The sequence below is a fragment of the Podarcis liolepis genome (genome assembly GCF_965112155.1).
Source record: "Podarcis liolepis genome assembly, chromosome: 11".
Taxonomy (NCBI): domain Eukaryota; kingdom Metazoa; phylum Chordata; class Lepidosauria; order Squamata; family Lacertidae; genus Podarcis; species Podarcis liolepis.
Window position 1 is genome coordinate 56,242,418 of NC_139565.1, and position 136,766 is coordinate 56,379,183.

The 136,766-nt window shown below is 45.9% G+C and overlaps 2 long non-coding RNA genes across 2 annotated transcripts; both read left to right on the top strand.

Moving 5' to 3' along the window:
• The first annotated feature begins 8,151 nt into the window (after positions 1-8,151).
• Positions 8,152-72,748, top strand: LOC310689103. The gene is made up of 3 exons (XR_014517322.1): positions 8,152-8,190; positions 72,129-72,214; positions 72,579-72,748. It is a non-coding gene; the product is annotated as an uncharacterized lncRNA (long non-coding RNA).
• Positions 20,827-22,844, top strand: LOC310689122. Its single transcript, XR_014517342.1, has 3 exons — positions 20,827-21,290; positions 22,186-22,240; positions 22,375-22,844. It is a non-coding gene; the product is annotated as an uncharacterized lncRNA (long non-coding RNA).
• Positions 72,749-136,766: the final 64,018 nt, after the last annotated feature.

Consider the following 136,766-nt stretch of genomic DNA (forward strand, 5'->3'; position numbering starts at 1 on the left):
CTGAGCCCGGCTTCGGCTGGGGAGGGTGGGATATAAATAAAATTTATTATTATTATTATTAATGAGACCACGTGTTGCGGTGGGGTCTGCCAAGCCAACCCTCTGTTGCCAGGCAGGTTAAAAGTGAGCTGGCCTGGAGCAACGATTGGATGGCCGGGTTGCTGGGGCAAATTGCATGTTGCAACGTGGGTGGGTGGGACCAAAGGCTTTAAATATTGGGGCACTCAGCTTTTGCTTTCTCTTCCGCTGAGTGTATCGGATCACCCACCTGCCCGCCTTGAGTTCCGGTTGACCTTGCTATGCCTGTCATGGGGTCGTCTGCCATTGGCCTAGTACGAATTTTGTCCATTTGGCTGAATGGCTGGTGCCATTTGGTTTTTGCCTAAAAGGTAAAGGTACCCCTGCCTGTACGGGCCAGTCGTGTCCGACTCTAGGGTTGTGCGCCCATCTCACTTAAGAGGCTGGGGGGCAGCGCTGTCCGGAGACACTTCCGGGTCACGTGGCCAGTGTGACGAAGCTGCTCTGGCGAGCCAGCACCAGCGCAGCACATGGAAACGCCGTTTACCTTCCCGCTGTAAAGCGGTACCTATTTATCTACTTGCACTTGGTTGTGCTTTCGAACTGCTAGGTGGGCAGGAGCTGGGACCGAAAGACGGGAGCTCACCCCGCCGCGGGGATTTGAACCGCCGACCATGCGACCAGCAAGTCCTAGGCACTGAGGTTTTACCCACAGTGCCACCCGCGTCCCTCGTAGGTTTTTGCCTACTACTTAGCAATTTGTCACAACTTGTAAGGTTGCGGTTAGGCATTGGTTATAAAAATTGGTGGAGGAGGGGTAAGGATAGGCTGGGCCTGCCCCTCCAATGGTGGTGTGGAAGGGAATTCCGTTAAAGGAATCCAGGGGCTTGCCATGATTTCGTCCAATCCCTGAAATGGGACCAGGGACAGCAAGCCTTGGGGGGCAGATTGGGTGAGCGGTGAGGGACTGACGCTCAGCTCAACTGCTCCCCAATATTGTTTTCCCTTCACTGGCTTCCGAGGGAGTTTGGAGGTCAGTTCTGTCCCAGGCGGGGGGACAGATAGTCTTAACCAATGCCTAAGCAACCACTCAAAGATTTTGTATTTTAATAAAGTTGTGCCCAAAATTATGCCAAAAACCTTAAACAAAAATTATGTGTGAATTGTGACTTATTTTGAGGGGTGGCTTGGGGACCTCAACACGCAACTGTCGGTGAAATAACGCTACTCTTGTTTCAGGACACAATCCTAATGCTTCCTCCAACATCGCGTAGAACTGATGGCAGTTACCTTGGAACAAGTGCTGCAGAATGTCAGCAGTTACACAACCTCCCCCAACCCAGAAGTATTGATCCTCTGGGGACCAGGCTGTATTAATTGGGGCCATGTAAGTACCTTAGATAGGATGTTCGGAAGCTAGATTAATTTTCTTTGCAACACCTTTGAGAGACCTGAAGCAGGTTCATAACACACCTGAGGGAAACATTAAAGAAAGCCACCTGAATAACGTTAACATTCTCTCGGTGTACACAATTAGGTCATCCCCCAAACCTGGGAGTTAAGTATGAAACGGGCCCTACTTCATTACTGCTCTCCCTCAAGGCCCAAACATTTCGCTTCTAAATGTGTGACACCACGAGCTGATCCCTTTCTCTCCAAAGTGCCATTACTGGTGACTGGCACGGGAAGAAGCTTTTTTCTATTATTTCGGAGGAGCTGTTTTATTCTTTCACCTTGGCACATGAGAAATGAAGAGTTTTGCAGACTGAGGTGCCACAGATATTTCCGCCATGTAAATGCTGGGCATCTGACTTGCACAAAAAGTGTGGTTGTTTGTTTGTTTGGGGGAAAATGTACCCCGTGATGTAACTTTACTGATTTCTCTAAAGCCACTTCCGCCCTTCGGAGGAGGTTGAGTTAAGGGCTTCGCGGCCCCACCACATGCGCGGTGGCTGGAACCCAGCCCCAGCACGATTCCCGGCCACATCACTTCCTGGCCAGCCAATCGGCTGGCTCTGGGGGCATGGCCTGCCCTATTTAAGGCAGGATGCGGCTGGGGATCTCCCTCTTTGCTGCCTGCCAGCTGTTCCTGCTTTTCCCACCCTCCCGCCCTATAAGGTTTTCGTTCCTTGACCTTGCTATGGACCTTGGTTGGTCGCCACTGAGGGGCCTGGTAGGAATTTTTCCACTTGGCAAATTGGCACCAGCCACTTGGTTTTCACCTATCTCATAGCAAATCATCACAACTTTCTTGGTATTGGTGGTTAAGTATTGGTATAGTTCTGTAGATGGAAGAGGGGAGGTAGCGCCATCACCTGCTCCGCATATTGAAGGGTAGTCCGATAAAGGATTATGGGGGCCATGGCCCTGTCCGAAGCCTGGGAAAGTGAGGGCCTAAGGCACACTCCTGAGCGGTGACCCTGGGGGAGTTCCTAGTTGATGTGCATCAGCAGGACTCTCCCTACTGGTGGTTAACCCTTCCCGGACTTCAAGCAGATGGGCTGAAGTCAGATATAGTCGGTTAGGACCAATGCCTAAGTCAATACCGCTCATCGCCTTTAACCAATAAAGTTGTGGCCTTAATTAGCCCATTAACCTTAATAATTGTGTTTTGTGTCATTATTTCCACTGGGGGGGGGCAGGATCTCGCCACGCAACTACTACTACTACTACACAAACACAGTGCTTTTTTGTGATGGTAGTCATTGGTACAGTGTATTATCCTCTCTCTCTTTGCTACCCCTGGCTGCCATTTTGTGCTGGTGCTGTGGTGCTTTTGTCAAAATATGATTCCCTTTTCCCAAACAGCTACACACACACACACACACACACACACACCACTCAGGTGAGATTATAATAATAAAAATAAAATACAAAGAATAGATCGGTTAAAATACATATATTGAAAATACACAGCAGATAAAATACGTAACATGAAAATCCATTGAAAATGAATGACAAGAATTACAGAGGAAAATGACAGCTTCCTAGGGATAAATGTTGCAAACTTTAGCAGATTTAAGGGTCAGGGTGCTTAAAGTGGGGACAAATATATGAAGTTCTGGGGCTAACTGACAAATTAACAATTAGCAATAAAGGTATGAATACTGTGGAGAAAATGAATTGAGAGAGGCTCAATACTTTGGCCACCTCATGAGAAGAGAAGACTCCCTGGAAAAGACCCTGATGTTGGGAAAGATGGAGGGCACAAGGAGAAGGGGACGACAGAGAATGAGATGGTTGGATGGTGTTCTTGAAGCTACCAGCATGAGTTTGATCAAACTGCGGGAGGCAGTGGAAGACAGAAGTGCCTGGCGTGCTCTGGTCCAGGGGGTCACGAAGAGTCGGACACGACTAAACGACTAAACAGCAACAACAATGCTAGAAGTGGAGCTTAATTAAATGAAAATGGCAGTGGATTTAAGGCATATACATACGATACAATGATGACATAACAATGGAAATACAATGGGTGTCTGTGGGTGTGGGTGTGGGTGGGTGTGGGTGTTTGTAAACTTCTCAATTGTCAGCCACACTTACAAATCATCCAGTGCATGAAACAATACTTTCACAAAAAGATTTGGAGGACAGAATAGATATTACATATCACCGCCTATTTATGTTCTGACTCACACCCTTGGATCACATACTCAGACTTTCAGCCTGAGGAAACCCAAAAGCTTCCTTCACAAACATGGAAATTATTGCTATGCACTGTGGTAAAATCGAGTAACTTCTGTAATTAGTTATGTACATGACATAAGTCATATTGCCATCATGTTTTTCCCACCCCACTCATTGCAATGCAAAGGAAACATGAAAAAATCTAACCAATTATTGTTTGCAGACTGAAAGCAACAACAGCGAATGCTAATCGTATTTGCTGGACAGATTTCCATTCTGGCCCTGAGACAAAGAAGTGAACTTTGGCAATTTCCATTCCCATTTTGTTTTGGGGTTTTTTCAGAATTCTCCTACAGTGAGAATATAATGATCACCTCACCCCAGGAGGGTGAGGGTGTCTCCCAGGAGGGAGACAGGCTGGTTTTTATTCGTCCTTTTCCTGTGATGCAAGTTGGGTGAAGCAGAGGACCAGCTAGTTTTCTTGAGAACTTCTGAATCTACTTTAGAGTCAAGTTTGTAATGGGAATTGATTACATTACCCTGTCAATCAAAGGACAGGGTTTCCCTCCTACTCTCCCTTTGTGGAAAAGGAAAGAAGATGAGGAAAGCTTGGCCCAAATTCTGATTGATTGCACACCAGGTTGTATTAGACAATCTAGATCATTTTGCCAATATGAATTTTGGAGATGTTAAAATCACAAAGTCTCTTGGAAAAAGAAAGGGGAGGGGAGGAAAGGGGAAACGGGTTTTATGGAAGAGGAAAAGGAAAATCATTAGACACTCAAGAACAGCAATAATTCACCCATATCTGTGTGTTATGTACAAATAATGCCCGCGGGAGTTGCCTACAAACATCATTTTGTCATCTGTCTGTTTTGTCCGACAGCGCTCAGATTCTCATTTATCGCTGCCAGGTTCCTCGCCAGCCATTCCGAGAGCAAAGCAAGCGATGGGAGATTTCGATAACATTTCTTATCTCTCGTCTTTAGTTACAACCAAATCTGGAAGTCCCCTGTGAGTAAATAAACCCGCTTAAAAGGGGTGCGTGGGAAACACATGGTTAGCCAATGCTGCATCTAAATGTCCCACTGTGTCATGAGGAAATGTCCGGGAGAAGCGGGTCAACTCATGAGGAGGGGAAGGAGGAGCTGGAGTTGGTTGATCCTGGTAAGGGGCTAGGATGGACCTCATCTGGCCCACAGGAGATTTCCGAGTCATGAGAGGAGGAGGCTGCAAGTGCCAAGACCTGGAGAGGGACTCAGTGCATTGTCTGGGGGTGGGGGGGGGGAGAACTGTGCTCTGGGATTGCCAGACACCCACAACTAGTCTCCTTCCTTGGAAGTGTCTCCTCCACCACCTTCTTCTGTCAGCAAGCCTCTGTCCGCAGGAGAGGCCCTGGAGAAGAAGCCTGACTTGAGCCAGCAATGTCTCTTGCGTGGTGAGATCCCAACACTCCCCCCCCCCCACAGTAGAAATAATGAAACATGACACAATTATTAAGGTTAATGGGCTAAAAAAAGGCCACAAACGGCCTCAGTCCAGTGTACCTGAAGGAGCGTCTCCACCTCCACTGTTCTGCCCGGACACTGAGGTCCAGCGCCGAGGGCCTTCTGGCGATTCCCTCATTGAGAGAAGCCAAGTTACAGGGAACCAGGCAGAGGGCCTTCTTGGTAGTGGCACCTGCCCTGTGGAATGCCCTCCCACCACATGTCAAAGAGAAAAACAACTAACAAACTTTTAAAAGACATCTGAAGGCAGCCCTGTTTAGGGAAGCTTTTAATGTTTAATAGGTTATTGTATTTTAGTGTTCTGTTGGAAGCCGCCCAGAGTGGCTGGGGAAAACCCAGCCAGATGGGCGGGGTACAAATAAATTATTATTATTATTATTATTATTATTATTATTATTATTTACAAGTGATAAGCGGAATTGGCTTAGACATTGGACCTAACCGACTATATCTGACACCAGCCCGTCTGCTGGAAGTCAGGGAAGGGTTAACCACCAGTAGGGGGAGTCCTGCTGATGCACATCAACTAGGAACTCCCCCGGGGTCACCAATAGGGGACGTGCCTTAGGCCCTCACCTCCCTAGGCTTCGGACAGAGCCACGCCCCCCCGGAATCCTTTACCGGACTACCCTTCGATATGCGGGGCAGGTGATGGCGCTACCTCGCCTCTTTCCATCTACAGAACTATTCCAATGCCCACCCCCCTGTGCACGTGGGAGGGTCGTGAAGCCCGCAACTCCACCTCCTCCTCAAGGCACAAATGGCTTTCCCTCATCACCAAGGACACAGTGCTGTGCAAACAGACGTCTCAGGCCAAGCCCACTCGAAAGAACACTTGTTTGATTGTTCAGTCCAAAGATGCTGCTGCACTAAAGCAGTGGCGTAGCGTGGGGGGTGCAGGGGGGGCCCGGCCGCACCGGGCGCAACATCTGGGGGGGGCGCTCGCACTCTCAGCTCTCTGCCCCTACCTGGCTCACTCACTCTCTCTCACTGCAGTGCTGGCTGTGCGAATCTGATCCCAACCGCCGGGTCGCCGCCCACTGTGGAGGGGGTGGGTGCCAGGCGTGCGGTGCAGAGAGAGAGCGAGGGACTATCTGGGGGAGGGACAGTGCAGCGGCTGCCCAGCGCAGCGCTGAGCGCGGGAGAGAACCACACTAGACCAGACCAGGCAGCAGCAAGAAGAAGCTGGCAGCGGCGGCAGGTTAGGGGTTAGTTGGCGCAAATTACTTGCCTTGCCCCGGGTGCTGACAACCCACGCTACGCCACTGCACTAAAGTTGTGTGTCCCCCACTTCCTTAAAGCAGGAGCCCAGCTTATTTTTCAGTCTGGTGTGTTGTTTTTAAAGACATCTTTACTGAAAGTTTAAAAAGTACATAATTATATGTGCACTAGACTCTAAAGTCTGTGAAATAAATAAAACAAACATGGTTGGTGGGGAATGGTCAGAGTTTTCCCATGGTGTAGCGGTAAATGTTGAAATACAGGTGCTCATGGCGACAACTCCAATAGCCACACTCCCGTGGAGAGTCCAAAAAGAGCAGTAACCATGTGGATCCCTTATTATGCACACACAAGCCTGCAATTCTATGCATAGTTCTCTCTGAGAATCTCTGTTGGATAGGGTCATCCTGTAAAACACACTGAAATGTAAGATGAGATCTTCTTCTACCAACAGAAATGTCACCTTTAATCAGAAACGCAGATGATTATAGTGTTACCAATTAAACAGCTAGCATGAAGTAGCAACTCCATCAAAAAAAAGGAGAAGAACACCCCTATCTCTGCTTGCTTATTTTCCTCATTATGCTAATCTGTCTCAAACAACTTTGAAAGCCTCATTTTTACTTCCTTCGCTTTGCCAAGAGAGCAAGGTGGGCCCATCGACTATTCAGGTGCTCTGCAGATTGCATCATCACTCGTGATCTGAAAAAAGCCCCCAAACTTAAGCTCCCCTGCATTTTCCAGCCTCTGCTGCATCACAGACATTCTCATAATTATTTGTTCTTTATGAAGTAGATTCATCTGCCTGCCTGAAATCAGAAACTTCAGTCTAAGAATTTGTGGGATGTGATACATAAGTAGCAGTCAAGTACAACATTCCTTGTTTTCCTAGAGTGGACATGCGGGGGAATGTTTGATCCAGCCAGTCGAAAACTTCCTGTTTCCTCCTGGCTGGGACATACTTCCTTTGTGTGTGGCTAGAGGTGGGTGTGACCTTACCTGTCCAGGAAACAAAAGGACAAGGCACACAACACTCTCTCTCTCTTTGACCTCCTCCATCATTGGAGCAGCTTTTTAGCTAGAAATGCTCTGATGGCTTTTTAGCTTTCAGCCAACAGAGAAGACTGGGATTATCCCCATATGGGATAGAACCACGTATATATATACTTTGTAACTAAATCTGTGTTCAGGGATCCAACTGTGAACTGATGATGTGAGTAAACTTCTTTTATATACCGTGGTACCTCGGGTTACGAACTTAATTTGTTCCGGCGGTCCGTTCTTAACCTGAAACCGTTCTTAACCTGAGGTACCACTTTAGCTAATGGGGCTCCTGCCACCACCACCGTGAGATTTCCGTTCTCATCCTGGGGCAAAGTTTGTAACCTGAGGTACTACTTCTGGGGTAGCGGAGTTTGTAACCTGAAGCGTCTGTAACCTGAGGTACCACTGTACTTTAAACAAGATTATGGCGTGTTTATTCTTTTAAGAGGGATATAAGGGAGCTTACCAGGAACCTAATAGTGAGAGGCTTACACAAGCCTGCAACCAGCTGTCTGCTGTGTGTTTGAAAGGGGAATGTAAAACTCTAAGCAAAAGATCTTGGTCTATGTGTGTGGTTTGGGAGCTGCACAGTCAGGAAAAAACCAATGCTGTCCAGGGTTTTAAAGATTGCGGAGAGAATAATTGGAGCACTCTTCCCACCTTGGATCAAATCTACGCTTCCAGGTGTCATAAGAAAGCTGCAGAGATGGTGCAAGATAATGCGCACCCCGGAAATGATCTCTTTCAGCTTCTGCCTTCTGGAAAATGGTACAGGGTTATTAAGACTAGAACTAGGCGCCTGAGAAACAGTTTCTATCCAAATGCGATTTTGGTTTTAAACGCAGTGTAAGGTAGTCTCTGGGAGTATATTGTATTTAATTATGGGGTATCAGAGTTTTTAGGGGGCTAAACAGGCCGGGATAGCAGGCTTGTTGGTTTTGAATATCTGATGCAGATTTTTTTCAATTTCGTTGTTCTGTATGGGACAATGACAATAAAGATTATCATATCGTAACGCAAGTTAGGAAGGATATTAATAAACAATATAGCCTCTCCTGCCTCATAGAATCATAGAGTTGGAAGAGACCACAAGAGCCATCGAGTCCAACCCCCTGCCAAGCAGGAAACACCATCAGAGCACTCCTGACATATGGTTGTCAAGCCTCTGCTTAAAGACCTCCAAAGTAGGAGACTCCACCACACTCCTTGGCAGCAAATTCCACTGTCGAACAGCTCTTACTGTCAGGAAGTTCTTCCTAATGTTTAGGTGGAATCTTCTTTCTTGTAGTTTGGATCCATTGCTCCGTGTCCGCTTCTCTGGAGCAGCAGAAAACAACCTTTCTCCCTCCTCTATGTGACATCCTTTTATATATTTGAACATGGCTATCATATCACCCCTTAACCTCCTCTTCTCCAGGCTAAACATGCCTAGCTCCCTTAGCCGTTCCTCATAAGGCATCGTTTCCAGGCCTTTGACCATTTTGGTTACCCTCCTCTGGACATGTTCCAGTTTGTCAGTGTCCTTCTTGAATTGTGGTGCCCAGAACTGGACACAGTACTCCAGGTGGGGTCTGACCAGAGCAGAATACAGTGGCACTATTACTTCCCTTGATGTAGAACATTCCCTTGATCTCCCTGAACATTCCCACAGAATTAAGGAAAAGGAGAACGTACATAGCAACGCTAGCCAAAACTGCTCTAAAATTTAGTGGGTCCTGGTTCTGCATCCTGACATGTCACCTGTAGATGCTGCTTTATTTGAGGCATAGGTCTCAGATACCCTAAGTGGCAGGTGGGATTTGACGAAGATGAGCCAAAGGTGGAGCTGAAAACCTCCCAGCTGTTCCTCTCCCTAACTGCCTCTCTGCTACAGCAGTCGCTGTCAGGGTGGGAACCTGTTGTAGCATTTTGTTGTAAATTGCTGTGGGAACCAATCTGCAGTCATCCAATAAAATCTTCCTGAGACACTGATGAAATTGTTCAGCTTTTTCTTCCCCCGGCATGAACATCTATCATTCTCAGATATTGCAAAATCAGTAAGGAGAAGTTAGGGCCGGTGCCAGTGAGACAAACATTTATGTAATCCCAGAGAGAAAGGGAGGGAGAGGGAGAGTGAAATATACCTACTGTAAAATAAAATACAGTTAATTCTGGTGCATAGGAAGGCCCCAAGGGACGCTGTAAGAGATACTCGGATTGGGATCTTTTCTGCAGGTTGGGCAGGGATGTAAATAGCAGGTGGGGAAAGGATAGGAACGTACCTTGCAGATCATTGATCCACCTGGCTTGGTACATAGCTGTCAAGCGTCCCTTATTTGGCGGGACAGTCCCTTATCCCAGCGCCATGTCCCGCTGCTGTCCCAGATTGATGGATGCCCCTTAAATTTCCCGGGTTTCAAAAGAAGCAGCTCCTCTCCCTCCCTCCCTGCCGGCCAGGGAGGAGGGAGGCTCCAACTGTGTTGCTTGGCTGCCCGGCCCGCCCCCCTCCGGCCTCCTCACACCAGCCTCGGCCTCCAGGAACCCCTCCCCGCTGGGACTGGTGGGAGCCTCGGGCCCTTCTGCCGCCATCCTCCTCGCGGCTGCCGAACTGAGCGTCTCTGCCTGGGGCCTCCCCTCTGCCCGTCACCGCTGCTCCTGCTCCCGCTAGGCCGTACTGCGGCTGTGCTGCCGAATGACCCGGATGTGATGGGCAGCCTGGCATGGCCTATGAATTACTGAGGAGCCTTGAGAGGAGAGCAAGGGCAACCATGGAGAAAGCAGTTCAGAGAGAGGAGGAAGAGGAGGAGGCGGAGGTGTGGGCAGGTGTTCCAAGGGCTACAAGGGAATGACCGCAAGGACTTCTCCCATAGATTTGTAGTGGTAGACTAGCATAGATGGTCTGATCTGCGGGTTTACTTCTGGTGCTATTTCCCCCCCTTCCTCCCGCCCCGCCTGATGGAACTGAGAGCTGCAGATGGAGCACGAGAGAAAAGATACAGAACTGCAGCAGCATCTTCCTAGCTTGGACTTCGTTTTGCGCAGAAAAGTGGTTGCTGCTTGTAGTTATTTAATTGCAGTGTTTCATTGGATGGTGTCTTGAGCAGCAACCTCTGGAAATGAAGGGCTAAAAACCAGCGCTTCTCTCCAAAATTAACTGGTCCCTTTTAACTGGTCGACTAAAATCCCTTATTTTGGCTGCTGGTGCCTTATTTTCAAGGCTGCTGGTCCCTTATTTTCAAATCTGTAAGTTGACAGCTATGGCTTGGTATTGTCTACACTGGCTGGCAGCACCTCTCCAGGATTTCAGGCAGGGAGCATCTCCCAGTCCTACTTGGAGATCTACCTCGGTTTGAACCTGGGACCTTCCCATGAATCCCACATGCAAAGCAGATGCTGTACCACTGAGCTAGGCCCGTTCCACAATCTCTTGTGGCCACCACTAAACTTGCCTCTTGAAGTTGACGTTGTTGCTTTTAGCTTCTTCCCTCCTCCATAAACCAGTGCGGTAATTTTATTTATTTATTGGAAAAAAATGTTTTGTACAAACTTCCATAGAAGCTTATAATTTACGGTTAAGACCAGTGCTTTTTTCCCTTTTTAAAATGATGTTTAGGGGTACAGTGGTACCTCGGGTTACATACGCTTCAGGTTACATACACTTCAGGTTACAGACTCAACTAACCCAGAAATAGTGCTTCAGGTTAAGAACTTTGCTTCAGGATGAGAACAGAAATCTTGCTCCGACAGCGCGGCAGCAGCAGGAGGCCCCATTAGCTGAAGTGGTGCTTCAGGTTAAGAACAGTTTCAGGTTAAGAAGGGACCTCCGGAACGAATTAAGTACTTAACCTGAGGTACCACTGTACTCTCATTTTGACTCAAGAAAATCACAATTTTAGAGTTCAAATCAGGGGAAATAAATACAGTAAATGTACAAAAGTACAAAAATTCACAAAATGTTTAGGGGTATGCGTACCCCTATGTTTCCCCCGAAAAAAAGCACTGGTTAAAACACTTTTTACACACCATACCTGCCAACTGTCCCACTTGGAGTGGGACATCCTGGATTAACAGAAGAGGCCCGGCAAACCCTATAAGACGTTCAAATAAAATATATTTGGGTTGTTTGGGGGTTGGTTGTGGAGAGGTGGTGTTGTTCACTTGTTTCCACCCCACTGAATTTATCTTGATTGACACCGGAATGAATATTTATTGCTCGGCTGACATGGTGAATAATTTGACACTGCTACTTGTTATGTATTGCTCATTATGTATTGTGAACCATTAGGAATGGTCTAGTGTTGTGCATTATGTATGATAATGCATTGCTTATTATTATGAATTGTATTTGTATAACTGTTTTAACCTTTTGCGTTGTATGTCGGCATGTAAGAAAACACCATTTTCAGTTCCGCCTTGGATTTGCTGCATGCAGTGCTGTTTCCGTTCTTCTGCAGTTTCACTTCTGCTAAAAATTACGTTATTCGTCTTGCTGAGTCTGCTGTGGAGAAATTACACAACTTGTGCAATTTACATAATTAATCACATAACTTACACCAGTTACATAAATTGCATTGTCATTTGCATTATTCCACTCCATCCATTTCGGCATAAAAGAAATGTGATGCAAACGGGGGAAATAAGTCATCAGTTACGCATCGTTTGCAGGCAGAAAACAACAACCTCAGCTAACGCCAATCATATTTGTTGGATTGGTTTTTAATCCAGAAATGAGACGAATAAGCCAACATTGGCAATTCCTGCTCCAATTTCCAGTTTCCACATGCAGGAAGCAATGAGATACCCCAGCTTCTGGTCACAGTTAGCTTAAATGAGCGGAGGACTCGTGACTTTTAACAATACAGTGGTGCCCCGCAAGACGAATGCCTCGCAAGACAGAAAACTCGCTAGACGAAAGAGTTTTCTGTTTTGGAGGTGTTTCGCAAAACGAATCTCCTATGGGCTTGCTTCGCAAGACGACAATGTCTTGCGAGTTCCTGCTGTTTTTTTTCCTCCCCCCCCCTTTTTCTAAGCCGCTAAGCCGCTTATCAGCTGATCCCATCAGCAGATAAGCCGCTAAAAGCCTCTAAAAGCCGCTAATAGCGCTAATCCGCTAATCCTTCAATGGGCTTGCTTCGCAAGACGAAAAAAACCGCTAGATGAAGAGAATCACAGAATGGATTCTTTTCGTCTTGCGAGGCACCACTGTACAGTGGACGTTCGGGTTGCGAACATGATCCGTGCGGGATTCACGTTCGCAACCTGCAGCGTTCGCAACCCACAGCGGTGCATCTGTGCACGCATGGGTTGCAATTCGCCGCTTCTACGTATGCGCAAAGTGCGATTTAGCACTTCTGCACATGCGCGACCGTCAAAACCAGTAAGTGACCTGTTTCGGTACTTCCGGGTTTCGGTGGGTCCATAACCCAAAAAAACTCAACCTGAAGCTTCTTTAACCCGAGGTATGACTGTAGAGTCAACCCTCTGAGGCACTCTTCCACACAACCCACAGTAAAATAAACATTACGGTGGCAGGTTGGTTGCCATACCCATTAATTTCAATGGTGGGGTATTATTAATCAATTAAATAAATAAATAACTCGATACCCTGGATTTACTCCTGGGGCAGCAAACGCAGAAATGACACTTAAAACATCAAAAATACAGAGACCAATTCCAACACAAACACAAACTGTGAAAGATCTCCACTTAAAAGACTTGTGGGCACCTGAAAGACAACAGAGATGGCACCTGTCCAATCCTTAGCAGGAGCGATTTCCAAAGATTGGATAGCACAATGCTGAAGGCCCAATTTCTCTCTCCTGCAAAACACAGTGATCATCTGGTTACAATAACGGGTGAAACAATCTTCTGGGTATCTGGGTCCCAATTTGCGCAGGGCCTTGTACCCTGTGCCAGGACCCTGAGCTTAGCTCAGTATGTCTCTGCAGGTGGTTTCTGGTGGGGTGTTGGTGTGGCTTTTTAAGTGAACGCTAATAGGATTTTGGGAGGCAGGAAATTTGATAGGGGCGAGCTACACATAAGGTAGGTTGCTTTTGAAGAAGGGAAGAAAAGTCCAGCAAGACTTGGCAGATGTCAACAAAGGCTTCCTTTGTTTCCTAAGGAGGCAGACGAAATTTTGAAACCAATAATAATTTTTAGTGCTGATGGTTTGTTTGTTTTTTAAAAAAACAACCTTGCAACATCCCCCCTTTTTCATGGCGGTACGGAGCTTGTTTTATTGACACTGGGATAACATACCCTCTGCCCTACGATTGTTAAAACTCCGTTGCTTTAAAAAACCTATCATCCTGTTTGTCACCAACGACCTTAACAAACGTGGCCTGCCGTCCTTGAATGTGTAGCCAAGAAAGTTGTCAAATTTCCAAACCTTCTTTTTCCACCTTTCTCCTCCCTCCACCCCCGCTTTTTTGAAGCTTACTACCCAAAAAAAATCAATTTCAATCAACACGGAGTGTAATATTATCAAATGTCAGCTGTTCAGGCCGTGTGCTTCGAAAATTATCCTTGACAGGTTCTTGTCGAGTTAATTAAGTGCTCCAAAAGAAAGGAGGTGTCCGTATGGGAGGGAGAGCAAAAATTCCTCACTTGCCAGCTCCTTGTCTTCGAGACCCCAAAGGTTCTCTTTGGGGTGGGAGGGAGAGAGGGAAGATTACCTTAGGGGGTTTTATTGATAGATCTTTGCCTGATATTGGAATGATTCTGGGGCAGATAAATCACATTTAGATTTGTTAGTAATTGAGTAGAATTGATTGAAGTGTTCGGATAGCCCCAGAGGGAAGGCGGCTAGTCCTTCTCAGTTCTATAGAGGTTGTCATCAGATAAAGGACCTCATTGGGCAAGATGGATAAAGGTCTAATTGTTTATATGATCAGCGACTGTTTCCACCCCAGCCCACCTCCTTTCCTTCTAATTCCCTCCACCCCAAACTTAGGTGTTGCAAAATGTCATTAAAACACACGCACACACAACACAAGCCGTAAATAAAAATTAATGTTGAGCGATTGTGAGCGCAATCAAAAGCGTCGTGACCATTTTGAGAGGATCTATCATGGTTTTCCTATTACATATGAAATGTATATATATATAATAATGACCGTGGCATTTCCCCTTTTCTCCATCTGTTTTTTTTAAATTCATGTAAAGGTTTCACGATCATTGCAATAAATTTCTTTCTGGACAGTATCATGTAGTCCAATTTAACAGCACGTTGATCCCGGCTAATATACGCTCATTAAAGTAATATTTTATCAAGGCAAGTTTTGTTTTTCTTCAGGTACCCACACGTTGGAAGCCTTCTGTCAAATGCTCTGTGGCAGCAGTACGGTTTCTCTGTCTGACAAACGTGATGCTGCTAAACTTATTAGTGCTGTTTTAAAGGAAATGAAAAAGAAACAGTGATTCCTAAGGCCTTTAGGAAGCAGGTTTTCATCCCTCAAAGGAACAAAGGGAAAGGAAAGGTCCAAAATCTATCCGAGTTGAAGAAGCTATTAACTAGTCATTTTGCAGCTCATATTATGGTGCAATCCTATGCGTGCATGTCTATTCAGAAAAGGCCCCTTGACTTCAATGGGATTTACTCCCAGGAAAGTACATAGAGGATTGCAGCCTAACAGTGCACGCCTATAGCAGGGTTGGGAGAATTCAGTTTCTCTCTGTTTCACATTTTCCCAATCTTAAGTTCAGTTTGCCCCATTTGGAGACGTCTGCTTGAAAATTGGTTTGGATTTTTGGGCATATTTCTCACAATATACAGTGGTTAAGAACGCTGGTTAAGAACTTAATTCGTTCTGGAGGTCTGTTCTCAACCTGAAGCTGTTCTAAGCTGAGGTACCACTTTAGCTAATGGGGCCTCCCACTGCAACTGCTCGATTTCTGTTCTCATCCTGAAGCAAAGTTCTTAACCTGACGTACTACTTCCAGGTTAACAGAGTCTGTAACCTGAAGCGTTTGTAACCCGAAGCGTTTGTAACCAGAGGTACCACTGTACATACCTCGGGTTACAGACGCTTCAGGTTGTGTTTTTTCAGGTTACAGACGCTCCAAAACCTGGAAGTACCGGAGCGGGTTACTTCCGGATTTCAGAGGTCGCGCATGCGCAGAAGTGGTAAATCACGGTTTGCGCATGTGCAGAAGCACCGAATTGCAAGCCGCACGTGCACATACGCGCTACTGCGGGTTTCGAATGCTGCAGGTTGTGAACGTGCATCCTGCACGGATCACGTTCACAACCCAAGCGTCCACTATACTCATTTTTGTAAGTGAATAAGAGATCAGAGGACTGGGAAGGCACTGGATCCTTCAATCCATCCCTGGAATGCCTCCCAGTCCACCCCAGGGACTTTGGGGTCTACTGATGTTACACCTCTGGTATCAGTAGGACAAGGGGTGTGGAAGTTCTGGTGGGGCAAGGCCCATGGAAGTCTTCGCAGCAGCAGAAAGGATTCCAGCGTCATCCTTGAAGAGGGAGACCCATTGCTTCCTGTGGCCCCAGAGATGCCTCCCCAGGGCCCTAGAATTGCCAAGCCCCTCTTCATGTTTGTCAGGTATAAAGACCATGAGTTGAGGACCCATGGGTATAAGGTTGGGTATAAGGACCAAGATCACCACCATGAGAGCCAGTGTAGTGTAGTGGTTAAGAGCAGTAGACTCGTAATCTGGTGAACCGGGTTCGCTTCCCCGCTCCTCCACATGCAGCTGCTGGGTGACCTTGGGCCAGTCACACTGCTTTGAAGTCTCTCAGCCTCACTCACCTCACAGAGTGTTTGTTGTTGGGGAGGAAGGGAAAGGAGATTGTTAGCCGCTTTGAGACTCCTTAGGGTAGTGATAAAGCGAGATGTCAAATCCAAACTCTTCTTCTCTTCTTCTTCTTGTATCTAAATTTAGTCCTAGTCAGAGTAGACTCACTGAAATGAATGGGCACATCTAACTTAAGCCCGTGGATTTTAGTGGATCTGCTGCAACCCTCAGGGCCAATGGCTTCCCAGAAAAGGTGGATTTGAAATAGGGATTCTAGGAAGAGCATAAAGTGGACCTAGAAAGGGCAGTGAGAGATAAATGAGTGGAGTAATCCTGTAATGGGAATTGGGGGTTGCTCGTGCGTAAGTTGCCGCCACTCTCAGTGAGGTTGCCTGGATAAACCTTTCCCTGGCTGGACAGTCCTGATTCCGCGTCTGTCTCAGTCACTGGCAGAATCCGTCAGTGGGCATTTCCTGAACTTCGTCCAACATAAAAGTTCCTTGACGGATAGTCTCCGCCTAGCCTCCCTGTGCGGAAGTCTTCTGCGCAGGGTGGGTGTGGGCAGTGGAGGACCAATGCTCTCCCCGCTGGTCTCTGGCGAAGAGTCCTGGAGCCATCCCTCCGAAGCCCGCCTCTGCCCGCCTTTCTCCCTGGTGTAACGCTGATTTCCTTCCCCGGTCACTGAGTCCCCTCTTTTCCTGCTGGGACCTTCTCCGGCATCGCTCGGGAGCCCTTCCTCCACTCCTGACTGCGATGGCAGTTCCCTGACATCTCCCTTAAAAGAAAATGGCATCCATTATCTGTGATTGCTAGTGCAATTTTATACATGTTGGGGGGGGGTGGCCATAGCTCAGTGGTAAAGTATCTGCTTTGAGTGCAGAAGGCCCCAGGTGTATTCTCCAGGTTGGGCTAGTGGGAGGAAACCCTGCAGAGCCACTGCCAGTCAGTGTACTATACAGGGTACCTCGGGTTAAGTACTTAATTCGTTCCAGAGGTCCCTTCTTAACCTGAAACTGTTCTTAACCTGAAGCACCACTTTAGCTAATGGGGCCTCCCGCTGCCGCTGCGCCGCCAGAGCACGATTTCTGTTCTCAACCTGAAGCAAAGTTCTTAACCTGAAGCACTATTTCTGGGTTAGTGGAGTCTGTAACCTGAAGCATATGTAACCTGAAGCGCATGTAACCCGAGGTACCACTGTATATGATGCTAAGCCAGATGTTTTTTTAAATATTTTTATTCATTTTCCTTTTTCATTCATTACATACACCTCAAATTCTTAACATTTACTATATATTCCTCCCTCCCTCCCCTCCAAGGCTTCCCCCAATTTCCGCTTCTGGTTTTTTTCTATTTTCACTCACTTTGCTATCTCTCAACAGAGAAAGTTATTAATAACATAACTTCAAGCCTAAAGACATAAAAAATAACAGTAAATACACCATCATATTTCACTATCTTCTAAGCATTTTCTAATGCTAATAATGTGAATGTTTATTTAAACCTGCCATCAAATCTATTGACTTTCTTTGTTTCTGCAAATATAATATGAATGGTTCCCAATCTCTGTTGTCTTTTCCTTTTAGTCTATCTGTCATTTTTGCCAGTTCTGCATAGTTCACCAACTTCTCTTGCCATTGTTCTATAGTTGGTATTGGAAGACTGGAGAAATACCAACTAAATACCAACTACCGTATTTTTCGCCCTATAGGACGCACTTTTTCCCCTCCAAAAATGAAGGGGAAAGGTGTGTGCGTCCTATGGGGCGGATGCAGGCTTTCGCTGAAGCCTGGAGAGCGAGAGGAGTCGGTGCACACCAACGCTCTCTCACGCTCTCCAGGCTTCGCACACCTCTCCGCAAGCAGCGGGAGCCCAGCGCTGGGCTCCCGCTGCTTGCGGAGAGTTGCCTGCATGCTGAAGCCTGCGTGCGCTCAGCTCAACGCGTCCAGGCTTCGCGGACCTCTCCGCAAGCAGCGGGAGCACTCCCACGGCTTGCAGAGGGCTGCCTGTTTGGGGGCTGGGGTTGGGGGAAGCTCGAGCTAGGTGCGCCTTATGAGGCGGTGCGTCCTATAGGGCGAAAAATACGATATATATGATGCTCAGCCAGATGGACCAAAAATCAACCTAGCTACAAGACAGCTTCCCTTTATTTTCCTAGACCGATTTGTGGTATTGAGGAGAAGGTGTAGTTCAGTGGTGGAGCACATGTTTTGGGTCTAATTCCTGGCATCTCCAGGCATGACTGGGAACGATTCCTGGTCTGAAACCCCAGAGAGCTGAGTTAGATCGATCAATGGTCTGAATGGTTTTATGGCAACTTCCTATCTTCCTTTGCAAGCCCCGCTGAATTCCATGGGACTTCATCCCAGGTAAACATGTAGAGAGCTGCACCCTCTTACCTTGAAGTTTCAGGAAGTCTTGCGTAGACTTCAATCCTACATGCATTCCCCAAGCTCCACCAGCTGTTGTAAGCTGAATTAATATCACAGCTGACAGAAGAAGTAAAAAGAGGGGATAGGGAAAGAATAATTCATTTCTGCGTTCAGTATTTTTTTTATACTGAGCTTTTCACTCCACTAAACGAAGCTGGCAACTGGCAAAGATCACACACGTAAAGATGTCTTAATCTTAAATATAATTAGATATAATACCACACGCGGCGCTGTATGATTAGTAAAATATATGATCATTAGTTATTAGATTAATGTGTCTGCTTGTGTAACGGGGAAGCCATTTGCAGGCAGAAATGAAATAGCTCAATTTGCTGTAATTGACTGATCTCCCATAGAGAGTACGGGTGCATTTGCAACTTCAGGAGATGATTCCATTGGATGTTATGAGCGCAGACACTACCTTTGCGGAGGGGCCTGGAGATACCGGCGGCTGCAGAGTCTATAGCAGGGGTCTCCGACATTTTGCAGTCCAGACGGTCCCCCTCACCAGAGTTGAGCGCTGATTTCAAGTCATCTTTTTCTAACGGGGGAAATCACCGTTAGTCCGGGGTCACCACCACGACACCCACACCTGCCAGCCTGTCTAATGGTACCTCCTATAGTGCCCACAAAAAGTCTCAGTACAGATTCCCCTCAAAAATCCACAGTGCGTGAGTGACTCTTCCTGCTCAGTTCCTGTTTGCACAGACTTGGCCTCTCCTATACACCCACACACTCCGTGGCAGCCATTTTGTATTATGCCACACCTCCACAGCAGCCATTTTGTGTCTGGTGCCAACAACACTTTCATAAAATTCCAAATGTGTCCACTGCAGGGTCGTAGCTAGGGGGTGGCGAGGAAGGCCCTTACCAGGGGCACGGGGGGGGGCACAAAATTGGCTTAAAAAAATGTCCATAAATATGTCTATAAATAAAAATGTTGATTATTGCCTCATAAGGAAAGGTTTTAAATAGAGGGGTTGGGGGCGCAATCTGGATGCAATCTGGACGCCATGGGAGCAAGATCACCTATCTACAACTCTGGTCCACTGGTCCAAAAGGTTTTGCCTGAGGTTGGGGGAGCCGCATCTGGTTGGCCACTGTGAGAACAGGATTCTGGATTAGATGGACCATGGGCCTGATCCATCAGGGCTTTCTTATGTTATCTTCTCCAGGTTAAAAATACCCAACTCCCTCAACCATTTCAAATAAGAAGAAGAAGAAGAAGAAGAAGAAGAAGAAGAAGAAGAAGAAGAAGAAGAAGAAGAGTTTGGATTTGATATCCCGCCTTTCACTCCCCTTCAGGAGTCTCAAAGCGGCTAACATTCTCCTTTCCCTTCCTCCCCCACAACAAACACTCCGTGAGGTGAGTGAGGCTGAGAGACTTCAGAGAAGTGTGACTGGCCCAAGGTCACCCAGCAGCTGCATGTGGAGGAGCGGAGACACGAACCCGATTTCCCAGATTACGTGACTACCGCTCTTAACCACTACACCACACTGGCTCTCATAAGACTTGGTTATTTCAGATGTATAAGAAACAGTGGTTTGTGGAAACTAAATTTGCATGACTCGAGAAGCAAACAAGAGTACTGTGTCTTTTTCATAAGTGGGATAATCATCCTTAAAGGCATCCGTCACTGCCAGACAACCTGTTTATTGAGCATAAAGATTTCCCCACTCCGAAGTCATCAGTTGCAATCTTTGTTCTTGGCTCAGGACCGCTCTCTGCAAAGAACTTTGAAAAATCCTCACGTGAGCGAGTAAACACTCCCCCGGTGGAAACGTGGTTCCTCATCTTTGCTTGCGACGTGTTTGCAAATCAAGGCGCTGAAGTTGGATCTCTCCATCCGCATTGCGGGTCCCTTGTGCGCGGAGCTCCACCCTCTTGACTCTGACATGCCTGGAGTGTCAAATGGCAGAGGAAAGAGCAATTGAGCATCTCCTTTGGAGCAGCCAAGATCTGCCAGGCCCTTAAATTATCCGCTGACACCTCATAATGTTCCAAGGTGCTGTTGGCACCCCACATCTCTTAACTTCCTTCCCCCTTTTTCTTAAATAGGTTTCCTTATGGTTTTTAATTTAGATTTTTATTTTATTTTATTTTTTATTTTTTTGAGCCACAGCAAATAAGTGAACCATTCAAATTGAAATGCTGGAATGAACCAAGCTGAACAATAAACTAAAAGACGCCTGGAGCAAGTTGAGCAATAAACAGGTTTTTAATTTTTCCCCTCCTCTCTCTCTCTTTCTCTCTCTGCTCCCACTTCCATCTCTCTGGAGTCTGCCTCTGATGGATGATGTGACAATGGAAGGATCCTCCATAAATTCTAAATTCTGAATACTAAATCAGTGAGCAAGAACCAAACTTGAGAAGACAATCCCTTCTGCCAGCCTCCTTTACTACTTCTCAACGTAGATTAGAATACATCTCACACTACAGATAAATAAAAAGACAGACAGATGGGAATATAAGAAGATAGACCAAACAAAATATGCAGCCATTTCTTTCCATCCTACATTTGGCTTGGTTTTAACTCAGTCAGGATTCCACTGGTGATATATGCTCTGCAGACACACCATAGCATTTCTATGGGACATTCTCAAAAACGTCTTGGAAGATCGAACAGTTGCATGGGTGATGCAGGTCTTTTGGTTTGGCTCTATCCATCTCGATCATCACAGAATTTCATATGGCTATCTTCAGTCAAAGGTAGATATAGCCAGTAATCGGTGGGTGGGGGGAATCTGGAGGATCTAATGCAAAATGCGGGGAGAGAGGTCTTCGGCTTTGTCTATCAACAAAAAAATTAAAACGAATTCACCTTTTAAACAAATATTTCCTTATTTATTTACATTTCTCCCCTTTCAAAGTGTTTGGATGGAGTGTTAAGAGAGATCCAGGGTGATATGTCTACTCAAAAGCAAGCCCCGTTGAGCTCAATGCTACTTACTCCCAAACAAGACGCCCTTGGACCTAGGAGTACGCCCTTAGGTTTGTTTCCAGTGTTAGTCATACTTAGAGTAGGCCCATTGAAATTAGTGGAAATGACCAACTTAGGTCCATTAATTTCAATGGGTTTATGCTGAGTAGAACTTTTGTTGTTGTTTAGTCATTTAGTCGTGTCCGACTGTGACCCCATGGACCAGAGCACACCAGGCACTCCTGTCTTCCACTGCCTCTCGCAGTTTGGTCAAACTCATGCTGGTAGCTTCAAGAACACTGTCCAACCATCTCATCCTCTATAGTCCCCTTCTCCTTGTGCCCTCCATCTTTCCAAACATCAGGGTCTTTTCCAGGCAGTCTTCTCTTGGCCAAAGTATTGGAGCCTCAGCTTCGAGATCTGTCCTTCCAGTGAGCACTCAGGGCTCATTTCCTTCAGAATGGATAGGTTTGATCTTCTTGCAGTCCATGGGACTCTCAAGAATCTCCTCCAACACCATAATTCAAAAGCATCAATTTTTCAAAACTTAGATGGACAGAAACCATTCAGAAAACATGAAACTAGAATAACAATAGATAATGAAACATGCATTGGGTGGTGGGCATTTGGAGGGTGTTTATAGCGGATGCTCCTCACTTTACACTGTTTTATTTATATACACAGGGACCTGGAAAATAACCCCCACATAAGTGGAGGGATGTCTGTATCCTTTTCTGAGGTGAGGCAACCAGAACTTTAAGCAGTATTCCAAACGTGGCCACACCATATATTTGTATATTGGTGTTATGATATCAGCAGTTTAGTTTTCAATTCCTAATGATTCTAGCATTGAATTCTCCTTTTTATTCACAGCTGCCGCCACTGTTCATCCTCAGGGCTTTCCTACTTGAATACGTGCTCCACTTTTCCTGGACCCATAAGTTCTCACTCCAGAACACCCATTCTTTATTTCATTTTTATTGTGGTGAGCCTCTTTGAGCTCAGCTTGGTTTTGGGGAAAACAGTGTGCCCATATCAAACCAAACCAAATGAAATTAAGTAAAGCCAGGATTTCACCATCCCCTTGAGCATCCTTTTGTATTATGGGATGGGTTTGCCGTGCCATTTCCAGCCATTTGATGTTAAGGAGTAAATTATTGTGTCCAATTCTATCCTTGGCTTTGGCCTAGAATATTTTCACCAAAATTGTTGGCAGAGGGAGGGGAAATGCCTGGAAGTGATCCTGTCCCTTTAACAGATGGAGTAAACAGAAATACAGCAAATGAACGTGGATGTAGTCATCAAAAAGCGTCATTTGCTTAATAAAGTCTGCAAAAAAGCAGCGATGTCTGGCCAAAATCACTAATACAGACCAAAGTTTGCCCTGCTCTATCTGAATAAATATCTGCAAGAGGTGTTGGGCCTGGGAATGGTTCCTTGATTTATGGGTACAGCTCAAGGAGCTGATATTGCAAATCTTGAGATTTCCTTCTGTTGTTAGATGCCAAATTTATGCACGATGGCTTGGCAATACAGGAAACAACAACGAGGCTGAGCTTTGGAGCAGGGCACAAGCTTCTGTTTAATCAGTTCAGAGAGGCATCAGGTGATTCGAATTAGCACGCGGAAATGTATTAAAAGAATTCATTTTGCTAATAGACGCTCTTATTAAAAATGCCTGCTTGTATATTAGACACCTTTGCTTATGATTCTTAATATTTCCATATCATCCTGAAAATCAAATTTTATTTTTCCCCCCTCTGTAAATGCCATCAAATTATATTTTCTATTAAAATGTTAATATCAAAGCAAATTAAGCCAGGCTGCAGATTACATATTAGCAATGCTGTTTTTTCCCCGCGACCCACACTCTTCCTCTCTTGTTATGAATTGCATCGCTGAAACACAGAAGCTCGGAAAATATTCTGGAACAAGGGGAAAAAATGAATTAAAATATAACATCGTTTGTTATTTATGCAGCTGCACCATTCTCGGATGCCCCAAGGACTCGTCCTTCCTTAAATAGTACCTTTCATTCGTCTCTCTTCCGAATTCCCTTTAAAAGTCACCTTTTTCATGACGCCGTTCACACAGCCCTTTAATTTACTATAAATTTGAACGCAGTTGGGTAACATTTTCCGGCCTGAGTGCTGTGTTCCCTTCTGAGTACCATTCCGAGGTCCACATGCCAGGGGTGGGCGGAGCCAGAGACAAAAGTGGGAGGAGCAATTGATGTCTCCACCTCCATCGTTCTACCTGGACACTGAGGTCCAGCACCGAGGGCCTTCTGGCGGTTCCCTCACTGCAAGAAGCCAAGTTACAGGGAACAAGGCAGAGGGCCTTCTCGGTAGTGGCGCCCTCCCTGTGGAACGCCCTCCCACCAGATGTCAAAGAGAACAACAACTACCAGACTTTTAGAAGACATCTGAAGGCAGCCCTGTTTAGGGAAGCTTTTAATGTTTGATGTATCACAGTATTTTAATATTCTTTTGGAAGCCGCCCAGAGTGGCTGGGGAAACCCAGCCAGATGGGCGGGGTATAAATAATAAATTATTATTATTATTATTATTATTATTATTATTATTATTATTATTATTATTATTATTAACATTACCTTTCTACAGGAGTCTACTCATAGCTGTCAACTTACAGATTTGAAAATAAGGGACAAGCAGCCTCAAAAATAAGGGCTCAGCAGCCAAAATAAGGGATTTTTCTATTGTAAAGAGTTACATACATTGGTAGGATTAACAGATGCTGTCAATCCAGCATGAGGTGGTTGCGGTGCTGCCGTGGCCGCTGAGGCGCTGCCCTTCTGCATCCCTCCCCATCCCCTCCTCTTCCTCCTCCCTCAGGCCGCCTCCTCAGCTGCCACCACTGCTGCTGCCTCCGGGCTCGTGGGCGGCATGGGCGAGAGTCTCTCTCCCTCCCCCCCCCCTCGGGCGGGGAAGGGCCGATGGAACTCCTCGCGCCAGGACGACGGCGCCAGCGCACGCTCTCTCTCGCAGTGGAGGACCCCAAGCCGCTACTTCCCTCCCGAGCCGGGCGAGCATGTAACCCAGGAAATTTAAGGGGCATCATCAATAAGGGACAGCAGTGGGACACGGCGCTGGGATAAGGGAGTTTCCCGCCAAATAAGGGACGGTTGACAGCTATGAGTCTACTTTCCACATGAACCTCTCTTTATCCCCCAGCCAGGCAAACAAGAGCCATTATCAGCTTTCAAAGATGACCTCCTAGCCAGTCAACAAACACAAGGAAGGTGCAAAGTTGGGTCAGCAGGGAAAGCAACTGGGGAGGATGTGTGTGGCTTGGGGAAAGTCCTGGGGGCCAGATACAGAGCATTGGAGGGCCACATTGAGCCCCCAGGCCTGAATTTATCCGCCTCAAATCAGGCCTCTTTCTACCCTGCTCTTGAGCAGGAAAGAGCTCCCTGGGAGCTTATAAAGTGGCTGGTAATAAGGCACTCTTACACCTTTAAAAGGCATGGCATAAAAGGAAAGGGGGTAGTACGGGAGGAGGAAAAAACCAGACTCAGGTAAGTGTTCTTAGATAATGTATTTGGTTCGCGCCCAACAGTCAAAATGGTTTCTCAAAAGTGGCTATAAGTACAAATGCAGCTGTGTGGTGGCCAAATGGCTTTCTCAGACCTTGGAGAAATCCCCAAATAATTATCCCTAGCTAAACCTCCTTCCTCATAAACAAATGGATCTTCTCCAGATTCTATATTTGGTGGGGGGGTTGTTTGTTTGTTTGTTTGTTTGTTTGTTTGTTTGTTTGTTGCATTTATCGCCTGAAGCTCCCTGGGTGACCTTGGGCCAGGTCGCAAGGTGGTTAGATTGGTCTCAACTAGGGCCAGGGCCTTTTCAGTACTGGCCCCGACTTGGTGGAACACTCTGTCACAAGAGACTAGGGCCCTGCGGGACTTGACACCTTTCCGCAGGGCCTGCAAGACAGAGCTGTTCCACCTGGCCTTTGGTTTGGACTCAGTCTGACCCTTATGTTTCCCTCCCCTTCTGGTCTTGATTTATCGGCTACTGTTAAAATGAGGCTGCATTTTAAATTGCATTTTCACCTGTATTTTAAATTGTGTCTTTTCCCCCATTATGTTTTTTACTGTGATTTTATTGCTGTTAGCTGCCCTGAGCCCGGCTCTGGCCGGGGAAGGTGGGGTATAAATAAAATTATTATTATTATTATTATTATTATTATTATTATTATTATTATTATTTAGATTCCACCTCCCCCCCACAAGGAGCTCAAGGCTGCACCCATGGGTCCTTTCCCCACCCACTGAGAGCCAGTGGTTAAGGGGGGTTAGTCTTGTAATCTGGTGAACCGGGTTCGATTCCCCTCTCCTCCACATGCAGCTGCTGGGTGACCTTGGGCCAGTCACACTTCTCTGAAGTCTCTCAGCCCCACTCACCTCACAGAGTGTTTGTTGTGGGGGAGGAAGGGAAAGGAGAATGTTAGCCGCTTTGAGACTCCTTAAAGGGAGTGAAAGGCAGGATATCAAATCCAAACTCTTTTTCTTCTTCTCTCCTCATTTGATCTCGACAACAACCCTGTGAGATAGGTTAGTCTGAGTGGTTGCGACTGTCCCAAGGTCACCCACGGAGCCTCATGACCGAGAGAGGATTAGAACCCCAGACTTCCAGTCCGACACCCGAACCACTACACCATGCCGGCTCTCAGCATAGTGTAGTATTTACTCCTAGCCACATAACGGAGAACAGGATGTCCTTTCTAGCTGCACCCGACCCCAGTGAACCATCCTGGCTTCCAGCACCATCCCGGTTGTTTCTCTCTTCATCTAAGCAGTGTGCGTTGTTAGTTACCCGGCGATGATTATGAAGCTAATTAAAACATACTAAGAGATGCACTATAAACCTGTGCGGCGCATGGAGCAAATTAACCAAGTTCAGTTTGCCTGTTTCATTGTGCTTTTATTATGATGTTTTCAAATGAATTTTGAATAGTTTTCTTAATCTGTTTCATTCTGCTTTGGAGCATCCCACCCTCGCCAAGGCCCCCACAGGGATGATTTCCGAGGAGTGCGACACAATATCTCGATGTTCTTGCTGCTTACTTATAATTAAGCTGTTTTGAGGTGTGAAATGAGCAACAATTTAAAAAAATGAACACCCTGCTTATTGAGCCAGGTGCAACCCATCCGTGCATCTGAAAATTTGCCTTCAGTGCCATCTTAGCGTACCACTGGCTGGTTACAGGAGCTGAGTCTTATGAGTGATGCTCTTGGCCTCTTTGGTACTTTGGCCCAGGCAGCCTATTCAACTTGAAAACACAGTCGCCAGGATTTTGGGTGGCTGTGACTGGTTCCCTCGAGAGCTCAGGTGCCCCTTTCAGCAACCCTATACTCTGTTTTATATGAAGATTTGGCATAACACTGCTAAGAACAAGGGACAGGTGGATCCATCCATTCTCAGTTTCTCATTCTTGAGTTCAGTTCTCTACATTTCCACATCAGTTGGTGAATTTTTATTTTAGGGAGAGAAAAAAGCCCTCGTGAAAATTCAACTATTTTGTGCAAATTTCTCCTCGTCTGCAGTTCTGCCAGTGTACACATTTTTGCAAGGAAGTTTTCCCTAATATAATTGTCTATGTTATTTATTATTAATATACGCATTTTAAAATGCGCATTTCACCCCAGTTGCGTGCATTTTTGTACACGTTATTTGGCATTGCAAAATTCAGAAAAGGGCGAATTTTGAAGGAAGGTCGCCTTTCATTTCTTCTATTGCTGCAGAAAGTGCGCCTTGGGTAAGGTCCGCTTTCAGCTGTGTGTTTCATTGTGCTTAGAAGTCAGTTTGCCGTATCAGCTGCATAACAAATTATAACAGGATAATAATAAATGGATACTGAATTGAATCTCTCACATCCCTACTTAGAAGATAAGGTCCCTCTAGCCGGGCATCCTGGAAAGTCCACCAGCAAGATGCAAAGGCAACAGCACAATCCCACTCACCTGTTATTCATTCTTTCTCTGAGCACAGAGGTTCCATGCAATTGTTACTCTTTCTAACAGCAAACTCACGGGGTGAGCGCTGCCAGGATTGTAGCCAAAACAGAGACACGAAGAAACAACAGCAAAGTAGTACTGTGCTTGGAGGTAGGACTCCAAAGCTTGCAGAAGTACAATTTTTTTTAAAAAAAGAAAAGAAAGAAATTGAAGGGGAAAACAACATAGACAAGAGCTCGGAGACTTGAAATGTAGACAGTGAGTTGGGGGAAGAGAAGAGAATGCAAGTAGGTGGAAAGAGTTGACTGCTAAGCTTGGCAGAAATGGCTGTCTGGAGACCTGAACACCTGTTAGGAGATTCCACCTTTTGTTGCAGCTTCTACTTGTAACCACTAATAGCCATTGACAGACCTTCTCCATGAGAAAGGTCTGTGTTAGTATTGGCTACTATCTATTTCGGTATAACTAAGTTAGATCTATATATTATTATTATTTTACTAAAGCTATTGCATTGCCTTAGGTGTCTGGGGGCACAGCTTGTGACCCATAAATAGCAGAAAGACAAACCCAGAAGTTGTACATTGACAAATGCTGCTGCAAGTCACCCCTCAAATACTGTCAATCACTGACTTCTGATGAGTTTTTGATGTCCAACAGTGTCAAATGCTGTTGCAAAATGTGCATGTGGAACAACAACAACAAAAACAGTTAGCAAACATTTGTACATTCAAAGAAAATTCAGCAAAGAAATGTTCAGGGGATAAATGTCAAAAATTGTGTGTGTTTTTTTTCTTCTGCTGCAGGCACAGGTATTTCAACTCTTTAAAAATAAAAACCCCGATCACATAGACATGCCCTTTGTGGAAGCAGTGCGTGCTGTCGAAATCCCAACAGCCCCTTCCTAGAGATTTTCCAGCCTGCCAAACAATTGAGGTAGCTAAACCCCACAGCAATCAACAAGCCAGATTTCCAATCTGGGATTTTAGCACTTAAAGCAGTCGTTTTAGCACCATTCCATTCCCCTCAACGCGGGCGCTGATGAATATGCAACCTTAATGGCTTATTGTGCATTATGCCCTTCATTACTGCTTAAAAATTTATCAGGCCATTATGTATTTAGTGGCTAGGGAGGGTTAAGGTCAAGCGAGGAGAAGGGGCGGGATGGGGTGGGGTGGGGCAGGGAAGGCAGACGTGGATTTGGCACTGCCAAGGGGTTAATTACCACCAGCTCTAAATCCCTGCAACATCAAGTAGCGAAAACCCGAAGCACAGAAGTGGAGATTAGAAGAGGAATGTGTTGTTTACAGATAAATAAGCATAACGTAGTGTAATCCCAATTTGTGCTTAGTGCTGGATTTCTCCATCAAACAGGAGGAAGGATTAAAATGTGTCAAAGTCCGTGTTTTGGCTAGCCATGCAATGGTCTGAATTTAAAAGTGGAGAACTGGCGGTGCTTGAACATGGGTGGCAAGATAATTGTGAAGAAACCAATGCCTATCCATTCTTTTGAGACTGGTCAACATCACAGCCAAAGCCAGTTCCAATGTCAGGGAATTGACAAACGAGGAATGGTGGAGATGGCCTCTCCAGCCTGACCCTTCCAGAGAAGAAGAAGACAGTTCAGAATTACCACAGGGCGAGCGTTGAAAGGAGGAGAGCAAAGAGCTCAAAGGCAGAGGCCACTTCCTAAGAAGTCTGTCTTAGGATATTTACATATTCCCATTGCAATGTTCCAAATCTGTAAGAACATAAGAAGAACGCTTCTGGATCAGGCCTGTGGCCCATCTATGTGGGCTGTGAAACACAAGAGCAGTCAAGTACAACATTCATAGAGTGAACATGTTTACACATGGGGAGGAATGTTTGTCCAGCCAGCAGGTAAACTTCCTGTTTCCTCCTGGACTGGGACAGACTTCCTCTGCATGTGACTAGAGGTGGGCATGGCCTCACCTGTGCAGGTAACGACAAAAGCACAGGGCAGGACAGCCATTTCTCTCTCTTTGACTACATGTATCGAAGAAGCAACATCTGCTTAACCAAAGATGCTCTCTTGGCCTCCAGCCAAGAGAGGACAAAGGGACTGTCTCCTAATGAGATAGTTTCCAGGTGTATGTTACTTTTCTAAGCTAAGTCTGCCTTCTGGGATCTGATTGTGAACAGAATGTGGGTAAACTCTTTTTATACTTTTGTAGAAGACTGTGTCATGTCTTATCTTTTATGAGGGAATAAGGGGGAAATACCAGAACAGTTATTATAGAGGCTTTAGCGAGCCTGAGCAAACACATCTGCTGTGAGTTTAAAAAGGGGAATGTTACTCTGCTAAATTGTGAACTTGTTTACACAAGTTGGAAAGGCTATAATCAAACAATATATCCTCTCCTGCATCCCTGAACATTCCCACAATCTGGTCCAGCATTCTGTTCTTACAGTGGCTAACAAGATGCCTCTGGGAAGCCCGCAAGCGGGACCTGAATGAAACAGCTCTCTCCCAACTTGTGATTCCCAGAAACTGGTATTCAGGTACATACTACCTCTGAGAACGAAGGTACGCGTAGTACATAGCCATCATAGTTAGAGGCCACAGAGAGCTGTATCCTCCATGAACTTGTTTAATCCTCTTATAAAGCCACCCAAATTGTTGGCCATAACTACAGCTGGGGTACTGCTGGGGTACACTAAACTGACAATGACCTGGGCAATGCAACTGGCCAATGCATTGCGCAGGCACCACGAACCTGCCCCTGTCTGGCCATTTGGGGTCAAGCAAGAACCACAGGCACAATTTATTAGAGTTTAAATTGGGATACCTTTACATGATACAGATGCAAGTGAGTTGTGGAGTTCCCACTGCACTCCAGAGGCTTCGGGTTCATTTCGCTGAAGCCAAGGAGCCTGCATTCGCTCCATAGGACACACACACATTTCCCCTTAATTTTTGGAGGGGAAAATGTGCGTCTTATAGAGCGAAAAATATGGTATTATTATTGGCAGTCTGTCCACAGATCTACACATGCAGCACATAGCTTTCTTGCAATTGATGTACAGCTGTTTCACCTTTATTATACAGTGGTACCTTGGGTTCAGAACTTAATTCATTCTAGAGGTCCGTTCTTAACCTGAAACTGTTCTTAACCTGAGGTACCACTTTAGCTAATGGGGCCTCCCTCTGCCGCCACACAATTTCTGTTCTCATCCTGAAGCAAAGTCGTTAACCCGAGGTACTATTTCTGGGTTAGCGGAGTCTGTAACCCGAAGCGTATGTAACCCAAGGTACCACTGTACTGGACTTTGTCAGCCTACAGAAAGATCCGTAAACTCCAGCCCTTGGTGAGATTAAGCCAGTGTTTACTCTCTTTCGCTCGTTTTTTTCCCCCCTTCCCCAAAAAGCAAGTTCTTAAGGTAAACTTATGGCGGCTCCATGAAATATTGTTTGTTATAACAGAGCAGCAGAGATAATGTTGTTTCTAATTTCCCTCTCTCAGTCAGAAATTAAATAAAAAGTCGTGTCTAATTTACAATACTGGATTGAACATAGACAAGGACCCCATGCGGGGAACTTATGATGTATTCTTCCTAGTTTTTATAGCCATTAAAAAAGATTATAGGATTTCTTTCTCCCTCTCCTTCTCTTTGAGGCCATTTACATTTCTTCTGAACTCTCTGTGTTTTATTTGATGCTCTTAAAAGTGCCAATGTACATAATAAGTCAATCAAGAAGTTAAATTAAGAAGAAAAAAATCTCAGCGCGTGGGGCGGGGGAATGACACATTTCTTTGACTATAGCAAACATATGCACTTGGTAATCCGATCCTTACTACCTAATTGCTTTGGTGACATTGTAATAAATATTATTGAGCTGGGGGGTGAAGGCGGGCACCAGACACGCAACAGCAGACCCAAAGCAAAAGGGGGGGAGAGAAAGAAGCAAATAAGCTACCGCCCAGAAAAATATATTTTACAATCTAGTCACAGTTCTACACTTTCCCCTTTGATTTCAGTGCATGTGTGTGTATATATTTATTTACTACGTTTGTAGGCTGTCCAAGAGTGGGATAGAATTATTATTATTATTATTATTATTATTATTATTATTATGCGGGTGGTGCTGTGGATTAAACCACAGAGTCTAGGGCTTGCCAATCTGAAGGTCGGCAGTTTGAATCCCCGCGACAGGGCGAGCTCCCATTGTTCGGTCCCTGCTCCTGCCAACCCAGCAGTTCGAAAACACACAGTGCAAGTAGATAAATAGGTACCGCTCTGGCGGGAAGGTAAACTGCATTTCCGTGTGCTGCTCTGGTTTTCCAGAAGCGGCTTAGTCATGCTGGCCACATGACCCGGAAGCTGCACGCCAGCTCCCTTGGCCAATAAAGCGAGATGAGCACCGCAACCCCAGAGTCGTCTGTGACTAGACCTACTGGTCGGGGTCCCTTTACCATTATTATTATTAGTAGTAGTAGTAGGAGTAGTAGTAGTAGTAGTAGTAGTAGTACTATTATTATTATCATTGCACAGCACCTTCTGATCAAAAGAAGCCAATCTGAGCATTAATAAACAAGAATTTCAGCAGCAAGACCCATTACCGTTCTTAAGCGGCCCCAGGATAGAGGGAACATCTAACTGTGGTAGCACCGAAACTCTTTGCTTGTAAGCAACTGTCGAAGCTGCTTGAAGGTCAAGCCGGTGGTCTTCTGAGGGCTGTGCTGTGTTTAAAAATAAATAAAGAGCCTCCCTCGCTGCTCGGAGGCAGGGATTTAAGCAAAAGTTACATCTTCAAGCAACGTAGTCTCCCATGACTCACCCCGTTAATGTCTGCCTAACCGTTTAAGGAGCACTGTCGCCCGCCCCGCCCCCCGCCACCCCGTGCCCCTTTCCCTTATCATGTTTAAATCTGTCACGGATGTCGGATATTGCTTTCTTAAGTGGGCTCAACTATATCACAGGCTGCTGTGGTAATGCTGGACCGGAGCATCACTCCATTTTATGTCCTTAAATATTCATAAGAAGATTTGCAGCATTAATATCTTAGAGGGCTTACAAGAACACTTAAATAATGTGTCTTAGCTTCCCTTGCCCCCCACCCTTCCTATTGTCCACTAACCTCTCCCCCCCCCCCAAATGTCCTAGGCTGTTCTCATTTGCGTAATGCATTGAGCTCTACTTAATAATTGCTCTGGGACCTGGTCAGTGGTTCTTTGCTTCACTGCTACCCAGTTTAATTACAACCTCCATGGCTTTCTCATAGGTGAAGCTTGCTCTGTTTTACAAGAAGGGGGGGCGGAGAGAGAGAGAGAAGGGAAAACAAGGTTCGTCAAGGCAAGGTTAATGCATGGGAAATAAGTTCCACTCGTTTACACACAACCACCCATTTCATCTTTAAGTAGACAAGGGGAGATCATTCATAATGTCACCGACTCTGGGTCCTTCTTATTTATGGAGAAAGGTAGGGGGGAGGTAAGAAGAGTATTGATTCATTGGCGATATTAACAAAATGACTGCTAAAAACAGGCTCAGGAACATTTCTCAATTGGTAAAAGGGATTGATGGATTCTGCCCAGCTAGGATATTGGCACAGGGCGGAGAAGAGATTGCATTAATAGGGGAGGCAAGGGGGGAAAATGGTGGCTCAACATTAGAGCATCTCTTTTGCAGGGGGTCCCAAGTTCAGTTCTCAACATCTCCAGGTAGGGCTGTGATGAGAGACTCCTTTGAAAACCCAGAGAGCCAATCGGTGTGGACAATTATGTGCCGGATGGACCAATGGCTCGATTTGGTTTAATGTAAGCTATGGCTACCAGTAGTGATGTATGGAAGTGAAAGCTGGACCATAAAGAAGGCTGATCACCGAAGAATTGATGCTTTTGAATTCTGGTGCTGGAGGAGACCCTTGAGAGTCCCATGGACTGCAAGAAGATCAAACCGATCCATTCTGAAGGAAATCAGCCCTCAGTGTTCATTGGAAGGGCAGATCATGAAGCTGAGGCTCCAAGACTTTGGCCACCTCATGAGAAGAGAAGACTCCCTGGAAAAGACCCTGATGCTGGGAAAGACTGAGGGCACAAGGAGAAGGGGACGACAGAGGACGAGATGGTTGGATAGTGTTCTCGAAGCTACCAGCATGAGTTTGACCAAACTGCGGGAGGCAGTGGAAGACAGGAGTGCCTGGCGTGCTCTGGTCCATGGGGTCACGAAGAGTCGGACACAACTAAACAACAACAACAATGGCTACCAGACGTCCCTGTTTCCCAGGGGCAGTCTCCGGATTTACAAATCTGTCCCCGGACAAAATCCATCCCCGGAATGTCCCCTGATTTCATTTAATATCCCCGGATTTATATTTTAAGTGTTGTAGATTTATTAGTAGGGAATGAATGTTGCGTGATTGGTTCAACGGCACAAGACACATCATATGGGGACTTCCGGTGGGGCAAAATGGCGGGTGCCATGGCAGCGAGCAGCTCCTGAAGCCAGCCAGAGCCAACTGCGCTACCAGGCTGGCTCCGGGCTGCTGAGGCTACCCCTGCCGCCGCCACTGCCAAGGGGGAACCGGGGACACCTGGTGCGTCAACTGGGGGAACTGCTGCCCCCCCATGACCCAAATCGAGCCAGGAGCGAGCACGCCTGGCCACCCAGCTGACTTCCCAGCGGTGCTCTGGGGCCAGGAAAACCCCGGAGCCAACGAAGGGAGAAGAAGGAGAGGAGAAGGAGAAGGAGAAGGAAGAGAGAAAAAGAGGAAGGAGAAAAAAGAGGGAAGCCCTGACCTTGCCACACCACTTCCACCTCCACCACTGAGGAGAAGTATCAGAGCACCGGGAGGGCAAGGACGCATGGCCGAGCCCAGGCCCGACCTGAGCCTATTCCACAGCAGCTAACACTCCAAGAGAGCAGGCCTGGGCCCAGAGGAAGGCTGTGCGACAGAGGAGAGCACAGAAGAGAAGATATTACTTCTTTTTTAAAAAAAAAAAAAAGTGTCCCGGATTCTTTGGGAAAAAATCTGGTAACCTTAATGTAAGCTTCCAATCTTTAGGACCTTGCCATTTCCAGACTCATGCTAATCACGTCGGCTCAGAAGTCAGTCTTGAAATCAGAAATGTTCAGATGACGTCACCAAATGTGGGGGGATTGCTCTACGGCAGCAATGTCCAACTTCCAATCTATCAGGATCATGCGATTGACCAGGATCGACCAGTGACGCCCCGCGATTGACCAGTAGATCGCGATCAGTAGATCCCGACCAGTAGACCTGCTCTACAGGTCTCCAGCTGTTTCTGGATTACAACTCCCATCATCTCTAGCTAGCAGGACCAGTGGTCATGGATGATGTGAACTGTAGTCCAAAAATACCTGGAGACCCAAGTTTGGGAAACCCTGCTCTAATGGGAACACTTCCCAAGAACAATGGACATGCTTCATGCAATTTGACAAGACTGGGCCAATGAGACAGCTTCTTCTGCTCCTTAAATACTGTCAGGGAACTGCCATCGGAAGGACGGGAGGTGGAAGGGCTCACACAGGTTGGGAGAGACTCAGCAGCTGAAGAGGGAACCAGCAGGGGGAGAGGAGGTGATCCGAGGGAAAGTGAGCAGGAGGGATGGCTCAGAGACACTTCCAGCGAAAACAGTGGGGAGGTTTCAGGACCTCCTGTAGGGACACCCACTCCTCGCCGGAAACTGTCACGCAGAGAGTCCAGAAGACGTGTTTCCGTTAAGGAGCTTTTATGTTGGAAGAGATTCTGAAAGCAACCACTGTCGGAATCTGCCAGCGACTGACGGAGCCATGCTTAAGGGGCTCCGTTACAGACAGAGGTTTGCGGACTTGACCAAACTCTGAGGGACTTGGATTTTACGCACAAGCAGCTCATCATCCCATCACAAGTACATACCTTCAGAGGTCGTCTAGAATTAAATTAAATTAAATTTAAAAAAATTAAGCAACAAATGAAATGACCTAGTGATTCTTATAGATGCCTTTGTGGAGCACTTTGTATGCATATAGTTCTGGGTTCAATCTTTAGGATTTCCAGAGCCGGCCCTAATATTAGGCAAAGTGAGGTGGTGGCCTCAGGCGGCAGACACTAAGGGACAGCAACGTGAGGTGTTGGAGGACAGAGAATAACATGTTACAGGAGTGAACCTGGCCACAAACTCCCTTAAGCTGGCCATTTGTTCTCCAGTAAGGGATATGGGTGGTATTGTTTAAACCACCGAACTTCTTGGCCTTGCCGATCAGAAGGTTGGTAGTTCAAATCCACGCAACGGGGTGAGCTCCCATTGCTCTGTCCCAGCTCCTGACAACCTAGCAGTTCAAAAGCACACCAGTGCAAGTAGATAAATAGTTACCGCTGTGGCAGGAAGGTATGGCTTTTCCATGCGCTCTGGGTTCCATCACGGTGTCCCATTGCACCAGAAGCAGTATCGTCATGCTGGCCAGGTGAACCCGGAAAGCTGTCTGTGGACAAGCACTGGCTCTGTCGGCCTGAAAGCGAGATGAGCACCACAACCACATAGTCGCCTTTGACTGGACTTAACCATCCAGGGGTCCTTTACCTTTACCCTTCAGGTGCCTTGGAAAGTGCTTCCTGCAGGCATGCTAATTCCCTTCATACTGAACTTTGCAAAGTGTTTGGATTTCTATGAAGGAATTCTTGTTAGTTCCACCACCCATAGAAAGTCAGGGTTCGTGTGGCCTGGGGGAGAACATTCTCCATAGCAGTCCCTAACAGGTGGTTTACCTTCATCGTGTCACTTTCATTGAGAGACATTGTGGTGTAGTGGTTAGGGAAGGCAGGGTTCAAATCCCCACGCAGCAATGAAGCTCCATGGATGACATGAGCCAACAGTGTGACGCGGCGGCTAAAAAAGCCAATGCAATTCTGGGCTGCATCAATAGGAGTATAGCATCTAGATCAAGGGAAGTAATAGTGCCACTGTATTCTGCTCTGGTCAGACCTCACCTGGAATACTGTGTCCAGTTCTGGGCACCACAATTCAAGAAGGACACTGACAAACTGGAACGTGTCCAGAGGAGGGCAACCAAAATGGTCAAAGGCCTGGAAACGATGCCTTATGAGGAACGGCTAAGGGAGCTGGGCATGTTTAGCCTGGAGAAGAGGAGGTTAAGGGGTGATATGATAGCCATGTTCAAATATATAAAAGGATGTCACATAGTGGAGGGAGAAAGGTTGTTTTCTGCTGCTCCAGAGAAGCGGACACGGAGCAATGGATCCAAACTACAAGAAAGAAGATTCCACCTAAACATTAGGAAGAACTTCCTGACAGTAAGAGCTGTTCGACAGTGGAATTTGCTGCCAAGGAGTGTGGTGGAGTCTCCTACTTTGGAGGTCTTTAAGCGGAGGCTTGACAACCATATGTCAGGAGTGCTCTGATGGTGTTTCCTGCTTGGCAGGGGGTTGGACTCGATGGCCCTTGGGGTCTCTTCCAACTCTATGATTCTATGATTCTTTGACCTTGGGCCGGTCACTGCCTCTCAGCCTAACCTACCTCACAGGGTTGTTGGGGGGGGTTAAATGAGGAGGAGGAGAACCACGCTCACCACTTTGAGCTCCTTGACAAAAAAGGGTGGGATATAAAGGCAACGGAATCAATTGCATACTGAAGAAGGCACACTTCTGTGCCCTGGTCTTTGAAACTTAAGGTTATTGTATTTTAGGACACACCCTATTCTTCCAGTTGTAAGTAGATTTAACATATTTTACAGTGGTACCTCAGGTTACACTTCAGGTTACATACGCTTCAGGTTACAGACTCCGCTAACCCAGAAATAGTACCTCGGGTTAAGAACTTTGCTTCAGGATGAGAACAGAAATTGTGCTCCGGTGGCACGGCGACAGTGGGAGGCCCCATTAGCTAAAGTGGTGCTTCAGATTAAGAACAGTTTCAGGTTGAGTACGGACCTCCGGAACCAATTAAGTACTTAACCTGAGGTACCACTGTATTCTTGTAATTTTTTTATACTGCTATAACTCATCCTTGGACCTTATTATAAAGGGCAGATGACCTGTTGTTGTTGTTGTGACACTCCCTCCATTCCATGTACAAAAGCTGACCAGAAAGGTCATAGAATTATAGGATTGTATAGTTGGCAGGGACACCAAGGGTCATCTAGTCCAGCCCCCTGCAATGCAGGAATATTTTTGCCCAACGTGGGGCTCAAACCCACAACCCTGAGATTAAGAATCTCATGCTGTACTAGAATCATAGAATCATAGAATCATAGAGTTGGAAGAGACCACAAGGGCCATCGAGTCCAACCCCCTGCCAAGCAGGAAACACCATCAGAGCACTCCTGACATATGGTTGTCAAGCCTCTGCTTAAAGACCTCCAAAAAAGGAGACTCCACCACACTCCTTGGCAGCAAATTCCACTGTCGAACAGCTCTTACTGTCAGGAAGTTCTTCCTAATGTTTAGGTGGAATCTTCTTTCTTGTAGTTTGGATCCATTGCTCCGTGTCCGCTTCTCTGGAGCAGCAGAAAACAACCTTTCTCCCTCCTCTATATGACATCCTTTTATATATTTGAACATGGCTATCATATCACCCCTTAACCTCCTCTTCTCCAGGCTAAACATGCCCAGCTCCCTTAGCCGTTCCTCATAAGGCATCGTTTCCAGGCCTTTGACCATTTTGGTTGCCCTCCTCTGGACACGTTCCAGTTTGTCAGTGTCCTTCTTGAATTGTGGTGCCCAGAACTGGACACAGTACTCCAGGTGAGGTCTGACCAGAGCAGAATACAGTGGCACTATTACTTCCCTTGATCTAGATGCTATACTCCTATTGATGCAGCCCTGAGTGAGTGATGGTACAGGGTCCTCTGCTGAAGGCAGCTGGCCAGCTTGGGTCAGGGGCACAGAGCAGGTCATGTGATACACAACACTCTTCCCTCCCATCCTTTCACCATTCCTCAGCAACTGCCACCTGAGACAGCTGCCTCCCTCTGCCTAATGATAGGACCTGCTCTGCCTAGCTAGATTGCTCAGTCGGTCCAGTTACCTTCAGACGACAGAACATGATTTACTCTCCTCGGATCATTCCATAAATGACTGCACATAATGCTGCACATCATCTCTCTGACCAAACTTTGTGGCCTAAATCTGGAAGAGGGAGATGGACCTATTGAAAGCAGCTGGCGTGCTCTGAACAATCAACTTCACTCCTCGTGCGTTTGTTGCGCAACTTTGGGGTTGTGAAATCCGAATCTGAATAATCCTGCACGCTGCTTCCGCGGCTGATCGCTTGAGCACTAATCACATGCCTGGTTAATTTGATAATGCACATAATGCTTCGGGAGCTCCCCTTCAGGAGATTAATGAGGTGGAGAAAGAGAAGATTGTTACAAACCTGCCGCTTCCTGTACCTCCCAAGAAGACAATGGGAAACAAATGTGCCAAACATCCTCTCCACACCACTGTGTGCTAAGCATCATTATCACGGAGCTGGTGCAGTCCATTATAATTATGCACCAATAAGCAACGATCCAACTGTGCGGTGAATGGCAGAGATGAAGACATTTTCCTTTCATGGGGCACACAGCACACAGATTGTTCAAAGTTTTGAAGAGCATTGCTTGGGGCAGCGTGCAACTTTAGCCCTAGTTCTAGTGGTGTCCCTGGGTGTGTGCCTTTCCTTTACCTCTATGAGAATCGGTAGCAGCCACTGCTACAGGGAGTTGCAGTGAAGGCGAAAACTTCACCCCGCTTCTGGCACTGAGTAGCCTGACCCAGAGTGGCAATGATCCAGCAGAAGGATCGAGAGTAACGTGGCTCCATTAGGGTTGCCATACATCCAGAAGAAGAAGAAGAAGAAGAAGAAGAAGAAGAAGAAGAAGAAGAAGAAGAAGAAGAAGAAGAGGAGGAGGAGGAGGAGGAGGAGGAGGAGGAGGAGGAGGAGGAGGAGGAGTTTGGATTTGATATCCCGCCTTTCACTCCCCTTCAGGAGTCTCAAAGCGGCTAACATTCTTCTTTCCCTTCCTCCCCCACAACAAACACTCTGTGAGGTGAGTGGGGCTGAGAGACTTCAGAGAAGTGTGACTGGCCCAAGGTCACCCAGCAGCTGCATGTGGAGGAGCAGAGAAGCGAACCCGGTTCACCAGATTACGAGACTACCGCTCTTAACCACTACACCACACTGGCTCTTTCCTGGATAATTTCCGGAATATTGCGGCTGCAAGCAGTAACTGGCAGAAACGTCCAGGAAAATCTGGACGTATGGCAACCCATGTTGGCAGTGTAGTTTTTGCTGATTTCCCTCAGAAATAGCTCAAAAATTCCTTTGTGATTTTGCAAAACAAGCTCAGAAAGAGCCAACGAGGCCACTTAAATACAGGGTCCCATAGAAAGAAGGGGGTCAGACTGGGCCTGGACCAAAGGCCTGGCGGAACAGCTCCGTCTCGCAAGCCCTGCGGAAAGATGACAAAACCCGCAGGGCCCTGCTCTCTTGTGACAGGGCGTTGTCAAACCATGCTTTGGAGTGGTGTTGATGTTGTCTCTGCTCTAATCTGTTACTATTGCTAAGGTAAAGGTAAAGGGACCCCTGACCATTAGGTCCAGTCGTGGCCAACTCTGGGGTTGGTGGCGCTCATCTCGCTTTATTGGCCGAGGGAGCTTCTGGGTCATGTGGCCAGCATGACTAAGCCGCTTCTGGCGATCCAGAGCAGTGCACGGAAACGCTGTTTACCTTCCCACCGGAGTGGTACCTATTTATCTACTTGCACTTTGACGTGCTTTCGAACTGCTAGGTTGGCAGGAGCAGGGACTGAGCAACAGGAGCTCACCCCGTCACGGGGATTCGAACCGCCAACCTTCTGATCGTCAAGTCCTAGGCTCTGTGGTTTAACCCACAGCGCCACCGGCGTCCCACTATTGCTAAGATGCTGGTATAATTCTTGGGCCAGGTCTTTGTACATGCCTACAATGAATTTCTTCAGAATACTGGATTCTCCGGAGGGAAACCCAAACCTTGTGGCGATTTTGCATCCGCCGCGCTTGAAAACTTCATCCTGATCTGAGTCAAAAAATAGCCTCTCACCTCTGTATGAATACAGGAAGCAGAGGGGTTTGCCGTCACCCTTTGATCAACGGCACGGACCAACTTGATTTCCACTTACCAGAATGCCCAAGATAACTCTGCAGACCACATTACAGGACATCTACATCCCCTGTTGGTGAATGAGAGAAGCCAGCCATGTGGTATCTTAGAAGCAAAGTAATTGCATGCAGTGCCGTTGATTACATCATAAATTGACACCTAGCCAAGAGATAAAAACCCTGGTTTTATTTTTGTTTTAGCCCATGGAGGAAGCTGTACTTGAAACGACTGCCCCGGCACTAACTCACGGGCCGTAACGGAGCTATAGATCACATCCATAATCCTGTGGAGTTCATTATCTCCTAATGCTGCCTTCTTTTTCAGATCAGAAACTTGACCTGACCTATGAACTGCACCATCGATTGCTGCCTCTAAACGGTCAGCAGCCCCATTTTCTAATCGATGCGGTGGAATAATTTTATACATATTTAAATTATATATTACTTTAATGCTTCTTAAATTTATCTATCACTTTCCTCCCGGAGCTCACTTTGCGTCCCACTCTCGAGGGCGGCGGGCGCATGTGGGCTGCTTTGCGGTGGGCGAGGGCGATGGAGGAAGACGAAAGAGGCAGTAAAGGAGAAGATGCAGACAGAAGCAGAAGCAAGGCCAGGTTTTCATCCATCTTTATTAAAGCCCTGTTCAGAATCTCAGCTGGAGCAGGGCAGGGGCTGTGCAGGATTTTTCTTAAAGAATCGAGTAATGAACTAATTAATTAAAGCAAATCAGCACCTACAGCAAAAATAAATAAAATATCAAATCTAGGCTCATTTGGACATCTTGAAAGACAGAGAAACTATGAAAATAAGAGCAAGGCTTAGAGTGAAACGACATGTGCATAGGTGTCAACTTTTCCCTTTTCTTGCGAGGAATCCTATTCGGAATAAGGGAATTTCCCTTTAAAAAAGGGAAACATTGATAGCTATGCACGTGGTGCAAAAGTAGACCACAGTTAGATCTCCAGATGTTTGTTTTTAAAGCACGTGGGAAGGGAGAGCAATTTTTTAGTGTAACAGAAGCAGTGGGGAGGGATGTGCACTGTTTTTAATCCTTTCCCACCCTACTCCCCCCCCCACTAATATTGTTCCACTCCAAATCTGCTAAATCAACCCTACCGCCAGGGCTGGGATATTTCTGTGTTGGGTTTTTATCCTCCCCACCGTTCAGTGGTCTCAGGGCCGAAGTACAGTGGTACCTCGGGTTAAGAACTTAATTTGTTCTGGAGGTCCGTTCTTAGCCTGAAACTGTTCTTAACCTGAAGCAGCACTTTAGCTAATGGGGCCTCCTGCTGCTGCCGCCCCGTTGCTGCACAATTTCTGTTCTCATCCTGAAGCAAAGTTCTTAACCCGAGGTACTATTTCTGGGTTAGCGGAGTCTGTACCCTGAAGCGTCTGTAACCTGAAGCGTTTGTAACCCAAGGTACCACTGTATTTCACAGCCCTGTAAACTGCAGATGCCAGGGATCAATCCCGGGACTTTAGGCATGCAAAGCAGATGTTTTGCCATTACGCTGTTGCTCTTCCCTCTTCCCAGAGCCTGTACAGTACAGGGCCCCTGGTCTTCTCTTGAGGCAGATGGATGCCAAAAACCTGCGGAAGGGCTGGTCATTCCCTTTCCCTGGGAATCACTAGGAGTCGTAGTTCTGTGAGGGGTAGGTGAACATTCCTAAAAGAGAACCTATGGCAAGCGAACATTTCCAGGATCCTTTGGGCTGATACCAAGACCATTTAACTGGATTACAATTTAGAATAAGCCCACTCACCCCTTTTGGTCTGGCGGTGTAGCGGGACAGAGGAGGCTTCACTGGGGCTTCACAAGGGAATTCAAACTGCAGTCCCCTTCCTGATAAGCGGAGGGGGAACAAGCACAACTGGATCCTAGCCTGCTCCCTGCTTTGGCAAATGCAGATGTAGGCAGAGACTTGGGCTGTGCCAGGGGGCAGAGCTGATAGAGCCGATGGTGGGCTTCCCTCAGATCTGCCCCTTGCCCATTTAAGCAGCCTACACAGCGGGTGGCACTGTGGGTTAAACCACAGAGCCTAGGGCTTGACGATCAGAAGGTCGGCAGTTCGAATCCCGGTGACGGAGTGAGCTCCTGTTGTTCAGTCCCTGCTCCTGCCAACCTAGCAGTTCGAAAGCACATCAAAGTGCAAGCAGATAAATAGGTACCACTCTGGCAGGAAGGTAAATGGTGTTTCCATGCACTGCTCTGGTTTGCCAGAAGCAGCTTAGTCATGCTGGCCACATGACTCGGAAGCTGTACACCGGCTCCCTCGGCCAATAAAGCAAGATGAGCGCCCCAACCCCAGAATCGTCTGCAACTGGACTTAATGGTCAGGGGTTCCTTTACCTTTACCTTTTATGCCCAAACCAAACCTCTTTCATCTACATTCAATAAAGTTGTGGTCTAAAACCAGCCTTATCGGTCTCTTATTTATATGGATTGGGTTATGGGAAGTCCAATGCCTGATCCTGCAAGTGTTTGCTATACCACAGAAAAGGACAGCTCCTGAAGATGTGAGACTGGACACACATATTCCACAAAATACATAGAAAGGTAGAGGGAGCAGGCTTAAACGGAGTCTGACCCTTTGTCCATCTCTCTCAGTATTGCCTGCATTGACTGGCAGAAGCACTCATAATACTGTCTTCACTGACTGGCAACAGCTTTCCGGAGATTCATACAGGGAGTTGCTCCCAGCTTTACCTTCCATTGCGGATGGAACCTCACATGTTCTGTGTTATGTACTAAGTTGAATAGGATCCAAAAGGCAGCAGTCTGATTGGTCCTATAACAATAGGATCCAGAATGCAGCAGTCTGATTGGTCCACAGGAGCCATCCAATCCAGCTCCAGGTAGAAGTAAATCCGCAACCTGATTGGCCTACAAGAGAATCCTGGAATTAGCCAGTCACGTGGGGCCCATTGTGTAAATAATGTATATAAGGAAGACATTCTGGGGGAACTTCCATTCCTCCTCACCACTATGAGCTGAATAAAGAGCATGAAATCCACACTCGACTCTGAGTATATTTCATTCTGTATAGAAAGCAGATGTTCCTTTGCTGTGATCTGGTTCTTCTCCCAATTGCTCTCGTTGTGGTTTTGAGCAATGCAATGAGCCACGCGTTGCACTGATGAACAATTCAACTGCTTCCGAAAGGAAGGGCCACCACAGGAAAGATGATGGGTCCTTTGTCTTGAAGAAAGCTGGGTGAAGGGTAGCCGCCCAACGCAGCAGCCGAGGCCCAAGATGCCGGGAATGAAGCGAATTGGAGAATCTCTTCCCTTCGAGTAAGACAAATTTGTGCAGGGTAACCACCAGGCCTTGCCGGGGAAGCCAATTGGAAAAGAATGATAGCAGCCCCAGTGCTGAAGTTCATCAAAGTCATCTCTTTCGGGTAAGCTCATTTTTCACAAGCCAAAGGGATATTTACCTGAAGTACACCTGTAAGGTATAGCCGACAAGATTGAGCAGAACATTGCTTTATTATATTTCACACCCTGATGATTCAATGTGATGGGAGAGAGGGAGAGGGAGATAGAGGGGGAGGCGGGTTACTTTAAAAAAAACCCCAACAACAGCCATATTATGTTTTCTCATTTGGCAGAGTCAAATGCATTGCTGAGGTCAGAATACTGACCGCAGAATTGTATGTGCTTCCAAATACCTGTCCCGCGTGAATTTAATCTGAGGGTGAAGACAGGCAGGTTGCAAAGGCTGCCCCACATCCTGGAATAGAAAGAGCCTCAGAGGACATCGCCCCTCTCCTTGGCTTGTGCCTTGTAAGAACATAGGCTTACACCAAAACAGGCCATTGGTGCAGCTAGTTCTGTACTGTCTACACTGAGTGGCAGCATCTCTCCACAGTTTCAGACTGTGGACATTCCCATGAGATACCAAGGATCAAACCTGGGACATTCTGCAAGCAAGGCAGATGATGTGCTACTAAGCTGTAGTTCTTTCTCTTTTTTCAATTTTTTTAAATTGATTTTCCAATATTATAACAAACATAACAACAAACAAACAAAAATTTACAATACAAAAAACAAAGAAAGAAACATTAATCTTAACTGTTATAATCCCATTTTTGTTATCATTGTTAGGTAACTTCCTCAAATCCCCCTGGCTGAGTTTCCATATAGTTCATTGTAGCAGTTTTCCAACACTATTTTCATATAAAATTTACTTGTTCAATTAACATCTTTCTTTCTTTTCATTTTGACTTCTATCCATGATATTATACAATTTCACGTATTTAAATCCTAGGCCAATCTGTTACTCACAAGTATTCCTATTTAAGTTATCTTAGCATATTTAACTAAATAGTCTTTAAATTTCTTCCATTCCTCTTGATACTTCTCCTTCTGGTTGCAGATTCTTCCGGTCAGGTCAGCTAGCTCCAAAAAGTCCATCATCTTCATCTGCCATTCCTCCACTGTTGGTACTTCTTGTAATTTCTAAATTTTGGCCACACTGAACTGTAGTTCTTGTGTTGTTTTTAAGCTGTTTTTAATTGCACATCACCTTGAGTTGCATGTGTACAAGGTGATTGAAAAATAAGTAAACAGCAGGGGAACTTTGCCTGAGCCCTGAGAGAACAGCACATTTGCACATGACCAAGGCATTCCAGAATGCGGCAGCTAGACTGGTGACTGGGAGTGGCCGCCGGGACCACATAACACCGGTTCTGAGAGATCTGCATTGGCTCCCAGTACGTTTCCGAGCACGATTCAAAGTGTTGGTGCTGACCTTTAAAGCCCTAAACGGCCTCGGTCCTGTATACCTGAAGGAGCGTCTCCACCCCCATCATTCAGCCCGGACACTGAGATTCAGCGCCGAGGGCCTTCTGGCGGTTCCCTCATTGCGAGAAGTGAGGCTACAGGGAACCAGACAGAGGGCCTTCTCGGTAGTGGCACCCGCCCTGTGGAACGCCCTCCCATCAGATGTCAAAGAGATAAATAATTACCTGACATTCAGAAGACATCTTAAGGCAGCCCTGTTCAGGGAAGTTTTTAATATGTAATGCTGTACTGTTTTTAACACTGATTGGGAGCTGCCCAGAGTGGCTGGGGGGGCTCAGCCAGATGGGCGGGGTATAAATAATAAATTATTATTATTATTATTATTATTATTATTATTATTATTATTATTATTATTATTCCAAGGTGTCCCAAGCTCTTGCCAAACTCCTTGTTCTTGGTCTTCAAATTGATCCATGATTCGCAACAACATTGCAATGGTGTGTGTGTGTTTAATATCCACAGCATTCTTAGCTGGGGAAATATTAATTTGCTCATGAGGCACTGCAGGGTCAGAGACAGAATGCGAGAGAGAGGGAGAGAGAGAGAGAGAGAGAGAGAGAGAGAGAGAGAGGTTAATGCACCTGGGCAGGAGCCGAGAACATTTGCATCCACAGTGGTCATTAATCCATGGAATAGTAATTTGTGAAAGAGAAATCAATCTGAGACAGGAGGGAGAAAAGGCTTTAGTCCCAAACTAACTGGCTGCCTTCTGCACTGTGTCTTGTTAAGCAAGACCCAGGTACATAATGGCCTCATTTTCCACATAGGGTTTTCTTCTCTCTCTCTTTTGCTACAATTCTGAGAAACTAATGGCCACCCTAAACAAGAAACATATCCATATTCTCTTGGCCTCTCTGTGCATCGCTAATAGCATGGCAGATTGGGGGCCTTGGCAAAATGTTCTCAAGAGGGGACACAGGAGAAAACAACTTGGATAAGGACTATCGCATGGAAGATGGAGCAATCTTGTTTTCTCCTGCTCTGGAGGGTAAGACCTAAACCAGGGGTCAGCAAACCTTTTCAGCAGTAGGCCAGTCCACCGTCCCTCAGACCTTGTGGGGGGCTGGACTATATTTTGGGGGGAAATATGAAATAATTCCTATGCCCCACAAATAACCCAGAGATGCATTTTAAATAAAAGGACACATTCTACTCATGTAAAAGCATGATTCCTGGACCATCCGCGGGCCGGATTTAGAAGGCGATTGGGCTGGATCCAGCTCCCAGGCCTTAGTTTGCCTACCCATGACCTAAACCAATGGCTTCAAGTTACAAGAAAGGAGATTCTGAATTAACAGCAGGAAGAACTTTCTGGCAGTAAGAGGAGTTCCACAGTGGAACAGTCTTCCTCAGGAGGTTGTGGACTCTCCTTCCCTGGAGATTTTTAAGCAGAGGTTGGATGGTCATCTGTCATGAACGCTTTAGTTGAGATTCCTGCATTGCAGGGGATTTGGACTGAATGACCCTCTGGGTCCCTTCCAACTCTATGATTCTGTGACCTGATATAAGCATCTTACATCCTATGCTCGCATCTCCAGCGGATGATGTTCACAGGTGCATAGAGAAGCACTGTAATATGAGCAAACTAGAACAGACAGGCAGGAGGAGCATCGGACATCTCTTCCTCCAGGAGGAAAGGTCTTGTTTTCTGCCCGGACACTGAGGTCCAGCTCCGAGGGCCTTCTGGCGGTTCCCTCCCTGTGAGAAGTGAGGTTACAGGGAACCAGGCTGAGGGCTTTCTCAGTGGTGGCGCCCACCCTGTGGAACACCCTTCCATCAGATGTCAAGGAAATAAACAACTATCCGACTTTCAGAAGACCATCTGAAGGCACCCCTGTATCAGGAAGTTTTCAATGTTTTATTGTGTTTTTAATATTCTGTTGGGAGCTGCCCAGAGTGGCTGGGGAAACCCAACCAGATGGGCAGGTTACAAATAAGTTGTTGTTGTTGTTGTTGTTGTTGTTGTTGTTGTTGTTGTTGTTCTAGACACACACACACAACTGCTGAATGTGCACCTTGAGAACTTTGTGTTTACATGGTATTGTTCTCCAACGTTTTATCATAGGGAAGTGTACACTTTTCCAGAGCGTTGTTCCTTTTTGGAATGTAGCACCCTTCGAACAGCAAGTGTATTATTAAAAGGTGATTAGGTCAATGGATGGAGGATAGGATGAAGGGACAGGTCTATCGCTGGCTCTTGCCTGTGATCCTATATGCACTTTCTAGATTCAGAGACAAGCAGGGGCGTAGGAGGGGGGTGGGGGTGCAGTCCACCCCAGGTGTCATCCCTGAGGGGGTGAGAAAATGGCACAGTGTGGGGGGCGGCACTTACTGCGGGGCCTGGCCTGCAGCGTGCCCGAGCCATGCGTCTCTCCTGGGAGTGACGTGGTGGCTCGGGGCCCAGTGCTGCCCGAAACGCCCCCGTGAGAGGATCGCTCTGTCCCCACCGTTCTGGGTGCCAGAGCAGCTAGCTACGCCCCTGGAGCCAAAGATGCCACTGGTTGAGAAGCAACAGTCAAAGAGGGCGTCTTCTGTCTTCATGCCATTCTGCTGGGCTTTCTGGAGGCAACTGGTTGTTGTCAGGAGTTCAGCCTACACTCGAGTAGGACTCTGGCAGAGACACATGCCTGACTGGCATGTTCCCTCCCTCCTGGTCGATCATTCGGGAGCTTCATAAGCTTTCTTCTGCCCGAACATCACAGCGACCGATGCTGTGCACATTTAGGGATCCGCAGAGTTTGTGCACCTTGCATGACAGAACCTCAGCAACAGCGTTTTGGCTAATCTACTTTATTTACATATAAACACACACGGAGCACTGCAACATGGCTCCCTCCCTCTCTAGCATCAGACAGCGAAGAGAAAAAGAACAAAGGACAATAGTCCCACTTCACGGAACACAGTAACACAAACATCCTGTCTCCGTGACTTCCCACTCTGTGGAGTCAAAACAGATACCATCATGTGAAAGACAAAAAACCCATGACTGCAATCATAGATCAGGAATTCTAACAGTTCACACACATGGTGCTAAATGAGATGGATCTCCAGGAAGGGCCATAGATAAGTAGAAGAACATCTTCTTGCATGTTGAAGGCCCCAGATTCCATCCTAGAAATTGCCTGTTGGACCATTGCCTGAAACCCTGGAGAGTTGCCAGTCAGTGTAGAACAAAGGGAAGGAACCTTCCTCAAGTCAAGGGCCACATGAGTGGCCAACCAGATACCCATGGGAAGCCCACAAGAAGGATTCAAGCACAACAAGACACTCTTCCCAGCTTGTATTCAGAAGCATTACTGCCTCCGACCGCGGGTTCGAAGCAGGGCTGGTGAGGGTTGTGGCTTGGGAGGTTGTGTGAGCTGGGGAGATGTCCCATGAATCACATAGGGGCACCTGGAAACCCACATTAGGCTCCCCATCTCTGATGTAAACAATACTGATTGAGATGGCCCAGTGGTCAGACATAGGCAGATTACTATGTCCCTGTCTTGGGTCTGATCCCGCATATCTCTTCTTATGTTCTTCTAATCAGCCTACCGCAGTTCTACATCTTATGAAAGCTAGCAACTTCTTTAATACCGGCGAAACCTCCCTGTCCTTCAGTGGCCTGACTTACCATACACTGAGCCATCCCGGCTCCCACTGAATTCACATCTGGTGAATTCATCTTGGATCAGCCTCATTGCATCTCATGAGATACACCCAACAGAACTGTCTCCCAGCTCTCAGAAAGCCTTGTGTCCAGTGGTGGCTGTATCAATAATTCTTGGCACGGATCTCATTCTTGGCATCCATCTTCCGCTTAAATCTCTTTGACTCCCCTCCCCATTTCCGCATCTTGACATCCATTAAATTCTCAGCCTTATAGCCAGCACCTCACTTTGTCCAAAGCTTACAGATGCTGCGTGCTAGTTTATCCAGTTCAGTCAGTCCATCAATAAACCTGAGTGTCGAATATGCCTGCTCTCTCTCTCTCTCTCTCTCTCTCTTTCTTTCTTTCTTTCTTTCTTTCTTTCTTTCTTTCTTTCTCTCTTTTTTCTTTGTGAGAGGATTACTGTAAGTTATGGGGATGTGATACCCAGCACCCAGACCTCTTTCTTTGGCACTGGGAAAACATGAACTGATGCCTCTCATGATACCATGAAGCAAATTCCACACCAGATGTTCAGTCTTCAAACTGGAACTGATGTGGTCATTTGATGAGGTCAGTTTTGACTAGTTAAGGCAAAGTTCCTGGTGGACCTGGTAGGCTTTCGCAGGAGATCTGGGCGCCAGAGCCCTCTCCTCTCCAGAAACTGGTACTCAGAGACACAATGCCTCTAGCAGTGGGGGTACAATGGGGTACAACATAGCCATCATGGCCAGTGGCCATTGGTATAAAGTGTAGGTTTTTAAAATAAATGGGTGAACTGAGTTTGTTGCAATTCAGAACAGGACAGCTGGTTGACAAGTCCAACAGCATAAACCCAGACGAAGGTTCCAAGCTTCTTCATCATGACTGAATCTTAGCGCATGCCTGTCGCCAGAGGGCACTTGGGGAACATGGCACACTTAGCGCAATGTTCCTTTCCCAACCCTGAGCATCACAGCACTTCTCTGATTGACTGTTCTCGTGTGTGTTTGGTTTGCAAACTGAATAAAGCCAGTGGAATAGAGTAGGTGGAAGCCACTGGCTGTGAAGGGACAGGCACAAAGCACAGGTGCAACAGAGAGCAATTAACGGATCATAAATCTCAGTTCTGATTAGAAATATATTACGATTCAGGTGCATCAGTCAGAGAAGCCTATGTTTGTGGTATGGACCAGATGATGATGGTTTAAGAAGAGTCTGTTGGATCTGGCCCGTGGTCCATATATTCCAGCATTCTGTTCTGACAGTGCCTGTGAGAAACCTGCTCTGGACAAGATAAAATTTAATAAATAATTCAGAAATTTCGTGTGATGCCACCCTTCCTGGACTGCGCCACTTCAGAGTGCAGGATGTTTTTCCTGCTTCTCCATCAACAACGCATGTAGAAAACGGCACATCAGGGAGAAAGGTTTAAGATAGCCTCCTCCTTCACAACCTAGTTTATTACAAGCATTGAGCTTTTTACACAGTAGAGCATTCAGAGACAAGACCTTCCCTGTGTGTAGGAATCTTAGCACATCACAGGCTAGGCTTGTCAGCATTGGGAAGGCATCTGACTGACTTTGGCCAGGGAGGTTGTGGGTAATAATAATAATAATAATAATAATAATAATAATAATAATAATTTATTATTTATACCCCGCCTATCTGACTGGGCTTCCCCAGCCACTCTGGGCGGCTTCCAACAAGATGTTAAAATACCGTAATACATCAAACATTAAAAGCTTCCCTAAACAACTGAAGCTGCCTTCAGGTGTCTTCTAAAAGTCTGGTAGTTGTTCTTCTCTTTGACATCTGGTGGGAGGGCGTTCCACAGGGCGGGTGCCACTACTGAGAAGGCCCTCTGCCTGGTTCCCTGTAACTTGGCTTCTCGCAGTGAGGGAACCACCAGAGGGCCCTTGGTGCTGGACCTCAGTGTCCGGGTAGAACGATGGGGGTGGAGATGCTCCTTCAGATATACTGGACCGAGGCTTTAAAGGTCAGCACCAACATTTTGAATTGTGCTCAGAAACGTACTGGGAGCCAATGCTGGTCTTTCAAGAGTGGTGTTATGTGGTTATGTGGTACTGGAAGCTCCCAGCCCCCAGTCTAGCTGCCGCATTCTGGATTAGTTGTAGTTCAAAGGTAGCCCCAGGTAGAGCGCATTGCAGTAGTCCAAGTGGGTGGATAGTCTGGGTGGATGCTGAGACCAGTCTTGGAAGGCCATTCTTAAAGTGTTATGTGTTTGTTTCATCCTTGTGGTGATGCTATCTTGCCTCCAAAAATCAATGACTTGCCATCTTCATCCATAGAGAAACTCTACGGAAAGAACCTCTCAGGCAGGGCAATCCAACAAAATTTGTCATTAACCAACTTACATGTCAAAGATGCTTCTCTGTGCATCCCAAACCACATTGAATGCTTAATGATGAGCATGGTACCATGCTCAGAGCTGTACAATCACCTCATTCAACACAAACATGCACACTTATATGTGCATGTAAGTTTGTGCAATGTGTACTTTGTGCATGTGATGATGATGAGGAGGAGGAGGATGAATCCATTCATTTGATTTCTTTTCCGCTCTTCCTCCCAAAGGAACCCCAAGGCAGCTAAGAGCAAAATGACAAAACACTACAATATATACGTGTGTGTGTGTGTGAAAGATGTGTTTGCATAATTTGTTTTCCTGCCGTGTCAAAAATGCAGAGCAAGAAAAATTAAAGGGAAACAAAAGGAATACCGGGCGATTGAAAATCCCCTTATTTGGGTCTATGAGGGGTAGGAAACATGTTCCCAGCTTTGTTTTATTTGTCATCTAAATGCAGACAGGAAGAAAAATATAAATATGGAAGACGACCTCCGGCACTTGTTCTGAGATATATATATATATATATATATATATCCCCTTAAGGTGCATGTAGAGTTATATTCATGCTTTGGATAAGTTTCATAATAAAGGGGTGAGAGGGAGGGCTGCTTCCTTTTATTATTTCCAGTGTGTTTGTGCATGTGCGTGTGCGCATGTGTGCCTCCCTTTAAAGCAACTCCATTAGCACCGCGGCAAGCCACCTTAAGCGGCGTCTGACATGTACAAACTGTTGCCTCCAGGTTTCCCCGTTTGTCTGGCTCCCTCGCAGTGTGAAGGTTGACTCGAGTCATTTTGCACCCAATTACTTTGCAGTAAATTCGTCGGATGATTCTTGTCGCGTGGTATTGATCCGACGTGTCACCTTGAACTTGTTTATTGACACATCAAATTCCAAAGGCAGCCCCGGCGCAATTTACCACTTCCCAATTATGGTATTTATATGATGTCACAGAAGATGCTTGCCATGTTCGGATGAGGGCTATTTCTCTCTTCCCGCCGCCCCCCCTTCCCTTCCTCTAGCCACCCCGCTCTCTCTACCAATCACCCGGACGAGGCTTGCCATTTTTCTCTGACCTTTCCCGAGACAGATGGCAGCCCATAAAACACATCATTAACACACATGTCATTTTTAGCTCGCTTGGTTTGCAAGGAGTACTTTACTCAACAGAACATTTTTCAATTTCTCCCTTGATTGTGGCCTTCCTAAACAGCCCATTCTGGCCAAAGAACCGCAGAACTTATGTCAGTTAACCAACAGGATGTTTCTACAGAGGCAATTGACATTTGCTTTCTTAAAGGGTTTGTTTTTATACAGTTCTAAGTCAGCCTTTAGGAACTGAATCTCTGTGGAAGTATGGATGGGCGAAGATGTCCATTTTTGTTTCTTTCGGTTTCTCATTTTTCCGACCTTAAATTCAGATCTCCACATCACATTTTTTTGCGGTTTATTTTTACTTATTTTTAATAAGCTGCTGCTGATGTCACGGATGCTTTTTCTGATATTCCTGCAATGCAGGGGGTTGGACTAGATGACCCTTGGAGTCCCTTCCAACTCTACAATTCTATGAATCTATGAAAATTCAACATCATCATAATGCAAATCTCTCCTAATATACTCATTTTTTGTGTGTACCTGATACGCACATTTTTGCAAAGCAATCTCCACAAATAAAACACATTGTCGTCTCGTGATCTACACAAACATATGCAATTTTTATGCACATTTTACATGCATTTTTGTACACCTTACTTGGCTGGAGTACTGTACTGCACACAAAAAGCGCAAATTTCAAAGGCTGGCCGTGTTTCAGTTCGCTTTAGAAAGTTTCAGAAAGTGTGAATTAAGAAGGTTCACCTTTAACAGTGAGCTCTTCACACTCCTCAGCCTTATAAGTAAATGGATAAATTTGGTATTCTAGAGGAAATCACCTTGACTCGCAGGAACTCAGATAGCATGTACCATTTCTAAATGAATATATCTGCCTCTTTCCCTTTGCATGCTCTGATCATGCCTTCTCCAGATCCCTCAACCCAGAGAAGAATAGCTGGTGCTAGCCTTGCAAAGTAAGGTGTGGCCAGACTCATCACTGTATTCTTAGAAAAACAGGGCTCTCATAAAAGACTTTTGTGTGTTCAGACCCAGAAACCTCCCCCCTAAATAAATTCACACTTGACTCAAATTTTAGGTTTGGTTTTTGCCAGAATTTAGGCCACAACTTTATTGATTACAGAAAGTGACTGGCTGCATAGGCTCTGGTTCGACTAGCCCCCTGCCATACAGGTAACGCTGACCCAGGGCACCAGCATAGGTGAGCCAAGGGTGAACACCTGGATAAGCGGAAAGCCAGGAACGGGCTAACTCCACCACCCAAATGTCCCCCTGGACTCAGGCATGGGCACAGCCCCCTCACAGGTGTTGACCAAACCATCAAGTCCCTGGATTCCTTTGACGGAATACCCTTCACATAGGGATGGCGAGAGTGTTCTCCCATCCCTATCGCCTGAACCAGAGCCTATCCGCAACCTTACAAGTTGTGACGATTTGCTACTCAGCAGGCGAAACCCAAATGGCAACAGCCAATCAGCCAAGTGGGGAAAATTCCTGCCGTACCCCTGTCCCAACAACAGATGACACACGACGGCATAGCAAGGTCAAGCGCAACAAGCCCTAAGAGTAGAGAGAGGTGGGCGGGTGTTCCGAATGCACACACCGAAAGAGGAAGCTCTGGGTCATGTGCATGGGCATAAATAGGTCCCTCAAACCATTTATACTGCATCCCATTGGCCAGATTGTACCCAGCTTCGAGGGACCTACCAATCGGATGTTGGGGCTTACCAATCCCACAACAGAGGGTGTCAGTTGTCCAGGTCTCACCGCAATACGTGCCCTCTTTAAGGGAGGACCCGATTTACCTGCTCACTCTCGTTTTGCTGCTGTATATTTGCTCTCTAAGTTTAAGGGGGAAAGACTGCAGCTATCCTTTAGCTCTGGGCTGGCCTATCACACCCCTGTTTAAAGATCTGTTCTGGGTGCTGGAATTTATTACTGGGACAAGCTGGTGGTGTTACTATTAGTCTCTAAAGTCCTGAAGAGCTTGGGACCAGTTTACCTGAAGGGTCAGCTTAATCTAACCTGAAGAACTGGCACATTTACAAGCACCATATCATGTTAATTCTGAGCTTGGGAAGAACCAGTCTCTTCACGTGACAGCATGTTTCCTCTGGCACTCCCTGCCTGTTGATATTAGGCAGGGAGGCAGAATGCAGGTGGCGCTGTGGTCTAAACCACTGAGCCTCTTGGGCTTGCCAATCAGAAGGTCGGCGGTTCGAATCCCCGCAACGGGGCGAGCTCCCGTTGCTCGGTCCCAGCTCCTGCCAACCTAGCAGTTCGAAAGCACACCAGTGCAAGTAGATAAATAGGTACTGCTGTGGCGGGAAAGCAAATTGTGTTTCCATGCGCTCTGGTTTCTGTCATGGTGTCTCGTTGCACCAGAAGCGGTTTAGTCCTGCTGGCCACATGACCTGGAAAGCTGTCTGTGGACAAATGCCGGCTCCCTTGGTTTGAGAGCTAGATGAGCACTGCAACCCCATAGTCGCCTTTGACTGGACTTAACCCTCCAGAGATCCTTTACCTTTTACCTATTATGCAGGAGTCTTAATTTCAATATTTTTCACTCCTGCTAGAACATTTTCTGTTCAGCCAAGTGCATACCCAGACATGTAATTTTTTTAACTGTTTATTTTATCTATATTTTGATAATGTGATTACATAATTTTGAACACCTCGTAATTTTAGCTCAAGGGGAAACATGTATAAAATTATGCCTCCCAAATGTTGCAAGCTCTCCTCAAAGGGGAGTTGTTCCACCTCTTCGCCCTGATCCATTCCCTATTTGCAAATGCAATAATCAATCACTAGGGTGAGCCGATAATGACTGGGATCCAATGGGATCTCTCCTTTCGTTTTTTTGTTTGTTTGTTTTTTGTTTTGAGAAAGCACACACAAAAAACCACACACATTAAATTCAAAGGCACATCTAAAGTCATTCCAAGACTGGCCCTGTGTTGGGTATGGAATCCTGTGGCAGGTTTCATGGCTGAAATCCAGTCCTGCTCTTAGGCAAAATGCCATTTTAAATATGAGAAACATTTGTATGCAAATGATCCATGCCTTCCCCCTGCCTCCAACTCTGCAGCGCCTCAAAGAAGAGAGGGGGCAACCATTTAATCAGGTTATCTTGTTTGAACCTTCTCTAGAGCTCAGGGCGATGTTAAAGACAAATAGCAGAAATCTGTACTTGTCTGGTAGATAACTTATCATTCCTGTCAACCTCCACTTTGCTGAAATGTACTTGGGAAACAATTGGAGGGGGTGGGGGGAATGAGAGGGGGAAAGGTTGGGGGGGAACGCAAATCATGCCTAATTTTTATTTTCTGGGGCCATATCTATGGCATTTGGAGCACCGAGAGAAATTCAGAAATGCTTCTCTATCTATATATTTAGGCTTTCTCATGCAAGAGATTCACAGATGGTAAATCGGGATCTGTTAGTTGATTTCTGGGTGATTTGCAGCTAGCCAGCAAAGGTTTCTGGCTCCCAATTGTTTAGCAACAGAAACAACAAAAAGGACTTTCTCCACCAAAGGCTGCTAAACTGAAGGAAACTAACTAATAGGGTACCTTTGTGTGAAAGTGCAATTCTCATCCTGTAAACAAATTCCTGCATTGCAGGGGGTTGGACTACATGACCTCCAGGAGTCCCTTCCAACTCTAGGAGTCTATGAATGTGCTCAGAGTCACCCTATCCATTTATTATGCCATTTATTACACACAGGGCCCTGGTTCATAGAACATGGGTAGGCAGGGGCAAGAAACTCAATTCAATTTCAATTGAAAGGCAAAAGTTACCTAATTCACACTTTCTGAAACAATACACAAACCGAAACTCAGCCTTCCTTTGAAATCCACACTTGTCTGGGCTTTGTACTGCAGCTCCCCAGCCAATTAATGTGTATGTACAAAAAAAACCTCCATATATTAGGGTACAGTGTGTATATATGTGCATACAGTGGATGCTCAGGTTGCGAACGTGATCCGTGCGGGAAGCACGTTCGCAACCCGCAGCGTTCGCAACCCACAGCACTGCATGTGCACATGGGCGGGTCATGATCCGGCGCTTCTGCACATGCGCAAAGCGCAATTTAGCCAAAACCCGGAAGTAACTAGTTCCAGTACTTCCAGGTTCGGTGCAGTGCTCAACCCGAAATCGCACAAACCAAAGTGTCTGTAACCCGAGGTATGACTGTATATTAGTGAAAAAACATACAATGATGGATTATTTTGAGGGAAATGCAAAAATGTGTACATTAGGCAAAATTGCACAGAAAAATGTGCATATGAGGAGGAATTCACACTAAAATGCTGGTGAATTTTCACGAAGACTTTTATATATACATAATTGTGGAAATATGGAGAATTGAACCTTAGAATGGAAGAAATGAGCAACTGAAAGAAACAGAAGTTGAAGATTCTCCCATTCCCATTCCCACTCACAGAATCATAGAATTATAGATTTGGAAGGGACCCCAAAGGTGAGATGAGGGCTTGATCCATGCTTGGCTGGAGCTGATGGAAGTTGTAGTCAAAAACATATGAAGGACATCAGGCAACAGCTGGTCTAACCACAGCTTCACCTCCAGTAACTGAACTCAGTGACTCTAGGGTTTGGATTTTAGTACAGCTGTCCACTCTCCTAGGGATGCGGGTGGCGCTGTGGGTTAAACCACAGAGCCTAGGACTTGCCGATCAGAAGGTCAGCGGTTCGAATCCCGTCGATAGGGTGAGCTCCCGTTGCTAGGTCCCTGCTCCTGCCAACCTAGCAGTTCAAAAGCACATCAAAGTGCAAGTAGATAAATAGGTACCTCTCTGGCGGGAAAGTAAATGGCGTTTCCGTGTGCTGCTCTGATTCGCCAGAAGCAGCTTAGTCATGCTGGCCACATGACCCGGAAGTTGTACGCTGGCTCCCTTGGCCAATAAAGCGAGATGAGTGCCGTAACCCCAGAATCGTCCGCAACTGGACCTAATGGTCAGGGGTCCCTTTACCTTTACCACTCTCCTGGCCTGGCTTTAAGTTAGTGATTGTGGACAGTGGGGAGCCAGAGCTGGCTGAAGAAGCACCCTGCTTTTCTGGGCTCCCACCTGGCAAAGTGCTCCTTTGGTGACCTGCATTACAGAGTTGGACATGCCCTTAATAAAAACTTAGCAGGGGGCTCGTGGCCACTCGATTTGCTTGTGGCATCACCATCCTTTCCTGGGAGCCAAATAAGAATGGACAGAAAACAAATGCTACCCTGTTTGCCGCTATTGGATTTATGACATGTCAAGTTTAAATAGCATCTACGAGGCTTAAAATGGTCAAGATGGGGGAATTCATTTTTCAAGTCTATCGAACACAACAGGATCCTTCCTCCCGGTGCAAACTGGTGCCATGTCATCAGTTCTACGATCTCCATGTTTTTGGAGGACGTGAACTTCCTATCTTTGTCCCTGTCTCCTTATCTTTGCATGGAATTTTCTTCATGGCTTAAACTGTACCAAAAACAGCATCCGTTCTGCTTAAGCATATTGGCTGGCATGGGGAAGCTATTGGTTGGCAGGTACCAATTAACCTTGGTGCCTAACTCAATCCAGCGTGTGCCTTCGAGTCGTGGTGGCAACTTCTGAATAATTAATCCCAGAGACAAATCGAACCCGTTGTCAGTTTCCTTTTTGGTTAGTTTTCATGTCGGTAGCTAAGTTTTGCTGCTGGTTGTTCATCTCTTTTGAAAAGAGTCACTCTTGTCTATGAGAAAATACAGTCCCTAGCAAATTAAACCAGTCAGGAACCAGAAAAGGAAGGAAGGAAGGAAGGAAGGAAGGAAGGAAGGAAGGAAGGAAGGAAGGAAGGAAGGAAGGAAGGAAGGAAGGAAGGAAGGAAGGAAGGAAGGAATCAAGGAAGGAAGGAAGGAAGGAAGGAAGATCTTTTATACCAGTCAAATTGATTGTTTACTTTTAACACCCACATACCTCTGTAGGCTTTCAGGAACAACAGAAAGTCAGAGAAGAGGGAATTTTGCAAATACCAGGACTTCAGTGAAAAGCTGAAGATGAGTTCATGAGAACAACAATCAACTTTACAGCTTGTGAAGACAAACGGGACCTACGACAAAATGTTGCAGTGCATCCTAGCAGGAGCATCCTTGTGGAACAGCCAAGACAACCAGCCATGTCTTCCTCCGGGATACTGCAACCTCTAAGGACCTCAAACTAGCCATTAAACTCCCCCCTTCCTGGTTTTCCATTTTTCTGTTCCAACTGACAGGCAGCATTAAGAACACAGGAGCATAAGAAGAGCAGTGCTGGATCAGGCCAGCATCCTGTTCTCACAGTGGCTAACCAGATGCCTCTGTGAAGTCACAAAGAGGACTCGTGAAGCAGTTGGGATTTTCCCCAATTGAGATTCCCAACAACTGGTGTTCAAGGGCATACTGACTCTAAGAGTGGAGGTAATACATAAGCCTTGGTTTCCCATCCCCTTATCATCTTGGCTGCCCTTCTGTACACCTTCTGTACACAAGGTTGCCTTGTTCATATCCTTCTTTAAATTGTGGTGCCCAGAACCAGACATAGTACTCCCGGTGGGGTCTGACCAAGACACAATAGACTGGTACTATTATTTCCCTTGATCTGGACACTATGCTTCTGTGTTGCACCACACTCTTGACTACTCTCAAGATTGTGGTCCACTAAGACATCTAGATCCTTTTCACATGTACTGCTTGCCTGGCCAGGTGTGCCCCATTCATATAAAGCTCTAGTACAGAGTTTCCCAAACTTGGGTGTCCCGCTGCTTTTGGACTACAACTCCCATCATCCCTAGCTAGCAGGACCAGGAGTCAGGGATGATGGGAACTGTAGTCCAAAACATCTGGAGACCCAAGTTTGGGAAACCCTGCTCTAATAAAAGAGAGGTGAGTCTAGCTAATTTGTGTGCCCTGCCTTTCAAGTTGCACTGCCACAAGGTACAAGAATAAGAAACGATGTAGGATAAACTTTATGTTGTAATTAAAATTGCATCTAGTTTCTATCTTTCATCTTCTTCTTCTTCTTCTTAAGGCACTATGTAAGGGGTCATGGCCTGACCATGGTCAGTCAAACCTTTGGCCCAGCAGTCCCGCTATGTTAGAAGTACAAATGCGTTTTTTATTTCATTTCAGCTTGTGATGTGTTGGGTCCCAGCCAAGTTCACACGTCAGGCAGGATCAGGCCTCTAGTACTTACTTTTCATTACCCTTAAAATCAGTAACTGGATATTGAATTCCGTTGAAGTGAATATCAAGATTAATTGACCTGAGTGGTATATATTGATCCAGTAGAAGCCAATTTATTATCAGGGGACAATCAATCTGTATGTTTACTGGAAATAAAGTCTGAAGCAGATTGTAGCAGCAGCTTACACTGGTATAAACTGGTGCAGAAACTACAGTCCACACCCGTTTTGGCTTTACCAATCCAGAGAGCTCTGTTGACATCAGAAGAGCTCCTTCAAAGCCCGTTATGACACCTAGTACAGCTATTGCTCGAAATGACCCCTCATCTGTGCTTCTACCATCAATGGACATTCGCATGGGCCATGAAGCAAGCCTACTCTGATACCTGGTGTGGCTGCTGCATCTACGGTTTGTTTGACCTGGTGACTTCAGCCTATAGGTACCCTCCAACAGAAGTTCATTTGTTTATTGACAAAAATATAAATATGTATGTGCCAGTATTTCATAGAAAAATATCAACAGGACATACAACCGTACAATAAAAGCCATAGGCTGCTCTTTTATGCCTTCAACTTAACTGTAGGTGGTATGCACTTCCATACAAGGACTGGTAAGGGTCTGTTCAAGCTGGCACATCTCTGCACCAAGACAAAAGTGCAGCAGGTCCTTCTCTGAAAGATGCAATTTGGAGATGATTCAGCCTTGATTGTGCACTCAGAGGAAGCTCTACAGAGACTCATCAACTGTTTTGCTCAAGCCTTGTTGGGAGTTTGGCCTTACCATCAGCCTGAAGAAGACCAACATCCTGGGTCACGATGTTGCCAGCACTCCACACATTGGTGACCACACTATTGAGGTGGGAAGTGATTTTGTCTACCTGGGTTCCACCATAAGCAGCAACCTCTCCACTGATGCTGAGCTGGAGAAGGGCAAGGCAGCTATGGAAATGGCTTGCCTCTACAGAAGGGTATGGAAGAATATGATGCTAACGTCCAAACCAAGATGAAGGTTTACCAGCTTGGGTGTTGAGCACGCTGCTTTAGGAAAGTGAGTTGTGGACAACTTACAACTGCCAAGAGTGACATCTCAATGCCTTCCACATTCCCTGTGTTAGGAAGATGTTGGGCATTGTATGGTGGGACAGAATCTCAAACAAAGATGTGCTCTCCCAAGCCCATACTCCCAGCAAGCTCGCACTCCTGTCTTAGCGACATCTACAATGACTTGGTCATGTCCACGGAATGGAAGATGGCAGGATCCCCAAGGATGGGCTCTACGGGGAGCTGGCTTCAGACACCTGGCCTGTTGGCAGACCAACCCTGTGTTACTAAGATGTCTGCAGACATGACATGAGGGTGTGCTGGGCCTGGGGGTAAACCCGAGCAATGTGGTCCAGGTCTGGTCCTGAATCCAAGGATTCCACGAGGAGTCGGTCCGACAGCGCCAAGGCAGGAAACCAGGCAGGCAAGGTCAGGCACAGGGTCACAGGCAGGTTCTACCAAACAGCAATGTTGCTCCCCCAACCTGGGGCGGGGTCCAGCAGCCTTTTATCTCTGTTGGGGTAACAGCCGGTCCTGATCCCCTAGTGACTCGCCTCCCTGTCTCACCCGAAGGTGAGCACTCCTCCTGCGAGTACTCAGGTTTCTCCTTCTCTCAGACCTAAGCCTCTGCAGCTCAGGAGATGTCAGTGGGTTACTAAACCCAGAGGCCGCCTCAGCCTCCCCTGACCCAGCTGGTAGTGGAGCAGCTGTAAGTGATGGCCCGGCTGAAGGTAACAAGGTCATCCCCGCATCTGGAGCCAGGGCAGGCTCAGGCTCCTGACTCAGCCCAGCTGATGCTTGTTGCAGGGGAACCTGTGTAGACTGGGGCTCTTCAGAATCAGGCCCCAGACTTGGTTCTGATGCCGCCTGAGGCAGAGGATCTGGTGCGGACTGAGACTCCTCTGGTTCCGAGTCCAAGCCCGAGTCCCAGGCCATCACAGAAGGCTGGCAACTTCAACCCTGCTGTCTGAGAATCTCTTGCAGATGGCTGCAGGGCCTGGAGACAGGCAGTCAAGTTGTGTATCCATAGCAGTGACCAGAGGAGAAATGACCACAGAAAAAAGAAACTCCATGGTGCATCAGCAACCATACTATCAGATGCCTTCATCTGCCCCAGGTGCAACAAAACATGTCTCTCCTGTATCGGTCTCTATAGCCACAGCAGGCGCTGTAACCTTCCAACAGTTTGACGTCACCTGAGACAGGTAGATGCCAACAATAGAGAGGGCTTGTATATTCTCAACAGTCTTCTGCTTTGACTGTGAACTTCAGATGTGCAGATGCTTCTTCCCCCTTTTAAACTCACATTTTGAAAAGAAGATGCACTTAGAGTCTAGAATATAAAGTATAAAAAAACCAAATACAGTTATTTACCTCCCGGGAGGCAAATAATAGCATTCATGGGATGCATCGCAGCCTGTCTGGTTATGCTTCTTTGCATACAGTTTCTGATTTATTAACATTGTTGTAGATCTCAGTTGCTAAAGAAGCAAGCAAGTGAAATGTTCTGATCCAGCTGCAGATCATTTGCAGTCAAGCATGAGCTCAGTATGGTCATTAATAATAGCATCAATAGTTTAGTGGGGGGAGGAGAGAGGGCAACTGTTATTTGGACAGCTCCAGAGGCATGACCTCATCTTTACTTTCAGAACTCCTCTCATTATGAAGAGCCATGCGATGGAGGAGAGAGGGGCTGTATATTGCAGGGGTCCTTGGCAGGCCACAATGCACCCCATAGAACTGAATGGCAGCTGCTGACTCGCTGGAGAGGAAATAACACTGTGTACTAAGGATTTCCAGCAGAGAAGTTGTGCTTGTCCTTTGCAAAAAAAAAAAGAGGAAGAAAGAAGAAGGAGGAAGGAGGAAGGAGGAAGGAGGAAGGAAGAAGGAAGAAGGAAGAAGGAAGAAGGAAGAAGGAAGAAGGAAGAAGGGGGAAGGGGGAAGGGGGGAGGGGGAAGGGGGAAGGGGAAGGGGAAGGGGAAGGGGAAGGGGAAGGGGAAGGGGAAGGGGAAGGAATCTCATTGCATTTTGTAGCACCAATCTGAAGCTTCCAGACTGGTGACCGGGAATGGCCATAAAAGATCTACATTGGCTCCCAGTATGTTTCTGAGCACAATTCAAAGTGTTGGTGCCAGTGCCGGATTTACATATAAGCTAAATAAGCTATAGCTTAGGGCCCCACTCTCTTGGGGGCCCCCCAAAAAATTAAAGGAAAAAACACTGCATGTACATTTCCAGAATATTAATATACTTCTTCTTAATTGTATATTCAACACACACAAAACAGTGACAGTTTGTTGTTGACAAAGGACAGCTGGACATATAAAGGGCCCCATTACCTGCAGTAGCTGAGGGCCTCATCTAACCTAAATCCAGCCGTGGTTGGTGTTGATCTTTAAAGCCCTAAATAGCTGTGTACCTGAAGGAGCTTCTCCACCCCCATTGTTCAAGCTGAGGTCCAGCTCCAAAGGCCTTCTGGCGGTTCCCTCACTGCGAGAAGTGAAGTTACAGGGAACCAGGCAGAGGGTCTTCTCTGTAGTGGCACCCACCATGTGGAATGTCCTCCCATCAGATGTCAAGGAGATAAACAATGAAAAGTCTAAGAAAAAGAGGAGGAGGAGGAGGAGGAGGAGTTTGGATTTGATATCCCGCTTTATCACTAGCCAAAGGAGTCTCAAAGCGGCTAACATTCTTCTTTCCCTTCCTCCCCCACAACAATCACTCTGTGAGGTGAGTGAGGCTGAGAGACTTTAGAGAAGTGTGACTGGCCCAAAGTCACCCAGCAGCTGCATGTGGAGGAGCGGAGACACGAACCCAGTTCCCCAGATTACTAGTCAACCGCTCTTAACCACTACACCACACCCTACACAAATCTGGAGTGGAGTCCCTAAGGTTGTTGGATGGTGCCTTGCACACCTCCTTTCCACAACTCCTGCTGCCAAGCTGGTGCCAAACATAGTGCTCTGCTTTCCTTTGGACCACATCAGCAAGACCGAGAGAGGAGGGCCTTGTTGTCTCGGCATCCCAGGACCTCCGTAGACACTGCAGGTTTGCGCCCCACAAAGGTCAGTTGCTGCTGCTAATGTAGCCATTTGGCTTCACCTCTGGAGATGCACCCATTGTTTCTTGAGACAGTTGGATGCCAACAAGAGTTAGGGTTGTAACCCACCCAAGTCGGATTCGGGTGGACACAAAGCCACTCTCTCACTCTGATTCTTTACTTTTCTGTGCTGTATAGCTGCAAAGCTAGTTAAGAGGTTTACCGTATTTTTCTCTCCATAAGACACACTTTTTTCCTCCTAAAAAGTAAGGGGAAATGTCTGTGCATCTTATGGAGCGAATGCATGGTCCCTGGAGCTGAATTGCCCAGGAGCGAAAAGCAGATCATGCTTTTTTTTTTTTTTTAGAAAGAGGGAAGTGGGTGTTGAAACAAAGCCGCTGATCGGCAAGCGATCAGAAGTGAGATAAGGCTGCTGGTAAAGGAGACTGCCTGGGAGGGGGGAGGTAAAGACAGCAAACTTGCAAGGAGAGGAGACAGGAATACTAAAACAAGCAATGAGGAGAGAAATTAGTAGAAAAGGAGGAGCAAAAAACTGCTCCAGCTAAGGAAAAGACACTAAGGCAAACAAGAGGGAAGGGGGTGTTGAAAGGAAGCAGCTGATCGACAAGCGATCGGGAGGGAGATAAGGGAGGCTAGCGATAAAGGAGGCTGCCTGGGAGGGGGGAGGTAAAAGCCCATGGATCCTCAGGATTTTTGCATTGGGTCACCCCAAATTCACCATCAGATCACATAGCCTGCACACACAAAAATCACGCATCCACTGTGTCGTGGGGCCACAATGGCGCAAAAACGTGGTTACAAAGCACGGATCCACATGGATCCTCAGGATTTTTGCATTGGGCTACCCCAAACTCACCGTCAAATCACATATCATGTCTGTGGCCACAGCATGAACCACAAAAATCATACACCCACTGTTTCATTCAGAATATTTTTTTCTTGTTTTCCTCCTCTAAAAACTAGGTGTGTCTTATTGTCAGGTGCGTCTTACGGAGCAAAAAATACGGTATTTAGGTTTGTGAAAAATGCTACCTTGCTCTGCTTTAACAAGCAAAAGGTCCTTGGTTCAATCCCCATCCTCTCCAGGTAGGGCCTGAAAAACTGAAAAGAGGTTGCTGGCCAGTGTTGACAATATTGATCTAGATGGCTCAACTTGTTGTAAGGCAGTTTCCTATTTCCTAAAGCTAGTTTTCATGTTGGAAATAGTCACCCTTATATTTTCTCCTTGCCTGCTGTCAACCTCTGTACCTGGCTGTATGGTCCTTATCAATGACAGTACAAAACTCTCCAGGCCATTGATAACTCCCCAGTCATATTTTCAAGAATCGAACGCCTCCAATGCATCCTCTTATTGACCGCCCACCATTGAGGAAGTCCGAGCTACTCTCACAGACACTCCCGCTAAATAAAGCCATTAAGATCTCCTCCACCCCTCCCAGGCTGCCTTAGGACTGCGGCCTCTTAATTGCTGCCAATATCTACAGAGCACTGTCCAAATCTCATTTGGAAGAATGATCATATGCTCGGTAATGTGCATGTTAGAATAATAATAATACACTAAAACACCGCAGGGGGGGAAAAGGCCGATGACTCAGCAAAGTGGGGTGCTATTTTTGGCACACAGTAATCTTCCCAGATTTGTACGTTGACAATTGTGGACTGGGCCCGTTCAAAACATCTCGGAACGGAACTGAAATCAATGATGCACAACCGGCTACTTTAACCAACAGTATATATTTTCTGAAGACAGAGGGTTTCGCTTTGGGGACCGGAATCAATAGCTTCTCTCAATGTGCTTTAAGAATACAAGCGGCGCTAGAGCTGGAATGGAATTGTTTCACAGAGCTCTCCATTGCAAATTCTTAAGCAGAATATTCTGCAGATACTCTCTGAATGGGAAAGAGCACGCAGTATCTGCTCTGCATGGAGAAAGTCTCTGGTTACAGCTACGTTCTGGAGGGACTTAATGGAAAAGTTGGTGCACAAATTGAAGTGGGCAAGAGGAGCCAAGCAGAAAGACCCCTTTGCTGGAAAATGATGGGGCTTTGTTTTGTCCACAGATACTCCAGAAAAGCAAAGAGCCCTTCGAAAGGCTTATACTAACTTGTGGGTTACATATTAAGAACATGTTTTAGAGATGAAAACTGTTAGATTTCTTGGTGTACCTACAGGAATACAGGCTTTCATAATGTACTTTTGGGGGTCTCAGGGGAAAATATTTGTTGGGTTCCCAGGATTCTTGGGGGACTGCAATGGGAACTGAACTTCAACCACTTATGGGGTGGGGGACAGGCTTCCCACGCCTACATTTCTTGCTTAATTACCTATGGTTTGCGGTGGGACACTCAATTTTCCACTTAAGGTGCCAACATGTCGACATCAAAGCTTTCCCATAATTCCCTTACAGATTGCCAACAGATAGATAGATGAGAGATAGAGATAGAGATAGAGATAGAGATAGAGATAGAGATAGAGATAGAGATAGAGATAGAGATAGAGATAGAGATAGAGATAGAGATAGAGATAGAGATAGAGATAGAGATAGAGAGATAGAGAGATAGGGAGGGAGGGAGGGAGGGAGGGAGGGAGGGAGGGAGGTAGATATAGATGTTAGATAGATAGATGATACAGTGCTTTTTCTGGGGGACGCAGGGGTATGCACACTCCTAAACATTTTGTGAATCTAAGCTTGGCTTCACTGAGGGCTGTATTTCAATATGAGTAGGAAAATGAGAGTACCCCTGAACATTTTTTTAAGAAAAAAAGCACTGGACAAATAGATATCTGAACATATTTTCAAAACACCATTACAAGACAGAGAATATATAGAATTTAAGAATATATAGAACTTCTGAGCAGTCCATCTATACTAACTTGTTGCAGCCTTTACGACAACCCTATAAGGTGTGCCAGTACTATTAATACTCCCATCCTGCCGATCAGAGAGGCTGAGAGATAAGGAGAGGATGCCTAAGAAAGTCTAGTGAGTTTGTGGCAGAGGTAAGGTTTGATCTAACCACTCTGCTTTACCACCTCCTAGCCAGAGTGAGGAACAGCACAGTTGCATCCTGTTTATTCTAATAACTGGTTCCTGACAAAATTATCCCTAATTTACACATATCCTCTACCCCATAAATCCACATAAAGCAGGTGATTTCACTGCCAGGTACTTTTCTTTCTTTCTTAATTATAGTTTACAGAGAGAGAAGCTGTCATTAAAACCGCATTTGTCACTCCGCAGAGATAGGAGTACCAGGGTAGCTCCGTCTATAATGAGAAGACAACACGCTATAGTTATTACGAGTGCCTGTGGCAGTCAAGCGCTGAGTTTTTAATGGTACCAACTGTAACTTGAGGGATGTCATAGAAAGGGGGAGAGAGAACTGTTTTACAAATATACACAGCGAGAACAGATTATAGGCAACGCTGAGTGTATTTTGCAACAGCTCCTCTCACACACAGAAACGAGGATTGAGTCTGGAAATCGGCATCCTGAAATTCTCAACTTTCAGGGTATTGTTTGGTTTTAATGATGCAAGTTTGTAGTCCTTGTTGATGTATGAAGCTGCATCAAATGTTAGCCATACTGAGAGAAGACCCACTGAATTCATTAATTATTGTTATTATTTGTTACATTTATATCACACAGTTAAGGGGGCGCGGGTGGCGCTGTGGGTTAAACCACCGAGCCTAGGACTTGCCGATCAGAAGGTCAGCGGTTCGAATCCCCGCGACAGGGTGAGCTCCCGTTGCTCAGTCCCAGCTCCTGCCAACCTAGCAGTTCGAAAGCATGTCAAAGTGCAAGTAGATAAATAGGTACCACTCCGGTGGGAAGGTAAACGGTGTTTCCGTGCGCTGCTCTGGTTCGCCAAAAGCGGCTTAGTTATGCTGGCCACATGACCCGGACCTAATGGTCAGGGGTCCCTTTACCTTTATCACACAGTTATTTCCTCCCATGAGCTCTGTGAGGTAGGTTAGGCTGAAAGTCTGTGATGGGCACAAGGTCACCCGGTGAGTTGCATGGCTGAGCAGGGATTTGAGCCCCTAGGCTCGTGCTCTAACCACTACACCACTCTGGCTAATAATCAACACGACTAACTTTGACCCATCAAAACTTAGTTGGATACAACTCAGAGATTGGGGGGGGGGGGAGAGTGAGGAATACCTGGTGAAACCTCAGAGGCTAGTTGAGGGTTGGGGATGACAAATGTGGGCGGGACTTCCAGAGATCAGGGGTGTAGCTTTCCCCTTTGATCTGCAGAATCCGAACAAACTGTTAGAAAGAGCTGATCTCCTTCAGGCTGCAACCCTAAACACATTTAGCAGGGATAGGTTGGGGAATCAATGCACTTTGCATTTGGAGCCAAATCTGCGCTTTCAAAAAAAAAAAAAGTGAGAAATTTGAAGCAAATTTAGAGCTTCCTGATCAGGTAAAATACCCAAAGAATTTTGATTACTTTCAAAGTGAATGAATGCTGATAAAACTAGCACAGTGCCATTCCAGAGTTTTTCCTTAAATTTTAAGATCTGGCTCTGGGGAAATTGGAGCTTCAGGCTCTGATGAAACACCCAAGAAATTCTGAGCTGGATTTTAATATGTTTTCATATGACAACCAGAATTTCTCAGGGAGGTATATAATAGCACTTGTAATTTACATTGTGCCTAGATGGGTGATTCCAGTTGATGAGCAACTTTGAAAATCTAGCCTCTGGAGTAATTTGTTTCGGGGTAAGTCACCCTTTAGCCATAGATTTTCCTAAAATGTATTGAAGGATAACCCGGGGAGGGGGAACCTAATAGCAATTTAATTTTCCATCTAATAAAACAGATTTTATTTACATGATCTGCAAGTCTGCTTACCATATTGAAGCTGACAGACTGTCCAACTTGCTTTGGTCTCTAATTATTGAAATGAGGCAAACATCTCTGTTGAGTGACATACTTTTCCCCCCCTTTTTTTGAGATTATAAAATGGAAGAGGCCCCTTGGTGGTTTAATCAGCCTGCCTCCTCTTTTCTGTAAATAACATTTAATCATCTTAACCAGTCACATTTTCATAATAGCCTCTTTCGCCAGCTTTCAGAAATAATATTAATCTGCTAAAAAGAGAGAGTTGGGGTGGCTGGAGACTGACTCTCAAGGCTTTAAAATCTCACTTACTTAAGGTCATGATTATTGCTTATTTAAGCGGATGGATTGCAAACAAAACAAAGCAAAAAAAAAGACAACAAACAACAACTTAGAAGACATCTGGCTCATGGGCAGCTTCTCTTGTTTATCCTAATGCCATTGCTTTATTTACCCTGCAGATGTGCTATAGATTATTGCATGCTATACGTGACATTTTTGCTGGGTTCCACTTGCAATTTTCGGGCGATTGCTAGTGCACAATAACCTCTGCTCGTATGTGAAGAAATGCCGGCTACTCTCTGCAAGATTCCTGTCTCGGTGTTTGTCACATCCAGTTGTGCATCCTCATTAGTGGAGTGGATTTAAGTCGTTTGAGGGTCCCAAGTGGTATTGCAGAGCTTAACAAGCGCCTCAACGCTGTATCTGCATTATCTACTTAAACTGGTTTAATAGTTATTCCCTCTCCGCAGGAAACCTGTTTGTTTGCTTGCTTGCTTGTTTGTTTGTTTTGTATAGTGCCATCAGCGTGCCTGACGTTTGATAGAGTAAAAGAGGGTAGGTCTCTGTGCTGAGGACTTAAAAATTTAAAATTCAACAAAAAGTGAAACCGCAAATGAAGGATGCAAAAGTAAGCCAGGAATGAAAACTAGGTGGTGCTTCTACTTAGCCCTAGTTATTGGCTTAGTTTCAGGAAGACATTTTTATTCAAACTTTCCCCTAATATATGATGATGATTATTATTTTTTTACATACCTGTTGGTTTGAGAATTGCATTGCAAAATTCAGAGCAGTGCAAATTTCAGAGGCTAACTGCGCTTCAGTTCACATGTTGTTTCAGAAAGCACAGATTTGGTTGATTCAGCTTTCAATGCAAACTGAAATGACTCCATATCCATATAGCCCTTCCCCTTCCTTTACCTTGAACATGCCCCCTTTCCTCAAGGGAATGAACTTCTGTATGCAATACACATGCTCTCTGCCACTGAGCTACAACCCATAGTGCCATATACTGTAAACGCATTGTTACATGCCACCCCAATCTCCATGAGTGCCTGCTGACTATTGTGTGTGCTGGTGGTAGTGGGGACAGAAAAATGTGAATGAAAAGGGGCATAGAAATATACAACAAAACAAAACTGAAGGGGGGGAGAATGGGGCATAACTGGCAGCGCTTACCAGATGACAACCACAATTGCTCACTCCAAACCTCCTTGCTCAGCCCCAACTCTCCATAGGACTCAACTGTCAGTGCAAAGGCTTATGGGATTGCACTTGCAAAGGCTTATGGGATTGCTATGCACTGTTTAATAATAATAATAATAATAATAATAATAATAATAATAATAATAATACATTTTATTTATACCCTATCTTCCCCAGCCAAGGCTGGGCTCAGGGTGGCTAACAAACAATAATAAAAACAAGTTGAATGAATACAACTTAAAAACAAGATTAAAATACAACATTGAAACATTGAAACATTAAAATGCAGCCTGTTTTCGTGTATTTTGCCCCTTCTGGGCTCTTTTAGGGCTGTTTTTGCCATTCTTAAAGTCACTTCTGCCTTTGGCGCAATGCGCCCATGTGCAATCATAAAGCAATTGGATGCACATGAATTGGGAGTTGCGTGTGTTTGTGTACACACACACATATACATACATACATACATACATACATACGTATATTAATGACTCATCCTTTTCTTGTGACTGTAATTCATTTCAAACTGCTTTTAACAATGTATTTACTTAATTGCTGTAATCCGCCCTGGAACCTTGTGTTGAAGGAGGGCTAAGAAACTGAATAAATAACAACAGCAATAAATAACAATAAAGGGGATCTTTTCTTTTGAAACATCCCCTCCTGACCCCCTCGCTCTAATCCCCATAACCATCTTTGTTTATCATCTGTGCTAATGCAGCTGTGCCCTTGTTATAACTTCCCTCCTAAAGCCCTAATCCGTGCAGATCCGTTTAGCGCTGGGAACACCAAGAAGGAGTAAAGCCATTACTGAGCTGACAGGGCAGTGCAAAGAAAATGCAGTGATGGACTAGCCATCACTTGACCTGAATGCAAAACTTATATCCTATTGGATTGACCTTTTCCCAGAGAGTAATGGATGCTCCCACCTGTCATCTCTGCTACGTTGCTAGTCATACTGTCTAGAGTGTGTGTGTGTGTGTGTGTGTGAGAGAGAGAGAGAGAGAGAGAGAGAGAGAGAGAGAGAGAGAGAGACTTGCTTTACAATTAAGACAGATCTTCTGCATAATCCACTGGTGCCAATCAATACATACCTTTAAAGAAATATTTCCAGGTTACTGTGTGTCAGTATGGAAGGTTGTGGCTATGACAGTAGGTTCTTAGAACAAACAAGTTAACCAGGAGATTTTTGTTGTGTGTAGTTGTTTTTTGTTTTTTTTTATAACGCAGGTGCTAAGTCAGTGAATGAAAAATGCAGCCCTCTTCTGGGTGAGACAGGTAACAGCTGAAGGACAAACTACACATTACGCAGGAAGTCTAAGACTGGGTCTCCTGGCTTTCCCGTCCCCCATCCTGATACCAAAATATAGCTGCAGGAGCAGGGAAAGAGGTGGTGTTTTGCTGTTTTTCTCCCAATCCATTTTCCCAATCAAAATCCCCCGGTGCAAAACCTTGTCTCACAGGGGTGGGAAGCAGGTATCTATATTCCAAATGTGTCCACAGGCTTAAAAAGGCTAGCAAACCCCCACTTGAACCCAAAGACCCAGAGTGCTTTGACATGGCAATTCATTGTGGTAGTGCTCATGGCAACAGCATCTACATGATGTTGTCCTTGTCAAAATGACATCCCTCGACTGGCTCCCTCCTTCTTCTTCCTCCCTCAACCACCCCCTTTTGACAACCTTGGATAACTCTGGCCCGATCCAACGTGGGGTGATTTGGGGCTTCCACAACCACTCAGATCGAACTCCAGGTTGACCCAAATCAACCCAATTTGGTTCAGGATCCAGGATGTTGAGAGTGTACTAACTTATGGTCTGTGTGTGTGGTTTGGGAGCTACACGGTCAAGGGAAAAACAATGTTGTCCAGGGTTGTAAAGACTGCGGAGAGAATAACTGGGTGCACTCTTCCCACCTTGGATCAAATCTATGCTTCCAGGTGTCATAAGAAAACTGCAGAGATAGCGCAGGATCGTGCGCACCATAGAAATTATCTCTTTCAGCTTCTGACTTCTGGAAGAAGGTACAGGGTTATAAAGACCAGGACTAGCCACCTGAGAAACAGTTTCTATCCAAATGCGATTTTGGTTTTAAACTCAGTGTAAGGTAGTCTCTGGGGACACGGGTGGCACTGTGGGTTAAACCACAGAGCCTAGGACTTGCTGATCAGAAGGTTGGCGGTGCGAATCCCCGCGACAGGGTGAGCTCCCATTGCTCGGTCCCAGCTCCTGCCAACCTAGCGGTTCAAAAGCACGTCAAAGTGCAAGTAGATAAATAGGTACCTCTCTGGCGGGAAAGTAAATGGTGTTTCCGTGTGCTGCTCTGATTCGCCAGAAGCGGTTTAGTCATGCTGGCCACATGACCCGGAAGCTGTACGCCAGCTCCCTCGGCCAATAAAGCGAGATGAGCGCCGCAACCCCAGAGTCGGCCACGACTGGACCTAATGGTCAGGGGTCCCTTTATCTTTAAGGTAGTCTCTATGGGAGTATATTGTATTTAATTATGGGGTATCAGAGTTTTTAGGGGGTTAACCAGGCTGGGATAGCTGGGATAGCAGGCGTGTTGGTTTTTGAATGTCTGATGTAGATTTTTTCAATTTCATTGTTCTGTATGGGACAATGACAATAAAGATTATCGTATCATATTCGTCGGGGGCCTGTTCGCAGTTCTGATTCCAATGCCTATGAAGTCAGCCTAGAAAGGATATAACCAAGCAGTATCGGTAAGGGGGAGAAGACATGCCGAACATGTCAAAATGTCCTAGCCACAATCCTGCGTACTTTACCGATAATCTAACGGCATACATTGGACGCCTTTCTGGAGAACTACCCAGGGTGTGCTGCAACATGTTAAAAGAAGGTCCCATTTGTAATTGCTTTATTAATATTTATTAAGTGAGCACTAGCTTCAGGTACATTCTTTAATAACTTATTTATAAAGCGTGCTTATGAAATACATTAAAAATACATTCTTTCACAGATAGTGCTTTAACAAGCCACTATAAAGTGTACTATCCAAAGGCAGATAATGACCACATCGGAGAAGCTGGGAACATGCCAGACTTGAAGACAGGGAAAGAGGGAGGGTGATAGTGACTGGGTTGTGGGTTTTTCTTAGCTCGGTGGGTTCCAAATTCTGCAGGCATCCTTCAGGGAAGTCAGGGAGAAAGAGGAAGGAAGTCGACCATTGCCATATCGTGTTTGGAAACTGCATACACACAATACCTATAAAGCAGATTCAAAGCACATTTTCTCCCCCTCAAAGAATTCTGGGCACTGTCGTTTAAGGGTTGCTGGAACTTGTAACTCTGCGAGGGATAAACTACAGCGCCCATCATTCTTTCAGAAAGAAATGTGCTTTGAATGTGCTTAAAGGTATAGTGTGAAGCCAGCCTCGGATTGCACAGAATTGCTTTTGGGTTTCAGTTTTTTTAAATTAGAAAAAGCATTGTTTTGGAAAGCCATGTGAAAAATTATTTGGCTTTCACTTTTGTTTTTTGTATTGTCTTTGGTATTCATAAAATGTTTCCTTCTGCAGTTTTCCAAGTGCCATTTAATTAAGCACATTTAATGTCCATTAAATGAGCAGCTTTCACAAACATTTTATTATCATGTTTTATTAAAAAAAAAACCTACCCACTAAAAAATGCTGCCATACACTTAAATATTGATGGGCACCAAAATTAACATGAAGCAACATCTGTGTTTAGCCGATGAGTACTTAAAATGTATTCCAAAACTCTCCGCTTAAAAAATGTTTCATACGTAAATAATTTCCTTACAGGACTTTGCATTTTAAATTTTAAAGAGATAGATCGGCTGCCTTTTATGAAACGGGGGGAAATCAGAACATCTGTTTGTAAAAAATTTTTAGTTTAAAATGTTAATAGTATTGAATTCTTGTGTTGTGGAATTAAAATGCTCTTTTTGGGGAAGGCTAGTTGGGAGCGGAAAACACACACAAAAGATTCAATATGAGCCCATGAAGATGGAGATTTTGAAAAAGTACTGGGTAATATCTACAATATTGAAGAGAGAAGTCACCTAATAAAGTACAGTGATTGTGGGTTGTTGTTTTTATTATTATTATTATTACTACATGGGCACCATAGAACAGAAGTCAGAGCGGGACTTGGACAACTGTTGTCCTGCAGATGTTACAGTGGTACCTTGGGTTACGCTTCAGGTTACATACGCCTCAGGTTACAGACTCCGCTAACCCAGAAAAAGTGCTTCAGGTTAAGAATTTTGATTCAGGATGAGAACAGAAGTCGTGCTTTGGCAGCGCGGCGGCAGCAGGAGGCCCCATTTGCTAAAGTGGTGCTTCAGGTTAAGAACAATTTCAGATTAAGTACGGACCTCTGGGACGAATTAAGTACTTAACCCGAGGTACCACTGTATTTGACAACAATGCCTGTCATCCATATGGAAAGGTTGCAGCATTTGGGACTTTTTAGTTTAGAGAAAAGGTGAGGAAGAGGTGCTGGGATAGACATTATTCTTATTAAAACATGAAAGTTTTTCCTGCCTTTCCCATAACATGGCAATTCATAGACATCCAATGGAGCTGAATGTTGGAAGATTCAGGACAGATGGAAGTTCTTCTTCTCCCTTCACATTTTGTGTGTGTGTGTGTGTGTGTGTGTGTGTGTGTGTGTGTTTCCCTCATTTTTATTTTACTTTCCAGTACAGCACCTTCCCTGTTTTCGTTTCCAAAAGAGCAATACAGTGGTACCTCAGGTTACATATGCTTCAGGTTACATATGCTTCAGGTTACAGACTCCACTAACCCAGAAATAGTGCTTCAGATTAAGAACTTTGCTTCAGGATGAGAACAGAAATCGTGCTCCGGTGGCATGGCAGCAGCAGGAGGCCCCATTAGCTAAAGTTTACATCTAGAAGAAGAAGAAGAAGAAGAAGAAGAAGAAGAAGAAGAAGAAGAGTAGTAGTAGTAGTAGTAGTAGTAGTAGTTTGGATTTGATATCCCGCCTTTCACTCCCTTTAAGGAGTCTCAAAGCGGCTAACATTCTCCTTTCCCTTCCTCCCCCACAACAAACACTCTGTGAGGTGAGTGGGGCTGAGAGACTTCAAAGAAGTGTGACTGGCCCAAGGTCACCCAGCAGCTGCATGTGGAGGAGCAGAGACGCGAACCCGGTTCCCCAGATTATGTGACTACCGCTCTTAACCACTACACCACACTGGCTCTCATTCATAAGCAACCCATTCATAAGTCGCAAGTGTTATCATATTTTCAATCCATTGACTAAAGAGGGATATGGATTTATTTTTCCAGTGCATCAGTATCAATCTTTTGGCCATTGTAAAGGCACGAAGAATCCATTTAGGTTGCCCAGTTGTCAAATTCCGTATAGTAGGTACGTAATTCAAAAGAATATTTTCCTCTTAGAAATTATACTTTTCCCACACAGTCATGGTCATGCAGTCTAATACTTTCTCCCAAAACTTAGTAAGTGTAGGACATTGTAAAAACATGTGTTCTTTGAATGTTCCTTGACCATTCGACTGACTGGGTGACCATGGGTCAGCCTCCATCTCTCAGCCTAAGATGTCTCATAGGAATTGGCTGCGAGGATAAATGGATGAGCTGGGGGGCACTAGATATGACAGCCCCAGCTCTCTGAAGGAAAGCTGTAATCGGGTTTCTTTGGCTCCCATGCCATGGCTTTCTCCGTAACTCTCAATGGGATGTGCATACCATTCATCTTTCTCTTCCCCAGGGCTCTGACCTCATGCTGCTGTATTTAGGGAGCTAAGGGGAAAGAAATAAGATATGGAAGTATTGAATTGAGCAAGTTGGCTGTTAATTGCAGGTTCTTCTGGAAGATGCTAAGTCATAGGGGGCCGTGATCTCACCAACTTATATTGGAGCGTCCCACAGAGACTGTTTGCCATGACCCACATGCAGAAAAAGTGGTGGGTTCATGGTGTCCTGCACGACCTTACAGTTGAGAATGATCTTTATGAGATTTCCCTAACTCTTGCTGATAAATGGCAGTTGTTGGGATCATAGCCTAAGGCTGCCATCCCATACTGTGTTACGTACTGCAGGCTGTAAACGTGCGTCTGAATAAACATACATGCATAGGATCGTTCTGTAGAAGTGCTGCACAGGGCTCCCCTCGATGTCCTGTATATTGAGCATTCATCTTGATTTGCTTGCACAAAGCTTATGCCGATCATATCTGGTCTTTATTGAGCATTGATAGTATTCATTTCTGGGGCAGTTATACAACAATGGGCATTCATCCTGAGTTGCTAGTGGGTGTCTTTATACGTCTTCCTGTCACATTCCTAAATGCAAAAAGTCTGTGGGTGGTATTCAACTAAGTCATACTCAAAGTAAAAGTTAAAGCTAAAGAAACCCCTGACCATTAGGTCCAGTCGTGACCAACTCTGGCGTTGCAGCGCTCATCTCGCTTTATTGGCCAAGGGAGCCGGCATACAGCTTCCGGCTCATGGGGCCAGCATGAATAAGCCGCTTCTGGCGAACCAGAGCAGCGTACAGAAAAGCTGTTTACCTTCCCACTGGAGCGGTACCTATTTATCTACTTGCACTTTGACGTGCTTTCGAACTGCTAGGTTGGCAGGAGCAGAGACCGAGCAACGGGAGCTCACCCCGTCGCAGGGATTCGAACCGCCGACCTTCTGATCGGCATGTCCTAGGCTCTGTGGTTTAACCCACAGCGCCACCCGCATCCCTTCATACTCAAAGTAGACCTATTGTAATCAGTAGGCCCAACTTGATCTTCTTGGTCATCTGTTTTCAATGTAAAGTGCAGATGGAACTGCTAACTGAATTTCTTTGGATCACATCCCTCATAGCATAATGTACCATATTTTGGGATATCTCAGTCAACAAAGCATGGGACTAATACAGTGGTACCTCTAATTACAACCTTAATTTGTTCTGGAGGTCCGTTCTTAACCTGAAACTGTTCTTAATTAGAGGTGTGCTTTCGCTAACAGGGCCTCTTGCTGCTGTTGCGCCGCCGGCAGACGATTTCCATTCTTATCCTGGGGCAAAGTTCTGAACTCGAGGTAACTATTCTAGGTTAACTGAGTTTGTAACCTGAGGCGTTTGTAACCTGAGGTGTTTGTAACTCGAGGTACTACTGTATCATAATGCATTAAATGTTTGGAGCGAATGTGGCCAGAGTCTGTACATCTGATTGCATTTGTTCATATTCATCCTTTGTTTACATGGCTTCTCCCTACTGTTTTATCCACACACAAAACATATTAATATAGCACCAAGACTTTAGGACAGACTTGCTTCTTTCCCTTTAACCTTCAGGCAGGACACCACGTGCCACTATGGTGATATATTAATAACGTAATATTTATTTATTCATTCATTTGTTCATTCAATTTATGCAGCCACATGCTTAAGGAAGCCTCGGGGTGGCTCGCAGCAATTAAAAACAGCCATAAAATCTCATCAATACAATAAAATCAGTTTAAAAATAAACGGCATAAATAACAGATGACAACGCAGCAAAGACTGATACGATTGTTAGGTCGTCTGGGATAAAAGCCGCACCTCCCCTAATAGTAAAGTCTCAGTCCACTTCTCCCCCAAAATAATCAGAACTGTGGGAGGGAGCTCTAGCGTGGTGTAGTGGTTAAGAGCGGTGGACTCGTAATCTGGTGAACCGAGTTTGCTTCCCCGCTCCTCCACATGCAGCTGCTGGGTGACCTTGGGCCAGTCACACTTCTCTGAAGTCTCTCAGCCTCACTCATCTCACAGAGTGTTTGTTGAGGGGGAGGAAGGGAAAGGAGAATGTTGGCCGCTTTGAGACTCCTTCAGGTAGTGATAAAGTGGGATATCAAATCCAAACTCTTCTTCTTCTTCTTCATACCAAGGGGGCTGCCAATCAGAATACTCCTGTTCCTTGAGCCATCCAATCAAATGACAGGCATTAGTGACACTTGGAAGAGGACTCCATTTGATGACCTGCACTGAGATTCATTCTAATAATTGTTGTTATTGATGATGATGATTTATAAATTGCATTCTAAATAATAATCTCAAGGTGATTTATCTACCTGGGGTGCAAGCCTGGCCAGTGTGTATGGAGGTCTTGGGCTGCCCAGATGGCAAGGAACCCCCTCTCAGCCTCACTGATGTGCTCCAAAGGAAAGCAGAGCAATGTGTTTGGCACCAGCTTGGCTTCAGGAATTGCTGGAAAATAAGACCCCAAGGTGGTTGTCACCAATGGAAGCTAAGGCTCAGAAAAGACTCAATATGGAGGCCAAATGGCCGAAATATTGGGAAATACTAGAAAAAGATGGAGATACTTGGAGACTGCAGAGTTTTGAGAAACTAAAAGACAAAGTGCGAGATTGGCTACACTATGCTCAGATCAGGGAGGCTTTCAATTTGGATAAAAAAACAGGCTTCCAGGTGGAAAAATCGAAATTAGAAACAGAACTGTTAGAATCTAAAACTAAGGTACTTTCAAAAATGTATAACTTGCTGTTAAAATGGAACACACAGGACGAAACGGTTAAATCAGCTATGATAAAATGGGTGCAGGACATTGGCTATAACATTATGTTCGCTGACTGGGAACGATTGTGGACCACTGGTGTTAAATTTACGGCATGTAATGCCTTGAAAGAAAATATTATGAAAATGATATATAGGTGGTACATGACCCCAGTCAAGCTTGCAAAAATATACCACTTGCCAGACAATAAGTGTTGGAAATGTAAAGAAACTGAAGGAACATTCTTTCACCCCTGGTGGACGTGCCCAAGGGTCAAGGCTTTCTGGGAAATGATCTATAATGAACTAAAAAAGGTATTTAAGTATACCTTCCTTAAGAAACCAGAGGCCTTCCTTTTGGGCATTGTCGGCCAAATGGTGTTAAAAAAAGACAGAACCTTCTTTATGTATGCAACAACTGCAGCAAGAATACTGATCGCAAAGTACTGGAAGACACAAGATTTGCCCACGCTGGAAGAATATATGGAACTGGCAGAAATGACTGGCAGAATCCGGGACCTGGGAGAAGAGACAGTGGAAGAGGACTGGAAAAAGTTCAAGGACTACTTGCAAAAGCATTGTAAATTGTATGAATGTTAAGATGATGCAGGATAGAAAATAATCTGGCATTAGTAAATTAGTGGAAAGATGTATGAAAATAAGCGACTCATAAGAACTAGGTTGAAATTTTGATTAATAGTATATCAAACTAAAATATCTAAATATTTGATAATAAAGTTCAGAATTGGAGACATAATATCTGAAAATTACAAAATAAGATTTGAAAGAAGGTGAAGCACTGCTGAATATAATTTTATAAATGGGAACGCAGGAAAGGGAGATGTGAGGAAGTCCGAAAGGAAGGTCATGGAAGTTTGGTTTAGTGAAAACTAATTATGCTGTATGTTATGTGTTTTGTGTTTACTTTTTTTTCTATGTTTGGTGATGGTGATTTATGTGTTGGGTGATGTATTGTTTAAAATCTTTAATAAATATTTTATATAAAAAAAAATGAATTGCTGGAAGGAGGCGTACAAGGCGCCACCCAACCATCTTAGGGATTCCACTCTGGATTTGTGTAGGATTTGCTCCTCAGCCTTTCCTTCTCCTGAAGATCTCCCACGAGCAGGTGATTTGCACATTAAATCATTGTAAACAATTAAAAACACAAAAACAGAAAATACATTTAAAACAGGACTAAACCCGCCATGGGATGTTTTTCCCCTATGTACTGGGAATGCCCAGAGGTAAAGGAATTCAGGAATAAAATCCTAAAGCTTATTAATGGAATTTTTAAAGCGAAGCTTTCAATAAACTTTGATTTCATGACAATGGGTATACTTGGAAATGCGGCTATAGAGAAAGGGGACCAGTTCACTTTCAAAGCTATGATATTAGCCGGAAAGGCAACGATAGCTTTAGGTTGGAAAGATGGAGAAAAATGGACAGTAGAGGCATGGAATAGTTATTTGTTTGAACTTATTCAGTCGGACATTGTCATAGTCATGTCACAGGAAACAATGTGGAAGGTCAAGTCCACCACGATAAGGAACAGATGGAACCCCTATCTTCAATGGATAAAAACTACTGGAACAAAAGACATTCAGTGGAAACTAAAGACTCTATGCCCATGGCTGATGATAATTGTTTGAACCCTTCCAAGGGATATGGGGGAGGTGGGAAGGGAGGGGAAGGGGAAAAAATTGTATGGGAAATTTAAAAATTGGAAGGAGATAATATAATGTATGTAAAAATCCCGAACTTGAATAAAACTGGGGGGGGGGGGATTATTATTATTTTTTTAAAAAAAAACCAGGACTAAACCCATAACGAAGTAGATACTCAATTTAAAGATCTGCTTATTCAGCTGGGAAAGCCTGTCAGAAAAAAAAGGCCTTCAGTTGTTATTACTGGAAAGTGCAGATACTGGGTTCCTGCCATATCTCAGCAAGAATGCTGTTCCAACGAACAGGGGCAACCACGTTAAAAACCCTCCTCTGTGTTAATGCAGAGCGGATTTCTGAGAGCTTTGGAACTTATTTAAAGTTATAGAGGTCAAGGAAGTCTCTTTAGGGACATACAGTAAGCAGCCCGGGCTATTTGTCTATCTACCTCAGTATTGCCTTCTTGAGCCTTTCCTGAACTGGGGGTGTTTTGAAACACATCTCTCATCGGTCTCAGCATTGGCCGGGGCTGATGGAAGCTGTAGCTGAAAATGTATGGAGGGTACCAGGTAGAGGAAGTCTGGTTTACTCTAACTGGTAGCAGTTCTTCAGGGTCTCAAGAACTTGAAGTCAAAGGGGAAGAATTGAACTTGAGGTCTCCTGTACGTGAGGCAGGTACTCTACCCACGAAGCCCCTTTCCAGATTGAATCTGCAGTCCTTGGGTTCTAGCCAATGCTAATCCTACTCAGAGTAGGCCCATTTAAATGAATGGCCATTAACTCCAATGGGTCTACAGGACTAGCTTTGAGTACAACCCATTAGATTGTTTTCAATGTGAGTTGTGCTCAGAACGGAACCATTGAAACTGGTGGGCGTTCCAAACTTAGATCCATTCGTTCCAGAGGACCTACTCTATGTAAACTTAGCTATACACCCCATTAATTATCCAGTAAGAATAATTGGGTTGTTAGTTGTAATCAGCACAGACCTACTAAAATGGATGGATAGGCCTAACTTAGATCCATTAATTTCAGTGGGTCTACCCTAAGTAGAACTTAGCTGTATAATTCATTAATTTTGTTGTTGTTGTTGTTTAGTCATTTAGTCGATTAGTCGTGTCCGACTCTTCGTGACCCCATGGAACAGAGCACGCCAGGCACTCCTGCCTTCCATTGCCTCCCGCAGTTTGGTCAAACTCATGCTGGTAGCTTCGAGAACACTGTCCAACCATCTCGTCCTCTGTCGTCCCCTTCTCCTTGTGCCCTCCATCTTTCCCAACATCAGGGTCTTTTCCAAGGAGTCTTCTCTTCTCATGAGGTGGCCAAAGTATTGGAGCCGCAGCTTCAGGATCCGTCCTCCCAGTGAGCACTCAAGGCTGATTTCCTTCAGAATGGATAGGTTGGATCTTCTTGCAGTCCATGGGACTCTCAAGATTCTCCTCCAGCACCAGAATTCAAAAGCATCAATTCTTCGGCCATCAGCCTTCTTTATGGTCCAGCTCTCACTTCCATACATCACTACTGGAATTCATTAATAAGTAATAGCAATTATCCAAATACTGATCCATAGATTACCCTTGAGTGAGCAAGCTGGAGGACCTCAGCTACAAGCCTGGAATGTCCCCCACATTCTCCAATGGGACAACTAGGTTGGAAAACTTTGCTGGGCTTGGGCCCTTCCTCTTCTCCAGCTCCAGCTCAGCCTTCTTCTGTGATTATTGAAAACCCCTTGACGGCCCGCTCTCCCGTTGCTGCTTTCCCCCCTGCTGGAAACTAAAATGGCACAGCTAATTTCATTTCCTTTTGCTTTCGTTTGTCTATCTGCGGCATCCTTTTTTCCTGATGTGTTTAATCCATTCTCAATTTCTCATCATCAAGCACAAGGTGTCCCCTTAGGTTAGGAGAGAGCTTGTCAAAAAAAAAAAAAAAAGGAGGGGGGTATAACCGCATAAATTTACAGAGGTAATCACTAATCTATCTCCTCTTTTTTCCCCTTCTTCACAGCCCATGGAACCATTAACTAATATCGCCGTCTAATCTTCTCCCCTGTTCTTTCCCCCTTCCACTTATTTATTTTTGCAACCAGAAACTCCGGTTATAAACACTCCTACTGTCAAAACTTGTCATCCTCATTACCTCAAGGCGGGCGCCCAACTCCGTTCTTCTAATTTCATAGTTTCTCGAATTTACAGCCGCTGGAAATTGAGTACAAAATCCATTATCATTTGTATATTTTAATTATGTAAATGAGGCAGCTCAGCTGTGCTGTCCGAGACCTGCAGGGATGCCTAACTTCAATCTGGGTGATTACAATTTATCCAGTCGAGTCACTTTAATTGTAACAAGCTAATTACATTGTTTCATTTGGCTTTAACAAAAGTCAGAGGCAGGCGGGGGGTGCGGGGGGCAGGGCGAGGGGAAGGAAAGAGGAGATGGAGCTTATTGGCAAAGGCCTGGGATGACTTCTCTGCATTTGACATTTCTGCGTTGGAACCAGTTAACCCTACAGCTGCAATCCTGCCCAGAGCCAACCTATGGAGGCAAAATAACTCCCGTTCTTAGCACAAGCAGGGATGGAAGGACCTGTCAACTTCACTTCTCTCCATTTCTCATCTTCTCCAACTTTAATTTCAGTTCCCCACATTTCTCTAGCAATTGGCGAACTTCTGGTCCTTAAATCCTTGTGAAAATTCGTCATCATTTGGCTGCGAATTTCTCCCAATAAATGCATTTTGACTAATCTACACATTTCGGCAAGCAACTTTCCCTTACGCAATGCATTTTTGTATGTTAATTTCATGAAGGCCTTCATTTTTAGGCGCAGTTGCTCCTAACGTGTGCACTTTTCCTGTAAACATTGTTTGGTTGGAGAACTGAACTGCCTTTCGTTTCAAATGTGCAAACTGAATTTGTAAACTGAATTGAATTTCCTCCCATCTATAGAGCCAAGGAAGGCAACAACTGCTGGTGAAACCAAATAACGATTCTCCCTTTGCTGTATTCAGATCCACAAGGATTAGATGGTGATATAAATTCATGATTCCATGTGAGAGGTGAACTGCAGTCACCAGGAAAAGCAGTCTTCTACAAGTTTTGATGGAGAGTACTTGAATTATTAGGGACGCGGGTGGTGCTGTGGGTTAAACCACAGAGCCTAGGACTTGCTGATCAGAAGGTCGGTGGTTCGAATCCCCGCGACAGGGTGAGCTCCTGTTGCTTGGTCCCTGTTCCTGCCAACCTAGCAGTTCGAAAGCACGTCAAAGTGCAAGTAGATAAATATGTACCGCTACAGCGGGAAGGTAAACAGCGTTTCTGTACGCTGCAATGGTTTGCCAGAAGCGGCTTTGTCATGGTGGCCACATGACCCGGAAGCTGTACGCTGGCTCCCTTGGCCAATAAAGCGAGATGAGCGCCGCAACCCCAGAGTCGGCCACGACTGGACCTAATGGTCAGGTGTCCCTTTGTTGTAGTTGTTTATTCGTTTAGTCGTGTCTGACTCTTCGTGACCCCATGGACCAGAGCACACCAGGCACTCCTGTCTTCCACTGCCTCCCGCAGTTTGGTCAGACTCATGTTTGTAGCTTCGAGAACACTGTCCAACCATCTCGTCCTCTGTCGTCCCCTTCTCCATGTCCCTTTACCTTTACCTTTTTACTTGAATTATTTGGCTGGGGGCCGGGGGAGTCTGTTCCCTTTAACTTTGGGGCTGTCCTCTTGGCTTCTGCTTTTAAACAGCTAAATGGAGCCTGATTTGGCTAAAGTAGAGGGCAATAGAGTGGCTGCATTGGTTTACTTCAGTGGCAGCTCATGCCATATATGCACTGATAGACTCAGAATAATTTGGCAGCTGTCACGTCCATGTCCTTCAGATAGACAAGGAAATAACATCAAGGCGGACACAATAAATTCTGAGTTATTGTAAGGATGAGATTATGGGTAAAAGTAAATACATATAGGAAAATTGCAGCAATATATATCCCAAATCCAGGCTATTAGGACATTTAGAAACAAAATAAAGCAGGGCAAATCCTGTTTAGAACCACGGAGTGCGGCCAATAAATATATTTTGTCATCACCATGGCTGCAGAACCAAATACCCACTGCCAAAGATACACACAGGTACATAAATTAGAGCTACAGAGGCTGCAGTTCCAGCGCCATTCGTTTTTCTGTAATCCCACTTTGGCCCTGAGGTAAATTGTGAAGATGACCTCTAATTTTCCTCCGGTGTTCTGTGAATAATCACATTGCTCTGCGCAAACATTGCCTCTTTCCATCCGAGTCCATGCAGCTGCTGTTCGGCATCATGATGTGCGCCAGACTCAAGCTTCTGGTCCTCATCATTAAAGCCTTCCACCTTGACCTGCAGCGCCATTTTGAATTCTTGCTGTCATGTGGTGAAAAGCTCCTCTCGTGCTGACCCATGTCAAAGCATCTCCTCAGAGAGGAGCCAGTGACAGATGTCCTTTTATCTGTGGTGCTAAATTGTAATGTTGGGTGTGAATTTCAAAACAGTGGCCTCATTTCATTTGTATCAAACTGGAATCCATATATAGACCCATTCAACAACATGTTAACCACTTTCAAATATTTTACCATGCATATATATTTTTCTGTCTCTTTCCTTCTTTCCCCTTCTCTCTCTCTCTTATGCTTAGCCTCTCTCATTTTCCTCCAAAAAGGACAACCCCCTATCTCTATTTTTTAAAAAAACATATTTTTTAATGGCTGAAAAATGCTGTTCCAGGAAATCCCTGAGATCACTATAGTATTTAAGGAATCTTCTAAACTGCTTTTTAAATGTTTCTGAGCAGGAACTGATTTACCAATAATAAGGTGAAATATTATAATTTGACAAAAGGTAAATAAGTGTTTATAGAAATGCGAAGAATATGGAAAGTGTAATGGCTATGAGTTACTCGTGCATAAACTGGTGCCTCTCTAGGCTAATTTGCCTTGTTAAATCTTTCTGACTGCACAGCCCTTGCTCATCGCGGCTGCCTCAGTCGCTGGCAGAATCTGTCAGTGGGCGTTTCTTGAACCTCTTCCAGCATAAAAGTTGTTTGACACCCAGTCTCCTCCTCCTCTCACTGCGCGGGAGTCTTCTGTGCAGGGAGGGCGTGGGCAGCGGAGGACCTGGGCTCTCCTCACTGATATCCAGTGAAGAGTCCTGGAGCCCTCTCTCCGATTCCCCCATCTGCCCCCCTTTCTCCCTGGTGTTGCGCTGATTAGCTTCCCCCTTCACTGTGCTGCTTCTCCCCCTGCTGCTGGGTCCTTCGTCAGCATAATCTGTGAGCCTCCCCTTCGCCTCTCGCTCTGATGTCAGTTCCCTGACAGAAAGTTATGTGGAAGTCGGAAAGAGGGAGGGAAGGAGGTCAGTGCTCTCACAGAGTAATATATTAAGTCATAGAATTATTTAACAAAATGTGAATATGATTTAAGTGGAAAACTCAATAAAAAAATATTTTTTTAAAATTAAAATGTTTCTGAGCTCCTTTGGGAGGAAAGGCGGAATATGAATGGAATTATTAATAATGACAATGGTTATTACAGGAGTGGAGTGACTCTCCAAACATTCTTGGACTCCAGCTTCCATCATCCCTGGTCACTGCCTATCCTGGCTGGGAGGTGATGGCAGTTGTAGTCCAGCAGTATCCGTAGGGCCACTGGACTCCCATGCACAATAAATGGAACATCCATGGTCAAAGCCAGTATATTGGTGGGTGAAAGCAGAGGAAGGTTGTTGCTTTCATGATGGGACTTCCTGTGTTCATCTGGCTGGTCAGTGTAAGAAGCAGGGTCCTGGACATGATCAAACATATTCTGCTCCTACTCTTCATTCATATCTATCTTTCTGCCTTAAATAGCTCTCCCCTGTTGTTCCCTAGGCCTGGAATTATCTCTGAAAATGCCCACACGGTGCTACCTCTTTGTCTCTCTCTCTGCAAGCCCAACCATCTCAAGGAAGCAGTTGGCTTGACACCTTAAACTTCAGACATAGCCTAATCAGAGTGGACCTCTGCAGCTGCCCATAACATTGCTCCTCTGTTCTGCTGTTCTTAACGCTCCTCTTCCATTTTCTGTCTCTGCTATTTAGACTGTAAGCCCATTGGAGCAGGAGCCTACTTTTTTATTCATGCTTACTTATGTTGCTCTATGGGATGTGGGTGGCACTGTGGGTTAAACCACAGAGCCTAGGGCTTGCCGATCGGAAGGTCGGTGCTTCGAATCCCCAAGGCGGGGTGAGCTCCTGTGGTTCAGTCCCTGCTCCTGCCAACCTAGCAATTCAAAAGCACATCAAAGTACAAGTACAGTGGTACCTCGGATTAAGTACATAAATCATTTCGGAGGTCCGTTCTTAACCTGAAACTGTTCTTAACCTGAAGCACCACTTCAGCTAATGGGGCCTCCCACTGCCGCTGCACCGCCGGAGCATGATTTCTGTTCTCATCTGGAAGCAAAGTTCTTAACCCGAGGTACTATTTCTGGGTTAGCGGAGTCTGTATCCTGAAGCGTATGTAAGCTGAAGCGTATGTAACCCAAGGTACCGCTGTAGATAAATAGGTACTGCTCCGGCGGGAAGGTAAACGGTGTTTCCGTGCGCTGCTCTGGTTTGCCAGAAGCAGCTTAGTCATGCTGGCCACATGACCCGGAAGCTGTACGCCGGCTCCCTCGGCCAATAAAGCGAGATGAGTGCTGCAACCCCAGAGTCGTCCGCGACTGGACCTAATGGTCAGGGGTCCCTTTACCTTTACTTTATGTTGCTCTACAAGTCCGCCTACACCTAGAGGCGTAGCAAGGTCAGGTGGTACCCGGTGGTGAAAAAAAATTTGTCACCCCCCCCCCATACACACACATTGCAATTTTTGGGAACGTTGCCCAGAGTTGTTGAGCTATTATAGGGAGGGTACCGCCCACCACCAGGACTGCCAGTGCTGCCAGCCAGGGGGCAGATTCTCACAGTGATGATCAAACCAATCGCGAAAATCTGCCTGCAAGGGGTGTGAGTGCTGCCACGCCGATCCGCCCGGGGGGATCTTGTCACCCCCCTAGGCATTATACCCGGGGCGGACCGCCCCCCCCCCCTTGCAATGCCACTGCCTCCACCACCTCCTCTCCAGAGAAAAGTGAGAGGAACTCAGCTTATATAATGAAATTCTCCTGGTTCCTTCCCCAACAACACCGCCCCATTGAGGGACCCCCCTGAGACAGCATAGTTTGGGGGCTGCAGCAGAATTCAGAACATGGAAGAATTTGTGCTTGCACAAGATGCCTTTGGGCCCAAGACAGACTATGTGCATTGATAGGAAGCAGGCATCTGTTTAAACCTTGAAATCTGAAGCATATTGAAAATGGCTCATTATATCATCACCTTAGAGGTCTTAGCTGACTTCTGCCCTTCCTGTTGAGAAGTGAGATCGTTTTGGGAAAGGATGCAAGAGGGAGACAAGAAGTACTCTAGGTCCATCAGTCCTCCTCCCACTCCTTCATTCCCCCCCCCCCAGGAAAAAAATTGATGGGAACCACGACATCTCTGTGGGTGTGTTTAATGCACCAATTTCCTTTCCATAAGATCATTTTGTAGCTGGTGAGGGAATGCAGGAAGACTGTGGTTACTGCTGCTTCATTGAATGGGGCCTGAAAAATGTTTATCCTGGGAAAATGGGATCCAGACCCATCTTCTCCTTTCAGTAGCATCTTGCTTGCATGCGTGGAGTCTGGTTTGCAGGGTTCTGAAATGCTTGTGCTACAGTTGCCCCCACTTAAATCTATAGTAAAGGTAAAGGTACCCCTGCCCGTACGGGCCAGTCGTGTCCGACTCTAGGGTTGTGCGCCCATCTCACTTAAGAGACCGGGGGCCAGCGCTGTCCGGAGACACTTCCGGGTCACGTGGCCAGCGTGACGAAGCTGCTCTGGCGAGCCAGCACCAGAGCAGCACACGGAAACGCCGTTTACCTTCCCGCTATAAAGCGGTACCTATTTATCTACTTGCACTTAGGGGTGCTTTCGAACTGCTAGGTGGGCAGGAGCTGGGACCGAAAGACGGGAGCTCACCCCGCCGCGGGGATTCGAACCACTGACCATGCAATCAGCAAGCCCTAGGGGCTGAGGTTTTACCCACAGCGCCACCCGCGTCCCTTACTTAAATCTATAGAAGTGCTCTAAGCAACTTGCTCAAAGAGTAAGCTAATGTTTCCAAGGCAGGGAAACACCCACTTACCAGTAGCATCAATTTACTGGATACATTTTTCTCTACCTCCAACTCCTATAGAATCATAGATTTGGAAGGGACCCCAGGGGACATCTAGTCCACACACACACACACACACAATGCAGGAATCTCAACTAAAACATCCATGACAAATGGCCATCCAACCTCTGCTTAAAAACGTCCATGGAAGGAGAGTCCACAATCTCCCAAGGGACCCTGTCAGAAACACTGTCAGAAAGTTCTTCCTGATGTGTAGTCGGAATCTCCTTTCTTGTAACTTGATTGGTTCAGGTACTATCCTCTGGAACAGAAGAAAACAAGCTTACTCCATCTTGCATAAGCTTACTCCATCTTGCATGTGACAGCCCTTTAGATATTTGAAGATGGCTATAAAAACTCCTCTCATTCTCCAGTTCTCCTAGCTAAACATACTCAACTCCCTCAACCATTCTTCACAAGGCTTGGTTTCCTTGATCATCTTGGTCGCCCTCCTCTGTTGTCTTCCAGGTTGTCTATATCCTTCTTAAATTGAGGTGTCCCAAACCAGACACAGGACTCCACATGTGGTCTGACCAAGGCAGAACAAAGGTAAAGGGACCCCTGACCATTAGGTCCAGTTGTGACCGACTCTAGGGTTGCGGCACTCATCTAGCTTTATTGGCCGAGGGAGCCGGTGTACAGTTTCCAGGTCATTTGGCCAACATGATTAAGCAGCTTCTGGCAAACCAGAGCAGCGCACAGAAATGCCGTTTACCTTCCCGCCAAAGCGGTACCTATTTATCTACTTGCACTTTGAGGTGCTTTCGAACTGCTAGGTTGCCAGGAGCAGGGGATTCAAACTGCCAACCTTCTGATCAGCAAGTCCTAGGCTCTGTGGTTTAACCCACAGCACCACCCGCGTCCCAAGGCAGAATAGAGTGGTGCTATTACTTCTCATGATCTGGACACTATCATTCTACTGACACAGCCTTGAATAGCATTAGCTTTTTCCACTGCTGCCAGTGAATTCAGCAGTATTAAAAATAATAATGTTGTGCTTCAATAAATTAAAGGTGCTTTAGGGGAGATCTCACAAGGATATCAAGTGAGGATATTTAACTGCTTGACCGGTTAATTAGTAGAACTGAATCTACAAGTTGATGTCTTGCTTATAGCATTCAGCATACTTTTGGGCAAGTCCCAATAAAGGTATTGCCCCACAATGGTCCTTGGAGTATTTCTTTTTTTTTCCCCTATGGACTGACACAATTACCTTTACCTGTTATTCTTAGAAGCATTTCTGGTAGAGGATGGACCTTAAATCAGTACCTACTCCACCTGCAGAAGCTCCCAGAGTTAAACCCTGGCACCTCCACCATCCCTGGCATCATCGCCACATCTGGACTTTGGGCCAAAGGTCAAGGGTCTCACTGCCCATAATGGATGAGAGGACACTGTCGCGTATTCCACGCGGCGTTTTCAGCAAAGCACTAAGAGTTCCAGGTTTTTCAGTGCAGTCCTTTTTAATGTGAGTTATATACAGAAGAAACAGTCCATACAGAGTACTTACAAACGAATACTCTCCACCACAGCACCACCACACTACAGCACAACCACCACTACAGCACAACCACCACCCCCCTGTTAAACAGGCTTTCCTTTTTAAAACAGGTGATAGCCAATTACACTAATCACACTCCTGCTGAGTCACTCTGACCCAGCAGAGTATTGCATCATCCTGTTGAAGCCTGCAGACTTATCCAGTACCCTGCAAATCCCAACACTCCTCCTTAAGTCAAAGGCTTGAGACCCAATAATTCTCTTAAGTCTCGAAATTTAGGAGCATCCAAACATTTTGTATACAAATCTGCCACATTACATTTTGTGTTACAGTGCTGTACCTTTAACACATTTCTTTCCAAAGCATTTTTCACATTTCCGTATCTTATCGCAATATGTTTACTCTTGCTTTTAAAGTTCTGTTGGTTAGCAAGTTGTTGTGCAGCCATGTTGTCACTTAGCACAGTGATTGGCATTTCAGAAGGTATTCCAAGCTCTTTTGTTAGGCAAGCAAACCACTCTATTTGTGATACACATTCGCTTATGGCTGAGTACTCTGCTTCACAAGTACTTATGGCAACAAATGTTTGTTTCTGGGATTTCCACTGAACCAGGGCATTTCCAATATATATGGCATAGCCAGTGGTAGACTTTCCATTTTCTCTGTCCCCCCAGCTGGCATCAGCGTATGCATACACTTGCTGATCATATCCTGTATCCAGCACCAGTTTGTAATCTTTTGTGCCTTTCAGATACCTTAGGATTCTTTTAAGTGCTACCCAATCTCTCTGAGCCGGTTCTGCACTTCTTTGGCTTAACATGTGCACTGCCAATGTTATGTCGGGTCTTGTCCAACAACTTAAATATAACAGAGAACCCAACAGAGAATGAAACGCTGTTGCATTCTCACATTTTTGCCCTTCTGGTTCATTTTTTGTACTGGGTAGTTATGGGAGTGTCAACCTCATTTGCCCTCTCCATTCCATATGTCTTCAGTAACTTTTCAATTTTCCCCTTTTGACTCAGAGAGTAAACGCCCTCTTCATTTCTCTGAACCTCTACTCCTAAGTAATTCTGAATCTCTCCCAAATACTTCAGTTTGTATTTGTTACCTAGGCTGTTTATAAACCAAGACACTTGCTTTTGTGCAGTTGTTATTAGACAGATATCATCAACATACAAAAGTAAATAACAAACACTTCCTTGCACCATTGCTGAATATAAACAGGAATCAGCCAGGCTTTGTTTGAATCCCATCTTTTTCAAAGTTGTGTCTATGCATTCATGCCATAGACGTGCACTTTGGTGTAAACCGTATAGTGCCCTTTGCAGTTTTAACACCATGCTGTCTTTTTCCAGCTCATAACCTGGTATTTGCTGTAAATATACCTCGGCGTCAATAGGAGCATTTAAATATGCTGAGGCAACATCAAAATGATTAACTTTTAACCCTCTCAGACTTGCCATTGCTAAAACTGATTTTACTGTTTCAGCCTTTGCTGTTGGGGCAAACACTTCATCATAATGTATCATTTTCCTCTGTGTAAAGCCCCGTGCAACCAACCTGGCTTTCCTCTGACAACTACCATCAGCCAGCTTTTTCACTTTAAAAACCCACTTACAGCTTATGGGCTTTTTACCTTCAGGCAATTCTGTAGGTACAAACACATTGTTGTTTAGCAGAGAGTTATACTCTGCCTGCATTGCCTTTAACCACGCCTCTTTCTCTAGAGTAGGTAACTCTTGCACTTCTTCAAAGTTTTCTGGCTCAGTTACACAAACCTGGTTTATGGTGGCTGGGAACCCATAACGGTCTGGAGGTTGACCTTTATTACTTCTTGCAGACCTCCTTGGTTCATTAATCTCACCCCCTGGGCTACCTTCAGGACTGCTTTTGGGGTGGATTGACTCTGGAGATCTACCTCCTCCTGTCCCTGTTGCACTTTCTTCTCTCCCCTGCTCCATACTAGCAGCTGGAGAAAAATGCTCAACCTTTACTTCCTCCCTTTCAGTTTCTCTGGGAGAACTGCCAATTCTTAGCTTTGTTTATCAGGTATGCTCGGCAGTAAAACTTTTTCTGGCAGCAGGTTTGCATGTATCTTGGGCCAATTTCTTTGCTCATTAAAGCTGGCTGATCGACTAAAACTCAAAAGGTTTTTATCATCTTCAAACCTGTAGGCTTTTGTACCACTTTCATACCCAAGAAATAGCAACTGCTGTGCCCTTTTCCCACCTTTTCTTCGGTTTTTCACAGGTATGTCAACCCATGCCTTAGTCCCAAAGATTCTTAAATGTTGCAAACTGGGACTTTTGTTATAGAGAATTTTATAGGGTATGTCATCTAGTACCCTTGACCACAAGCGATTCCCAATATAATTTGCGGTCTTAATACTTTCAGCCCAGTACTTAATTGGAAGATTTGCATCTGCTAATAATGCTTTCATTTGTGTCTGCAAGACACCTCCTCTACGCTCTGCTACTCCGTTCTCCTGAGGCGTGGCCACATTGGTAAGCCTATGTTTAATCCCTTGGGAACGCAACCAGTTTCTTAGGGAGCTTGCCATAAACTCCCCTCCCCTGTCTGATTGAATAGAGGACACCTTTTCACCAAGTTGCCTTTCTACCCTTCTTACCCAGAACTTCAAAGTTTGGGCAACGTCAGACTTTTGCTTTAATGGATAGACCCAGCCAAATCTAGAAAAATCATCCACTAGGATTAAACAATACTTGTTGTGGGAGACACTTGGTGGAAAAGGACCAGTTACATCAGCATGAATCAACTCCAGTGGTTTTTTGGTTTCTCTCTGGCTTGCTCTTGCTACTGGGCAAGCCCTGCTTTTAACCTCCTTGCAGATATTGCAGTCTAAGTAATTATCACAACTTTTTATGTTTTTCATCCCCCCACACAACTCCAATGTTTTGTTTAGCACCTTATAGCTAGCATGAGCCAAACGCCTGTGCAGGAGATGAATACACATATCATGGGTCGGGACATTTTGCACATTGGCAACCTTAGATTCACACTGCAGTACATACATATTAGTTCTAAGGCTAGCATTTGCCAACACTGCCCCATTTTGCTTTATCTGGCACTGATCTCCCACAAAATTTACTTCAAAGCCTGCTTTTGTCAAATCAGGAATGCTCAGGAGATTGTTTTGCAAACTAGGCACACACAACACATTCCTGAATGTGTGTCCCAGCTGTGGGAACACAACCTCCCCCTCACAAACCACATTAGCTTTCTGGCCCGTAGCAAGACTTACATGTTTTTTGTTTGAAGCCCTAGCATCAGTTAGCAATCCTTTTCTTTTACAAAAGGTTTGAGAAGCTCCACTGTCCAGAACCCACAGCTCCTCATTTTCTTGACCATCTGCAGACACCCAAGCGGTAGACTCTCTCTGCTGCCTCTTGTGCTTCTGCTGTTTTTGTTGTTTTTTCGGGCAGTCCCGCAGCAGATGTCTACTGGACTTGCAGCAAAAACACCTTTTTACTTTGTTGACCACCGGCTGGTCTGCAGCAGCTCCTCCTGGCTGTTTCTCTGGCTCCCGACACCTCTGCTCTTCCCGGCTGTTGTTCCCTCTGGGATGCTCCAACAGCTGGGCTGAGGTCATCTTTCGCTCTGCACGCCTGTCCTCCTCTGCATACAACCGTCCGGTCACATATTCCAGAGTCAGCTTATCAGTCTCTACAGACTCGAGGGAGTTGACCAGCATATCATAGCTGTCATCAAGGGAACTCAGGACTATAAAGACTTTGTCCTCTTCCCCCACAGGCCTCCCTCTTAAGGCTAGCTCCTGGAAACAGCCTGTTAGGAATTTTAGGTGGTTTACCAGGGAGTCCCCCGGTTTCTTCCGACACTGGTACAGTCTCCTGGTCAGTGTTATCAGTGAGCCAGCTGTCTCTCGCACATGGACAGCCTTGAGCGCATTCCACGCCTCACTTGCCGTCATCTTATCAGCTACGTAGACTAGCTGGCTGTCGTCCACTCCAAGGATGATCGTAGCCAAAGCTTTCTCATCCTTTTCAAGCTGGGCCTCTGCTAGTGCCAGCTTTTCATCGTCGTCCTCATCCTCCTCCGGGGGCTGCGGTGGCTCTTCCACCACTTTCCACAGGCCCTCACGCTTGAGGAAGTGTTGCATGCGGACCGACCAGGTGCTGTAGTTCGTGGCCGTCAGCTTCTCCAGCAACACGCCAGTTCTGGACTGCTCCATCCCTGCAGCTCACCTCCAGCACCCACGGCTAGATAACTGCCACCTGTACTCTTGCGCAGCGGAAGCGTGCTGGGCCCATAACCCTGTCGCGTATTCCACGCGGCGTTTTCAGCAAAGCACTAAGAGTTCCAGGTTTTTCAGTGCAGTCCTTTTTAATGTGAGTTATATACAGAAGAAACAGTCCATACAGAGTACTTACAAACGAATACTCTCCACCACAGCACCACCACACTACAGCACAACCACCACTACAGCACAACCACCACCCCCCTGTTAAACAGGCTTTCCTTTTTAAAACAGGTGATAGCCAATTACACTAATCACACTCCTGCTGAGTCACTCTGACCCAGCAGAGTATTGCATCATCCTGTTGAAGCCTGCAGACTTATCCAGTACCCTGCAAATCCCAACAGACACCAACCAAATTCAGCAGAGGTGGATCTTCAGATTTTGAAGTAAGTACAGTGGTGCCCCGCAAGACGAATGCCTCGCAAGACGGAAAACTCGCTAGACGAAAGAGTTTTCCGTTTTGGAGGTGCTTCGCAAAACGAATTTCCTATGGGCTTGCTTCGCCCATATGTCTTGCGAGTTCCTGCTGGGTTTTTTTCCATTTCCCCCCTTTTTCTAAGCCGCTAAGCCGCTTATCAGCTGATCCGATCAGCAGATAAGCCGCTAAAAGCTGCTAATAGCGCTAATCCGCTAATCCGTCAATGGGCTTGCTTCGCAAGACGAAGAAACCGCTAGACGAAGAGAATCACAGAACGGATTCTTTTCGTCTTGCGAGGCACCACTGTAATACACATTACATTCTAAATAGGTGTTTGTGTGTGTGGACCATTAATTCAGGTGGACCCCCAATTAAGCCCAGGGTAAGCACCACTGTTCACTTGTATAGCCGCCGCTGCCAGGATCCCCCAAAAGGGGTGCTGTAGGGTTCACAAATGGGAGTGAGGGAGTCCTTGCAGCAAGTTCAAAGCCTGACAGGCGAGAGATGGAGGCCCTTAAATAATTCAAGAGCATCATTTTGTAATGCACTGACCCCTTGAGCATTGTACATCATTCACTCTGATTCCTCCCTCCTCCTTTCCAGTGCAGTCTGCCCGGGCCTCCCAAGTCCCACCCGCACATCATTAATGACCTTTTATGAGAATTAACAGAGAGAAAAAGCATCAGCTACATCTCTCCTGCATTTTTAAAAAGCACCAGCCTACTTTATCTATTTAGGGTTTTTTGCCCGCACAGATTAGTTTTGTGAAAACAATTAGAGTGATTTAAACAGTTGGTTATGGAAATGGCTATTGAGCTGCGTTGGTAATGCTCGGCTCTATTCATAGAAAGCATTAGGCTCTGTCAGCAACTGAACAGAATGGGAGCACAATTTAGAGGAGAACCACCTTTGGATTTCAGCTGGTTCTGAGGCAGTTTTTAAGATGCTTACAAGATGTGCCTTCTGTTCATTATGAAAGAGTGGCTGACTGACCTCTAGGGACGGGGAGAAATTTGATTCACTTCGCATTTAAAGGCGGACCTACCAAATTTGCAGTTTCCTAAACGATGTGCACAAAGTGAAACAACACCCCCTTTTGAAATTTGCATTTCTCTGAACTTTGTGATGAGTTTCTCCAGCCAGGTAATGTGTACCAGAAAAACTGAACTTTTTAAGGTTAAAGTATCCATTAAAAGGCATATATTAATGAAGATAACATACAAAAATGATAGCATTAAGGGAAACTTAATGTGAAAAGGTATGCATTAGTCAAAACTGAGTTAAAAATGTGTTTTATTAGGAGAAATTCACACTAAAATGCTGGTGAATTTTCAGGAGAGCTGCTTTTTTTTTTTTAGAAAAAAATTTGCAAACTTGATGTGGCAATGTGGAGAACTGAAATTAAGAGAAAACTTGTAGGGCTTAAAGCAGGGAGGCCTAAAGTAGCCAGAGCCAGAATCAACAAAAGGCATATCCAACTAATTCTAAGTTTGTCTCCCTCTGAATTGGAGGAGGAAGCTGCCAGGCAGTGCCACCCATGACAATGATTTAGGTAAGAAGGCAAGGTAGGTGAGGGCTGACTGAAGGCAGAGTGAGGGTGGTAGAGCAGGGCCTCAGTTGCCTACATAGAACAGCCTCCACTGGACACAAGCAACAATTTTGCATATGTAGTCTTTTCTAGACAGCATCTTAAAAAGCAGAGACATCACCTTGCCAACAAAGGTCCATATAGTTAAATATGGTTTCCCCAGTAGTGATGTATGGAAGTGAGAGTTGGACCATAAAGAAGGCTGATCACCTAAGAATTGATGCTTTTGAATTCTGGTGCTGGAGGAGGCTCTTGAGAGTCCCATGGACTGCAAAAAGATCAAACCTATCCATTCTGAAGGAAATCAGCCCTGAGTGCTCACTGGAAGGACAGATCCTGAAGCTGAGGCTCCAGTACTTTGTGCACCTCATGAGAAGAGAAGACTCCCTGGAAAAGACCCTGATGTTGGGAAAGATGGAGGGCACAAGGAGAAGGGGACGATGGAGGACGAGATGGTTGGACAGTTATCTCAAAGCTACCAGCATGAGTTTGACCAAACTGTGGGAGGCAGTGGAAGACAGGAGTGCCTGGCGTGCTCTGGTCCATGGGATCACGAAGAGTCGGACATGACTAAACGACTAAACAACAACAACGGTCTTTTCTTGTCCTCTTTTTTTTTTGGTGCTGTGTAAGTAGCCAACTGTCCTCAACCTGTTGTGTTCCACATTCTGGAAATCACCAATCCTTTGAGAACTAAGAGGGAGCTTCTGTGTGATGTTGGTGTTTGTCCTCAATCTCTTCCCCTGATGGACAGAGGAGGGAGCTTTCACACATACCCCTTGGAGCAGGGATCACCAACATGGTGTTCTCCAGAAGCTATTGGACTCTCCTTCCCATCAGCCCCAGTCATCATGGCCAATAGTCGGGGTGATGGGAATTGTAGTCAATTCTCCCAATAACAACATCCCTAGAGATGGAGAAAGGGTGCATCACAAGGATGGGGAACCTGTGGTCCCCTATACATTGGTGGACTACAGCTTACATTATCCCTGTCCGTTGGCCATGCTGGCTAAAGCTGTTGGGAGCTGGAGACCAATAACATCTGGAGAACCACAGGTTCACTATGCTTGATGTATCAGGATTCCTTGACACAGCCTTTGCTACAGCTGAAATGTTGCAGAGGGAGGAATTCCAGGAGAACATATGAAGAGTCTGATGGATCAGACCAATGTCTCCTCTGGTCCAGCATCTCACAGTGGCAACCCAGGTGCCTTTGGGAGACCTACAAACAGGATCTAAGCACAAGAGCATGTCCCTTCCTGCAGTTTCCAGCAACTGCTATTCAGAAGCAGTCGTGTTTCCAGCTGTGGAGCATTGCCATTACCCAGAAAACACCATCCTATCCCTGAGTCCTGGCTGACTGGCCCAAGGGAATGGTGGCCCAATTGGAGGTGTCACCAAAAATTTTTACACATCACTTGGGAAGACAGGCGAACTAATATCAGTGTACTGGAAGAAGCAAAGATCACCAGTGTTGAAGCAATGATTCTTCAACATCAGCTTCGTTGGACTGGTCATGTTGTGCGGATGCCTGATGATCATCTTCCAAAGCAACTACTCTACTCCAAACTTAAAAATAGAAAGGGTAATTCTGGTGGTCAACAAAAGAAGTTCAAAGACTCTCTCAAGGCAAATCTTCAAAAATGCAGTATAAACACCAGCAATTGGGAAACCCTGGCCTGCGAGCGCTCCAATTGGACAACAGCCTTTACCAAAGATGTCGTGGGCTTTGAAAACACTCGAACCCAGGATGCAAGGGAGAAACGTGCTAAGAGGAAGGCATGCTTGGCAAATCCACACCGTGATCAACGCCCGCCCAGAAACCAATGTCCCCACTGTGGAAGGATGTGTGGATCCAGAATTAGCCTCCACAGTCACTTATGGACTCATTGTTAAAACCGTATTTATGAAAGACAATCTTACTCAGCTACGAGTGATCGCCAGAGAAGAAGAAGAAGGTAATAACTGGCCTAACCTGTCCCAGTAAGAAGGATGCCTGCTCACATATTCTAGGAGTTGATGGCGGAACCATACCATTTCTTTGGTGTGGTTTAATCTACAAAAACAAACCCAGTGTCATTTCCCTCCACCCTAGTAGCAAAATAGGGGGAAGCACTGGAATAAATACTTATCGACCTGTTGATCCTATTTAAAACAACAACTAAGAGATATTTTAAAAGGAGGAAATGAAACTATAATTGGTTTATTAAGCATACACACACACATACCCCACTTAACAGCTTTTCCCCTGCCTAATCTCATTTGCTTTTTTCCCTTCCAGCCATTTGTTTGCATTTACGAACGACACAAATTATCCTAACATTTGTGCACACTTCATCAACATGTTTCCTCCTCGAGGCACTTTACAGTGTTAATTAATGAATTAAGCACTACTAGATAAGTAGGGGACATGATACCAACTTCACAGTTGGGCAACCCTAGCCCTTTTCAACTCCACTAGGGGGCAGCAGTTGCAGGTCCCTGGGCCTAGCCATGTCCACTTAGAGGAGTCATGGGTATCCTCCACTCCCCCGCCTGGCCAGCCATAGCTATCAACAAAAAGAGAATGGAGTCAACGGCATCTGTTGCGGCACCAGAACTTGACATCAAGCCAGACCTCATTGTCTTATCAACGTGGTCCTCTAGGAAAACTAGTAATCAATACATGGATTTACATTTACAGCAGTACCTCAGGTTACAGATGCTTCAGGTTACAAACACTTTGGGTTACAGACTCCGCTAACCCAGAAGTAGTACCTCAGGTTAAGAACTTTACCTCAGGATGAGAACAGAAATTGCACGCTGGCGGCACAGCAGCAGTGGGAGGCCCCATTAGCTAAAGTGGTACCTCAGGTTAAGAACAGTTTCAGGTTAAGAATGGACCTCTAAAATGAATTAAGTTCTTAACCTGAGGTACCACGCTACATAATGTTTCTGTTTTATTTTTTTTTCATTTTACTGTTTCACTACTTTGTTGTTTGTTGCCCATGGGTTCTTTGGGAAGGAATGGTGTGACAGAAGTTAAACATTACAAGGAGGAGGAGCAGGTGGTGGTGGGAAACGTATTTCATTTTTATTATATTATATCATGGTTTTTTAAAAATATGTTATAGGAATTCTAAGGTCTTATAAACGTACAAGGCAAATACATACATAAGTATATAAACCACATGTCTGAAATAGTACAGGAGAACAACCCTGAAGCCATTCTGACTCTCCCAAATTGACCTCAAATATTTATCTGCAAGGAGGAAGGAAATGGGGGGAAAGCTTTCCAATTGTCTTTGGACTGTAGGGGCTTCCACCTCCCTGTAAATACCGTCTGGCAAGTATCTGTTAAGCTGAGCACAATATCAATATGCGTACGAGATTCAGGAACTAAGTATTTACCATCTCAAAGGAATGGCCAGGCTACCTAGAAAAGGCAATCAGATAAGGCATTATCAGGTATCCTGGCAGACAGGAGAGGAGCAACACTCTCAACTTTCTGCTGGGGACCACCTCTTTCTGTGATGTATGTATGATGTTTGGGGGTGGGGCGGTCTTGAGCTACAGGGAAGGCAATTTCAAAAGTACCGTATTTTTCACTCTATAAGACGCACCAGACCACAAGACGCACCTAGTTTTTGGAGGAGGAAAACAAGAAAAAAAATATTCTGAATCTCAGAAGCCAGAAAATCCCTCTTGCTGTTCTGGCTTCTGGGATAGCTGTGCAGCCTGCATTCACTCCATAAGACGCACACACATTTCCCCTTACTTTTTAGGAGGGAAAAAGTGAGTCTCATAGAGCAAAAAATACGGTATATATAAGAGTTTGCACACCAATGTTTGGGGTTCCTCTCCTCCCTTCATGGTGAGGGGGGACCCTGTTGCAACAGTTCAATAAAGATCAGGCTTACTAGCTGCTTTGCTTCTCAATATTCTCTGGTTGGCCTCTGTTATTTTCTCCTACCGATAGAAAACCTACATAAGGACTCTAAACAGGCTCTTGGATAACCATAAGGGATAAAGGAGCAAAACTTTTTTCTTATAACAAATATAATATATGTGAACCCCATTTTCTTACTACAAGCAGCCCCCCCATTTACACAAGGTCACTCAGAAGCAACCCGGAAACATCATAAAGATGTCACTGAAATGTCTCTAAAAGGGTGGAATGGGGGCAGAATGGGGCATTGGCAAGCTTTTTCAATGGCTTACAATTATATGCGATTTCACTGATGCACATGGTGCCTCGGAACATAACCCCTGCATAAACAGGAGGCTGCCTGTACATGGTGCGGATGTGTTGATAGTGCGCCACAGTGAGAACATTGGTCTCCAACTGGTCCGGATCCAAGACCCACCTCTGACTCCCAACCTGCAACATGGCACCCACTTTCACATATTCACTTTTGATTTATGCTTAATAGTGCTGAACTAGGGCCAGGGCCTTTTCAGTACTGGCCCCGACTTGGTGGAACGCTCTGTCACAAGAGACTAGGGCCCTGCGGGACTTGATATATTTCCTCAGGGCCTGCAAGACAGAGCTGTTCTGCCTGACCTTTGGCTTGGACTCAGTCTGACCCTTATGTTCCCCCCCCCCTTATGGTTTTGATCTATGGGCTACTTTTAAAATGAGACTGCATTTCAAATTGCATTTTAACCTGTATAATAAATTGGTATTTTTTTCCTATTATGTTTTTACTCTAATTTTACTGGTGTTAGCCGCCCTGAGCCCGGCTCTGGCCAGGGAAAGCAGGGTATAAATAATTTTATTTATTTATTATTATTATTATTATTATTATTATTATTATTATTATTATTATTATTATAGCACGTGATTAATCATAAAATGGCAAGGGGGGTCACGCACAAGGAAGGTTTCATTCCCAGTGCCTTTTCCCTCCTGTCACACAGCCTGCACAGAAAATCAACTGCAACGGACAGGAGAGGAATTCAGTTCAATTCACACTGAAGGGTGAGCCTACCTCATTCACCCTATCCAAAACCAACGTGCAAACTGAAACGCAGCCATCTTTTGAAATTTGCACCTCTCTGAATTTTGCAATGCAGTTCCCTAGCCAAGTAATGTACACTCAAAAAAAAAAATGCATATACAGTGGTACCTCGGAGTACATACGCTTCAGGTTACAGACGCTTCAGGTTACAGACTCCGCTAATCCAGAAATAGTACCTCAGGTTAAGAACTTTGCTTCAGGATGAGAACAGAAATCGTGTGGTGGTGGCAGCGGGAGGCCCCATTAGCTAAAGTGGTGCTTCAGGTTAAGAACAGTTTCAGGTTAAGAACGGACCTCCGGAATGAATTAAGTACTTAACCCGAGGTACCACTGTATACTAGGTTAAAGTGTGCATTAAAACTGCACGCGTTCCTGAAAATAACCCAGGGTGGGTTACAACAATTAATCTTACACAACATTAAAAACTATATTAAAAACTTTAACAATCACAAAAATAAGGTGGGCCTTAAAAATATACATCTCAGTGTCAAAAGTCAGGGTAAAGGGGCACATCTGCAGCATTTTCCTAAAGCTGTGTCATGATAGTGCCAGACACTTCTGTGGGGATGAGATTCCACCATCTAGGGGCTTCCACATGTGGGAATGTTCAGAGATGCAGGAGAGGATATATTGTTTGATTATAGCCTTTCCAACTTGTGTAAACAAGTTCACAATTTAGCAGAGTAACATTCCCCTTCTTAAACTTGCAGCGGATGCGTTTGCTCAGGTTCACTAAAGCCTCTATAATAACTGTTCTGGTATTTCCCCCTTATTCCCTCATAAAAGATAAGACACGACACAGTCTTCTACAAAAGTATAAAAAGAGCTTACCCACATTCTGTTCACAATCAGATCCCAGAAGGCAGACTTAGCTTATAAAAGTAACATACACCTGGAAACTATCTCATAAGGAGACAGTCCCTTTATCCTCTCTTGGCTGGAGGCTGGAGGCTGGAGGCCAAGAGAGCATCTTTGGCTAAGCAGATGTTGCTTCTTCGATGAAAGTAGTCATAGAGAGGGAGATGGATGCCCTGCCCTGTGCTTTTGTCATTACCTGCACAGGTGAGGCCACGTCCACCTCTAGTCACATGCAGAGGAAGTCTGTCCCAGCCCAGAAGGAAACAGAAAGTTTACCTGCTGGCTGGACAAACATTCCTCCCCATGTGTAAACATGTTCACTCTAGGAATGTTGTACTTGACTGCTCTTATGTTTCACATCCCACACCGCAGAGAGGGCTGTCTCCTGGGCTGCCACTCCATGAGCTTCTGAGAGCAGTGGAAAAAGCAAGAGGGCACCTTCCACCAATCTTAGCACCCAAGAAGGTCTGTAGGGAAGGAGTTGGTAGCTCGTGTATTTGGGGCCTCATTCATTTAAGGCTTTAAACACTTCATGGTGTGGCTATTGTGCAAAGTTTGCATGCCTTGGCCGCATGGAAGGCCTGGCACTTTGCTGATTTCAATGGGAGCAATCAGTGGGTCTTAAAGGAGCCAGCATTTGGTTGGGCCATGCCTAACATGATCTCTGCAACTAATGTGTTTGACCTTGATCAGGATCTGTTTCCAAAAGTTGTCTCCTGTTGGATGTGACCTCCTAGCATTTGTCTCTGCAATAGGTATCAATTTTGTATTATTTTAAAACTCACATGACGTTATTTGGGTAACCGTTTTTAGTCTATTTCATGCGTTACCTTATGATCTATGCGGAAGGTGATTATTAATAATTAGAAAATTAATCGTCGTAAACATTTTGCATGAAGATTCAGAAACGGAGTTCTAGGCCCACCCATCAACTTTCGCCACCCTCCCTGTATATTCTGACATAAGTAACACAAACCAGTGTGAGCAATTAATCAGTCAGTAATTAGGAGCTGACACGAACATTTACTACCATCAGGCACAATTTGTATTATTACAGATGATTAAATAAAATGTAATTGAGTGAGCAGGCAATTTGTTAAGCACACGGACGTGCAGCCCTGTCACCTCGGGCTCAGGTCTCGTCAGGCCTTACTTAGCTAAGCAAGGTCAGAATAGGTCACAATCTGGATGGGAGACCAGCCAGGCCAGGAAACAACACTGGCACATTTATTTGTGGGTGCTGTTTGCAGTGGCCTACTGGATGCCTTTGGTAGCATTAGGCAATTTTAGACCTTGGACACAATGGTCAAAAGTATAAAGGGGTGCTCTGTATGTTACTTCACAGGAACATGGGGAGCTTCCATATTGAATCAGGCCATTGGTCAGTCCAGTTCAATATTGTCTGGCAGGCACTCTCCAGAGTTTCAGTAAAGTAAAGGTAAAGGGACCCCTGACCATTAGGTCCAGTCGTGGCCGATTCTGGAGTTGCGGCGCTCATCCCGCTTTATTGGCCAAGGGAGCCGGCGTACAGCTTCTGGGTCATGTGGCCAGCATGACTAAGCCACTTCTGGTGAACCAGAGCAATGCATGGAAACGCCGTTTACCTTCCCGCCGGAGTGGTACCTATTTATCTACTTGCACTTTGACGTGCTTTCGAACTGCTAGGTTGGCAGGAGCAGGGACCAAGCAACGGGAGCTCACCCCATCGCGGGGATTCGAACAGCAAACCTTCTGATTGGCAAGTCCTAGGCTCAGTGGTTTAACCCACAGCGCCACCCGCGTCCCTAGCGCCACCCGCGCTTCAGAGCCTCTCCCAATTCTACCAGGGATAGATGCTAGGATATTCTGGCTCCAGTGCAGTTGCTCTACCACTGAACTTTTGTTGTTGCTTAGTCATTTAGTCATGTCCGCCTCTTTGTGACCCCCTGGACCAGAGCACACCAGGCACTCCTGTCTTCCACTGCCTCCCGCAGTTTGGTCAAACTCATGTTTGTAGCCTCGAGAACACCGTCCAACCATCTCGTCCTCTGTCGTCCCCTTCACCTTGTGCTCTCCATCTTTCCCAACATCAGGGTCTTTTCCAAGGAGTCTTCTCTTCTCATGAGGTGGTCAAAGTATTGGAGCCTCAGCTTCAGGATCTGTCCTTCCAGTGAGCACTCAGGGCTGATTTCCTTCAGAATGGATAGGTTTGATCTTCTCGCAGTCCATGGGACTCTCAAGAGTTTCCTCCAGCACCAGAATTCAAAAGCATCAATTCTTCACTGAGCTACATCCCCCTCAAATGTGGTAAGACCAACCTTGCTCTCTTTCAGGGTGGGCTTTCTGCTCATTCCGTTGCACTTGGACTTTACGCCAAAGCCTTGCTGTGGCAGCAGTAGCAGCACTGATGGCAAAGGAAAACAAAGAAGTCCTAGACTTCCTCTTAGACAAGGACCTCAGTATCTCATGAAGTAGTTCTAAAGATTATTTTTCATTCAGTAGAAATCTCTTGCCTGAAGCCATTTTGCCAAATGCCTTTTCCACAACAGAAACAGAGAGGAAGGAGGCCTTTGCTATGTTGCTGAATTTAGTGTTTTTATTGTTGTTTTCCAAAACCTAAAGCCACTCACCCTTCACTGTTCCTGCTCTACTCAGCTTAATTCTGGGACCCCCAGAAGCAACTTCAGTCAACATTGCTTTAAAACAGGGGTCAGCAACCTTTTTCAGCTGTGGGCTGGTCCACTGTCCCTCAGACCTTGTGGGGGGGCAGACTATTTGGGGGGGGGGAATGAACAAATTCCCATGCCCCACAAATAACCCAGAGATGCGTTTTAAATAGAAGGACACGTTTTACTCATCATCATCATTTATTATTTATACCCCACCCATCTGGCTGGGTTTCCCCAGCCACCCTGGGCGGCTTCCAACAGAACACTAAAATAAAATAATCTATTAAACATTAAAAGCGTCCCTAAACAGGGCTGCCTCCAGATGTCTTCTAAAAGTTTGGTAGTTATTTTTCTCTTTGACATCTGGTGGGAGGGTGTTCCACAGGGCGGGCACCACCACTGAGAAGGCCCTCTGCCTGGTTCCCTGTAACTTGACTTCTTGCAGTGAGGGAACCGCCAGAAGGTCCTTGGCACTGGACCTCAGTGTCCGGGTAGAACGATGGAGGTGGAGACACTCCTTCAGGTATACTGGGCCGAGGCCGTTTAGGGCTTTAAAGGTCAGCACCAACACTTTGAATTGTGCTCGGAAACGTACTGGGAGCCAGTGTAGGTCTTTCAGGACCGGTGATATATGGTCTCGGCAGCCACTCCCAGTCACCAATCTAGCGGCCGCATTCTGGATTAGTTGTAGTTTCCAGATCACCTTCAAAGGTAGCCCCACATAGAGCACACTGCAGTAGTCCAAGTGGGAGATAACTAGAGCATGCACCACTCTGGTGAGACAGTCCGCAGGCAGGTAGGGTCTCAGCCTGCGTACCAGATGGAGCTGATAAACAGCTGCCCTGGACACAGAATTGACCTGCGCCTCCATGGACAGCTGTGTAAAAACATGCTGATTCCCGGACTGTCCGTGGGCCGGATTGTGAAGGCGATTGGGCCGCATCCAGCCCAAGGGCCTTAGGTTGCCTACCCCTGCTTTAAAATGTTGCTTTATAAAGTGCATCATGTTGGGATACTGCCAGGGAGACAAAGTCCATCATGGCCCCAAGCCGTCTGCCGGACGATCCATCGATCTCCCGTAGGCACACAGTATCAGCAATTAGCGACATGAGTTTCTAGAAAATATCTTGCCACATTCTAGAGCTCATGCACACTCTATCAGCAGATAATGCACATCAAAAGTCGCACTCAGGAGAGCATTATTTACAAGTTTTATTCAGCATTGATCAGAACAAAGAAAGACATGACTGCCTGCGTCAGTGTCTCCGACAGAGAGAGAAAACGAAAGCAATAGAAAACATAAACTTCCTGTGAACAGGAAATACGCAGACTCTGTGACTCACAGCCTGCTCCCTTTTAAGGTGGAACGGAAATATCCTAACACATCATGCATGCATATAACATTTGCCTAATTTTCATCCCCCATCAAATATCCTGAAAACTATAAGGCGTAGGAAATGTTTGTTCTCACCAATGACTTGGACATGTGAGATAATTCAGCACAGCGAATTTAATCAAAATTGAAGATGTAGCTAATTTTAAAAAATATTGTGGTGATCTGTTGTGGAACAACCCCACTGAAGATGATAAGTGGTTACTCAGACCTCGTTGCTGGTTGCAAAGAGGCCCCCATATCAGTTCAAGCTTCAGGGCTCTAAAAATGTTGGTCTGTCATTCACTTTGCATACTTTTGCTGGCCTTCAGTGTGTTCTTGAACTGAGACCATGTCTCTCTCGCTTGTCTGGATGGCAGATGGAGTGATGTAGAGGCATGGAACCCTCTGGTTTTGGCTGCCTGGAACGGAACCAGCTGCTCAAGGTAAGAATCACGTTTGTTGCTCCAGCCACTTTCACCTTTGGCCCACCCACCATTGACATGCCACTCCATTGACATGTTCCCAGCAAGGGGGTTTATTTATTTAGAGCATTTGCACCCCACTCCCAGAGTAGCTTATGTGCTCTGTAAGGGGATGTGTCCCTCAAAATGAAGAAGGTTCTGTGCCCCCTGCAGCCCATCCAGAATGTTAAAAGGTGTGTAAAAATAATGAGCTTGCAACCAACAAAATCATGTGTACTTAAAAGTCGAATCAATTAAAATAAACACTTACCGTGTTTTTCGTTCCATAAGATGCACTTTTTTCTTCCTAAAAAGTAAGGGGAAATGTCTGTGCGTCTTATGGAGCGAATGTGTGGTCCCTGGAGCCGAATTGCCCAGGGGCGAAAAGCAGATCATGCTCTTTTTTTAAAAAAGAGGGAAGTGGGTGTTGAAACAAAGCCGCTGATCGCAAGCAATCGGGAGGGAGATAAGGGACGCTAGCAATAAAGGAGATTGCCTGGGAGGGGGAAGGTAAAGACAGAAAACTTGCAAGGAGAGGAGACAGGAAGACTAAAGCAATGAGGAAAGAAATTAGAAGAAAAGGAGGAGCAAAAAACTGCTCCAACTAAGGAAAAGACAGTAAGGCAAACAAGAGGGAAGGGAGTGTTGAAAGGAAGCAGCTGATCAATAAGCGATCGGGAGGGAGATAAGGGACGCTAGAGATAAAGGAGGCTGTCTGGGAGGGGGAGGTAAAAGCCCATGGATCCTCAGGATTTTTACATTGGGTCACCCCAAATTCACCGTCAGATCACATAGCATGTCCACGGCCACAGCCTGCACCAAAAAAATCACCCATCCACTGTTTCCTGGGGCTCGAATGTTGCAAAAATGTGGTTACAAAGCACAGATCCACATGGATCCTCAGGATTTTTGCACTGGGCTACCCCAAACTCACCGTCAAATCACATGTCTGTGGCCACAGCATGCACCACAAAAATCATACATCCACTGTTTTGTTCAGAATATTTTTTTCTTGTTTTCCCCCTCTAAAAACTAGGCGCCTCTTATGGTCAGGTGTGTCTTATGGAGCAATGCCTGAAATTACTTATAACTACAGCCATTCAGAACAAGGGACGCGGGTGACGCTGTGGGTAAAACCTCAGCGCCTAGGACTTGCCGATCGCATGGTCGGTGGTTCGAATCCCCGCGGCGGGGTGCGCTCCCATTGCTCGGTCCCAGTGCCTGCCAACCTAGCAATTCGAAAGCACCCCCGGGTGCAAGTAGATAAATAGGGACCGCTTACTAGCGGGAAGGTAAACGGCATTTCCGTGTGCTGCGCTGGCTCGCCAGATGCAGCTTCATCACGCTGGCCACGTGACCCGGAAGTGTCTGCGGACAGCGCTGGCTCCCGGCCTATAGAGTGAGATGAGCGCACAACCCCAGAGTCTGTCAAGACTGGCCCGTACGGGCAGGGGTACCTTTACCTTTTTACAGCCATTCAAAGCCACTGGAGTGAAAGAGGTCTTCTTTTGCATTCAGAACTCCAAAGAATGGATTTGGATGGATCTTCAGTTGCTGGTGGCCACCAAGAACACCAGCCTCTGCTTCATTTGCTGCTTGCATTTGGCACACAAGGGTATAAACAGGAATTTGGGTGAGCCCACAATTGATGGAAAACAAGTGCAGAGACGCTCTCTAAAATGCACAGGCTGTTTAGGGCTTTTTAGGTCAAATAGAGAGAGACTTGGAAATGGTCTTTGATTATTAAATGGATACTTACGCAGAAGGATAATCGGAGCAGGTTCAGGGGGATAGGACCTATTTGAGAACTGCAAGCGCGCAACGGAAGGATTAAAGGCAGAAAGTAATGTCGGCTTTCTTACATAGACCAATAAACAAAATCACTTTCCTGACATCAGGAGGACCCGCTCATCTATCGCCTTCCTTTCCCGAAGTCTACACCAAGGCTTGGGCACACGATTTGGGTCAGTGTGATGTTTAAACTCTTAAGTGGTGCCACTAATCCTCATTAATCTGACTTTAAAGATGGGATCTAATGCTTAATGCGCAAAGGCTAAGACTGCCTGTTAATGCGCACACCCCTGCCTGGAGCACATTAGCGCACAACTCTTGCCGAAGGAATAACCTCTTTGGGATTAGGTGGGAGCCAGGGTTAAAAATATAAAAAATCAGTGTTTTGGAGAGAGTGGGAAAGACATCCTTAGGAAGTCTTCCACTCCCCTCCTAGTCCAAATGTGTGGTATGGTTTTCCAGTTTCCTAGGAAGTGTCAATTTTTCCACTCCCCATTGGCAACATTGCATTGTTCTTAGCTCATTTGAGAGACAGTGTGGTTAGAGCAGGCGTCCCAAACCTTCGGCCCTCCATATGTTTTGGACTACAATTCCCATCATCCCTGACCATTGGTCCTGTTAGCTAAAGATCATGGGAGTTGTAGCCCAAAACATCTGGAGGGCCACAGGTTGGGGGTGCCTGGGTTAGAGTGTCTGACTAGGATCTGGAAGACCAGGGTTCAAATCACTGCTCAGCCATGAAGCTCCTTGGGTGACCTTGGTCCGCTCCATGCCTCTTGGCCTGACCTCCCTCACAGGGTTGTCATGGGGGTTAAACGAGGAGCAGGAAGAACCATCCCTAACTGATAGCAATGGGGGGCTGTGAATGAGGCGGTGACTCCACCACTTCTTCATTCCACACTTCTGACCAGGTCAGGGTTCGGGTTGCCCTGTCGGCAGGGAGCCATCACAAAACCATGCAGCAGTGAGTTCCATGGTTTAACAATGCACTTCCTGCCATCCTACCCTGAGTCTCCCACCATTCAACGGAAGACCCCTCTGTTCTTAGTAGGATGAGAGGGTCTCTCTTTCTCCACAGATTGCATGACTTTGTTTAATAAAAGACAGTAAATGTGCCACGCAGATCTGATGAGGATGGTGAATCCGAGGAAGGCGGCTGGACCTGATGGCATCACTGGAAAAGTGTTGAAGGGCTGTGCGGATCAGCTGGCGAGGGTCTTTACTAAGATCTTCAATAAGTCCTTACACCAGTCTATTGTCCCACCCTGCCTGAAGTTGTCAATTATTGTCCCTCTGCCTAAAAAATCCACAATCAGTAGTTTGAATGACTACAGACCAGTTGCACTGACTCCAATCATCATGAAGTGTTTTGAGAAACTGGTGCGCCGTCATATTATTTCCTGTCTTCCATCAACTTTTGACAACTACCAGTTTGCATACAGGGCAAATAGATCCACAGAAGACGCTATCACCACTACTCTCCATGCTGCTCTGTTCCATCTGGAGCAGCCGGGGAATTATGTGAGGCTGCTGTTTGTGAATTTTAGCTCTGCTTTTAACACTATCCTCCCCCATAGACTGGTGTCCAAGCTAGAGACGATTGGACTCCCCAACTCCACCTGTCTCTGGGTTTTGGATTTTTTGTCAGAACGTTCTCAGAGGGTTAGAGTAGGGTCACATGTGTCCACAGCCCTTAGCCTTAACACCGGCTCACCACAGGGTTGCGTGTTGAGTCCCCTGCTCTATGCTCTCTATACGTATGACTGTACAGCCATCTACTCCAGCAACAAAATCATCAAGTCTGCTGATGATACTACGGTGGTGGGGCTCATTTCAGGAGGGGATGAGTCCGCCTATCGGGACGAGGTGGAGCAGCTCTGTGTTTGGTGTGGAGAGAACAATCTGGCTCTTAATACGGCTAAGACCAAGGAATTGGTGGTGGATTACAGGGGGAAAAAGGCGGACATTCAGCCCTTGTATATCAACGGGGAACGGGTGGAGAGGGTGGCGGAATTCAGGTTTTTGGGAGTGACTATGGATCAGGGCATGACTTGGAGCGCAAATACCACTGCTCTGGTGAAGAAGGCCCAGCAGAGAATTTATTTCCTCAGACTTTTAAAAAAGAACAATCTGAGTGAGAGACTGCTGGTGTCCTTCTACCGAGGCTCCATAGAGAGCATACTTACATACTGTATTTGTGCTTGGTTCTCCAGTTGTACAGCTAGGGAGAGGAAGGTGCTCCAGAAGGTCATAACCACAGCCCAAAGGATTATTGGTCACCCTCTCCCACCTTTGGAAGAACTGTACGGTTCCCGTTGCCTTAGGAAAGCAAACAACATCCTGCAGGATCCATCTCACCCGGGATACAGTCTGTTTGCACTACTGCCTTCTGGCAGGAGGTATAGAAACATCAAGTCAAGGACAAACAGACTGAAAAACAGTTTCTATCCAAGAGCTGTGGCCTTTTTGAATGCTGTAACTCGATAGTGAGACTTGGGAGTTTGATGGGTGTGGGTGTGGGTGTGGTTGGAAGGTGGTTTGTTTGGTTGTTGCTGTTGTTTTGCTTTTGTTGTTTTTAAGGGATGGCATCCAATTTCGTTGCACTTGTGCAATGTTGCACTAGTGTAATGACAATAAAGAATCTATCTATCTATCTATCTATCTATGACACACAATCATGCACAGGCACACCATTTGTGAGATAGGCACAGCTATTGTAAATTTCCCTCAAGTATTAAAGGAAGAGAACACATAACAAACTCAGAAGCATAATGGGGGGGGGGTGAGTCCACAAGGGCAGTTGCCCCAGGCGCAAAATTGTTAGGGGGCGCAAAATTTCAACTCCCTGCGCTGCCTCAATACAGCTGTGTGCTTCTGTTGCTGGGCTCCATTGAAAACAGCTTCTTCATGCAAACCAGGAAGTGACCTCTTCAGACAAGAGAACGACTCTCTGTGGCTGCGGTCTCCTGGTTGTGACGCGGATGCCGTTAGGCAGCTGAATGTGCATGCGTACATTGTCCATTTCCCTCTGTTATGTACTAAGTTGAATAGGATCCAAAAGGCAGCAGTCTGATTGGTCCTAGAACAATAGGATTCAGAATGCAGCAGTCTGATTGGTCCACAGGAGCCATCCAATCCAGCTCCAGGTGGAAGTGAATCCACAACCTGATTGGCCTACAGGAGAACCCCAGAATTAGCCAATCACGTGCAGCCCATTGTGTAAATAATGTATATAAAGCAGACATTCTGGGGGAACTTCCATTCCTCCTCACCACTATGAGCTGAATAAAGAGCATGAAATCCACTCTCGACTCCGAGTATATTTCACCCTCCCTCTTCCCTGTCCCAGGCACTGTCAACCCATGATACGCCACTGAACTAGCTCAGCGCTTCCCATGCAGATGAGTCCTGCCAGCTGAGTGAAGATGAGTGGTCTCTGCGCTATCTGTTCCAACAACTGACTGGAGAGTTCAACAGTCCAAATCTGCCAACTGCCAGGTATATTGCCCCGGGCAGTCCCCTGGGTCACCTGCCCCTCTCTCTTTCCCTGGGTATGTTCCCTTTGTGCATACATTGAAGGGGAAAGCCACAATTCGTACACATGGGGTGCCTTTGAAAAAACTGATGCGATGCACGCATATTTTGTACTCAGGAATCTGCTTCCAAGTAGAAGATGCATCATACAAAGTGGCTCTTGCTGGGCATTTGTTTTATCAATGAAACAGTCTTAAGGATTTCTGTGCATTCCAGACTGAAGTGCACACTCAGCGGATGAATTAACCACACATTTCAGAGCCCGCAAGTACTCATTGACACAAGAGGTAAAAATTAGAGCTCCAGCAGAGCTGTAATGAGTTGTTGGCAGCTATTCGCTTTTCCTTAAGCCTCTACAAAACAGGTTGCTAAACTGAATCTTAGCAACTAAGAAAAACCCACCTTAAAGCAACTTAGAATGTAGTCCTATACCCACTTACCCAGAAGTAATCCCCTTAGAATTCAATGTGGCTTACTTCTGAGTAGACAATATAGGATTTCACTGTTGATATATTTTGGGTTAAAACTGAACCCATTGAGTTCTATGGAGCAGACTTCCAGGCAAGTGGGTGTAGGAACAAAACCTAAGACAGATTACAGAACACTGTAAAAATGTACAGACCCACATAGTTCACCAGCAGCAGGCAATTGTCATGGAAATTTTTCTGCAATTTCCCTACAAGGCCGCAGTTCCCCAATGACAATATTGCTTTTTAATACATTAAATGGATTTAGCAGTGCAATCACATCCATGCCTACTCAGAAGTAAGTCATATTGTGTTCAAGGGGGTTTACTCCCCAGGTTAGTGGAGTTTGGATTGTAGCCTAATACCAAGGACGCTGGACTTCAGCTCCCATCTGTGGCAAACTCCCTAAAAAAAAAAAATAGAAGCTAGGTAACATGACTAGGTTGCGGTGTTTTTAACTTAGACACTGCCTCTTAGGAACACTTGAGAAGTCCGAGATTCCCAGCATGTGTTTGCGAGTCAAAGTAAGGATCAATCACATTTGAAACAAAACTGGAATATTGGTCAAACATACTCAATGAGGGTTAAATCTTTATGGTTACTCCTATAAGGCACTTTGTTTCCATCAAAAGCACCTTAGAGAAGCAATTAAGAGCTGTACTTAAACTTCCGCTTTAAACCTGCTTCCAAGTTAAACTACCGTATTTTTCGCTCTATAACACGCACCCAACCATAACACTCACGTAGTTTTTAGAGGAGGAAAATCCGTAGGCATGCCACCCATAGGCATTTCCTCCATAACACGCACAGACATTTCCCTTTACTTTTTAGGAGGAAAAAAGTGAGTGTTATGGTGCAAAAAATACGGTACTTCCACCTAGAATGGCTATTTGTTCTACTAAGCCAGTACAACATTCCCAGCCCCTTCTGGGTTCCTTTCCTTCCTCTCAGGGAAATAATATGGGTTTCCCTAGCTAGGAAACCCCTAACTATCCAGCTAATCCCTTCCTAGCCCTTTTGCAAAGCCAATCCAAGCCCTATCTCAGCCCAAGCTGAGCCCTATCTGACGAAGTGTCTGGTTCTAACTTTTAACTCTCCACTCCCTCCTGATTGGCTGCAGGGTCTTCCAGGGGATGTTCTAAGGTCCATCCATCACCCCACCCCAGCCAAAACAGCCAGGAGTGAAGGGAGTTGCAGTTCAATTCTAGTCCCCATCTCTCATCTAGACCTTTTAGAGATGGCTTTCTGCTCATTCTTTAATTTCATTTCTATACCACTTTATATTTTTAAGGGGGGGACCTCAAAGCGGTTTACATCACATTTAAATGTCAAATAAAACAATCCAGAATAAAACATCACTGAAGAAAGTCAAATGCAAAGTATACATTCCAAGCAACTAAAATATTATCTTAAAAATGTCAAAATAAAACATCACGAAGGAGGTCAGCTACAGAATGCACATTTAGCACTGCAGAGTTAACAAAAATGTGTGTCTTAAACATTTCAAAGGAAAACATTACTAAAGGAAGCCAAATATAAAATGCATACTTAAGACAGTGTAATTAACAAGAGGATAAACTATGATCATAAGAATAAAACATGGTTGCTTGACAAAAAGTACAGCCTCCCAGTTTACTGGCTGTAGAAGCCCAGAGGACTAGTTAGTGTTCAATTTTTTTAATGCTACCGACTGCCAATCAGGGCAGACAATACTGAACTAGATGGACCAATGGCCTGATTTGGTATAAAGCAGTGCCTTACGTTCCCAGCATCCAACAGACAGTCTCACGATGTAAAACTTCCTCATGTCTTGGAGCACTATAACTTATCCGACACCAGATGTGCTGCCACCTTTCTGAGGTGTCCTGTTGAAGTTTGTGTAACTGTGTCTGCAAAGAGTAAATAAGTTTAAATAAAAGTAAAGAGTTGTCGCACTCGCCATTCATCATAGGTCTGAAGCGTTTATTAATGCCCCGTCACTGGCTAATAGAGACGCTCCCACTCCCTTCTCAGCTGTGTGCAAACAAACAGTGGTGATTAAGCACCAGATTAAACATCCTCATGAATAGTTAAAAGCCTGTTTTTGAAAGTTTCCTGTCCTTTTACACTAATAGCCCCATTAAAACCTGTTTACAAGCCGGTCATAAGAGTAACTGGGTGCACTTAAAACATGTGAGGCTTCCCCCAAGAGGAACACTCCAGTCATCTTAGGATGGCCTCTGATCAATAGCGTTCTTAAAGTAAGACTGTCTGCCTGAGGCCAATGAAAACAATCCCTGCAAATGAGACTTAAAGAGTTGGCCGAGGCCCAACTGGTTAATTAGCGCATCAAAAATTAGTATTAGCTGCTCAGCGAGGATACTCACCAAGGGAGTCTATAAACCACTTAAAACTAGCAGGGCCTGTGCTTAAAACTGCCCATGCAAAAATCAGGAAGGGAAAGGACTGGTTCACACATGCTTCGAGGACTGCAGCATTGAGGGAGGATCTGCATGTGTGAATGGCCATTGCCAGTCCAACATGGCCAACGGAACTTTCACATCAGCCCCAATGCAATGGAATGTTGCATTGGCATCTGTCTGTCTCAAAGACAATGGAGTGTAGTGCAGCTTGGTGTAGTGGTTAAGAGCGGTGGACTCATAATCTGGTGAACCGGGTTCGCTTCCTCGCTCCTCCCCATGCAGCTGCTGGGTGACCTTGGGCTAGTCACACTTCTCTGAAGTCTCTCAGCCTCACTCACCTCACAGAGTGTTTGTTGTGGGGGAGGAAGGGAAAGGAGAATGTAAGCCGTTTTGAGACTCCTTAGGGTAGTGATAAAGTGGGATATCAAATCCAAACTACTACTACTACTACTACTACTACTATTCTTCTTCTTCTTCTACCTTCCCAAGTGGACAGGCCCCAGCTGCCCCTTACTTCCCTCCACAGCACACGCAGAAACCGCCTTCTTGATGCTTTTGGACCCACTATCGCTTTTGCTTTTATGATGTTTGCTGGTTTTCTGCTGGTTTTCAGTTGTCTTGTTAGTATATTGTTTTTAAATTGAAATGTGTTGTATTCATTCATTCAATCAATCATTCAATAAATGAATCGGTCTGTCCATCTTGGTCACTGTGGATAGCCAACAGATGAGATGAATGATCAGAGATTTTAACCAATGAACCATAATAGTCATTAATTATGGGGGGATTTTCTTGATAGCTAGGAATCACTCCCCAGCCTTGGGAATGTGATAGCCATCACAACTGAGGAAGATGTCAGATGCAGTGTTCAAAAGTGCTGGCTGGGAAGGAGCCAGGTTGATGAAGTCTGCCCTACAGAGCTTTGATTTCCAGCTAGGAATAAAGGTGGGGTAATAACTGTTTGTTCCACATATACTTATACCAACAAAGGTCCGTATAGTTAAAGCTATGGTTTTCCCAGTAGTGATGTATGGAAGTGAGAGGAGCTGGACCATAAAGAAGGCTGATTGCTGGAGAATTGAGGCTTATGAATTATGAGGCTGGAGGAGACTCTTGAGAGTCCCATGGACTGCAAGAAGATCAAACCTATCCATTCTTAAGGAAATCAGCCCTGAGTGCTCGCTGGAAGGACAGATCCTGAAGCTGAGGCTCAAATACTTTGGCCACCTCATGAGAAGAGAAGACTCCCTGGAAAAGACCCTGATGTTGGGAAAGATGGAGGGCCCAAGGAGAAGGGGACGACAGAGGGCGAGATGGTTGGACAGTGTTCTCGAAGCTACCAGCATGAGTTTGACCAAGCTGTGGGAGGCCGTGGAAGACAGGAGTGCCTGGCGTGCTCTGGTCCATGGGGTCACGACTAAATGACTAAACAACAACAATGCCAATAGATAGATGATAGATTAGATAGAGATAGATAGATGATAGATAGATAGATAGATAGATAGATAGATAGATAGATAGATAGATAGATAGATATAGATAGATGATAGCCATATAGTCAAGTGACGTAGGGTTGCCAAATTTTTGAATTAACCCTGTGCTTGTGCCCATAAGCGGTGTCTGGAAGGCAGAAAGAAAGCAGATGACTTTCTCTGGCATGGAGATACAGAAGAGCTTCCTAATTTGCGAGTATTGTGCAGATGTTAAAGGCGCAGGAGCCACGGGGTGGGGAAGCTTGGCAACCCAATGGAGCACACACTGATGTGAAGCAGCTAGGTTGTCAGCTTTATAGCCAGTAGGTGTAAGCCAGCTGTGCCTTTTACTGCAGTTTGATCCACGACAATTAGCAGGTAATAACATTGTTCTCCATGCTGGGGGGAGAAACATCACCTGCTAATTCCTAAAGATCAAGCAGTTGTTAAGGATGCAGCTACAGAAACCAGGTGAAAAAAGGGAGCAACTCTAGAAACAGCCATTGAGCATGCTATTGCTTCCAACAGTTTTTGTTGTCTTTCAAACATGTCACTGTAATACAGGGGTTGGCAAAAAAAATTAGCCGTGGGCCGGTCCACTGTCCCTCAGACCTTATGACAGGCCGGAGAAGAGGCACTGGAGGGGAAGCTGGAAGAAGAAGCAAGGAGGGCAAGTAGTCCTCCAGCCCCAGCCACTGTGCTTACTTTCCCAGGGGCTGCCGCTGCCGCCACTGCCACTGCTTCTCATGGGTAGGCAGTGGGAGCTCGTCCGCTCCGCTCTCAGGCCCGCAGGACCAACAGGGAGGTGGTGGTGGTGGCGGCGGTGGTGGGGGTGGCGGCGGTGGTAGAAGGAAGATGAGTGGCGCAAAAGGGCTGGCTCTGGAGAGGGGCTGCTTAAAATGGCGCTCAGCCAGCTCAGCCCAGCCCCCTTCCTCCTCTAGGCAGGGCAGGGAGAAGCCAGGAGGAAGGAGGGAGGGAGGAGGTGCCTCCGCGGTGTGTGTGTGTGTGTGTGTGTGTGTTGGGGGGGGGGAATGGCACAACCCAAATGAACAGACTCTCCCAGTACGTTTCCGAGCACAATTCAAAGTGTTGGTGCTGAACTGACCTTTAAAGCCCTAAACAGCCTCAGTCCAGTGTATCTGAAGGAGCGTCTCCACCCCCATCGTTCTACCCGGACACTGAAGTCCAGTGCTGAGGGCCTTCTGGCGGTTTCCTCGCTGCGAGAAGCCAAGTTACAGGGAATCAGGCAGAGGGCCTTCTCAGTAGTGGCGCCCGCCCTGTGGAACTCCCTCCCACCAGATGTCAAAGAGAACAACAACTACCAGACTTTTAGAAGACATCTGAAGGCAGCCCTGTTTAGGGAAGCTTTTAATGTTTGATGCATTACTGTATTTTAATATTTTGTTGGAAGCCGCCCAAAGTGGCTGGGGAAGCCCAGCCAGATGGGTGGGGTATAAATAATAAATTATTATATTATTATAATAATCTCCACGCTGATCCATGGACAGTCTGTGGGCCGGATCCTGAAGCCAGTTAGGCCTGATCCAGCTCCCAGGCCTTAGTTTGCCGACCCCACTGTAATAGCATGTGGGGGGGGGGGAGAAAATATTAGACCCCACCCCCCATAGGTGCATCTTTTATTTAGGTTTAGTTTTCCTACAGTATCTCAAAAAAAAGTCACCAATGTCGCGGCTTTGGTAATACTAAAGGCCAGATAAAGCAGGTTATTAATCAACAAAACTTTCTTTAATCGTTTGACTATGTCCTTATGCTGTTGTGGGTGGTGATACAAAAGTATTTTTTTTCTATAGTGGCTCTTTGAGATGCATGAAGTTATCATTCAACCAGGGATGAGGAAGCTGTGGTCCTCCAGACACTGCAGAACTACAACTCCCACAAATCCCTGGCCAATGGCCAGGGACGCTGGGAGTCCATCAACATTTGGTGGGTAACAAGTTCCCCATTCTTGCAAGTCTCATCCATGCACTGTGTTAGATGGATTTAGATGCGTAGGAGAGGATATTTCGTTTAGCAATTATCCTTCCACTTTCTCACTTGTGTGAGAATGCAAATACCTATTTCAGCGGAGTGATCTCACCAACCATGCGCAGCTTATCTCTGGAAGCTATTAGGACAAGGTTGCATAACCTTCTAGAACAATTATGATATTGAATGATGCTTTAGGCAGGCTTGGATTATCTTCTCCTTTTGTATGTTGCCCTCTTAACAAAGAAATCACTCTTGGACTGTTTAGTAAACAAGAAAAAAAAATCAATGTTTACTTGCATCAGAAGTCTTGCCAGGATTCAACAGATACAGTGATGAAAGTCAAATAATCTGAAATTACAAATATCCATAATCCAGTTCAAAATGGAGACTGCTCCCTGGAGGAGAGCAAAGAAGAAGAAGAAGAAGAGTTTGGATTTGATATCCCGCCTTTCACTCCCCTTCAGGAGTCTCAAAGCGGCTAACATTCTCCTTTCCCTTCCTCCCCCACAACAAACACTCTGTGAGGTGAGTGGGGCTGAGAGACTTCACAGAAGTGTGACTGGCCCAAGGTCACCCAGCAGCTGCAAGTGGAGGAGCGGAGACGCGAACCCGGTTTCCCAGATTACGTGACTACCGCTCTTAACCACTACACCACACTGGCTCTCCAAAGACAAATCTTCCCCCTTCACAGGTAGGAAAAATGACAGGGATAGGTAAAGGTAAAGGGACGCCTGACCATTAGGTCCAGTCGTGACCGACTCTGGGGTTGCTCGTTCATCTTTCTCTATAGGCTGAGGGAGCCGGCGTTTGTCCGCAGACAGCTTCCGAGTCATGTGGCCAGCATGACTAAGCCGCTTCTGGCGAACCAGAGCAGTGCACGGAAACGCCGTTTACCTTCCTGCTGGAGCAGTACCTATTTATCTACTTGCACTTTGACATGCTTTCAAACTGCTAGGTTGGCAGGAGCAGGGACCGAGCAATGGGAGCTGACCCCGTCACGGGGATTCAAACTGCCGACCTTCTGATCGGCAAGTCCTAGGCTCTGTGGTTTAACCCACAGCGCCACCCGCGTCCCAATGACAAGGATAATTAGAGATTAAGTTTTTATTGTTCCCATTCCAATCACGAAAGTTTAGAGGATATGACATCATAGAGTCCTCTGTCTGTGACTATCTAGCAATCATGTATTTGTGATTTTGGCCGCAGATCCTGCCACACACTGTAGAGACTGTGGCCACATGATTCTTTCGCACTCACTATTTAAGTTGAAGGAATAAGGGCCCCTCCAAATTTTCTTTATTTATTGAAGACATTTATATACCACTTAAATATTTGCATTTCCAAGTGGTGTACCAAAAAACACACACACAGAAAATGGGAAAAGAAAAAGTCATCCTGAAACCAACTACCTTTAAATGCTATCTGGAACAAGGAAGTCTTAGACCAGGCTTCCACAACCTCAGCCCTCCAGATGTTTTTGGCCTACAACTCCCATGATCCCTAGCTAGCAGGACCAGTGGTCAGGGACGATGGGAACTGTAGTCTCAAAACACCTGGAGGGCTGAGGTTAAGGAAGCCTGGCTTAGACACAAGTAGAGTGCCCGCCTACTCTCAGGTGGGAGGGAGTTCCACAGGCTTGGGCCCATGGCTTCTAGTAGTTGCAAGCCATGCATCTCAGCCATGAGTGACTACCAGAGATTCCTCCAAAGATCTCAGTAATTGGATGGGAATAGAAGTAATCAGGAATCCCTTAAGATGTCCTGGACCCAGCTGTTAAGAGCTTTGTAAATGGATACAAGATTCTTGATGTCTTTTTTTTTTAATCAGACATCCATGATGGTTCGTGCTCATGATGATTTCAGGGTGGTTATACACGACTCCACTTTCAGCACTGCTTGCAGCTGCAAATGTTTTAGGGTAGACAGACTGCTTTGTTTCCAGTCTGTGCAGGCCATTCCTGATGATCCTGTGACTTTATACCACAAAAGTTTCAGGGGATGGGGAGGTGTTCGTTTGGTTGCACAAGCCAACCTCTCCAGGTCTCAATAATGCGGTAACGTTGGGAGAAGCATCACAGAGCAACTAAGAACGTGGAATGATGTGCGGAGTCTCCAGTGTAAATCCACTCACTAATACACTGCTATTGCATCAGTGACACTTTGCAGAATACACCTGCCAGAAGGAAAAAGGGGGAAATCAGCACTCTGGAGAGCTCCAAAGTGTGCCTCCTTTTAATTCCTTTACTCACTATAGAAAAGTGAGTAGCGCTTCATTTTTCAATGCAATAATGTAGTTTTAGTTATATGATACATTTTTAAAAAATAAATAAGCAATATGTTGTCAGTACTTTATAACAATAAAATCATTAAACCATAGAATAAAACCATTTTTAAAAAAATAGGTGTCTGTTAAGCATTGTGGAAAGATGTGTTCTTAATTGTCAGCACAAGGCCAGGCAGAATAGTACAGTTTTCAGCAATCTTTTAAAAATTGCCACAGAAGGCACTCACTAAATGTTTGCTGTTAGAACATGTATGCATAGCCCTTAATGAACTCTGACTTCTGGGGAGATTATATGTTTTACACTTCTGGGAGGAATAAATCGCTATGTATTTTATTATTATTTGTTTATTTGTTATTGCGGTGTATCTCCCTTTTAGGAAAGGTATAAGGACTACCGCTTATCCAAATAGCCCATTCAGACGCACCAGCTCCTCCAAAATTGTTTCTGTGCATATATTGTGGGGTTTGTGGTGATCTTGGTAGGACTGCCAGATCTAGTGTCCCAAGGTATTCCTTCTTCGTGGTGGGTCGCTGGCCTCAGAAACGTTTCCAGGGAGGGGCCTAATCCACCAGGAAACTGCCCTTTCACACCTCCCTACAGGAAATCAGTGGGAGGTAGGACAAGACACATATGTCAATGGAACTTGCTCTGGAGGACTTACTGGTAGATTCTGACACCCACCACCACCACGGGCTGGTCGTATTTCCCAGTAAAGGTGCACATCTAGTGCACCCACTTAACTGGAAGTCTGGGGCTTACTTCAGATTGGCATGCATAGGGTCCTGCTGTGTGGCGCCACAGGATGGTGCTAGACTGGACATCGTTCAGACGGATTGACCAGCTGGGGAAATTTGGGGGGTTCTGCTCCCCATCCAAATAGAAAGAGGTTCACAAGTTCTCAATAAAGGACAGGAGGGAGTCCCGCCCGACGAAATCGTGTAAAGAGGTTAGGATCGTGTCCTACTTACATTTCAACGGGGAAAGGACGAACAGCGCGATCTTCTGCACATTTGCTCAGAAGTAAACTCCAGGTCGTTCTTCGCCCTCAAGCTAAGTGTATATAGGATCGCTGCCTAAGGCTTCGGCTGCGATCCTGTACACACACGGGCTGCAAATCTCCCCTGACGGCTGATTTGGGAGTAAACCGCCCTCAAGGAACACAGCAGGAATTGTCTGAGAATAAAAAAGTGCACCGGATTGGGTTCGGTATCTGGAAGCATCTGAAACTCGGGCGTCGACCCTAGTGAAATGCGATGGGATTTTTAAAAAACGGATTAGGGGATCGCCTAACCTAACCTAAACCTAACCACGCACATTATTGGGACGGCCGAGTCCCGCTGAACACAACGGTCCTTACTTCTGAGTAGATTTGGAGTGGACCGGGCTATCAATCCGAGTCCAGTCGCTTTATTCGCTCAAACCTGGATTGCTGAAAGTGTTTGGAGGCACCGCAAGGAAAAGGGAGGTTGACACAATTTCTAAGCGTAAAGCTCTGAGATGCGCGGGCGGATAGAAAAGGCAGAAAAGCGTCGCTTTCCCTCTGTGACTTCCTCCAAATCTCTTTGATATTTGTTTTTAAATCCTTTTTACCCACCTCAACGTACAACTTTCCAGGCTTCACGCTTTTCAGTGTTGAAAGCGCAGTAAGCAAGAGATAATTAGAGGCGCTTGCTTTTTGTTTTACATTAGTAATAGGAAATTCAGTTTCTGCTGTCGGTTAACTCTGGCAATCCGGGAGCAAACGGATTTTGGAAGAGCTCACATTTTCTTGATCCCCAGGGGGGAGGTCTACCTGTTACTCCTTCCCAGGTATCTACAAGCAGATATGAAAAGCGGCTGTGAGGGACAGATCCTCACTGTCATTGTCGTGGGATAATATACTTTCTAGTCTCGCTCAGGAAGGAAAAGCTACAGCTCCCTGCCCCAAGAAGCTTACAAACCTACGAGGGGTGTTCAGATGCGAAGGGAAATAGGTGTCCCTGTTTCCTATTTACAGTTTGCACCCAGGAGATTTTGCAACTATATATATCATATATAGATATGGTATATATCTGGGAGAGAGGGGGCGGAGCGAAATCCACACCAATTCCATTCTTTATATACCACTGTTAAAAGTGTATAAGACAGACAGACAGACTGACAGAAAGGAAGAAATTCTGAAATTCGAAGGGATCTAGGAGATGATTGGCCGTCGCCCGTAGTCAGTGAAAGATCGACAAATCAGGATCCTGCTACAGCCTCGATGCTTGACAGCTGTCCATCTTCTCCTTAAATATCTCCAGCAAAGGAAAGCCACCGCCTCTGGAGGCAGGTTGCTTCAAAATCTTAACAGCGCCTGTGAAGTTTCTACTAATATTTTTGGCAGTCGTCTCCCCATTGTCGACGCCCTCCTCGCACCTAGGAAACGCAGAGGTAGACTTCCTCAGTTTGGAAAAGTTCCATCTTAGCTGTCGGTGATAGACGTGCACTCAACTCCCCATTAAAACGGATAAATTCTTTATCAATCTACCTATGCTGTCGGCACCGTGAATTCTAGGCATTACTATCGGCCGTGCATTTGACGCACCGTGGCATAGGAACCAACTCCTAGGGCCCGAGGCCCCAATAAATTTTTTAAGGGGGCCAGGGCCCCCAAAGCTAATGGGCATTACCATTCAAATGGTATGAATGCCCCTCATCTTGTGATCGATTATGCGGAGCAGAGCTTACTGGGCCCCCAATATTTTATTCAAGTAGGCTCCCCTACATCGTGGACTTGAGAAAACTTTACGCGGCGGTAAGGAGCCCACCGCTGGAGTCCCCCTTACTTCTGGGGAGCGCGCAGCGCCCTCCGGCTCAACAGGCTTGCGGGCCGCGCTCCCGCCCCGCTTCCCGCAGACGTTTTCGCGGTGGCAGCGGAAATCCCCCGGGGTGGGCGCTGTGGTTAATGCAGCTCCCCCAATCTGCGCCTCTTCCCCTCCTCCGCCAGCTAAGGGCTGTTCTCTTAATGAATTACTAATGAGTTAAAATTGGACAGCAGGCTTAATTAAAGCGTAGAGGCAATGTGTTTACCACATTGTAATTGAACTCATTAGGGCTGGGAGGGTTGGTGTTTTGCGTTTTCTTTAGTCTTCCTCTTTTTTCCTCCCTTTCCCTTGTCTGTTTTGTTTGGAGTTGGGGTTGGTTTTTTTAAACAGCCGCCTGTTTTGCTTTGGGGTTTTGCTCCCCCCCCTCCCCGCACACCCCGTCCCGTAGCAAATCACAGGCAGAAATAGTTTGTTAGGGGAAATTGGGGCGAAAGGAAAGACAGAGGGTCCATTATTTGGATGAAAAACACGACTGGGGTGGAGGGGGAGAGACGGAGAGGGTGAAATTGCAGCCGTTTTCTCCAGGGTAGCCCCTGGACCTGGGCTGAGAGACATACAGTATACGTACGTAGGTGGAGAAGGGAAATATATTGATTTAAGGGGAAAGGGATATCGAAATGAAAGGGTAGAGACAGGAGGCTTCCAGGGGCGAATACTGAACGTTATGTAACTGGGGTTCTTGCCCTTTAACCACCCCGCCAAAACCGGGGTAAATCCGGGGTACTTTAAGAGGAGTTAATTTCACACATCTGTTCACTCGCTTCCTGTGAGTGTCTAGGACACTCTAAGCCCGAGGCTGAGTAAGGAACTAGACTAGGGCAGAGTAAAAGAAAAGAAAGTTGTATTCTTGGGTCTGTACCCCTAAGTAAGACAGCGAAGTTGAGTGCCCAGCGAGTGTCCTTCTTGGCGCCATTTGTAACCCGTCTGTTGATGACGTTTACACGTCTCCACGGTCTCCCAGCACAACAACCTTGGGAGAGACCTGGCTCAGCCCAAGTCAACCTATGAGCTTCGTGGCTAAGACTGCGATCCTAACCCCCACTTGCCTGGGAGTGGATTCAATAGGGCTTAATTCTGAGTAGGCATGGCTAGACTAGCCAACTGCATAAGCGCTCTATGCCAGGCGCTTATGTTATTATTTATTATTATTAATAAACGCGGTTCTCCTCCTCCTGGGTCTTTTCCAGAGCATTGTGTGGCGCGTTATCGTCAAGGCTCCGCTCCCCGATCTTTAGAGCGCAATCCTCAAGCATTGACCTACAGGGCTCGTTCCTTAGTGTGTTTAGGATTGCCTACTTAAGCATTTGCCCCTTCAAAGTCAGCCTGGAGACTCCCGGGGGCGGGGGTTCTAACCTTAGGATCGCAGGCTTACATGTCAGCCAACGCAGAATAGGTGACCCTATTAAACAGACCCGGGGGGTGGGTATAAACCAGCTGCACTCGCTTTTGGACTGATCTCCAAACACGATTCTGAGAACTGCCAGGAGGTTAGTGGGACGCAAGGTCCAAATGCGCCTTTCTCGTGTGTTTTGGGAAACGATTGGGTTTTATGCGTGCTGGGTGGGAGTCCCGCTTTCCAAGCTCTTTCCCTCCTTACAGGCCTCGCAGGACGGATCCAGTCCTCGGCTTCCTTTCGGGGCATTCGCTTCGGAGCTTCAGCGCACGGGCTCCAGCTTGGCAGCGGCCTGCCTCCTTCATTTCCGAACACGCTTAGGATGGCGAGGCTCGGGGTGCGGAAGTAAGGCCCGCAAACCTAAGAGCGAATGGCTCAATTAGGGAAGGTCAATGGCAGAAGCAAAGCTGTAGTCAGACTGACTCAGGCTGCAGTCCTAACCCCACTTGCCTGGGTGTAAACCTTATTGGACTTACTTCTGAGTAGACGGCGGTTAGGAGTGCGCGCTATGAACTATCCTATTTAATCCTGTGGATTAAATAGGATTTAGCTCCCGGGTAAGGGTGCCCAGCAGGATTGCATCCTAAATTCCACTGGACTCTGGTGAGGAAAGCCTTAGTTAGGAGGCTTGCAATGCTGAGCCCGCTTAGTGGGGGAATCTGCAAGTTTTACTGGGGGCTGAATGGGTCCCGTTCCACGCTGTGGAGCTAAACTTCAGAGTAAATAGGCAGAGGATCGCCCAACGAGTCATCGCCCTCACCCTGCGACTTCTTAGAGGCTTGCTACAGTGGAGACCAATGCGCTCGTTCGGCCAGCAGATTCTCCAAGCGCATTCCGATTGAACCAGGCGGGGAGAGGAAGAGCTAAGAGGGGGAGGAGGGCAGTTTGGTTGGTTGGCTGGCTGGCTGGCTGGTTCCAGCAGCTACAGAGCCCTCGAGGAGGAGGTGGAGGCGGCGTGCTGGCGTGCCGGCTGGCTGGCTGGCTGGCTGCTGCTGCTGCTACTGCCGCCTACCTAGGAGAGGGCAATCGCCGTCCCCCCGCCCCAGCCCACAAGAGGGAGGGCGAGAGCCACGGCCTGCCGCCAAAGTTCCCCAGCGAAGAGAGACGCCTGCGAACTCGCCGCCCGGGAAGGAAGCTCCGTCGAGTCTCCGCGCTAAGGCGCCGCTCGGATGGCCCGAGCGCTGAGAGGCGCTTGGCCCGGCTGCGGGGAGCAGAATCTGCGGGGCTGAGGCAGGTAAGCGCTGGGCTTCGCTCCCTTCGAAAAGCCCTCTTGGCAAGGGGTGAGGGTCTTGAGGGGAAAGGGGCACTGAGTTTGAAACGGGCTCTCTGTTTTATGACTGTTATTTTCAGACGACTCTCTGGCGCAGCGGCCACGCACGATCTCTTGGTTCAAGGTGGGTCGGTGATGGAGGTGTCATCTTCCAGTCTTGAGTGCCTTTCTGCCTCTCTGTCTCCACCGCCTCTGGGTTGTCTTTCTTGATGCTTCGCAGTCTTCCATTGTTGTGCTTCTGTTTCTAGGATCTCCCCACCCCCCACTCCAAAACGCCAACCAACCAACTCACTCGCCAGCCAACCGCCCTGCCAATTCCGCGCTATTATAATTGTCCTATAATTTGTTGCTGGCGACGTCTTAATTTGCTGAGGGTGGATCTATTTGATTAAGACAATTAATCTTTGATTACAGGACTCTGATGTCATTTGACAATAAAAACGCTTTCCTGGCGTTTATTTGACGTTGATGCTTCTTCCTCGACAAGCTTCTTCCCTCACAAAAAAAAAGTGAATTTCTTCCCTGCAAATGAAACTTGCCATAATTTAAATCGAACTCCCAAGAAAAAGGTTTTTCTTAAGTGGATGAATTTCCGCTTGGGGAAGTCTGACTGACGAGGAGAGAAAGCAAACTGGAGTTATTTGGTTTTGAAGTTTTATTTGCAAATGGGCTTAGCAAGGTTTGGATACGCTGCAATGACATCTGGTTTGTTTGCGTGTTTGGGAGGTGAGGGTTGTATCTCTATCCCTGAATAATCGGCATTGCTGAATGTCGAATGCTGGGCCCCGAAGGTAACGGAGAGTGTTTCTTTCGTCCTGCCTCAGACAGGATCCTACGCTGAGGAATCAGTCTGCTCCTAATATATAAAACGTAGTAGTAGTAATAATAATAATAGCGAGGTTCCTCACACCTGGTACTTGCCGAGGACCCCAGGCACTTGAGGACTGGCTGTGGTTACTTGGCGGTGCGGAAATAGCCACTGTACATGCCCAGAGGCGCTCTTATTAACGTTAGGGAACTAAGCCCGGGTCGGCACAAACTAAGCGAAGTTAGGGAGCGAGAAGGGAACCAAAATTTCTCTCTTCTCCTGTTTAGCTAACTCTCAGATAATGCAAGGGAACCCCGAAATATTATTTAAAAAACAAACAAACACGTTTTTGTTTACGTTAGCAATTAATTACCTAAAGTAGAGGAGGCGGTGATGCGGGAGAGGGGGAGTTTGCGGAAGGAGCTGTCCGTTCAGCACCACAAGACTCGGCTGCTGTCCGTTCAGCACCATCAGGTCGGCATTCAAAAGGCTTTGAGATTTTCCCCCACTCGCAAAAACGGGGCCGTAATACTGCACCGTCTCAGAAAGAAAACCCTTGATAGTTACCGTGTATATTGGGAATTCCGAACAAGGTTGCTGTAGAGAGCTTGAATGTAGCATATTTCTCAGCCTGATCCGCAATACCTTTAAACCCTACTAGGTCCTCTTAACCGTGCAGGGACTTCTGGCTCCTAAAAGCGTTTGAGTTGGAAAGCGCCCCGCTGATTTCAGTAGTATTTATTACGCTTAAGATCGCCGCGGTAGGGTTGCAAGCGATTTACGGTCTATTCGGCACGAATCTCTAGCGCTGAGGCGGGACTCTTCCTAAAGCAGCCGGATCCGTGACAGAAGTATTTTGATTGTTTTTTTCTAGCCCCACGGAATTAGATATAAAGGCCTTTCAGATAAATTTCTGGGTTGCTCTTAAATGAAAGACCGCCCTTATTTCTATCGCATATACTGTTCTGGGTACGGAGTGGTGGTTTGGCTTAAAAAACTACAATCTCTTGCGATTCCCGTTCAGGAAAAATAAGGAATAAAACAGGCAGCCTTGCTCTTCTTGCAAATTAAAGCTCCTGTCAATTTTTGGAGCCATGTCATCTTGAGCGGTTACATACCCTTTAAAAATAAAATGAAATTTCTTGAAAGTCCCCTCTCATACAAAAGATTCATGCCTTCCTCTCCGCTCCCCCGCTTTGTAGGAAGGTTACTTTCCGCCTTTAACTTCTGCTGACCCTTGGAACTGCAATTCAACATCCGTGAGCCTTAAGAAACAGGATATGAAAATAGCCCGGACATTTAGAAGATAGGAATCAAGACGGGGTCCACGTTTGAAAAAGAAAAGCCAACGTGCAAAAAAGAAAAAAGAAAAAAAAGATGAAATTAATCCAGCGCGGTAGGCAGACAAGGTGGGGGGCATATCTCCCTTAAATAGGGAGGAGGTCATCGACTTGGGTTTTGGGAGTGGTGACAGGTGGAGAAATGACTGGTGCGATCCCTAAAGACTGGAGGTGGTGGTTCTGACACCACCTTTGGGACAGGATCTCCTTATTCCTTTATTCCCCAACCCAGCCCACGGCTGCACTTTTCACCCAACGTGGCTAGCTTGAATTCACCTCTGCGCCTAGTCTCTCGCCCCCCGCCAGGAGCTCGCTGAGGTTTATTCCCAATAAAGTTATGCATAAGTTGGCCTCTTGAAAGGGGATGGACACAAAGTCCCATCATGCACCTTTCCTAAAATGCACAAAAGCGGTGCGGCCCCAGCCTTAGACTTTTTCTGCGGCAAACAGGAAGCCAAGAGACTTATACTACGAAAATCCAAGACTGCGATCCTAAAGCGTGACTGGACATGTTCTGTTCTTCAGCGCGTTTAAAACATTGAAATGAAGGTGAGCAGAACGATCATACCCAAGTTGCGTTTATTTACTCACTTTAAGGGGGTGCATAATTTTTTAAAAATAATAATAATAACATACGGTTCCCTTTTTTGTAAAGAAACAAATCACAACTCAAGGTTGCTTAGAAAATTTAATCTTTAAAACAAATTAAGACAGTGCTGGTTTAGGATGACAGTGTTTAGTTCCACTCACTGGCATCGAGAATAGCGTACCTACTTAAGATGTTTGAGCTCTCCCCGCCCACTTTGACTGTTCTGTCTTCAAACCGCCTGCGCGGAACTTGATGTGGCTTCTGATTAGGGGAGGTTAATTAACCGTTCCTAAACCTTAAAGCTTCCGAGAACAGCCTAATCCACAAATCGGTTAAGCCACGCTCGCTGGATTCGAATATTCCTGATGCCTTCCACGCAAGTATATTGGCACAGAAATATTTGATCTTTTAAAGAATCGGTTAATAACAAATAATGTTACAGCCTAGGATAGCAAGTTTGCTTAACTCAGAAATAAATCCCGCCGAGTTCAGTGAGGCTTAATCCCGCACCATAAGGTTGCAGTTGTGCGGAGTAAAGCTAACGCTAATATACACTAAGTAGCACACACAAAATAAATTTGGAGATTAAAAATTGCAAATAGCAGTAGGAAGAGAACCCGATCCACAGCTCGTGGAAGGCTGCATGAATCCTATGCATTACAACCTAAGAGTAAGTAGCTCATTGAACGCATACTGTCTTGCATCAACGTGCGTAGGAAATACGACTATTTGGATTTAATCCAGTTCGCACTGCGAATTGCAACTCTTTCTTTAGGGTCCCACGAGGCCTTAATTTATTTTGCAGTTTGCTTTGGTGTATGGACCGGATTCGTAGCCCCAGGGTGTCCTAACGATGATGGTCCAGAGACCCAGGCAAACCGAAACAATTTGATCAGGAAACACATTTGGGTCTTCAGCTGTCTGGGAATCCAGGTGCTCCGGATTAACAGGTTCGTGGGTCCGTTGTGTGCAAGCAGCTTTACCGGAGAAAGAACTGGGTTGGGTTGGGTTTGTAAGGGAAGCAGAGGCCTTGTTAGTTTATTCATCAGAAAGAAGTAAAAAAAAAAAAAGTGTGCGGGGCGGGGACTCTCCCCGAAGCAGGAAGCTACTGCAAACGTTTATCAATAATGAATGAATCTCCTGCAATAAAATACGTGCATCATTGGCTACATTAAACTCCGTGCGTTGCTGCGAGGCCCGCCGCTCCTCCTGTCGGTCTGAAAGGCCCACCGACGTGCGGAACCCTGAACCCGAGAAATCAGGCGAGGCACAAAATTGAACGGGGCTGCGCTTATCCGACGCAGGTAAAAGCCTCAGAAATCTGGAAAGCTCTAGTTAGGGAAGCACAAGAAAGGCAAAAAAAAAACAACCCTACGTGCTAATTCCCCGGTCTGCCCTGTTCTACTGATATCTATTCCACCTCCTCCTGGGTTTTCCTTGGCCCTTATATAGGTTTGGAATGCCCACAGATACAGCCTAATATTTATAGAGTGCCTTCAATGTGCCTTGCAATTCCTCCCACACACAAACACACACCCAAAAATGTGCAAACTCCATCACGCAGAATGAACAAACCCGGGCAAGCCCCTGCCCCGATGAGCTTCCTATTTAGATACTGGGGAAGGCAGTGCGGAGGGGAGGTCATTTAACAAGATAGGAGTTCTGTGTGTGTGTGTGTGTGTCGGTTAAAGAATTTCGATGACAGCCATTGCTCTTTAAGGATGTTTTATATATTACTGTACACACCTCTCACTCTCTTACACACACACACACACACACACACACACGGGAACGGGAATAGAATGAGCATAAGGTTACTCTTGTGCGAAGCGCACCCTTCAAAGCCTGATTTTAAGGGTCCTCCTGTGATTATAAAGAGTGGAAAGTTTTCCCTTTCTTAAACCCAGGTTCTCATGGAGCAAAAGTACAGTGCCAAATTTCCAAATACTCACGGAAGGCACAGTTCCCCAAGGTGCTCTTTGATTTAGCCAGGGAGCGCTCGTAATGGTTTGCTGCTTACACGCTAAAAAGTAGGAGCTGCAACAAAATGTTGCAGTGCGGAAATCTCTTGCGCTGCGTTCTTGTCTGACTGCCACGCTCCTTTCCATCGCCACCTCCCACTCGGTTTTCTCCCCCACCCCGTCAGTCAGTGCTCTTTTAAAGAATTCCAAAAATGGGTGGAAACTTAAAACGTGTGAGAGAATTTAGAATGCAGCAAGCCATGGGTGCTATTTTATCTAAAGCGGCTCTATCATGCCATTTTCTTTTTAATTATCCTGACACGCCTGAATCAAAACAACCTACCCACGTTTGAAAAACTGGACCGTCGTGCCAAAATTAATCTGGTAACGCTTCTGTCGAATAATCTGCCGATAAATGGTTGTAGCCACTGGGTGTAAACAGCCGCTGTTCCCTGCCCCGCGGAGCTTACAAGCTAAATGGGCGCGCTTCAACATCCCACCGATGTTCAAATGAACGCAGCGAAATCCACGGCTCCTTAAAATGTTTAACTTGCACAGGATCGCGTCCTAAATGTCGACAGTGGCGGAGACAATGGGAAAGAGAAGATTTTGGCGTGCGTGCGCGTCAGTCTGTTTGTCTGTGCCTGTTCTATCACTTCCTGGCGTTGTTTGCTGAGTGACAGTTACCATCTTCAGCAGCGAGTGAGCCCTTTTCAATGGGAATCCAAACCCTGAGCAAATACCTAACTCGAGATCCAAGGTCAGCTCCGGTTTTCTCTATCAGGCAGGGTTCCCACAGCCACCCCTCCTTCTCCGAGCCAAGTTTTCCTGAAATAAACAAAAGAGAAAGTGCGGGCAGGGGGAGAGAGAGAATCGTCAGAAAACTCTCTTTGGTGAATTCCAAAGCATCATTAACATCCCGCTTTAAGTGAATGTTAACAGTAAATAAAGAATTCTCTTGATTGTAATAGTTGGAACAAAGCGACCATAAAGCAGTAGGTGGTCATCAGGCAAGATAGATGCTGCCTTGTTATCACCGTGCGGTTGAGAGAGGGGGTTTTGCCAAAGAGTTTTAAACGGGATTGCGCGGCGCAGGCGGGAAGAGGTTCGGGGTTAATCGACTACTCAAAACGAATCCCTTCCCGGCAGCCCGATCCTACGCCACGTTTACTCAGAAAGGAACCCCACCGTGTCCAATAGGGCTTCCTCGTCAGAAAGCGTGTTGAGGTCTTAAGCCACAGCCGATCGAAAAGGGGGGGGGGGAAATACGCCATTCATCCCAAGAATTGCAAACAGATGGCATTTAAATCGGTTTCTGAGGTTTTAAATTCCCAGGTCGTGAATCAAGATTGGAACCTTATCTCTTCTCCTTTGAGGGCTTCGAAAAGCCAATGTTCTTCAGGAAAAGTACGTTTGGCAGGAAAGCCTATTGAAGTGACATGCCTTACTCCGCAGTAAATGTGTGCAGAGCCAGGGAGCAATGACCCGTTTTTACTTCGAAGCTTCTTCTTCCCTTTACACACTGACAGAGCAATCCTATGCGTCTACTTGGGAGTAAGACCTATTACGCTTACTTCAGCTTACTTCCAGGTAAGTGTTTATAGGACTGCAGCCTCGGTGGGGAATAACTCTCATAAGTGGAAATTCACTTTTGATCAAACGCGTTCAGAATTGAACGGTTCACGGCGCCAAAAATGCGTTTCGTTTGAGGTCGCGATAAGGCCGGATCCGAGGAACGTCGATACTCAGGAGGAGGTTCCGCTGGCCTCAGTGGGACCCCCAATCTCAAGTGTCCGCAGGAGCATTGGAAGGGGCTAAACCTCTAATCAGAGACACCTTGAACTTGGGAAGGAAGTCTCCTTGGATTCCATGGGGTTGCTTCCGCGTAGGCACGCACTTTGTTGAGCCCCACTGAATCCGCCGCGATTCCCCTCCCAATAAACTTGGTTAGGGGTTAGTCTGCCCCTTCGCCAAAAAGTCCGTGCCTCCCTAGAAAGACTGTCACCTCAAATAAGCTTCTGGGACCCATCCTAGGAGTCAGGAGGAAGAGGTCCTCTCCAGAAACAAAATCAAGCAACTGGGAACGTTCCGGAGTCGGTTCCTGCTGCCGCCCAATGAGTTAAACCTGTCCCTCTTCCTTTTTTCCTTTTTTTTTTTTTAACAGATCGTTCTTCAGCATCTCCTCCCCTCCCCCAGTTGATTCTTTCACTCTCCACCTTCCTCACATGCCTACAGACTGAACTGTCTCTCAACAGAAAGAAAACCACCCACAGCACTAGAGAACCAGGGCAGGAGAGCCGCGGTGGCTTTTCTTACAAAGGCCTATATTTTCCCCTGCTTCCTTGCAGGCTACTGGAAAGGAAAGGCCATCTCCCTTCGGAGAGAGCTGCCCGCGAGTCCCAGCTGCGTCGTCGGGGCTCCCATTATTTCCTCGGTGTCGATTCAGAAGTGCCTAGTCTTGCAGAAAAAGGCTGGGCCCTTCAGTAAAGGATGCCTTAGGTCATTGGAAGTGGGGGGGGGGGTGGCAGAAGATAGTGGGAGGATCTCCAAACACCCACCCTCTCGCCAAAGCGCCAAGTCAATCCCAGCTCGCAACGTTACCGGCTGCTCCGAATCTTCGTCGCCCTTCTCTCTCCCTCGCGTGAAATACAACAAAAGCGCCTTGGAATCGCATCTGTTCTTTGCAGAAATAAGAGTCGCTCGCCTCTAAATGTGGTTCCCTTTTTTTGAAAAGGAGAGAAACGGGGCTGGCGACTGAGGTTCTTTTCCCAGTGGTTTTTTCTGCTCCAAGGCGCCGTCCTTTCCCTTATATTTTCTCTTCTCTGTCTTTTTCTTTCTTTCTTTCTTTCTTTCTTTCTTTCTTTCTTTCTTTCTTTCTTTCTTTCTTTCTTTCTTTCTTTCTTTCTCTCTCTCTCTCTTTTCCATGGATGCTTCGGCGCTCGCCTGCCGGTTTTTGTGTCGCTTTGCCTGGAAGGTTATTCAGGAGACGAGACGGGGGGGACGGCGGCGGGGTGGAGGGGGGGACGGGAGAAGAGGACACCCTGAAGTGATGTGATCTAATTGAACGTCGAGCTTTTCCAGATGGGACCTTCTCGTTTTCAAAAGAGTCGCTCTCTCCCTTTCAAATTCAAATCATCATCGGAATTATACGGATGCCTCTGTGTGTGTGAGAGAGAGATAATTTCACTCGCATTTATTTTTTTAAGGTTGAAAGCATGCAAACGATCCTCTAAAAAAAATACCCCAAAGTTATTCTTGTAAAAAGAAAAAATGGTCATGATCCTGATCCGAACAAAGTCTAAGCCCCTTAGTTACAGAGTAATCTTTACTTGTCTACTCGGAAGCAAGTCTTACTGAGCTCAGTGAGGTTTACTCCCAAGTATGAGGCTGTAGGATAGCAAATGCTGTTAAGCAATTGCCCTAACTCATCCACTGAAATCAATGGGCTTTTAAAAAAGTACTTTAGCATTGAACCGAGTGAGCATTATCCTTAAAAAAAAAATGCTTTTCAAAGACCTGTGTTTTGGATAAGCGCCTAACTAATCCAATGAGCCTGTGTGTAGGTCCAATCCACAAGGCATTTGTGAACATACTACATGTAAATGTTGACACATAAATCTCTCTTTTTTCATTTGTTTGGGTGTTACCTCTATTTTTTTAACGATGGAATAAATGCTTGAATTAAAATTAGTGGCCAGTAGTGATGTATGGAAGTGAGAGCTGGACCATAAAGAAGGCTGATCGCCGAAGAATTGATGCTTTTGAATTATGGTGCTGGAGGAGACTCTTGAGAGTCCCATGGACTGCCAGAAGATCAAACCTCTCCATTCTGAAGGAAATCAGCCCTGAGTGCTCCCTGGAAGGACAGATCCTGAAGCTGAGGCTCCAATACTTTGGCCACCTCATGAGAAGAGAAGACTCCTTGGAAAATACCCTGATGTTGGGAAAGATGGAAGGCACAAGGAGAAGGGGACGGCAGAGGACGAGATGGTTGGACAGTGTTCTCGAGGCTACCAGCATGAGTTTGACCAAACTGCGGGAGGCAATGGAAGACAGGAGTGCCTGGCGTGCTCTGGTCCAGGGGGTCACGAAGAGTCGGTCACGACTAAACGACTAAACAACAAAAATCGGTGGATCACGGTTACAATGGATGTGGGCTGTAATAAACTGATCCTCAAAGCCCTCTTCAGTTATGAATATCATTTAGTTGCCTTTGGGCAAGTCCCCCTCCCAAACCTAACCTACTTCACAAGGTTGTTGTGAGGCTGAAACACCTCTAAGACTTTTCGGGTGGTAAAAGGATAAGGAGTGGAGGCGATTTACAACCGATCTACCACCAAAGCTAAGGGGGCAGTGCTAGGCCCATGCACTTGAGAGTAATCCCTATTGACTCGGGTTGGGGCTTGCTCCCAAATAATACAGATAGGACTGGGCTGCAAACAGGGATACTTGGACTGGGACTTAACCAGGTCATAGTTCATCCTCATTTGATTTGTATCAGGAGCTTCTTCATGTTTCTTCATAAGCACTGGAGTATCCTGTTGCAATTCCATGCCTTCAGAAGCAATCTCAACTTCTCTGGTCACAGATTTGTGCCAAATCGTTAAGAGTCCACCTTCAACCAAATACAATAGGATCAGATGCCATATAACCATTGGGGTCATCTAGTTCAAATCTCAGTGCTCAGTGCAAGGTCTGAGATGCAGGCTACAGCTACAGCAGAGGTCGCCAAGCTGGTGCCCACCAGATGTTCTTGGATTACAATTCCCATCATCCCATACCATTGGCCTTCCTGGCTGGGACTGATGGGAGCTGTGGTCCAACTGCATCTGTAGGGTGCTGTCTTGAGCTACAACATCACAGACTGGAGGTCATCCAGCCTCCTTAAATACCTGCAGTGAAGGAGATCCCACCACCTGCCCAACAGCTCTTGCCATGGGGATGGTTCTCCTCAAGCAGGCATGGGTAACCTTCCGCCCTCCGCATGCAGCTGGACCATAGCTCCCATCAGCCCTAGCAAGCATGACCAATGGCCAGGGATGATGGGACTTGTAGTTCACAACGTCTGGAAGGCCAAAGGTTCTCCACATCTGTCCTACTGCTTAGCTGATAGCTGCTTCTCTTCTGTTTCCATTGATTTGCCAGTGGTAGCTGTAGGAGATGGACTGAGCGTTCAGTCTGTAGATTAAAATAGAAAGGTGTTTTAACTTGAGAATTAGCTGTTCTAACTTGTGTTTTTAGTTTGTCTATTTGTTAAGTTATAACAGAATGGCTGGGGCAGGTTCCACTAGGGGGGGGATGCATTGGGACACCAGATCTCAGTGATCACGGGTAGGAGGAGGAAGAGTTATGCTAGGATCAGATCATGTCATTACCGAGGAGGCAGGTTCAGTCGTTGTTTGAAGATCACCCCTGGTCTGGTCCTGACCAGAAGGATACTGGTATCAACAAGGATGACCCACATGACCTTAAGGTGCTGCTGTGCAATGCCAGGTCAACGATTCACAAGACCACTGACTTGACCGTGGATGGAGGAATTGACCTGGTATTTTGTACCTGATAAGTTTTCTTATCTTCACTAGATTTGCTGCCTGCACTGAAGGCTGAATGTGAGAGTGACACTCCATCTGCCCCTCCCAAGGAAAAAAACTGCTGTCTGGGGCAAAATGCTAGTGATTTAAATGTTCTGTGCAAAGAGCTTGATCAGAGATAGCTCATTCGCTCCTGTAAGGCCCTGCCTGCAGTCTCAGGCCACATTAAAAAGTCATGGTTTCCGCCGAAGTATTCCGGGAGCTGTAGTTTGTCAAGGGTGCTTACAGTTGTTAGGAGACCCATATTCCCTTCACAGAGCTACAGTTCTCATTGTGGTTGTATATACCGTATTTTTTGCTCTATAAGACTCACTTTTTTCCTCCTAAAAAGTAAGGGGAAATGTGTGTGCGTCTTATGGAGTGAATG